Here is a 144,179-nt window from a genome sequence, read left to right as displayed (position 1 = left end):
AGAAATTGTATTCTGCTCTTTTATTTTATTTGAAAAAATTCCTTTCTCATGTTGCTGGAAAATTATCATAGTAGAGAGAAAGCTACTAATTCCTCTTCTCTCCATTAAAATGTAGTGAGCATTCTCCTAAACCATCAATATTATTGCAATGCTTCTCTCTTCACAGATCATCAATAATAAAATTTCGTGTTTAAAACCTTATTTCTACATTTATAATGAATTGCTGATAGAAAAAATATTCACTATCCTTACAGTTGTCTTGAGATTTCATAAGTCATTTTAAAAAGGAATAAAAATGAAAAACATCTGCTTTAGAGACCAACCCCTAAGAATGTGATTCTACAACAACGCTGGTTGCCCTCACATGCCCTTAATGACCACTTATTGGCAGCAACATAACTTAAGATTTTAATTGATGTTTTAGCCAGGCTTTTGACTTCAGAGTACTATTTGTAAAGATTCTAATTATCATGATATAGTAGAAATTAGAAGGCAATTTGTAAATGTTTACATCAACGTGATTAATACAGTAAAACTAGACCAGCCTGAACATGTATAGCTTTACTTCGGGGAGCAGTCTGTGCTTAAAAAAATACTGACAAATAACTGCAGACTCAGGTCTTGAGAGATAAAACACCATCAGTCTGACCAGATTTTCATTTCCACAGAAATCTGGTGTGTAGTACGACTTGTATTCCACCAATCCCCACAAATATAATTTGTATCCCTTAATTTATATAAACAAAATTTATCTCTTCTCCTGTTTGATTTCAACCACAAATGCATATTGGGATATCTGAATATATTTGGTCTTCTAAAATACAAAAGCAAGTAAATCTTAGTGTAAGTCTTCATGAGTTTTTGAGAAGCATGTAGACATCTGAGGTATTTTGACTGAATCTTAAGGAATGTTTCTTGCCATGAAACAGCCCTGGAAATCTGTATTTTCATTATGTGCCATAGCAAATTCCAGATTCCCTTTCTGTGAAGATTTTCTCACTTTTGGTTAAAAATGAGTGTATCAGTGACAGTCTTACCAAAACTGGACAGTATTTTGTCCCTCTGAAGCACATTTGAAAACACTGGATACAAAAGGAATGTAAACAGACTGAAAACAAATTAATTAAAGAGCAGAACTGTTTTGTAGTAACATTCTAAGGCATTCTCAGCCTCCTGCCTTAACACTAACCATTTAAGAAAAGACCAATTTAGAGGTTGCATTTGCTGTTCCAAACAAGCGAGAAAAGCTTTAACCATGCATTGCTTACAGTTGTACAATTCCTTTAAAAAGATAGTAATTTAACATTTCTGATCATAGCGTTTTTTCTCATCTCCTAAACTGTGCCCTTTGCATGCAAAAACCAGCAGACAGAGTTTAAATAGGCTTCCCCCTACAATTCTTCTAAAAATTACTTTCCTTTCATAATTTTGGTACAACCTGAGGCACCTTTATTTCATAGAGGCAGAGAGGACAGAAGCAGTTTGTTTCTGGGCAGCACGGAGTACCTGTTTTGAGTTAGCTCTTGCTTGTCTGACTCCCCTGAATGATTCTATTGATTTCAAGGGGTCCACTTGCATGAGAAAAGTGAGCAGCAGAGACTGGATGCTCCTTTTATTGTTTCATCCAACACAGATTCATTTTATAGGATCAGTTATTCTGTGTGATGAATGGGAAGTGCAACTAAAAAATTGAGCCTAGAAATCTAATGTTAGCAGTGAGCGTATGAAAGTCTGATTGTGAAATATGATCCAGAACACATTTGCTAACAGACAAAACTCAAGACTCATTTCTCACACAGGCAGGACTGTTAAAGTCAGTAATACTTTGCTTTTCCATTACAGCCAACAGGATTTCTGCTGCACAAAGGCAAAGCAAAGCAAAGATAGAAGGATCTGGTGCTTGGAGCAGTAATGCTTTCATTTACTAAAACCTCATGTGTGCAGAAGGTAGAATTAATTTAATTGCAAATAAATGTCAAGAAATAAATTAATGAAATAATACTAGATTTTGCTAAGAGAATATGTTATGGGTAAGCTATTCTTTTGTGTCAGTCTTCCTAAAGAGAGGGAAACAAAGGAAAATGGATAGGGGGAAAAAAGGCTGTACTGAAAGCACATACAGAAATCAAACACAGGAAAACTGTTGGGGACTTAATAGTGCTAGAGGTAAATTGGCCACTATTCTTTCTATCAGAAAGAGACCAGAGTATTTGATTAAGTTAAACAGGAGCCATTTCTTTGTTCCTGAGAACAGAGAAAACGGCATTTCAACCAGACAACTGAGACAGAGAACCTAGGAAAAAAAATCTATTAAAGAGATAACAAAGGAGAAAAGCACTTACACTAATTCTGTCAAAACTCATGAAGCATCCTGAGAGGTTGATAAAGGTGATATTCTTCTAAGGCACGTAGAGACAGTTATAGTAGAATATTTGTGGTAGGTCCAAAGGATTGGTGATTTCTTTACAAGTTAAAGGCCCAGTAATGCCTATGAAATAAGCTAAAAAAAGACATTTGTGAGGGTCAACAAAACAGCACAGCTGTGTGGCTTAGAAATCAAATGTCATAAAGACAAAAGCACTCAACCTCTGTAATACTGAAGCTATTTCAAGAGGCTCTGTAGAAAGGCAGGCCAGCAGATTTGATGAGTATTTTAGTTGTTTTACCTAGAACAGACACTTCTTACATCCTAAAAAAGGGGCCAACACTAGTATTGATTTAAATAAGAAGGTAAAAAGCAGTGATTTCTTGAAGCTGGTCATATCAAATCAGTATCCTTCTATCTCCATGATAATTTATTGTATTTACCTGAGTGTAAAATAAAACAAAACCCTCACCTGATTCACTTAAATCAATGTTGATCGTCAAGAAAAAATAATTCTAGCTGTCTACTATTATGTATTTGTCAGATTTTCAGATGTGAAGAAATAGTTATCCTGTAAAAAAAGTCTAATTTTCCTATTTCTGATAAATTCACACTGAATGTATTTTACAACAGTTTGTAAACGAAACACATTTTGTGCAAATACAAAGGTATCTTAGTAAGGCTAATTTAGGGTATATACTGATTTGAGAGCAAAATATGGCCCATCAGCTTCCATATTTAAGTTAATGCAAAGATTTATTAGTCCTCTAGGTAAACATTGACCTTGGCTTCACCTTGGTCAATATTTACTTCTCAAGTTAATAAATCTTTATATTAACTGCAATTGAAGTCACTCTCTGCTTAAAAGATAAAGACCAAACAGGTCCTCATATGAAGACAGCATTCATCAGATAAATGCTGCAGCTAGATTTATCTTTTTGCCCACTTGTCTTAAAAAATGTTAATCCATAGATAGTGAAAAATGTTCCTCTGTGGAGGGAAAGAGGCTTTTTTGGGTGTGGTGGAGGTTTTTGTTTTTTGGGTTTTTTTAACCTGTAGATTTGTACATTTTACTTACATTTTAAGGTAATGGAACCAGCTGTTTGTCTCTTGCACTTAGGAATCTTCAGAATTTCCAGGATGTTATTCCAAAGGATGTTACATCCCTACATAATCTATTTACCTATGGGCAAGCCTGGAGGCTATTTTACTTGGTGGACAGTCCTCTTGGTCACTGACTTGGTTGCTATTTGGTTTCAGCAAGGTGACAGGTTTAACTTTTTGAAATTCATAGCTATTTTGGAAAAAGGTGCTGACTGAGGGTGATGAAAATGACACTGCAGTGAAACACCAATAATAAACAAATCAACTAACATGTGAGTACCTTGGAAAAACAGGGAACTTTGAACTTATCAGAAGAGAAAAGACATCAAAGACTTGACTTAATCCAGCTACCAGGAGTGGGAATCTGAATTGCTGTAAGAGAAATTGTCTCAAAGAGCATTTGGATAAGTTGAGGATGAAGTTACAATTAGAGATTTCCCTGAAATTATAAGTGAAAAGGAAAACCAGACAAGAACAGATTTACACATCTTCTCTTTCCATGATTCCAAACATTATTGCACTGATTAGAACCTCACCATGCTGTTTTCTCCACATTTAACTTGTGCTTTTATAAGCCAAAACAAACAACATATGTTTTATCCAAGGATCTCTATGATTGAATACGGATTGGATTAAATTATACCATATATCACTTTTTACTGGGCTCTGAACAATATCAAGCCTTTCTGCTTGCATAAAAAAATTGAGGACTTGCTGAGAAATACTCAATTACAGAGAAATTAAAAACTGAACTTTCTGAGAAAGAGAATCAAAGCAGTAGTAACTTCAGAAACTAAATGGCAAAGCTGTTTCATTTTTTAAAACATAAATTTAAGATCTCACTTAAATAAACATCAGCCACTTCACTTATGCAGGCATTCCCTTTGAAGTCAATGGGATTAGCCATGGATAAAATTCATCCTAAATTCTGTGTAGAAAGACAGGTACAAAGTCACTGAATCATTTGAATCCCACAGAGTCTTGGGCTTAAAAGCTGCAAAGGTTTCTTGTTAGTTCCTTTGGTCCAGAGTGCTTAAGAATGTGGAAATTTGGGGGGCAGGATTTGTCCTCACTGGAATATGCTTTAAGTCTCTCCAGTTACATTCCTTTTTTCCATCGGCTTGCAGTTTCAGCATCCTCTTGTTTTCTTCATGCAGTGCTGATGAGTTTACAATGATGCTGTGGTGCCTTTCTGCAGGCAGTGCAGGGAAATGTCATGCAAACTCCATTAATAAATCATCCTATTGGCATAAACTGTTTGAATGGCACAGCCAGCTCTACTAGCAAGACAAATATATTGCATGGTTGTGCGTGTGTACAAAAGTATATGTACTCATCTTTCAACCCCAAAAAACCGGATCCATGTTTTTATTTCTTTTTTTTCCTCCTCATTGAAAACAGCAGCTTGGTCAGTAAGTGACGAGGTATACAAAGGGATACAAGCTGTATAAAGTCAATGGTGACTGGTATAATACACCTCTGACTTTCATTGTAAATGATGTAACTCTTCAGAGCTGTACTTCTCTCTACACTTTCTTAATTCTAGTTCATGAAAATAAAACACAGATAGAATTTCAACATAGTTATAAAATCTGCCAGGATTTAAAAATAATTTTTAAAAGAATAAACATGAATAAAGATGGTTTAATTTACTGGCACGAGAACTGAGGGCTGGGAATGTAGCTGTTTGAAGGCTGTACTGTGAGCAAGTGGCAGTCCTCAGAGACGGAAAACCAAACAAATTATGGCTGCTGACTCCCAATATTCCACTTTAATTGGTGGGGGTTGTCCTGGAGAAAGATACATGAGCCTTTCCCGGCGGCAACAGGAATTTGACATCTATAAATACAGGGGCCCCTTTGCGTTGGAGCCTTTCACGCACCCGCATGAGACATTCGCGCAGGGAGGCGGCCCGTGTGCTCCCGGCGGCAGCGGACACGGGCCCCCAGGACTCGGAGCGCCGGCTCGGGAAAGGGACCGGGACCGAGACCGGGACCGCCGGAGCCAGAAGCGCTGCTCCGCAGCTTCCCCGCAGCCCGGCCCGCTCCGCCGGGGCGGTTCCGAGCCCTCCCGTGCCCGTCGCAGGCTGCGGTGCGGGGGCTGCGCGGAGCCCTCGGCCGCCCGGTTGCCATGGGACCGGCGCCGCCGCCCCGGGGCCACCGCTCCGCGCCCGGCACCGCTCCGCGCCCGGCACCCGCCGCCCTCCCGGAGCCGCCGGCTTGCGGGCAGGGGGAGGGGGCTCCAGGGCGCTCCAGCTAATTTTAACAGCCTTCTCCTTTTTCTTTCTCCGAAATTGCCGGAGAAGCGCCCCCGCCCCCGCGCCGGGGCTCTCGCCTTTGTTGTGCGGAGCCCGGCACCGGCGAAGGCGCCGCTAAATGAATGGTAAAGTGTCTTTAAAAGGCGCTGGCGGGCGATGCCCGGTCCCCGGCACCCGGCGGCGGGGGGGGGCGGCCAGTGCCTGGCGCTGGGACACATGAGGAGCGTTGGGGAGGTTTCAGACACCTTTCTTTCCCCGTTTAATCCCCTATCACCCTGGCGTGACCGGTTCCCCGACACATGGAGTGCCGAGTGAGCCGGACACACAGGGTATGCAAGGGCGCATGTGTGTAATTAATAAAGTAAATTAAAGGGTTTAAAAAATTAATTCTGCTCATTTAGTCACCAATCTGTTAATGAGGCATGGAAAGCCCCCGGGATCGATAGTCGGGAGTAAAACTGAAGTAGGTGAAGGAGGTGCCTGCTGAAAGATAAAAGCTTTGTAGAGGAAGTATCTGTATCTCAGGCGATACAAATATATAAAAGGATTTGTATAAATTTTTGCCTGCTCTGGCGGGGTCTGGGTTCCATCGGCGCGATGGAGGCAGCCGCCGTCTCCCCAGTTCATGGGGCTCCGAACTTTCCCTTCGCCGGTACCGCGGGGCTTCAACCTTTGCTCCGCCGCATCCTCTCAGCCACAGGAGCCTCTGGCTCCTACCATAAATATTAATACTCTGCGCTAGCGCGAGGCATAATTATCTCTCCTTAATTGCAAATTCAACCAAAAATTGAGCCTGCTGTCATTCAGGCACCTCTAAATTATTGTAATTAGGGCTTTTTTTATGTCAAGTGAATCCCTGGGCTGAATGTTAGTCCTTGTATGCAGTAGTGCAACATGTAAACCATATGCTGTGCCGCTGCTCGGGAAGCCCCACCGCCCGGAGAAGTCGCCCCGTCCCCGCTCCCGGGGAGCGGCTGGGCTCCAGGCAGGGGTCCGGGGGAGCGGAGCAGCCCTCGGGGAGCCCCGCGGGGTCTGCCGGCTGCGGCAGCGCCGTCCAGCCCCGAGGGCGATGCTCCACACCGGCACCCACGGCTTCCTCCCTATTTCGGCACCGACGTCGCGTCCCCCGCGGCCGCCGCGAAATCCCCCTTAGCAGAACAGACGCGCTCCCCCTGCTCGCCCCAGCCCTTTGTTCGGGGGCCGGAGGGGCCCGGGGTGGGGTCTCCGAGCCAGGCAGGACGGGCCAGTTCCTCAGCTGGATGTTGAACCAGCTTCCAGTGCCCATGTGGGGGCTGCCGTCTGCAGGTGCTGCCCAGACTCGTGTCTGTTCTCATCGTCTTGTGGGAGTGAGAGAACGAGTCGGTCCCCAGCACAGATCTCTAGAGTGCCCTGGCACTGTGTAGCTGAGCCAGAGGTGAGGCTATGGGAGGGCGCCGGGCAGCCCAGGGTGTGTGGACACAGTGTTCCAGCCATGCCTCCCACTCACCCAGCCCTCCAAGCAGTGGGCAAGCGCTACTCCTGTGGCCTGCAGCCCTTCCCAGGGTCTCAGGCTCTTGAGATAAGCTTTCTCTTTCTCCCCAGTGAGGTGGTAGCTGAGGACACTATTCCTGACCCAAGGATTGGCATCATTCTGTGTGAAGCTGGGGTGCTGTGCCAAAAGAAATACCAGGTTTGCTGGGCCACCAAGACAGACAACAAGAAGGGAGTTCCAAGTCCATGCTGAGGATCTTCTGCCAGGATGCAGGGAGCTTGGGTCTTTGTCCCTTGTGAGATTTATGCACTTCATGCAGCAATTCTTATACAAAACACATAAGCAGCCTTTATGTCAGATGCTGGAGTTGTCCACTTGCATGTGGTCTGTTAGTGCTACTGTTTGTGAATCTCAAATCTTACCTTCACCCAAACTGAAAGGGTGAGTACTAATCATTTGTATGGAGAACATGATATTGAGCTTCCAGAAAACTGCTTAAAACCAGAAGTTTTAAAATTGGTGCTCAGGAAATGATCTACCACAGCACTAAATACAAGAGCTGTGTGAGCACAGTGTGTTGCCATCCAGATGGAAGATGCTGCTGGCTCTGGTTGTGAACTCATGTTTGGTGGCAAGGCTGTGTAAGGAGCCTTTCCCCTCTTATCTCCAGTTTATTCTTTCCTGTCCTTGTGCTGCCTGCTCTGCTGGACTTACAGAACTGTTTGTGTGGCCGTGAGTGATGAAGACTGAAGAATTGTTATGGTTATTTTTTATTCCCCCCAATTCTAATAACTTAGAATTCTACTGAAAGTTGTGCACCTCCTTTTTCTAGGAACATCCCTACACTGGGTCTTCATTATCACAGGTCACACAGGATTCACCTGCAGCTTCTGATTTCCCAAGCCATGTGATGCAGTGCAGGATAGATGGAATTATATTCAGTGAAAAGTTTACTTTTTGTGATGTGTAGTGTTCTCAGTGGAAGGTTTTTCCTGAGTAAGAAATTCAAAGAATAGAACAATATCAAAAGAAAAAGTACATAGGATGTACCACTAAAAAGTAGGAAATGATAGGATGAAGCTTTCCCCTGCAAGTTAATGTGGCCTTACTATAAAGGGCTTTTGCTACATTTAGATTTTGAGATTTTGCCTTATCTTTGCTGCAAGACTCTCTCATTTGAGGCAGAAGATGCCTCCTGCCCAGCAAGTGAGTCTAGATTGTGTTTTTGTCCTTCCCTGGCATGGGCTGCAGTGTTGGGTGGGCATCAGGCAATACTTCCTGAGGGGAAACCCCACAGGCAGCAGCTTTGTATCAGATGTGACAGCTCATCTGTCACCTGGGCTGGCCCCTGCCACAAAATTTTCTGATAAGGCTGTTCTGTGCTGTGTTTAGTTCTGGTCCTCAAAGAGCAATTGAGACTTGAGCTGAAGGGGACTTGATTTGGGAAAAGCTGCTGTATAAGTTGTTGAGAGCTATGCTGTGAATCCATGAAGTACTACAAAGCATGACTATAGCACAAGACTCAGCTCTGAGGGTTTCCAGTTTGGAGATCCAAAACTGAAGGCACTGACACATCTCACCATGCCTGCCCAGCCTCACCTGGGCCTCCCTGACCCTGCCCATGGCCCAGCCCCTGTGCCAGCCCAGCCTGTGGCTCTCAGTCCCTGTCCCTGCCCTGCTGGTCCCAAGGGAGCAGCCAGCCCTTATTGCTCCCTAAAGAAAACCATTCAAGAGATCGGTCGTTTCAGCTTTAATTTTTCGTTTCATGTCTTGCATATACAACTAAGAGAATAATGCCACCTTGCCTCACAGTGATGTAGTGCAAATACATCAGTATTTCTAACAAAATGAGCTGGCAAGGTGGGAAGGCCAGAGAAAGTCCCACGGAGAAATTGGTGGCAAAGTGAGAGGCTGGAGAGTCCCCACTGGAACACAGCCACAGCAGCTCCCGTCTTAAGGCAACCACATGGGAGTGAAGAATTGGATGCTTCTCATTTCACTCTTTGCTGTTGTCTTGACCAGCTAAACTGCTTAAAAGCTTAAAAGGTCCTTTGAAAGTCACCAGACATGTTAGCTGCTCTGTGAATCTGAAAATAATGTTACACTATGATATCTTTCAGTCTGTGGCCTGTTACTTGCCTCCTCCCAAAATTTTACTTGCTGAAGTGGTTTACAGTGGCAGAAGTGATCCTGTTCTGGCCCTGTTGAAGTCAATGGGAATTTCCCAGTGACTCATGAATGTTACTATTTCCCATGGGGCTAAAAAAATTTGCATTCATTTACCTCCTTAAATTTAGCCTAGGTCAGTACAGATTTGATGAGTCCTAAGTGTTACAGAAAGCTCTTTCCTTGAGCCTGTAGATACTGCCCTTGTTTGAGGTAAACTGAGTTGTGTTTTAAGTTCCAATTTTAGAAACAAACACAGATGTGATAATTACCACCTATGAGCAGGAAACGAAGATGGTGTAAATGGGTCAACATGCTGCCTGGGCTTGAGCCAGAGAAGTGTTTTATTTATGTAATAGAAGCCACAGTCTGTTTAGAAGGGAAGTTTTAGATTAAATCATGGCCTTTAGAAACAGGAATAGTCAGTGAAGCTTGTGTTATTGTTATTGTTAGATCTCAGTAATTCTGCAGAGTTAGCATCTGCTGTATATTTTATTTGTTTTGTATATTATTTGCAACAGTGTTAATAACATTGTTTGCAATATTAATAATACAGTATTTCTGTGAACTTGTGCTGAGCTGTGCAGGAGAATGATTTGGGATGGTACTCATGGGGCCAGTAACATACCACCTGTGAATTTGCAGTTATTAATTAGCGGCTTTGGTTGGAAAGCCCACCGTGCAGGAATAAGTGTCCTTGCCCTCAGTCTGAGCTTTGCCCCGGGGCAGCATCCCAGCCCGGTGCTGGCTCTGCGGTGCCTGGGCTCGGTCTCACAGCACGGAAACGGCACTCACATGTCTCTGGCCTGCTTGGTGATGGAGGAGGATGTGAGGGTGAGCTTCCAGAGGAAAGAGGATGCTTTTCCGGAAAATACATTTTTGCGCTGATGAAGAATTTCCGCTGAGTACCTTCGCAGCAAAGAAAAGCGGTTAATGAGATGCAGAGCTCTTCTTCCTCTTTGCCCAAGCTCTCACAGAGCGCTCCTTGCCAGGATCCAGCCCTTGCTAGCTCTGCTGGCATAGTCTCAACCCAGATTTTCTTTGTGCCGAAAAAAAAGCAATTTTGGGAAGCAAGCCTTGTGCCCCGCAGCTCAGGAGAGGAAGGCAGGAGAGGGACCGTATCCCATGGAAACTGCAGGGGGCACAGTGTCATTACTAGAGGGCCGGGATAATTAGATGCTGTTAAGTTGCCTTCCCTAACGACGAGCTGAGATGGGGCTGTGAGCGGCAGAGAATCAAGCCGCGGCTCTGGCCGCCCACCCCTGCGGAGGTGCCGAGGTGTGATGCCAAGCCAGCCCAGGCAGATCCTGGGCACGGCTGCCCAGGGGCAGCGAGGCCTGACAAGGAACCCCATGTCACATCGGGGACACGGCCCCTGCCATCCTCTAACACAGGATTGATTCCTCTAACACTCGCTCCTGCCCGCGGCAAAAGGGACCCGGTTCAGGAGGATGAGCCAAACACCCAACACTGAAGATTTGAGGGAATAGGTTTGCCTCACCTTTTAAAAAATGTTAAAAAGCGCTGAATATCACAAGGAATTGTTGTTAACAGCGTGCTTTCAGCTAATACATAAATTGTTTTATCTTTGAAATATATTAGTTTGTAAGCCCGATACATTCACTGTTACTTTGGGTGTATTTTTCTTACATGCAGTCCTGAGGCACAGACCCCTCTTACCTGTACTGGGTCAGCAGGATGAGGCATTTGCTTTCAATGTGGAGACATAGATAGGGCCATTCAAATGGTATCTTATGACTGTTTTTTTCCCCTGCAGAAATGCTTTGTATAGCTGACATCACCGGTTCAGCGATCTACAGTGCTGAATAATCATAAACATGTTTGCCCTAGTTATTCCCCTGGAGGATTTTTCCACCTAAGATATTTAAAGGAATATATTCTTGCTGTGGCATAGGTCTATTTTAGAAATACTGTCAGATTATAATACTGTAAATGTTCATAGATTTAGTAATTGTTTTCCCACAATTAAAACCTAAAATTTTTGCCTACAGATACACAGCCCTTTACGAGCTGAAAATGTCATAGCTGTTTAAGCAAAAACATTTATTTTATTTCTATAAAAACATCCTCTCAAATACATCTATGTGAAGTGACTGTTTTGTGGTCTTAGAACACATAAAGTAGCTCTGGAAACATTTTTTCTGTGTGTCATCTCTGTCAAATATAGCTGGGTACATAAGGAGTTTGATATTGCTTGAGCTCTTGCTCTTTCTGTACACTTAGGATAGTGTTAGATTTTGTAAACTTTCCCCCTCTAATATTTGTCTCAAGGGATCAGAGCAAAAAATACAGCCTTTTTTTTTTCAAATTATGTCCAGGAAAATGACAGTTAAACAAGAGAAAACTACTAACAAATTAAATATAAGGATATAAGGATTGCTTACTCTTATGTAAACTCAATCTTTGTGAAAACAGAGAAAAGGAGAAAATTATTGGGGAAATGGTTTCCTGAGCTTCCGGGAAGCATTGTTAACAGTTTATTAGAATTTGTTGCAGTAAGTAATAGAATTTCAATGAAAGTATTAATATTATTTAGGAATAATTATAGACTAATTAGTAATTATAGATTTTAGTAGTTTCCTTGTTTTGTTTTTATCTGATACCAGTGTTATTTGCAGATTACCAGCCAAATAGAGCATTAGGACTTATTCAGATACTTTACTACAGTTAAGCTAGGTAATTAAGAAAGTTTATTAAACGTTATCCAAACGACACTATTCATAACAGTACAGTGAGTTGGATCCTATATTTTCCTAGTAAAAAAAAAAGTATCTAGTACTTCTGCCTATAACAGCAGAAGGATTCATTTAGGTTGGTAGAGGTTTCACCTATATATAGGTGACTGCATCTTTAGCTAGTAAAGGAATCAAGCAGAGAAAAACCTGCCAGCTACTTTCACAGATGGAAATAGGAACGGAGTCCAGTGGAGAAGAATCTGCTGAGTACTTTTCATACATGAAGTTACTTATAATCTGTTTTTCAGCTCAGCAGGTTCCTGTGATGAAAGGGAACTGATCAGAGAAGCTTGGGGAGGGGGATTCCTGCAGGTGAAGCGTGGCTCAGCTGCGGGGAAGATGAACCTTCTGTATGGTTTCTCCCCTCTCATGTGGCAGCACCACCTTGCCCTGACCTGGCCTGCTCTGCCCTGGTTGTCCTGCAGCAGTTGTGCCAGGCACATCTCCCAGGGGCAGCTTTCTTCCCCGCCCTTGACTTCTAGTCTGTCAGCACCTTTCAGCATCTGGGGCTAAGCTCTGCTATTTCTGAGGGGAACCAGAACAGAAAATTCTGCCCATCTGGCTTCACCCCTTCCAGCACTTCCTACAGATTTGTGCTTTATGATTGATCCCGAGTTCCTAATGGAACTGTGCTGTGAGTAAATATTCACATGGTGTCTTGGTAAGTGACTGGTACATTGGGGGACTGTACCTCCACTTTTCTTTGTGCAGAGTGCTTAGTCCTTCTTTTCTACCCGAACTTCTGTTCCTCTGAAGACGTATAAGAACTTGGTAGCTCAAACAATCTGTACCTCCTTGTTAAATTTGGTTAAAGCTGGCCAGAGAATCTGTACAAGAACTGGGTCAGACACATACAGAGACACATGGTGCCTCTGCTTCTTGGTTTCCTTAGGAAACGAAGTTAAAAAAGACATCCGTATTTTTCCTAAGATCAGAAGCCAAATTAATACATCTGTGTCCATGGGGAAATCCTTCCTTTGTGACTCCTGTACTTAACAGCAGAAAGCTTAAATGTGATTATTAAAGAAAATAATAGCTGGCTTCATGGGAGGCTACAAAACTTGCAGGTCTGGCCAGTGTCCATAAAAAAGTTGGGTGGAAAACTAGTTCCAGGGTCAGGAAGGACAACAGCTATCCAGCCCAACTTAGGCATGCAGTTGTTCCTTGGCTCACACTTTTATGACTTGTTTTCCAAATTTTTATCACTTTTGTACAGCTGTCTATAAGGAAGCCGAGAGATTTAGAAAAGTCAGCATCAGGATTGCACATAGTGGTGGTCTTGGGAGCGAATTGTACTGTAGCAAAATCAATTCCTTTCACTCGATATTTCCATTTGCACCTTATGCCACAAGCTTGTGTTCTGGATGGCCTTTTCAGCTTCCCTCTGAGAAACTGATTTTCAAAGTAGTCTTCTGTCCTTCCAGCATCCCTTGTATTTCTGATTGCCATTAGGCTTTTCTGAAATGTCCTGTGAGGCTGTGTCCATTTGTGCACATAAGAATAACGTGTTCACTTCTTTCTGCAGACTTTGATTTTAGAGCCATGCACAAACTCTACTGACCAAGCTCGTATGAGATTGAGTAGACCATCGACGAATAGATAAAAAGACAGAATTATGCTCCAGAGGTTCTCCCAGGAGAAGCCCATTCAGGTATTTTCTCATGAAATGACATCTTACATTTTGATATTCTTCATTAAGATAGTTTTTAATCTATTTGTGCTTTATTGTCTTCATATAAAATATCACCTGTTGTGGGTTCCAAGTCAGACACCTGAAAGAGATCCAGTGGTACTGACACAGCTTCCTTCTGCTTTCTACTCAGCTGTCCACTGATGTCAGGCAAAATATTCCATAACTTCTGAACATTTTTCCATGTTTAAAAATAAGGAAGCACAATTTGGCATTTTCTGTACTTTAAAGGGAACCAGGGCTGTCCAGGCAGAGTTTGAGCTGAGAAGCTTGGTGTAGGTACAAGGGCTGCAGGTGGGCCTGAAACGCAGAGCAGAGAATGGGGCAGAAAGGGGTCAATCCTAAGGACAAAGACTGGAGTCTGTGTTGATTATTAAAGCAGGGATGGGATCTATGGTTTCTAAATCTTGCCTTTCTTTTGCAATCATGAAATAGCTGAGAAGTTTTCTGGCGAGATGTGCCTTGTGTTCCTTTCCAGTGCTGGTCCATGCAGATGTTACAACCTGCTCCTGCTGCCAGCTGCTTTCTTACCTCAAGTGGCTGATGTGTTTGTGGTGAATCCAAGGGTGTCAGCCCAAGTGCTGAGCTGTGTGGTCAATCATCCACTCATCCATCCATCCATCCATCCATCCATCCATCCATCCATCCATCCATCCATCCAATGTGATTGCTGCTTCTTGGGGGGTTTTGCCTTCAGTAAAATTTCTTCATTTGCCATAGAGATGGTATAATGGTATAACAATTGTTTAATGATTAAGGCAGCCAAATGATGGTCTGGAGAACTGCAGCCTATCCTTGCCACTGCTGGAGGGCTCTACATTTTCCTCATCAGATTATTACTTAAGCCAAATCTTTTCCAGTCAATCACTGTTTTCTTGTTTGTGAAATAAGACCTATGGGAATGCAAGACACTCAGAGGTGGAGTTGGCATGATGAGAGCTGTGCTTTGAATCTATGAAGTCCTATATAATGTCCAATGCTTCAAAAATAGGTTGCAGGCATCACAAAATTAATTTTCCCCCCTCCCCTAATCTGTCTCCAGTTTCTGGTCCATAAAATGGGAGTAATGATGGTTTCTCAGGTCTAATGTAGGAGAAAAATAGTACAAAATTAGAGAAATAAGACATTTGATGCAGTGATTAATGTCCATATGGAAATGAGTAATTCTTTTAGGATAGCAGAGTTTCAATAGCATGTACAAATAAAGTCTTGGATTATACCTTGAATAAGAGGGAGAAAACAGAATGTCGGGCTTTTGTTTGTTAAATTAACATTGTTTTCTCTGCATGGAATAACATAAAGACCTTGTGGCTGAACAGTGTGCAGTCATGTAACCAAAGATCATATATTAAAATCTGATAAACAGATAAGCATCTGGAGGCAAATTAAAGTTGCACAGATCTTTAGTTCTATTATTTTCCCAATTCCAGCATCAGAAATCCACTATAGTGTTAAATATTTTGTTTCAATAAACTGCCTGAAAGATTATTTATCAGAAAAACAATATAAAGAACATCACGAGCAGTTTTGTGTGTCCGTCTCCCCATTCTCCCTCCCTGCCTGTTGCCTTATACATGTCGTAAATCCTCTACATTGTTGCTCTCTAAGGAACTGTGCAACTGGTTCATTGTTCGTTTGTCAGTTTGCATATGCAAATGGCACAGCGCCATACATTTCAGCAGCAGAAAAAGCTGTTTCTATAATCAGGAAAACTAGCAATTAATGAGGTGGGAGTAGGAGCAGATATTGCTATAGGCAGGAACAGCAGGCTTTTGTGCCGTTCTTCCATGACTTTCTGTGTCTCTGCCTGGGTTTTAAAACTGGTCAGGACAGCCCCTGCTTGTTGTCTTTCTAGTCAATTCTGCCTTCCAAGGGCTCAGCACTGTATAAACATGCAGTTGAAAACTCATTTGCTCTGAGAATGAATTTGAAGCTGAGGAGACTTGATTTGAAGAAAGCAGCCCAACTGGACAGCTTTTAGAAATGTTTCCTCAGCACGTGTGCTGCTCTCTGGGCTGCCTTACCACTGAAGGTGGGAAAATGAGAAACTGCAACAATTGGGGCAGACGGTGACTAAGGATGTGCATGTGCATGAGAGCTGGGATACCCTGCCCGGAGAGATCATGGACAGGAGATGCTTCATTCTGGACATTTGCTCTGCTGTATTTTCTGTGTATACTTCCACATAACCCCTGTATTTATCTAGTAGCACTCTGGTATAAACTGACATATTTTACAAATGGTTTGGATTGTAGCATGGTATTTAAAAGGAAACACAGATGTTAGAGAGCAATTCAGAAAGGAAATGAAAAGAGGAAGAGCATCTGGAGACTTGAGTCTGGGCTGGAGCCCTGGTTGTTGGTTGATTTAGTACTCTGGGGTCTTTGCAATCAGATCTGGCCTTTCTGCTTTTAAGTAGGTGCTCTGAAGTATTCCCCAGCATACCTGATTTTGTTCTGGGTATGGGACTATGCACAGTGCCAGTTTGAGGCTCTGGAGGAAGGACAGACAGAGGAATTACTTTGATGCCAACTCCAGTTGCAATATTCACAGCCACAAGTTTTAGATCCCTTTCAGATCTCATCAACCTTCTACTAACACTGGTGTCCACAAACAGTCGGCTGTTTTGTGATAATGTTGGCAAAGGACAATCACCCAAAGGGGACTCTACCTAAGGGTTTTGTGTTTCAGTCACTGCTCTGAGTCCAGGTAAAGCTGAAAAACCTGCTCCTTTCATAGGCTTAATGGATAGGCTTGTGAGCATCTGCACAACAAACTGTTACACCACCTGTGGCGATGATAAATATTTTATACTGTGCAGAATTTGTGTCTTGGTTACAATTACTTGCATGTTTCTGTTGTGCTCGTGTCTGTTTGCTGAGTTTGTGCAGATGGTATCTGTGCATCTGAACAGGCTTGACAGAAAATTCTTGTGTTATTCATCTTCTCTCAGGCTGAGGACTAGAGAGTTCAGGAGCAGTTTTATGTTGGAAATGTAGTGGTGCAATGTTATTTTAATTCCCTGGTATTTGTTGGGAGAGGTGTTTCTGTAACTTCCTCACAGCCCAGTACTTGCTCTCTCTCAACCTCTCTTTGTCCTCAGTGAAATGTGAGATTTAATGAATTCTAAGGCTTGTACATAGCCAGTCTCTTTTCTCAGCTAATTTTATTATTTAAACAAACATTTTTATATTTTGTACCCTTCCACTGACTTTGTTAAGTCCTGGAAATACTGAGCGATTTATCTTTTGCTATCAGGGATGTAGTTCATGTCTCCTAATAAGTAATAAAGCCATTATCTGTGTTTAATGTAGAAATTTCTTTCTTTCCTTGAGGTTTGGTGCTGTATATTATGTACTATCTAAATCTTGTCAAACTTAAAAGCATCATAGAAGACATTTGATGGAAACCAACCTTAGAGTCGATTCTTTGTTGTCTTTGGAGTTTCTTGGGAACACTGTGAAGGAAAAAGTAGAATCTGTGAGATGAGGAGATGCAGGTTTGTTTTGCAGACTTTTTTCCAATTTATATTTAAACTTATCAAAAAGTGAATTCTAAAGATAGAAATTTTTTTTGAGGTAGCTCTTCCTTCCTTTTTTTTTTTTCGTTGGAGGAATATTTTACTCCACTCTAGGGTATTGATCACTTTAATCCTCTAAACACAACATTCAAGAAGCTTCCTGGATGTTTTTGCCAGTGCAGCTAATTCAGACTCCTAGGGCTGCAGTGAGAGAAAAGTATGAGAATACATGCAACACTTGTGGAGGCCAAAGGCATTAAAGGGTTCAGGGAGGGGTGGGTCCACTGAGGGCTATTAAACATAATGGCCCAGATGCAACTGTGGTGTTAGTGGAGATGTGGGCTCTAAATGCAAGCTCTTTGCTCAGATCAGAAGATTTTGTAGAATTATATATGTGGGTTTGAAGATATTTTTATTTAGTGTGTGTCTGTTTTCTAGATAACTAAATCATGTGTGAGTGTTGCAAGTGTATCAGGGTTTTTATTTCTCAAAGATAGAAAAGAAAATGTACCCTTTATGTAGCTTCCTTTAAATAATATAACATGTAGGAGAGTATAATAGATTCAGCTCTAGGCAGGCTACACAATGCTTGTTTTTGAGGGACTTGTTCTGTTCTTTTTGGAAATCCAGTAGAATATTATCAACATGAATAGGATTGAATGGTAAATGCTTAAAATTATCAAAGATAAATACATGCAATTTAGCTAGCCACAAATTGCATACAGTAACGAAAATATCACTAGCAGAACTTGTAAAAGAGTGTACATATGGGTTATGGTGAGCTTCAGCATTTAGAGGAAAAATGATGAAAAGAAAGAAGAAAAGCAAGCTGCTTATGGAAATAATTTTCTGCCTATCCTGGACCGTAAATAATCTGTGCCAAAATGCACAAAAAGCACTAAAAATGTTTCTTCAATGCAAGTTTGACTGTTCTAGTATTGGACAAAGCAGCTAAGTTTGCACAACTGCATAACTGCTGTGTGTATAGGCTGCCGTTTTTCAAAAATTGCTGCTATCCTTCCTGGTATAATGAAGTCTCTATAGCTGGGACACAGAAAAGTTTGCAGCCTTTAACATTTTAGAGAGTTCAAAATGAACTGCATACCTTAAAATAAAAAAATCTTTATTTCTTTATAAAACCAAATGACACCGCTTCTGACTCTATGTGAACAGGAACATGTAGGTTGTTTTTACCCCACATTCATTGTCTTCTAAAGATAATGCAAGTTTTGATGATGCCTTTATGTGCCATGATTCTCTTCATATTGTGAAAAATGCTTTCATGTTTCTGATAGGGAAATGATAATTTGCAATCTTGAAGAGATTGTCACATAAAGGAGACTGCATGTACTGAGCTGCATATGCTGCACAGATGAGGTAATGTCTGTGGTGCACACTTGAGATTAACCTGTTTGAAGCACAGAATACCATTTTAATGATGAATTAAAAACCAAAAGGGTGGGTGTGCGTGTGAACATATTACTTCGAGCAAAAAGGTGAAATCCTTCTCTAAAAAGGTTAAACGTGAAAGAAAAACGCTGTGCTGCAGAAATGAGCTGGAGAATTAATGCATTTTCAGAGGGAGCTTGGAGGAAAAAAGAGTATCTCCCCAAGATGACATATGACTTAATGAGGGGGTGAAGAAATGTAGTGGAGGTGTAGAGGGGAAATAGATAAAAATAATTCCTGTTTCCTCTTACCATCAGACTTCCAGGTGTTATGTGTTTTCTTTGCCTCTTGAGTCTAATAAAAGACTTGTGGGAGTCAATGAAAACATTTTTGCCTCTGAATTCCATTTTTCCCCAATAATCGACATTCTGAGAAAAAAAATGAAACACCATGGCAATCTGAAAGGCATTTGTTTAGATGATGTAGATTCCAAATTATTTTCTTACAGGACAAGTAGTGCAATCTTGGGTCATAGTTCAGCTTTTACACCAGTTTTGATCAATTTTCACAAAACCAAGGCTTTAAGAAAAGTAATTGCCAGTCAGCTTCAAGATCTACTTACTATTGAAAGTGATACATTGAAACATACCTTTATGAAAATAATTGAGATATCATCATTCCATATACTACCTGAAATAAACTGTTTTATATACAAAGAAAGAGCATGTTTCAGAAACTACTACACTGACAGTTTAAAAATGCAGCACAGTATTGAGTATCTAGATAGACTTAGTAATTGCTGAGACTTTGTAGCTTAATGATTGAGTCTTTTCATTTTCCAGATGTTAGGAATTTCAGTCTCTGTTGTGCAAAGAAACTTCTTGCTTTATTAGTATTTCTTTTAAACTGAAATTGTAAGCTGCTTCAATAACATGCTCCATTTATTGTGACACTCTTAAAGGTACACCTTAAAAATGGATTTTGTGTAACTGCAAAGTGGAAAGCTGAGAGGTAGTTTTAGTAATTGACGAAGGTTAATCTTGTATGGTGGACTTCTTGCGTGGATAATAACAAATGTCAGCAAAATTTTAATTGTTTGCTGATGTCCCATTGCCACCAGTTACAATAATATACCTTATATTAACAGGACAATTTAATGTAGAATCCCTTAGATAATTGGTTTTATAATGATAGTTTCTAATTCTTGATAAACAAGTGGAAGAAACATCTATAATTAAACAACTGTACATAATGTTGATGGTTTTATGCCAGCCAGCAAGAATCTTTCCTCTGAAAAGGCAGCCAGAATACCAAGAGAAGCATGATGCAGGTCAGTGGACTCACGGATTAATGACGTGAAGGTGTGACAGGGGAAGTTTAGGCTGGGTATTAGGAAAAGGTTCTTCACCCAGAGAGTGACTGGGCACTAGAACAGGATCCCCAGGGAAGTGGTCACAGCACCAAGCCTGACAGATTTCAAGAAGCATTTGGACAATGCTCTCAGGCACATGGTGTGACTCTTGGGATGGTGCTGTGCAGAGCCAGAAGTTGGACTCGATGATCCTGATGGGTCCCTTTCAACTCAGCAGATTCTGTGATTCTCTGCTGCTTGAAGTCAAACTGCAGCTGCAAATGGTAAGTGATTTCAGTCTATGCACCTTCCTGTACAGCATCTAGAGGAGTGGAGGGACGAGTTCTTCCTGGACTTGCTTCATATTACACTGTGGAAGAGGGGGGTTAATTTCATTAGTGTCCTTGTGTCTCTCATGCCAGCCCCATCAGCAGCGGCTGTGCCATGGTCATTCAAACCACAGAGCAAAGGCTGCTGTGCCACCCAATCCCCCGTGTGCTGGGCTGTTCAGACAGAAGCTGCAGCACTTCCACTGTGCTCAGCCTGTGCAATGAGCCTGAAGCTTCTGGAAAGTGTTGGATCCACTGTAAATGTGCAATAAATTTAGCATTCGGAAGTATTTTGAGCTGACTGTGAATGTGTGAATCAGTTGTGCAGGCTGTTAACAGCAGATCTGAAGCTTCCAGGCAGTGTCAGACCTATGAGTGTGAATGTGCAGTCAGAATCAGAGGTGGGTAGGCTCAGGTAGACCTTCAAAGACCGGCCAGCCCAACCCTGCTGTCATGGGCAGGGTCACCTTTCACTAGACCAGGCTGCTCAAAGTCCCCTCTGGCCCAGCTTTGAACATTTCCAGGGATGGGGCACCCTCAACTTCTAGAGATGGCATGCACACCTCCCTCACTGTAAAAAAATCTATTTTTTATTCCTAATCTAAATGTCCCATCTTTAGATTAAAGCCATCACAGCCAGCCCTATCACAGTAGATCGGGACAAATCTTCAGGAAATGCGTTTCATTTCCAAATGACAAGTATCTGGAAAAGGGGCCTTGTTTGGGAAAGGCTGGGCTAAGGCAGTCCAGCACAGATTGCTGCAGAGCTGGTCAGTGCCTTCTGACAATCGGGAGACTTCAGCCTTGCCTTAGGTTTGTTGCTCCTTTAAGACTGCTGTGTAAGGCCAGAATAGAAGAAAAAAGTGGGTTTTTTTTCACTATAGCTTTGCACTGTCTTCCCATAAGCTGTGTATGAGGCAGTGATGGAATAGAGAATGTGGAGCTCCTGGAGACAAAGTGTTTTGGGGAAACAAGTATAGGTATGCACCCAAGATAGCAAAGTATGCTTTGCCTCTTTCAGCAATGAATCAGCTGAAGAATGGATTTTTTTTTTTAAATCTCGTTGGGAATAATTTTGCTGCCTAGTTTTGAACCTGGAGGCTATCTTTAATTTTAAGAGGATTTCTCTCTAGATGAGGTGATAACAATGGCACAGGAGGATCTAATGCAGCATGTTTTCATTCAGGGACTCTGTTTTACAGTCATGCCTAGCAATACAAGAAGGAAGCTTGAAAAGAAATTGCTAACTTTATTGATCCAAAGTTGTTCACTTTTTTGCACGTGTATTTATGATTTTGAACATTACACCACAACTTATATGCCAAAGAAATACTTGGATCCCATGTGGTCCTCCAACTGCATATGTATATCCAGAATGTTGCTGTATAGGTAGAAATACACATATTTGCACAAAAAATGTCTTGGAGAAGAAGCTAGGGAAAGCTGCCCAGCACAGGACAGAATAGGATTTGAGGATGGACTCCTGACAAAAAAATGAAGAAAATAATCTAATCATAGAATTGTTTAGGTTGGAAAAGACCTTTCATAGCACTGAGTCCAACCATTAACCCAGCACTAAGTCACCACTAAACCTCTAAGTTTAAAGTTTAAGTAAACTTTAAGTTTAAAGTTTAAGTTTAAGTAAACCTCTCTCTAAGTGCCATCTTTACAGTCATTTAAATACCTCCAGGGATGGGAAGTTGTGAAAGACCGAACTGTTAAGCGACAATGGCTCAAAACATTCCATCTGTGGGGTGTGTAAGGGCGCTTTGCTCAGACACAGGGGAGCTTTTGGGCCAAACCTCTGATCTGGTAAGACAGAGTGAAAGAATGAGGGGCTATGAGTGAGACAGGAGACGATCCTATGAAGATGGATGGTACCTCTCATCGTGCTAAATTGCCTCCCTCGCACCAACCACTGGGTTGTGGGGCTGCCCCTTCCTCCCCAGGCAAGGACGGACACTGGCTGTGACCTGAAGGTGCTGATGTCTGCTGATGTGGTGGCCAGCTGCGCTGCCTTACAAGTCAAGGGCTCGCAAGTGTCCCATGACCAACACTATGGCATCAATCTCTCCGCCCCAGGGGAGGTCCCTGGGCGTTCCTGAGTGGATATAAACCCCATAGATGGTGCGTTCCAGAGACCACTTGCTCAGGACATCCTCCTCCACCCGATGGATCCTGTCTGTGACCACGACTACAAGCAGCCAAATCTTGTTGCAGGGCCTGTGGTTGGTGAGATCTCCACTCTGGTCCCTTCTCTCTCTTTCTCTTTATTTTTTGCTTCATGCTCTTGTCCTTTCTCTCTTTTTTTTCCCTTGTGCCTGTCCTTAGATGATGTTGTACTTTCATATTGCAATGCTTTTATGTTGTTCTATTACTGCAGACAGTAATAACCAAAATAGCTACATACCTGCTTTCCTTTGCAATCAAATTGTTCTACAATAAACCCTATGTCTGTGTGTTCACTGACACCAAGCCTTTCATGTTGTTTCACTCTAACCTGCCCCAACGGGTCTAATAAAAAGAACCTGGGCTAAGCTCACCTTCTGCAGGGTAACAGGACTCCACCACTGGGCAGGCCATTCCAGTGCTTGATAACTCTTTTGGTGAAGATTTTCTTCCTGTTAGCCAATACTTTAATCTCTCCTGCTGCAACTTCAGGACATTTCCTCCTGTCCTATCACTTGTTACTTGGGAATAGAGACCAACTCCCACATTTTAAGCAGAAGTACCCCAGGACAACTGTGATTAGCAATTGCAGGACTTCTCCTAGCTGCTTATAGAATTTTTCATCTGCCTCTTCATCCTGTTTGGGAGGTCTGTGACAGACTCCCGTCATGGTATCTGCCAGGTTCTTAACCATAAAGATTCAATCCCACTGGTACCGTCATTAAGCTCCAAACAATCAAAACTGCCCCTACTGTACAGGGATTCCCCACCTTCTCTCCTTCCTTGCACACCCATTCTGAAGGGTTTATACCCATCCATTGCATCTCTTCAGTTGTGTGATCCATCTCACCACACTTCTGTCACAGCAAATATGTCACAGTTTTCTGCTGCACAACAGCTTCCAGCTGCTTCTGCGTGTTGCATTGGTGCAGATAGATTTGCACTGGTCACAAGGTTAAAGCCCAAACAAAAGCCAGAGGGCAGAAGGAATGTCACCACGTTGGGAAATATGCACTCACAGCTAATACTGTTGCTGCAGATGGATTTTTCGGGCACAATAGCTGGTAGCTGTCCCAGAACCAGCACAATCGGTGCTTCTGCCCTACAAACAGCTGATTGTGGGTGGTGAAATTGCTGCCTTAAAATCAAGTCAGGCCATGAACATCCTTTTTCTTTGCCCTTATTGTTTCTCTCTGGAGTGACTTCTAGGGCATCTTTAATAACCTTTCTTTGGCACATACACCAAAGGTATCTACTTTTTTTCCCCCTTTTTTTACCAGAACAGCTGCATATTTCTTCCTGCTTGCAGGCCCCACCCTTGCCCTGAGGACATGGTAGTAGGCAATGAACTTCTGGAGTCAAGGATCAGTCCCTTAACTGCCATAAAAATTAAAAAAAAAACCAAAAAAACCCTCAATGAATCTTGGCATATTTTTCTAATTGATGTGAATGAGATGAAAGGCATAGCTGACTTCCATGACCTCTGCAGGATAATTGTGTATCATGTGTTGCATGAATAAAGGGGTGTGCCATAGCTGTAAAAATGGGAGTTGACACCATTCTGCTCTTTAACAACATCCACTGGTGTGTGACATCCAAGTACATTAACAGCTGTCACCCTTCATTTCTCTTCTGCTCACCTCCCACTTTCTTTGTTCATTTACATGAAACAAATGAAACTTGGTGAGTGAAACATTTGATGCTTACAGTTGTTGAGACTCTCGTTCCAACATATTTTCATAAATGTAATTGTTAGTCTGCTGGTAGTCTTTCCATCTTTACCAGAGTAAGACAGCAGGAAAGTCGGCAGAACATCTGGGCAGAGTTCTTCCATATCTTGTAGTATTAGAACTAGGAGGAGGAGTGCTTTGACAAAGGTCTACAATACAGATAAGATACTTACCAAAGTAATAGGTTCTTCAGTGGTGCAAACTGACATGTGCATTGTTAGGACTTAAATTGCTCTCCAATATCTTTTTTCCAATAAAACTATTTTGAGTTGATGTTGTGGTATTTCTTTCTCAGTCAAGAATGAGTAGTATTGAAAAGGTTTTGAGAAAAATCAGTTCATATTATATATTTGTGAAAGAAATGTTGCTTCCATGATTTTATTTCATTAAAGCTTTTGTGTCTGGCTGTAAACCAAGCTTCTGTCATGTCTTACTCCTCATAGAAGGTTTTGCAGCAACTAAAGCTGAAGAACATCATCTTACTATACCATTTCAGTCAACTTAAGAGTTGAAATGGTCATGCTTTTGTTTTAAGTTATGTATTTAAGTATCTTTTGTAATTGAGAAGGTCTAACACAGACAGTGTGAGCCTGCTTTCCCTTCCCTTGGCTAGGGCAGAGAGTTCTCCTGTTGCATAAAGAAGCTGCATGGTGCTAATTACACTGTAGGAAAACTTGCACATACTCTGTGTGTATGCTGGAGCTGGATTTGTTCTGCTCTCATCTGGTCTGTGGGAATTTATTTGACAGTTGAAAGGATGTTTGAGCTGGCTGTTAAGTACTACAGGAGCATTAGGCAAACGGGACTGAAGATTCTGTTCAGGAGAAGGTCTGCTCAAACATCTGTCTTGCTAACTCATTATACTTCATATAGTTATACTCACTAAACCTTTTGGTGAGAAGTTTGACTATCCTTTTAAAGCTGCAGTTATGCTGTAAAGCTTTCAGTACAAGAACAGTCATAGGTCTTATGCTGGTACAGAGCAGAATAACTTCAATAAGCATCATAAGGAAGTACTGGGATGTGGGCTAACAACATAAGTACTTTTACCAAGATATATCTAGATCCATGGAAAGAAAGACTGGAAATTCGAGTTTATGCTGGCACTGTTAAAACAGCAACACCTTTTAGTTTCACAGGGACTAATTTGTACGAGTCATGGATGATGAAAAGGTTATGCTTGAAGAACCTGGTTCAATAACTATTGAATTTAGATGGAGACTTTCCTGGGCTTTGGATCAAGTTATAATTTCCAACTCTAGTTATTTGTAAGTTAGAAAATATTTCAAATGCCTCTGGATTTCTTTTGATGTGTTGAATGTGTTCCAAAATGAATAATGGTTTGAAGTAATAACATGTGCTTGACAGAATGAACTTCAGAAATAGTACGACTTGCTTCTTACCACGTAAATCTTTGCTATAGGAAACTCACAGCTAAAGCCAGACCTGATTGTGACTGCACAGGGGGCAGTGCAAAGGAAGTTGATGAGACCATTTTCTATTATTCTGATTAAAAACCAGAGCAGTACACTCCAGGCTGTGAATTAGTCTGGAAGGTAACGTTTTGATTTGTGGAATAAACAAGAAGGGGATAAAGCAGTTTTTGTAGGCAGCTTGCTTACAAGCCACATTAAGCTACACAGGAGGTCTGTTTAAAATTACTTTGTTTAGCAGAAAGCAACAATTAGAAAGAGCTTGGCAGTTAACATCTAAAACTAATTTTTTTAGCTGAGACTTCATGGCAATATCCGTATTATATGAAAGATCTAAACCCAAACATTAGTAAAAAATGCTGAAAAGGTCCGGAAATATGTTCAAATATGATCCTTGCCTGATTTGTTTGAACTATCTGAATTTTTCCACCTTTTATCTTCAGGAGAAACTGTAAATATAGCCCTCTGGTTATGCTTGGCCATGGAATTATGTTTCTAGGAGCTGGCAAGTCCTGTAACTCTCTTATGCAAACTCTCTCCCTTAGTTGCCCTATGTATGATAGAATGTATGCTTGGAAACATTGCAAGTCTGAGTACATGGGCTTTTTCCAACCACTCCGTTCTCCCAGACACAGCCTCTGTATTTTTGTGGGCTGTGGCTGCCTTGCAAAAGCTATGTCTGCCCTGGTGCCCATGAGGTCCAGCAAGCACAATTCTCTCTGAGCAGGGTCACAGCAGGGTTTCTGCTCTACTCACAGCCTGTGCAACTCATTTACTCCCTGACTTTGGTTACTCTGATCCTATTGTGTCCCAGCTGCATTTTTCACACTGTCTGCCTATAAAGCATGGATTAATTTAAGCTGATAATTTTGATCTATAAAGCATTTAACAGCATAAAGCTTGGCTGTTTGAAGATCATCTTCAATCTTCACCTTCTGGGTATCTGAGGTCGGCCACGGTTCACTGTGTAATGTTTCCTACCCTCTTGTTCTAAATTAGAGATGTATACTTGTCCATCCTGGAATGCAACCTGCTTTGTTTCTCACCTGTTTGAAAAAGCTTATTTTTTAGTTTTAGTATGTAATGGAATTTGACTAGTAACAGCAGCTCTGTAAATTCTTTCTCTTCTGTGAAGCCATGTTTGCCAAGAATTCGACAAATGCTGTTTCAGTAATAATCTTGGTAGTAAATGTGCAGTTGCTCAGTGGTCATGTAGGGCACCATGCTTTTGGAGAGGGTCTGGATAATGAGTCCTGATCACCAGCACAAGAACATGTATGACAGCAGCTCTTCTCTTGATGTTTATAAGTACAGAACCCCATTTTGGGAAAGCATTTTTTATTTAAAACATTTGTACTCTAATTCTTCAGAATAACCATACATTTAAAGCATGAGCCTTCAATTGCTATGTATATATCAGACTAGGTGACTTCTAGGATATGAGCTGTGATCTGCTATTCCACTGCAGCATCATCCAATGAATTGATGAGCCACATGATGCACTTTCTCCAAGAAGGCAAACTGGAGCCCTGTTTGCTAACTTAAAGGCTGAACTGAGGGCTCTAAGTGAACTCCCAGTAGGTGAGAAGGAAGAGCTGCTTCACAGTGGACCTTAAGAGAATGACAGTCTTTTCACACCCATCTTCTCATTTGAAGACACTGCTCCTCTATCAGCTCTCCCTTGCCCAAATGTGCCCATGAACATAATTGTGTTAGGCCAGACAACTTGGTACTCTGAAAGAAGACACAAGGTGTTTGTGGGGACTGTATCTGATGAAGAGGCTGAGTTAAAACAGTAGGAGATCCAGGCTACATAGAGCACGAGGAAATGTTTCTGTTCAGAGAATATCCCATCCAAATAAAGCATTTCCACAGACTGGTTTGGGTCACAGAAAGAGCTTATTTTGATGATGGAAATGTTCCATGTAGCCATCTTCCTTCTCAGTGTTTCTGTATCAACATACTATCATATGACCCAAGTCCAGCAGTTTAATTACATTTTGCAGGAATATCTCCTTGAACCTTTTACTACATTGCTTTTAAATATGCTGTGGGTTTAGGGTATTTTTTAGGGTTGCTATCATCTGCTCTCTAAGCTGATCAGTTCTCTCTGATTCACTCTACTACTCCCAATCTTACACCATAGCACTGTTCCCATTATTTCAGGTGAAAAAGGTAATTATTGTAAAATGCTTGTATGTAGTAATTTATGCCTTTCCTTTTGCATCATAGTGCTTATGGTCTGAGATTTTTCTCTTCCCCCATGTGGGACTGTCCTCCCTGACCCCAGAGCAGATGCAGATAATGCCAAACCGAGGGAGTATATTCTCTGTTGCTTCTTTTTATTTTGTTTCTTCTTCTCAGCTTTATTTCTTTACTGGCCTCAGTACTGTCTCTTCCGTGCCACTTCAGAAAAGGTTTTTTGGTTTGTGCTCTCCTCTTACCCTAAACCCTTGTTACTGCAACCTGTGGAACCCTACTAGTGACAGCTCCCCGGCCTGAGGTCACTCCATTCACTGTCACCCTTTGTGCCTGACCCACGAGCAGCTGCTCACCCATCACATGAAGTGTTTATCCAGCTGTGAGATGGACATCTTGTGCAGAAGGACACTGTGAGAGACAGCATCAAAAAATCTCATTACATCAACTGGGTCCCCCTGATCAACCCGTTGAGTTACTCTGTCATGAAAGGAAATCAGGTTTGATGAGCAGGACTTTCCTCTCCTGAAGCCTGAAGTGCTGGCTGTGCCCAGTCACTGTGTTGTACAGAAAGCACATTCTTCTCCCTGCAGACCAGGACCTCCATCCTTGTACTGCTGGGTCCAGGTTCAAGGCCACAAAGGCACTCAAGTTTTCCCTCTTTCAGCTGACTCAGTGCCATCCCACTCTGCTGCATCCTGGTGTGAAAGAGCAGCCCAGCACAGAGATGCTGCAGCCTGTGGCATGTGAAACACAACTTGCAAAATTCTGCTCCAGAGCACTTCACAGTGTAATCAGATCAAACACTGTAATTCCTTCCACACAGATCTCTGCTGATTGAAGCAGCAGAGCAGTACTAAGCAGGCCAGCATGCACATCACTGCTTAACTAAAAGCAGATTATTTCCATTCTACCCTATGAAGAGATGATCATGATTGCACAGTACATTTTGGTATTTTAACGTCTTAAATACAAAGTCTTTGGTGCAGCTGATGTACAAATAAATTTCTATCTAAGACTTACTTCTGAGCTAAGGGAAAAGAGTGAAGACTTTCAAAGCAGAAAATGTTTTGTTTTGTTATGCAATTCCACAGTGTGAAAGATAGGGCCCTGACCCAGAGTGTAAAGTTCAATTTAGCATTACGTGCCTGGTTAAAGTAGGCACTAATTAATCAGACCTACTTGGCAGAAAGGATTCTTTTGCATCACTCGAATCTAAGGTGCTGGGATAAACAGGCACATCTTGGGAACACAAGACTTTCTCTTAACCAGAATCAAACATGACCCTGTTATCCTCAGGTGATGAAGACAAAACAGAATTGCTGTCAGCTCAGCCACTGGAGCTAGCCCTTCTCTCTGCCTTGGTATGACAGATGCTCTCTAGACATTAGAGTGACTGAGATATTCTTGTAACAAAATAGCTTTATGCATCCACTTAAAAATATAAAGTGGAAAAGAAAGTAGAGTGCTTTGACTTTGGGCAAGGTGAAATACCAGAAATGTAATGAGTTAAATTACCTTCCAGGCTTGTGTGGAAGTGCTAAACCTCTTCAAGACACAAGGTTCATACACAAATACCATTTATTCCAATAGGACACATATTACTAAACCAAATGAGTCACTATGAATGAATCAGATCGAGTTGAAAAAAAGCAGAAGCTTTTTATAAGCTCAAAGCATATTGGGCAATGACTAAAATGCCTACAAATAGTCAGAGTACTGGATAAGAATGACTTTATGCTACCTTGCAAGAATTATTTCTTGTATCTAAATATCTGGCCTAATAATTATTTTATTTGATTATCACTAATGGAGATGAGACAAGAAGCTGTGAAAAGGGAATATGATGAGAAAGGCTAAGATTGTGATACTGTTTAGTTTGGGAAAAGAGAAAAGCAGTAATTTATTGCAGTTATAGCAACAACTACAGCCAAGGATGAGCTGTGCTGATTTTGAAACTGCACTTTATGAAAAACATCAATTATGACAATTTTTTGAGTAGATGGTAAATGAAGGCTACAAAATTCTCAAAACAGAAATTCAAGAAGTATAATTTTAACTTTTTTTCCTTTTTAATTAGGCAATAGAGAAAATGGAATAGGCCATTCTGCCTTGCTCAAGCCATTCTGATAATTTTGTTAAATAAGAGAGGGAATATTCAATTTAATATGTGCAAAAGCTAATATTTACATTGTTCAGTACATAGAGGCAGGATCACATTAAGAGAAACTGGAAGAGGAAGAGAATAAACTGTTCTTAGGGTCCACTGTAGATAGAACAAATATTAATGAGCTTAAAGCATAGTAATATAGTCAGGTAAGATTTTAAGAAAAAAAAAAATCTTTGTAATGATAGAGCTGGTGAGGCATGGGAAGAGATAGTACAGGGAAGTCATAGAACTACCCTCCCTGGAAAAGATTAACCCAATTTTCACCAATGTTTATTTACAGCTGAACTGCTTCGGGATGGACTGTAATTACCTCTTCAAGTCCTCTCCAGACCTGTTTTTTAACAGTTTTAATAAAGCAGTTATTAATGATTTCTTCTCACACACAAGGCCTTTGTCACTTTGGCATTTTAAGGGACATGCTGATTGCCAGAAATAATTCCTACCATAGAGAAATCAGGACAGACAGAGATGAAACAGATTTCTCTTTTAAGTTACCTGCTCTCTATTTTTGTATTTCCCTCCCCCCATTAAATATATGAATTTGAGAGAAATCAAATGGACAACACATATAGAGAGCAGACACTGGATAAAGGCAGGCTTTGAGACCATCAGAATGCAATGGTTCCACTTGATGCAGGGACTTGCTAACTAGTATTATTTTGGAAAAGAAGTATGCACAAGGGAGGGAGCTGGAAATTCAGATTATACATTTAGGTTATACAGCTGACATAGAAAATTATTGTTTCAAGAATTTAAAATATAATTATTTATTTTAATTTTTAAATTGCAGTCCTCTCATTAACAAGACAGCTGGATCCTACATGGAATATCAGCACTGCCTTCAGGAAAGAGAACCTTTTCTTACACATTGCCATATGCACACTTCTGCTGAACACAGGGTCCTGCAGCTGCCTGCTGCCCACCATGGCTAATGGTCCACGTAATTTGAGCAGCATTCCTTGAGCACCATGTTCACACTAAACTCTCAGCAGCTGGAGCAGCTGTGTGAAGTGCAACCTTAGATTACTAGAGACATCATTAAGTGAGTAATTAAGAAGCTGAATCTCTCCACTCTCTATCATCTCACCTACTTTTAATAGAATAGCTCCTCAGCTGCCTTGTCTTTGGGGTATATCTACTTTATCATTAATTCAGTCACATACTTTACAGGTAATACTGCTGAAAATATTGTTTTGCTACATCTGTGCAATAAACTGAAAAAAACAGAAGGTGACAAATGTATTAAAAGAATTAAAAGTTAAGTCAGAATAAAGACAAAAAGACACTTTTCTGCCATTTGCCTTCAATGTGCAGCACAGGCTGTATCATGCACTGAAAGCCCCAACAATCCAAGTCTTGAAATTCTAGAACAGAAATCCCTCCCTCCTTCCCATGAAAGTTCGGACTTACTCCCAAATACTTTTAAAATAATTGGTTTAGCATAAGATCACAGCTAGCAAAGTTCTGACAATCCTTCTATCAATTAACTGTTGTGGATGATCTTCCTGTTTTTTTATTAATACTAGGATTTAGTCCATAGATTTGCCAATTACAAACCTCAGTATTCATTCTCAGAGCCAAAACCCCAGAGATTAAATGTCTCAAGCCCCTTAAAGGAAACATGGAAGAAGCATATTAAAATCTAGTGAAAAACTTAAAAGTTTAAATTTTGTCTTATTTTTTTTCCTTTGTGATACAGGCATTTAACATCCAAAATTCATCCATGAGCAATCAAAACCACAGGTGACACACGAGAACAAAGGATTTACCTAGTGAGTCATCAAAGTGCTTTATTTTATAAAGCCTTGCTCATGTTTGGAGTGTAATCTAAGCACTAACATACACAATAATGAGTCTTCCTTGCCCTGTCCAAATAAACAGTTTATCAACAAGAGTGAGTGACAAAAATGCTACACAGACAAAAAGAATGCTTTGCTGTAAATGTCTAAAATGGTCTAAAAATGTACACTCATTGGCCGCAATTAAATATGTACTCCAAGTACCTTATTTTGACTCCAGGGTCTCCCTGTGGCCTCATACCTTCAGAAGCTTCAGAAAACGAAACTTGGGTGAGAATGTAGACAACCAGGGTGTTTAGGGAGAGGACAAAAAAGAAAAAAATCAAGCCACAGTACCAACTTATTTAAATACATACAATACAAAAGTATACACATACATTACAGTGCTGCAGACATCACTAAGTCAAATGTAACAAAAAACCCTGTGGGAGAGTTCGGGGAAAGGAAGAAGAATTAGTACACAGCAACAGGGACAGTATTGCCTTTGGCCACTGAAGAGAGTGAAATTAAGGGGTTGCTGTTGTAGGGGCTCCTCTGAAGTGAACCACAACACAGGTTATGCACAGTTGCAGGCTGAGCAGCACTGACATTAGTTATGGAGAAGGCATGCTGGCACTCCTGATCCCAGTTAGAAATGATGAGAGGGAGGTTTGACTTCTCTTACATTGCCTACAAAATCTAACAATTTCAATAAAGAAATTTTAAAGGCACAGCATTAGCACAGTGTATAAGTAGATAAACTTTGAAGCATATGTAAATTTGTCTCTTTCAAGCATGGAGTCTTTCAGGGAAAAATACAAGAGGAGAAGGAATACAATGTTGTTTAAAAATTTTAAACAAGTTAAACATGATCAGCACAGTTTCAGGCAATGTACTATACAATCAAAATTGAGTAAATGGTAGGACAGGTCATTTTGATGCTGAAAGACAACCATGGGAAAAATCCCTCCGAAATATCCTTTCGTATTTTATTGTAAAAGAGTCTATCATGGAGGTGAGACATTCACTTTACACTACTGCATATTACCTCTTGGAAGATGACAAACATTACTTCATTTGTACTGCAAAATAACTTTACATGTAAACTTAAAAGTCTTATATTGTACACGGCTCTGAAATTCAGAAATATCCCTGCTTTCCTAATAATGTAAACAGTAAAATTCAGGGTTCATTCTTCAAGGGATAATCTATAATAAAATACCGCTATTTCAACAGTACAACATAAGCATTTAAACTTCAAATTCCCAGTAAATTACAAGGGAATGGAATTTCTATCAGTGTGCACATCTTTCAGGATGGGTAGAAGATGGAGCTACTATTGCCCAAAACTATGCGCTTTTTCAGATAAGCTTTCTTTACACTTGTAACATTATTAGTTCCTATATTGCAAGAATATAAAAGAAATGAAAACTTCAGGTAGCAAAGAGAAATAAGCAAAGTTTTCCCTTAATGTAAGTTTACTATAGCAAAAATGTACACATAGCATGAATTATGTTAGCTCTTTGTAAGGTAAGAGATGCCAGCTCTCAGATGTCTGAGAGGCTGAACTTCCTGACGCAATGTGCTGAAAAAGAAGACAAAAAACGGGAGAGGGAGGAAAGAAAAGGAAAAAAACCCAACTGCTAGGAACCAAATGGGAAAAGCCTCTGGCACCAAGGGCTGTTGCAGCTGTGTTTTTAAGGAGTGCCAGTGTGCAGGGTGTAACATTCGCAGTAAGGTCTTCATTATTATCGCCACCATCATCATCGTGAAGAATACTGTCATGTATCTTTTTTCAAAAAATAAACTGATCCACAGTTTACAATTTGTTATCGATATTGTAGATTTAACATGCATTTACTCTTCCCCACCCCCACCCCACACCTCTTTGCTCATTAATTCAATTTCAGCTGGTAGCATCAGAGTATTACTGTCACAGTGCACTCTGAGTAAGCTGTTCTATTTATTTAAATTATTTTAAATTTTTTTTTTGCACACACAAAAGAGTCAGAAATAGCTAGAACTATGCTGGGAATATCAGGCAGCTGTTAAAGCGAGTACTCCACCCCACTTCAGTCATCTTTGCCAGCAGATGTAAACAAAGGGGTTGCTTTCTGTAAGATGAGTGCTTCTCCGAGTTCCTTGTTTTCCCTACACTTGTAGCCACTGCTGCTGTCCCCAGGTCTTGTGTCTGTCCTATGTAACACGATAGGTTACGTCAAGATGTTGGCAATAAAGTCCAAGAAGCGCTTTGAATACTGTTCTGGATTAACAGTTGAAATTTCTGCACCAGCCTGTACAGAAAATTGGGAGAAGAGAGAAGGAAGAACCAGTGTTTTATTTTATGCTTTTGTCATTGAGGATGTTAATAAATTTCATGTGCAGTATCAGAACCAGAGACTAGAAACACAGATTGTAATGGCCCTCAAGTAGAATCTTACTGCTCTTACTGGTCTTTTTCGTCTTCACAGGAGGACACTGATAGTCAGGACTCACCCCTGTAACAGCTATCTATCATTTCTGAAACATTTTCTTTTTACTTTCCATGCTTCTCTTTACTTCTATACGAATTTTTACAGCACATTAGCTGTGTTACCCACTGATTCACCAGCAGATTCTGGTCTCTTGAGCAGCAGTGCCTTCATACAGAGAACACTGAATTGCCATACTTACATCTGGCATGTCAATAGTTGTGTAACATGTATTGTTATCTGAATGTTACATAGCCTGGTTTGAAATACATGGCAAGAGTAACACTTTTTCAACATTTATGTATTTAAATCTGGACTCACTGAATAAGCCATACGATTGTTATTTCAATGAAGTCGTGATTTCATTCATATTTTTACTTGAGCTTTTCACAGCCTTACCCACATTTTTATTTATATTTTTCCTGTTTTACAAAAGAGGAAATTTGCATGCATGCAATTAATCAATGAACTTCAGTGTCATGTGGCTCAGGATGGAGACAAAGAAATAAATAAAATGCGTGTATGAAAGTAAAGTTCTGTAAAAAGTTCTAATCACAATCAGCTTCAATAATCATATCTGTTACTCACAATGTATTTCTATCTGTTATTTAAGCCAAAAGTGTGTTTTTAAAGTCTGCTACTTTCAAAGTTCAGTATTAATTGTCAGATAATGGCTGCATATGGTCTGCATCAACTTTCAGCTGCCCAGAAAGCATAAAGTAATGACAGCATTGCTTTAGAGACAAAAAAATACCTCCTACAGGCCTTTGCAGGTCACATCATTCTCTACTGTAACTAAAAAGCCCAGAGTCCTTTGCCTAAAATTTCCCACAATGCCCTGACCCTTTTGATAGTTAGACACAAGAGGGATTTCAGCCTCAAGAATGAATTTGCTTTTTTTAAGAAGTTTATGAAATTTGAATGTTAAATCACCACAGGAGTGATAATGACAGATATAAATCATAAATCTGGAAGACTGGGCTGTTCCACCATGGTTCTTTGGTGTCTGCTGCTAAGCAGCAATCTCAGTCAAAATTAAATAATGTCATCCAAACAGAAGCCTTCACTGAACAGTCCCTGAGTATTTAATATATAAATTATATTTTTATGCCTGATTTTGTAAATTGTAGGGTTTTTTTTTCCCTGAAGACGTATTCTAGAGTGAGCCATGTTATATGCTGAAGAACTAACTTTCAGCAGGCTGTACCAAATAATGAAACCATCATTAGGGCCCTGCATCTGAAATTAGATTCATGACAGGTTTCATAGAGTGGTGAACAGTATTGCTTGCAGGAATAAGGTGCATCTCACAAATTTAGGACAAAGTCTTAAAAAGCATCCCACTAGACCTCTTTGTGGATGAGAAAGCTGCACACACAGCTGAAAAAGGAGTTCCACTCTCAGTTTGTAGGTATGTGGCAGTTATTCTGTACATTTTTATTGCACATTAAACTTGAAAAAAGTTGAAAAAAATTCTGATCTATTTCCCCTTTCCCTAGATTTACTGAACTGTCCTGTATCAGGGCACTAAACAAAAAAGTATGAATATAAATGGAGTAAGAGGAAAAAAACAACCCAGATACTTACCCCATGCTTTACCGTTTTTGCAGCATGGGCAGCTTTCTTTTTTGCATCATAATGAGTAAGAATGTCAATAATGGCCATGAAGTACACTTCCTTCCTGGGTGCATCTGCAAACAGCAAACACAAGGCAGTAAGGACTGCTGAAATATCTTAAGAATGATCTTAACAACTCCTTCTAACAAAGGAGCAGCTGAGACAGGTAAATGTCAGTCATAATCAAGATGCAAAAACCCACAAGTTCAAGCTGTCCTTAACTGAGAATTTAACTGTATTCATATATAATGCAGAACCCCTAAATGAGTGTAAAATAAAAAAAACTAGCATACAGAAATAGGCATTATTGCTCAGTTAAAGTAACGTGGATTTCATCTTTGTGGAAAAACTATGAAGTTTTACATGAAATGTAACGCTCCTGTGTCAACAAACAGAATCCCAGAATGAACTAGGTTGGAAAAGACCTTTGAGATCATCAAATTCAACCTATGACCTAATACCTCCTCATCAACTAAAACATGGCACAAAGTGCCACATCCAGTCTTTTTTTAAACATATCCAGGGATGCTGACTCCACCATGTCCTTGGGCAGACGATTCCAGTGCCCAATCATTCTTCGAGTGAAGAATTTTTCCTGACATCTAACCTAAACTTCCCCTGGTAGAGCTTAAGATCGTATTTTCTTTATTAATAAAACTATGTATTTATCCATGTCAATGCTTATAAACAAAAAGAAAAGCTAACTTTCCTGTCCTGAACAGCCACAGGTAGCTAGTTATACTTAATTTTACACACTAACATGAAACTCAGTTTCAGGCTTCTTACACACTCCTTATAATGACTTTCTCAGCTGCAATACACAAATTTGGTATGAGTGCACAAATTTTCAAAAAGCAACCAAAAACCCGAAATATAACTTGGAATGCTTCTTTTCTCATTCTTTTTAGACTGTGTTTAATGGTGTTATCAGCCAGAAAAGACCAATTATAGATACTAGGCTTCCTGGAAGGGGTGAAAACCCCATGAATTAACTGCTGAAGAACTGGTAAACAGGAATAGCTAAGCATTATAGAAATCTCCTTTCTGCTGCACCAAACAGCAAATTTCCTTTTCCACAGAATGAACTTCTGTTGTTCAGTTTACATTTGCCTTCACATGGTTGTGAGGACTTTAGGACTCTGATACAAGAACCAAACCATCTTAACATAAAAGTATTTCTTAGTGCTTACTTTCATGGGATTTTATTCCATAAACATCAATAGCTGGATCAAATTCCCCTGGAGCCAAAGGCAGTGAGCTGTTCAGTGTATTTCCTGGACTGTCTGGAGGGGTTCCAATGGGGTGGGTCCCATCACTTTCACCTTCCTCTTCTCCATCATTCTCTTCACACTCTATTTCTTCCTGTTCAGCTCTTTCAACATCATGAATTCCAACCAGCAAGCTGTAGTCCATGAGTTTTAACTGAGCAAGGAACTAGAAAGTGATAATGAGCAGTCTATCAATATTACTGAAAAACATAAGCTCGACTTACAAAGAGAAGTTACAGAAAGGTGTCACCAGTTGAGAAAAACTTCTAAGGCACTTCTGAGAGAAAGCAAAAGGGAAGATTAAGTGATAAAGCTGGCAAAGAGATACTTGATTTTACTGAAATGTATTAGCAGCATACAATATATTTGAAACTTATACTGCAGCCCACTCTTCCAAAAGCCTCAGGGAAAAAATCTGTGAGTAGTGAAGACCAGTGTGCTTGCAAGCTGACAACTGTTACTCCTGTCTCGTGTTCCATTAAAATTACAGATTCATAGAATATCCTGGGTTGGAAGTGACCCCAAGTGAAGGATCATTAAGTCCAACTCTTGGCCCTGCTGTACAGAAACATCCCAAAGAGTCACACCATGTGCCTGAGAATATTGACCAAATGCTTCTTGAACACTGTCAGGTTTAATGCTGTGGCACCATCCTCTCTGCCCTCCTTTGGACAGCTTTATATCTTCCTTATGTTGTGGTGCCCAAGACCACACACAGCACTTGAGGTGGGGACTGCTCTGTCACTGCTCAGTGTCCAGAGCAGCCTCTGTGATATCAGGTGTAGAGCGTGTTATGATCTGGTGCAGAACCACCCTCTCAATCCCTTTTAAGTCAAATTAAAGAATCATGAAAAAGTGTTCTAATATTCTTGCAGTGCAAAGCTGTGAAGTTTCACACCCTGCAGACACGAAATGATGTTGTATTCTCTGCACAGCGATAGGCTCATGATTTACATCATGAAAGCAAAACATGTATGTGAATGAAAGAGTGGTTCTGAATAAAGAATAAGGATGGGAGATTTTAGGAAACTGAAACATGAATACACTCCATGTACAAACAAAGAGTTAATTTAATTGAGGAGAACAGGATAAAGCAGAAAGAGGAGGATGGAAATAACAAAGGTATAAAAGCATGAAAATGGGATAAACAGTTCAAGGGGGTGAGGGATAGGCAGGACAGAGCTGTGCTGTAGCTTAAAAGCAGTACAGTGATTTCAAACTTGTGAAGTCCATGCTTGTGGTATACAGAGTAAGTGGCTGAAAATAAAAATTGCTTCAGTTTTTATAAACTCTAAATGGTTATAAAAAGGAAGTTAGAGCAGACCAGGGAAGAAGGCATTTGAGTTAGACTCTGGCACAGAGACAGTGATGGTGATGAAAAAGATAAAATACTAGGTAATGAGAAACTTCAGTTTGTCAAAATCTAATTCTGTGAAAAGAGACGAGCTGCAGATAACTCTAAATTCAAGTGCTAGAAGAAATATTGTGAGACTGAGAGGAGGTTTTAAGAAGAAGAAACTGTTTTTTAATGATTTCAGTATCATTTATTTCAATATAATAAAACAATAGACTTCACAAGACTGGAAGGGATCTAAGTCTGAAAAGATGATGCACAACAATATACAAGACAAACAGATGAGACTGGCCAAAGGCGATGGGGTGGAAGAACTCCAGGCCTATTATTCACTACTTGGTAAATACAGGGGGGAAAAAAAATCTACCAAGAATAATACAAAATAGCATAAAAGAGAATGGACTCTTGGAAAAAAAGAGTGAGCTACAAATTGGATGAGAATGGCTCTTAGAAAAAAGTGTGCTGCTGCTAACAACAAAAAGACTTAGGGAGATCAGCACAAGGTAAAAAAAAATATCTGATTTTAAATAGAAAAAATATATAGTTTTTCTCAGGACACCTGCAATGGAATAAGGAGATGAGAAAACAGACAAGGGGACATCAAAACAGCAGTAATTATTATATTTGAACACGGGAAAGAGACATATAACTTGATTAGGAGAGAAATGCAGAAACAAAGCTTAACGAAAAATAAGAACAGATATAAAGTGAAATAACTCAGAATAGTACCCAATGATATGTTAACTACAATACTGTTTGATAAGATAGTAATATACTAAGTGTTGTGCATTTCTTTTCATTATAGTGAAATATGAGCTTTTGCACATTGGTTGCAAAGTGTGTCTATCAGTTATCTAATAAGGGCAAAAGAACCAACAAAAGAAAACCAGGGTTAAAGAATAACTTGACATTGTCAAAATCAGGAGCCAGATCACTTCACACTAGTGGTTTACATGGATATTAAACAACTTTCTGTATAAACTTCAAACCCATAAAAACAGCCTCTCAAGACATAATCTAGAATCTGCCATTATATTCCCAGTCTGGTAAATGATACAGATCATACACAATCTACTTTTCAGGGTAAGAAAGTATCTTCCACATTCCTTCCACACACTTGAGATATTATCTGCAACCTACTTACTGTAAAAGCAGTAGTCAGCAACAGCAGTACATGTTAAAAGAGCACAGAATTTTAACCCAAATAAACTTATCTCTAGAGCTGTGATATTAGTAGAGCACAATATTTTAAATATAAAATAAACATACACTGGTATTTCAGAAAGTATTTATGTTTTCATCATCCTCACCACCATAAATTTCCCATTGTTACTATGATGGGAAATTAAATTTCCTCAGAAGCAAATTATTGGGTAAATTCTAAAGTAACAGTATTTTGTTTTGTACAACTAATGAGATACAGATCTGAAGAATTTGGAAAGTCAATTCACAGAGCTCTTTTGATATAAATAGCTGAAAGTCTTATTAAGTCACAGACATATTTTGCTACTAAGTCTCTTCCAAATCTGCCTTTTTACTTGAAAACAGATTTTAGTCTTTGAGTAAAAAGCTGAAAATACTGTGTTTAGGAAAAATATTTTACATTATGCAAACTAAAGGCAAGTTGTGTGAACAAGTTAGTCTGATATTTATTTTATTAGCTGAACAAAATCAGTAAAAATATTTCATTAAATTCATACATTAACACTTTCAAGTATTTACTATATTCAGCCAAATAAATTTCAAGTATTTACTATATTCAGCCAAATAAATTACAAATTTATATGAAAGACTACGTTAAGATAATGAGAATCCAATTGCTGTATTTAGATTACTGAAGCACTCTACTGTTGTGATACTAAGAATGATTTAAAACTGGATTACTAATAAGAAACAAAAAGGGCATGCACAGCAGTGAGCAGGGGAGATGCCCCTCCTCTACTATGGACTACAGTCCCTATTTGGCCTTAGCTCTGGTGGACCTCCACCTGTAAAGTACAACTAACAATACTCACCTCTCTCTCAGGGCCATTTGGAAGCACTAGGCTTGTAAAGCATTAAAGCATTAAGCAGTACCATCATTTTAACATCACATCATCAAGGCAGGAACAATGTATGGCAACCAGCTAGGGCAGCAAGCCATTTATCACATCAGCAAAGCAGTGACCAACTCCTGAAAGTTTAAATTGTGTTTCATTTAAAAGAGTCAGTGTTTACAGTTTTATAAACTCGAGCTTTTATTAATGAATTACAGGTATGATTTCCTGGGATATTCATAATTTGCTACACATTTTAATCACATGTAACTGAACAGGCACATTCTTACCTCAACATCCTTTTTGAGCTTCTCAAGGAACATCTTCTTGTTATTCTCATCAATATGAATCTTTTGGCCATCATTAATAAAATCATTGTCTTTGAACGTCGGCAGCTCTTTGGCCTAAAACAAACCAAAATTCCTGTAAGAGCAGGATTGCAAAGAGGAGTGTGGTGAAGCTGCTGGCCTGGGGCAGCCCCTGTGCCCAAGGAGGCACCCCTGAGCTGCCTCTCCTCCATGGCACCTATGGAGCTCTTTCCTTAGCCTATCCCTCCTGGAAATGGCCTAGGTTTGTGTTAACTGGGCAGCAAATGTAGCAAGTACAAAACCTCCACTCAGTACCAGATTTGCATTGAGCTTCTTCCAAGATGTCATTTGTCAAAGTGACTGGCAATAAATGAAGTCAAAACACAATCTATACCTCATAACAAAGGGCCTGCATCAGGTCTTACAGAGGATGTCAGACTGGATTGCATTTTGTGTAACTATTGTGAATGTTTACAAGCGCCTAATACAAAATAATTATTGGAAAGCATCAAATGAATGTGAATGATGGAATTCTGCCTAAAAGTAGCAAATGCCAGAGAAGACCACTGCCTTTTCAATATGTAATTAAATATTCTTGATGTTGGAGCAACTTGATTACCTTCAACTCCCTCATGAAGTGATTTGCAACACCTCAAATGGCCTCTTCTTTTTAATGGGCAGTGACTGGAAGATTACTAAAAAAACCCCAGCAAATCAACAAGTTCCTTCAGGACATTCAAGCAAAATAGAAATAATAGTAACTCCTGTAATCAGAGGTTTAAAAAAATTGGCCCACTAAGAGCAATGAACAGCCTTTCTCCCTGTCCCATCTTTAATCAATAGTATGGAAGAACAAGCTTCCTTTATAAAGAAAATGTTACAGAACAACCAGTGCTGCAATTCCTGTGAATTGTCGATGGCCAAGAGCTAGTGAGTACCCTGAATAAAATAATTTCACCTTAATCTGAAAGTCCTTCTGCTAGGAATAAAAGGCAGCTAACATCAGCCTACAGGAATGTCCTCCCTAAGTTTAACTAGTCAGACATTGCTTATAATCTTACAGGAGATAGTGTTTTTCATAAAGTTTATTTTCTTCCTATGGCACAGTAAGGAAAAGAATTTGAGAGCTTCCTTCCTCTGCTCCAATGTATCTATCTTGGAAAGCATAGCATTAAATGCGAGCACCACAGCAGGCTCTGAAAGGCCCTCATGGTTCTTCACAATAGCCAAAAGTTCTTTTTGCTGTTGGGCTGTGTGCACTGAGGCGGCCAAAATACTGTTTCCCAACTGTCCAAATTCGTTTTTTGGACCTGGAATTTGTGAATTGCTTGAGATCCACAATGCTACTTTTGTTTAGAAAAGTGATCTTTTTCATCTAATAACTGCTCAAAAGCACTTAAGAACTTAGTAACATTGTAATAGTTACAAACCCATTATTAAATCCATGGCATCCTGATACCTATGAAGTTTGAAAAAAAAAAAGTCTGGCTGCTCTGAATTATTACTGTCTTGCATCTAGAACATTCTGATACATTAAAACACCCTCTAATAGCAATCCTCTATTTATATTAAAAAAAAGGAAAACAAACACCCAAGCAGCTGAGGGAGCTATAATCATTCATCTGTCCCAGACTCCACTTCCAAGGAGGAGTCATTCAGCAGTGCTCTCCTGCTTTACTCAAAAGCAATGCTGGATGCTTTTTGAAGCTCACAATGAATTATCACAATATGACTGCACAGTATGCATTGATTTTCCTTCTGGCCTACTTAGTAGAGGTTTAGGACAAAAACGAACAGGGGAAACATCAGATAAGCATTCCAGGCTAACAGCTGTAGAAATTAGCATACTCAGTTGAGCATAGTGTCCCATGGACAGGGCTAATTCTGCAGAGGCGGGACTGTGGATCCAGGGATGTTGCCAGCACTGGAGGATGGAATCCAGTGCGTGGGATGCTTAAGAATGGAGAGGAGATTTGGATGAAATAATTTAAGATGAAGCAATAATGAAAAGAATGCAGGAATCCAAGCTTCCTTCATTTTTAGCCCAAAATCACTTAGAAAAAAAATCCCCAGATTATTTTTCTACCTAGTATATCCAAGCTACTGATTAAATTAGACAGAGGTTAAAGTGAAACAAACCCATTAACACAGAACCGCCCCCCCCCCACTAGTGCTGGAGGGTGAGCACAGAGGGAGGATGTGCCTGTGGTTAAGATGCTGAGATGCTTGTTTGCCTCTAGGCTCTGCCGCAGGCTTCCTGTAGAGCACAGCCCCAGTCACACTGGCGGGGTGTGAGGGGAAGCTGCCTCGCCACTGAGGACAGTCCTAGGGTAGTAAAAATAAACTTAAATTACAAGCAGTGTCTTTTTTGGGAGATGCTAGGGCTGGTAAGCCAGTTGTGCAGGTGCCATACTTCACTTTAACCTTGTCTCTGATCTATTTTTAATAAAAGTGAGCTAGCAAAGCTGACACTGCTGCAGCTCTTGCCTGTCATCACAAGACCCAAGGGGTACTCCCAAGGACGTTCTGGGCAGTGAGTCAGCACTCCCAAAAAGCCAGACTCGTCACTGCCTTGTATACAAGTTCCCTGAGTCCACAATCATCCCTCTGACAATGTTTATCTCAGGTAATTTTTATTCACCCAAATACCCACAGTTGTAAAGACTTGGCAAGTGTAGAACTACGTAAGTTAAAAAACAATTCTGAAGCAAGTGAAGAAAAAGCAAAAAAAAAAGGGTCCCATTGAATTAACTGAAGCTAAAAAGCTCTGTGCTAGTGGTTGCCCTCACTACATTATTTGCATGATGCCTGCCAGCCTATTCTCCTCCTTCTTTCTAGGTGTTACTAGACAAAGTTTGTTTGTTGGGTTTTTTTGTGTAGTAGGCAATATTATTCTCCCTATTTATTTAAAGCTGAATAGTCCCTAGGATACTGTTGCAGTCCCACATAATTACTAATGACAGCTAACAGTAGAAGTGATTCTAGTAGTACTTTAACTGACATTTGTCTTAAAATTGATTTGTGAATTTAAGAATCAAAATCCATGAAATATTCAAGCAGGAGGGGCTCTTGTAGTTATGCTGAATTAATAATACATTCATTCATGTTGAAAAATCCCACTATGTTCATTTCTTATATGCTGAAATAAACACAAATATAATCCCATCATGGCACTTTAGAACACTATCTGAATGAAAAAAATTGAGACTTTGCTTTAATGAAATAATTGATATGGTTAATTTTTTATGATGTCTCAAATATTTCCAATGAAGCGAAATCCTTGTTGGAAAATGATTCTCCTCGAATGTAATTCATTATAATGAACATATTACTGTCATTAAAGAACTAAATATTTTAAGACCTGCACAGGAGATGAGCATCTAACTACTTCCACTAAATTAATAATAGATTTTCTTTCTGAACCACCTCCATTTTTTAACCTCCTACTTAAAGATGCAAGAAAGGCACAATAGATTTTACAAATATAAAACATTTATTTATTAAGAAAACATGTTATCAGCACATTTCAGGTTTGCATTCCAAAGTTTGCCATGGTCACAGAGAATGTTAATGGCAGGAAGATTTCACTGCCTTTGAAAGGCTGAAAATCAATAAAGATTTCTTAGTAACTAAGATGATAGAATGTGTAAAGCCTCATTCAAAATAAAAGTATAATGTAAGAGCTGATATGCTTTGAGTTAAAAAAAATAAATCTTGGAATGTAACAACCAGGTCAAGTTTTTATTTCAAGATGAATATGGAAATAGTTTTTGTATATTTCTTAGGACATCTCAATCTATTCTATTCTAATGAATTGAAATTAATATTAGCAATTTTGTTTCCCCTAAAGGGATTTTGTACACATCATGACATCAAAAATAATGGTCATAGCCAACATTAAAGCTTGCATTTTGGAAGCAGCTTGCTAAAATAGCTGCAGGCCAGGTAAGTTTCCAAATAAGTGATTGAGAAAGGAAAAAGACTAATTGTCCTCATGACCTGGCAGCAATTTCTCATCTAGCAAAGACAAGATTCAGGTTTTAGGAGAAATGTTGCATAGCAGCCTTATTTCTTCTCTGGAACTAGCCACAAGTTACATTATTCATGCAGCTAATCATGGAAAAACTTGGCTTACAATTTATAAATTTTGAAAATTATGTAAAACATCTGCCAAGAGTGAAGGTCCACACCCTGGACTTTTCTAACAGCAAATAGCCATATACACCTTATTTTTTTTAAAGTATTGGGCTCATGGAAGCATACATGGAAGGCACTGCTTGGAAAAAAAGAAAGGCCATAATACTAAATATAGTTTGGAGTCATTAGATCTACAAGAAGGAAGGTTAACTTCCTTTGGAATTATGCAGCTTCTTGTCTCCAATAACTCTATAAGCTAGGTCCAAACTTTTGTTGTACAAATTGCCTTCCCTAGACAGGCATTTCTCTACAAAGGATGTGCAGCTCCACTTGACATCACAGGTCTGTAAAAGGTAATGGAAATAGAGCTGTAACCCCAAAGCAGGGTTTGAGGGAAAACACTGAAATGACTTTAGCCAGTATAACAACATTTTCTGTAGGAAAAAAAATTGTGGTAGAAGAGTTTAGTACTCAAGCATGTACCAAAATAGAAACTGTCTTCTTAATGCTCAAGGAAATCCATCCAGAATTATCCTTAGCATTAATGTTTTCCCGTTGCAAAAGGAATATCCAACATAAAATGCAACACAAAATTCCCCTGTTGTTTTTAAAATTATTTTAACATATGGAAAACAGACTTCGAAACAAAAACGAAACAAAACACCCCTACTCCCCAAAACCAAACAAAGGCAAACGAGTGATTTGTTTTGAAAAACTGGAGTGTGATGCTTTGAAAGTTATAAACTCTGTAGATTGCAACATTTAGATTTATTTCACAGATAAATCTAAGACACTTCACAAGTCTCTTGTGTGAGATCGGCACACAAGAAATGGACTGAAATCACTAATAAGAGATAAGTACAAAAATGTTCTGAAATTAGCAATTCTAAAACAGCAAGAAAAAATAGCTCAGATTTTGGAATTATCTACCTTGAATTAAGTTTTTCATAGTGTCACCATAAGTAAAAAACCAAACTGAGTCAAGACTGAGTGATTGTGTTGCTATGCTCCTCCACTAAAGCCCTTCTTCCTTAGGTTATACTTTCCTCTCAGAAATCAGTTAATTACTATATGCTGTAATATATAAAGTAAACCACAAAGCTAATATCTAGTGACAACTTCCAATCTAATTATCACAGCTATGTATTTTGCATACCATTTAATTAAGATGCAACATAGCTGTCTTTTTCCCAAAAGAAACTTGAATAGAAATTTTTTTTTTATTCAATTGTATTTACTACAATTTTTCTGCATTTATGAATGGTGATTTATGAAAAAACATACTACAGAGCTAGCAATGGAACCAGTTTTACATTGATTTAAAAACATGCAATAATCTCTGGAATTGCTTGTGAAAACTGAAATGTGGTAGGCATCAGTTCAGTTAGGATTTATTTTTCTTCAAATTTATTTCTGAACAGCTCACTCACAAGCAACAGCTTAGATTCTTTTATCAGCACAAGTAGACTCAGCTGTTACTGCTAATTTGATGTTGTACTGCAAGTATTGCATAATTGTGAGCAGCTAGACCACCAGGGGAGTTCTGCATTATCCTCATTTCACTTAAGAGGGCAAAATTGTCCAAAGAGTGAATAGAAAATGCCCACTATTAAAATAATAAAAATTTTAAAAAGAGTAGTAAAGCCCCAAAACCACAGAGGAGCAGCTGTCAGATTTTGACAACTGTTGAAACATACTGTTCTTTTAAAATCCAAGGCATCTGTAAGTGCATGTTATGATACATGTTTCCAAGAAAGTGATGCCTTTATTATTAAAAGTATCATTTGTAACATAAATGAAAGGAATTGTGTGTTAAGGTGAAATTTAAGGGAATGGTGCTTGTTTCTGCACTGATTATCACAAAATATTGAAGTGACAGTTTTGGAGCTCATCCATATGTTAGGATATTAAACAGCTGAAGACAGTCAAACAGGAGGTAAACTGCAAACAGGATGGAAAAGCACCATTCTCAATCAGACAACTTTTCATCCTAAAAACTGATTAAAAAGTTTGAATACTAATACCTATGCACACTACCAAACTAAAGTAGAATTTTACTATTTTCTCCAATAACTTATCCATTACATCTTTTTGCATATTTGTCTCTTCTTTATTAACTGAGTAAGTAACTTTTAGTTTGATAAGAAGACTCAAGAACATATTTCACCAAATTTGCCTTCACAAAGTAATTTATTTAAAGTTTGCATTAGAATGTGACTGAAAGACTTGCTCTTCTGTTTTCTAACTTCTGTAGCTTTAAGAGAAGTAAACATATTCTTGATATTTTGAAAACCATTTGATTACTTGAATGTTGTAATTTGAAATTCAATATGAATTACTTAAAAGCCCATTCAAAAACTAGCCATTGTCAGACAATATAGCCACACATTTTAGTACCAAAAGCTTCCTTTATTACTCTCACATGTAAATAGTCATACAGTTGTAATAAGTAATTATACTGTAATTAATTGAAATTTATTAATATTAATGTCATTTTCAAGATAATATAAACAAATTGATGACTTTGCTTTCAACTGGCTCAAAATAAGATAATGATTTTCTACACCAGTTCAGGTTTTCAGATCGTCTAGTTTTGTTTAATTGCTCAGGGCAATTTCTTCTATGATAGGAGATGCCAAAATCTCTTCAGAGAATTTGCTAAAACATCTTCCTCTCCCCTTCCAAGTAAAATTTTTCCAGCTGTTTTCAAATCTTAAGACTGATTTGTGATTTTCACAGATGACAACAAAAAGTTTGAAATAGTGGCATCTACTTAAGAGAAAATGTAAGTAAAAAACCATGCTATTATAATGGAATAATGGACCATTTACAAATATTTCAGGTCCTGAAATCAGTGGCACATGTGCAGAGATATCTCTCATGACAGCAGCTCTTTAGCACTGCTCAGAGTTTCAGAACCAAACTTTCCTTGTCTATTCATATAAATATACAACACCCTTTTTGTTTAAACCTCAAAGCTGTGTGTTAGAAACATTTAAGTGAGTAAATCTGTTGTCATGCCTACTGCAGGAGATTCAGACCATAGTGATGACAAATCTGAACATCTGCAATCCACAGGCAAAATGTATTCTGGCCCTTTCAAATCAAACAGCAGACTCCAAAACTTAAACAAAACCCATGTAATAAGCAAAATAGTAATTTTCCCTTGCTTGAATCCCTAAGAGTCTCAAAGTGTAAAATGCTGTTCCTTCTGTGAATGTAGAAGCCTACCAATAATTCCCTTTCTTAGAAATCTTTTCTCTGAATGCAAGCTTGTCACTTCCCTACTCCACTGCACTGGGGTTTGAGGGGAATGATGAGTGACAGAAAAGCCTCAGACTGTCTGCTTACAACATCAATAAGCTTTGTGCAGCTCCATTCCCAAGAAATCAAACTATTAAAATAGCAGAATAAGAATTAGGGGGATGAGTCTTTTTTCAGAGTAATACTCAAAATAAAAGGGAAGGTTCTACATGTGAAATTGGTAAGAATTTTTGTTACCTGCCTTATGGAAGTTATGATTTCACATTAAATTTACAGAATAATTGTTGTATGCAGTTATATAAATCCTCACAATTTTGTTTCAATTTATCTATAAGCAAGTTCAATAGCAATTCTGCCATGAACTTAAACATTAGCAACATTAAGGCACTGTTTCTTTGAGGTTCTCACTCAACATATTAAATACATATATGTATACGTATATATGTGTACTATTATTAATCTATTATTACGAGGCATATTCCCAAAATTGCTCAAAACTACTTTGCTAAACATCTGTATATTATTAGCTCCTGTATAGCTGACTATACATAATATTTTAAAATTTTATGTTACTAGTCCTCCAAGCATTAATATTGCAACCTGAAGCAGTCCCATCCAAATAATTTGTCCTCATCCTTTCTATCAGATTATTTCAATAGTACAGCAGAGGTTTTCAATGACATTAGATATTGTTTGTAAGATAGTGAAGGTTACTCCCTACACTGCAGTTGCCACTAAACAAGAACAAAAACAGATGACAAAGGAAAGAACAGAGACCATTCAAGACATGATCTTGAGGGGCTGGTACAGCAAAAGAGAGCTAATGCTGGCACTTGTAACTGCAGTTCACATGTGGGGCTGTCCTAATGCTGGAAGAAGAATTTTAAGTGTTCCATCATGCCTTAGGAAAGATGGAAACACCTGGCACAGTTTTTCATGCAGCAAGAACTGACAGCTCCTGCATGTCCCTTACTCCTTTAGTGCAGTTGTGTGATCTGTAGAAGACTCAGAGACAGGTATGGCACAACTACTGCTTAGGAGAAAACCAAATGATCTGAATGGAATTTGGGGACAACATAAAATGAAGTGTCATAAGTGAACTGCTGAATCATCTCATGCTAATTCAGGAGGAACTTGCTTAGATAAATTAAGAAAACAAGGGCCATGGGTTGTTAGACCTTAACCAAATTTGAGATCTAAGAAGTCTTATATGATGGGCACTATGTTCCACTTCCAATTATCTGTAGAATCTCCAGAGAAACCTCTCCTAAAATGCCATCTGGCTATTTTGCTAAAACCAAAAAGAAAAACTGAGAATATTAAATTTTCCAAAAGAACTGAAGTTGGAGGGGAAGAAAAACAAAGCAATCTATTTCTGTTTAGAGCAAAGTTTCAGCCCAGAATTTCAGGGAGACTGTCTCACTATAGCTACATGTACATCTAAGTCTGCCAGTCATTTGTATGAGCTTTATGTACCCAAGGGTTCTCATAATTCAAGGTTTGGTTCATCCTTGCACTCAGTTTAGAAGTGGTGTGCCATCACGTAATTCCATTAACTGACATGGAGTATTCATAAATCTCAATATTAAAAGAGGAAGAGAAAAAAAGATGAAGCAGGAGAGAAGGGAACAAAGTACTGATTTTTTCCTAGCACAGGGCAGGCCCTGAAGAAACTAAGAGAAGAGAAAATGAAAAGGAGGAGGTAGAGGATTGGCTCACTTACCTCTGAAATTTCAACACCTTTGCAAACCAATATTCAAAGGTCTGCAGGAAATAGAGGACAGATAAAGGAGGGATAAGGTAGAACTCAAGAGGGAAGAATATGGCAGAAAAAAATAGGAAAGGGTCAGAACCAGCACTGGTTATGTTTGTTCTGAGTCTAGCTAGAAGGTAAATTAATTGAAAAAGAAACAGAAATGCACCATACCTTTTCTTTGTCACTGGCTTCTCGAGCCACAGTAGAGCCCTGAAACAGAAAAAATGGATCTAAAAATGTGCATATGTCAGAAGCTAATTTGAAAATGTTATGATAACAGGTCAAAAAGTGGATGAACTGTATCCTTTTGAACTTGAGAAATGTTTTAAAGAAAGGTGATATGGGAGGTAAAATGCCCAGGACTGCTGAACTGCTGCAATCATGTGAAGAAGATGCACTATGAGAGAAGAAAGATGGATTAAATCCTCAAATGCTCTGCTTCTATTGTCCTCCTAAGTCCTGGAGCTTTTCCTCATCTCTCATCCTCATTTTGAGTGTATCATGCTGGAAGTTTAGTTTGCTTGGCAGACTTCTCATCTTTTTGTGCCAATTTAACTGTATGGATATGAAATAACCTATTCTATATAACTGTTTGGACATTTGTAATACACATTTGAAAAGGAAACACAAAAAGGATTTAGAAGATCAAAGTAAAAACAAGAACAATGCATCTCACAGCAACCTGGAGTAAAAAGAAGAGAAGAGACCAACTGTGGATTCACAAGACTTACAGTGCTTGACAAAGACACTTTGGATTTTCTTTTTAAAATTCTTTTTAGATTAAAACTAGTGGGCAATATGGTGCTTTCTGGATAATTTGGAGCTGACCAAAAAAAAAAAAAAAAAGACTTCATATATTTCCTTAAAAATTTCTTGGAGCAGGACCACACCTTTAAATACCCAGCATTTGTTTATCACATAACAGCACTGCAAGAAATAGTAACTACAAATATGGTAACTTGACATTGAAAGATGGGTAGATTAGCTCTGCTGTTTGTTAAAGGGTGTGCATTGTGTAAAGAAGTGCTGGAGTGGAGTCCTACTAGTTTAAAGAATGTGAGGATTCCCAGTCACACCCTTTAATGGCATGTTTTATTCTGTTTACAGAAAAAAACGTAGAAAACTCAGAAGTGATGGAGAGAAAAGATATATGGGACAGTATTTCTTAGTTATCACGTATGGCCCAGCAAGTAGGGATTACATTGAATTATTCTTAACTGATAATAAAGTCTGGTAAAAGCCTAACATTTTTCTTAGCTCAGGAGACACCTTCTATATTGTATTCTGTGCTCCAACAGACTATTAGGCCAGGAAAAAGATCAACTGAAAACCAAACTGAAGGAAAAGAAAACAAGATTCACAATAGTAAAAATTAGGAAGGATGTCAAATTTGATATTTGATAAAAATATGACATTGAAATAATTTTAACAAAATGCATCCATGGCCAAAAAAATACTCTTGAAATCCTATGCTGATCTATGGTCTTCTTTTCTTGTATCTACAGACGTAGAGACTTGTGCTACAAAGTGAGTTCTAAGCTGGTGTCACAAATATTCATGTACAAAAGAGGACTCTGAATCTACAACTGCAGATGCCATAGCTAAGAATATCAAGAAAAAGTAATTTATAATATATGCAGTGTCACTATACATCTGTTCAGTGAAGGAGTTTGTTTTGAGGAATACGATATTGATGTTAAATTTGAATTGCATAAGAAGTTAAAGCAATGCTGTCCAGCTGGACAAACTGAATAGACTACACAAGCATCCACAGAGGTAAATAACAAAGAGCTGTTGACACCAATGTTAAGCACATAATTACTGTTTCTTTCTGTTATGATTTCATGCCCTTTTTAATGCATCTGGACATTATGATGCTCTAAATCACAGATCTCTCAAAAAAAACCCCCAACTTTCTCTGTTAACAACTGCTGCCAATAATAGTGACTATCAGAAAGTAAATTGCTGACAATCTGGAAATCAGTTCTTATAAATCAAGTTCAGTCAACTATTTAAGCAATTGCTACGGAGACTTGACAGTAGGAAAGGATGGTGCACTACATAGCATTGCAAATCTCTTAATACAGAATGATAAATGAACATCTTAAAACAAGCTTGCAGATGCACTTAGTGGTTCAGCACATAGAAATTAAATGTATTAGAAAGAAGTAGGTTTCTAAGGGGATACTTTACAGAGGAAATTAAAATACCATCCCTTGGGTAGAAAGACAGACTATGTTTTGGGTATTTGTTGTAAGCACTGTATATTAACTACTGTCAAAATTACAATGAGCAGATAAAGCTTCTGAAACAAAACTAAAACAGATTTATTGATAAAAACAGATGTTTTGGTTTTTAAAGACTCTTCTCCTTTTCACTTGAATTGTTTTTAAAATATTGGATAAATTATTAAGCTTTTCCAATAGTGATGTACTTTGCTAGCAGCATTTATTAAATGATGCTATTTAGTTGTTTTATAAAAGTCCTCTGCAGAATCAACTATGGCTTTTATAATGTTGATAAAAAACCTATAAGAAGCACAATTATTATTGTACTACTATGAAGGGTTTTACCTTGAACCACTAGCAACATTCAGCAAAGATACCTGGCTAAATTGCTGCACTTAAAAATGCACAAAACAGATACATTTGTATATTGTCTATAAAACCATCCTGTAGTTTTGCTAAGCCTAGTTGTAGAATTAAATAAATTATCCTAGCTCTTGCATAACACAATTTAAAATTAATTAAAATTTTGAGCAATATTCAAGCATCAGCATGATCTAACATTTATAGTACAGATTTTCAGCTACTTTGTCAGTTCTTTAATCAGCAGTTATTTCTCACCTTTAAATCATATTTTCTATAAACAGATAAGCGATGGCTGAACACATTTCTTGTAACAACCATATATACTTCAACTCCATCAACAGTAAGCCGGTACATGCCCAAAAACTGGGGAAGAAGTGTATTCCCATGACACTCCACAATAAACTGCAGAATTAAAAGAAAAAACAGAAATGAGGATTAACATATATTATATAAATATATATTTCGATTTTAGATATAAAATACCAAGAAACAACACATTTATTTGTTGAATATTTGTGTGATGACAAACCTTCAAAAAATCATGCAAAAACAAACCCCCTCATCAGGAAGTTATTCTACTCTTAGGTTAGTGTTTAAAAATTAAAATCTTGAACTGCTTAACTTATAACTCTTGACATCCACAGACAATTTCATAGAAAGAGGAGACTCCATTTGACAAACCTTTTAACTTTTATGTTAACACAACAAGCAAACCTAACCAGATAGCATGTATTTGGTAGTTATGTCAAAACCCAAGTATTTTTTTGAACATCACACTGCTGCAATCTGTACTGTGTTGTCCCAGACCATATTTAAATTGCATGTTTCTCCATTCTCAGTATTTGTTATGATGAACATTTATGGTGTTGTCACCAGCAAGGACTATTATTTATTATCACCAACTTTCTGCTAGTTCCTATGTGGTGGTTGCATTTCAGAGTCAATAGAACTCAGAAATGAAATGCAAATTCCCTGTATTTTTTTATTTAGAAATCCTTTTATTTCCTTAAGGTCACTATATTTCATTTAAAATGGGCTATTAACCTTAAAAAAATTTGCCACCTGCAACATGTCTGTTTTTTCCTAATCACTCGCCTTACAAATAATTGTTCTATTAGAAAGACCACTGGAAGAAGCAGAAAACGAAGACACGCATTGAAGATGAGAACCATTGAAGGATGAATTCTTATTCCCAGAATAAAAATGCCCATACTATATTAATCCTACTCAAAAACATTTACTTATATAATTTGTGGAACCAAGGAAAAGTTAAGCCACAATGATGCAAACCAGAAAGGACTCGCCAGCTTTTCTCTTTCTGTTAGTACCAAGTCTCAAACAGAAGAACTTGGAGAAAATGTAAAATCTCAAGGCCCAAATAGGAAACATGAAATCCAACCAACAGTCAGCTTTTAAATATTAATTGCATACTGAATCTGCTGTTGCTTTGTTCAAAAGTGACTCAGTTATTAGAAACACAGATTTTAGAAAAATTTAGAACAAGTTAACTGAATAAGCCATTTCAATTGTTTAACAAAGGCAGGTAGTATTTGGTAACAAATAATGCAACAAAGCTCTTGAACCCTGGAGATTTTGCAATTTTGGGCTCCTCTGATAATTTTAAGGAATTCTTCTCACTGACTTAATAATGGAATCTGCATGTATCACAGACACACCTTTTAACTGGCAAAATAAAAATAGACTTAAGACTCCTGAAAACAATCCTGTCCACCAAGAAACAAAGAAAATAAACAAATATAGGAATTAATGACTGTCATTTTAACCCAGTTTTGATTTACACATGATCCCTGTTGAATCTTGCTGGCACATTTTGGGCTGCAACTCTGCTTTCTGGCTGCCCTGGAGCTGTACTGGAGGTTCAAGCCCTGAAGCACAGAAGGAAGTCACAATGTAGTTGTGCCACTTCACAGCAAAGCACTTTTAGGCTCAAACTACCTATGAATAGGCAAAATATCTTAAGGTGCTGCAGAGACTCAGTGAATACAAATCCGAACCTTAGGAAAGGAGTATGATGGTATGCCCCAAAACACAAACAGAAGTTTGGTAGTAAAAGGCCACAAAAGCAAGGTCAGTTGTGAGCAGTGCATGAAGATTGATCAGTTTGCACCTGAGTGGATTTCTGTACTTAAAAGATAAAGAAGTTTTAAGTTCTCAGTTTGGAGGATTTTCAGTCATAGGGCTGTTAACAACACCACAAAGCAGTTATAACATATGACAAGATACACAACCTACTTTGACCATCGTTTCTGTTAAAGATCCAACCACAAAAGTACTAATCCATACTAGCAAAAATACATTGATTATTTTTTAATAAACATCAAGTACCTGGCATATATCCTAAAAGTAAGTATACTTTTAAAAAGCACTGTAAAAAGTAAGAAGAGTTGCTCCTATAAAAACATTTACTACGTGACTTCTACTTTAAGATGATTATGTTCCACAAGATGAAAATGAATCTAGCTTCCAACAAGAGTTTAGTGTCACAGAATTTCTAGCCACTCAACTCTTTCCTGGACCCAGCCATTCCTATCTTATGGCTCTTAACTATAGAATTTGAATTAAAATAAATACTATGGTTCCAATTTTCCATATGAGTACCTGAGATGCAGAACCTTTATCTAAAAAATCATACGGAGAGTTTGTGCCATGTGAAGGAATGCCAGCTAGGCATCTTGAGTACCAGACTAGCAACCCCCTGCCCTTCCTCTCAGCTCTGACTGCCACAGCACTGACACTTAAACTCTCTCTTCAACTCTAGCTACTGCTAACACCCAGATTTTAACCTTTCTGGTCCCAAGTGTACCCATCTGTAAAATGTCAATGCCATTACCAGAGCATGAGCACCATACCCACTGTAATATCATAGAATAAATAATTTGGTTAGCAGCATACAACCTTCTCCCAAACTGTTCTGTATCATGTAACGAGGACAAAAAGGCCGCTAGTGAGAGTTGCTTCAGTCCTGTTTGTAAGTTAGGGTTTGCCATTTGCTAGCACTGTTGTTTCATTATCTTAGCGTGCAAATAAAGACATTTGAAAGGGCAGTGTTACCAGCATGCAACACAAGACATGAGAAGCTCTGCTAGTATTGCTCCTCTTGATAAAAAGGGACCTGGCCATACTCTTTCAAGCTTCTAAGAGACCCTCTCAAAGCAGACCAGGTACCACACAGTTGTTTCCTATGTGCTGCTGACTGTGGACACTCATGCCATTACAATTGAAAGAAAAGCCTCTAAAATTATTTCAGTGTTTCCTATGACAGTATTTCTTATCCTGATGGGGAGACAAAGGAAAGAGGGAAGAATGCCACTTGCTTTCAGCATCTACAAGGTTGGTCTAGAACTTCCTACCTTTGAAACTATCAATCCCCCATATCTGCATCACAGAGGAGGCAAAACGTGTCATCTGTTTGGGTGGGAGTCCAGCAGGACTTGCACTGGTGACTGTGGTTGGCAGATTTTCAATTTGTCCATCTTGATATAAAGGAAGTAGCAATTTAGTCACCTCAAGGTGCTTTTTAGGAATGATATCCTGAAGTTTCCCACTCACAGCTGGAAAAAAAGTGAGCCTAGAAAATAAGCCAGTACATGCTTAACAGGACTGCTAAATTTCAGTGAAAGAAAAAGCCCTTCACTCCTTTAATTTTTTTTCTAAAAAGAACATTAAAACAATTCTACTAAGCAGACTTGCTAAATAAAACTGCAATACTCAGCTAATACATTTACAAGTCTATATGCAGAAACAAAATCCATATTTTTAAAATGAGTGTTGTAATAAACACCCCATCATTTTTTAAATTCAGACAATTTTCATGTTTCTGCACAGCACGAGGACAATATTATAATTAACACAGTAAAGTAACATCAGCATATTGACATGTTTTATCAGCTGTGCAGCACGGATTTCAAATAAGGAAATTTCTGAGCTCTCTTGAACCCCATGCTTCAAATTGAAAATCAGTAAGAAATTCCTATTTTCTCATTAATTTTTGCATGAATACAGTTTCAAGATTCCTTAGTAAGAATAGAACTTTACCTATCTAATTAGCTTCTTGCTTCCCTATGGCAATACTAGTAAGGTATCACATACATAAAAATATAACATAATGCGTACCATTTATTGGCAAAGAAGTTACACTACTTTTGGCTCTTTTTGGAAAAACACACAGTAAAGTTTCTGTTTCTACCATTTCTCCTCCTCCACTTGGAGATCAATCTATCGTCATTCTATGTGAAAAGTCAGCTTTCCTATTTCTCACAGCTCTCTTTTGCAAACATTAATTCAGAAACACACAATATGCTCATTCTCTGTTATCCCTTTAGATATAATTTTCACAAATTTTGGTATCATGATTAAGGCTTTTATTTGATAATTCAAGCACAATTATGTCACAAGTCTATACATTAACCAGGATACTTCCATTAAAGACACTGAATAGCAAGTTATGGAATTTTTTAAAAACATTTTGGACATTATGCAGGACTAGACGTTGATAGTAATTTTTGTGCTCAAGATTTTCTTTTATATCCTCTTGTCTGCAACCTGAAATAACCTTCACCAATATATTTTGTGCACAAGCACTGACATGTGGGGTCACTCCCCTCAAAAAAGAGAAGTTGTTCAGAGTTATAAATATATTAAAATATATAGTTATAAATATTCCACTTATTGCCAATTTATTGTACCCTAATAATTTCAATGCATTGGGAACTTATGTGATACATTGCAAGGATTAGTTAGCCAAACTAGAGCACACACCAGAAAGTTACATATTTTCAAGGCATATAAAGCTGTTTTCTTCAAATAAGCCATGTAAGAAAGCAATTTCATTTAAAGAGGGAATCAATAAATATACATGTTTTTATATACAAGCCTTGTGATTCACAGCACTTCACATTGCTTCAGACAAGGCCAGTTATTTTTACTCCTAAGTGCAGTGCAATTTCAATGTTACCACCACACCTGATTATCTAGGCTGCAGATCTGCTACCAAGAACTTCATATTGCTACAAGTGACTCACTGTGTGGATTGATCTCTTCTGAAAAGTGCTGTGCACAACATCAGTAACTTTATATATATATAAACCAATAAATATAGAAAACACCTGCTGGTGAAACCCGGGCCTCAACAGAGCCAGTGCAGCCAAGACCATTCTGCTATTTTGTGCGGTTATTTACCTATGAAATGTTGCACCTTTCAGGGAAGACTTTCAATGTGTTTTTTTGGTTCCAGTTCCAGTCTGTGGTCCTTTTGCATATCGGCCCTCTGCAATTCCATCTGACAATCCCACTAGTGAGTTTCCCATTTTTAGGGTCACCTCCTCTGTAGGAAGAGTGGGCCTGTTGGATGCAGGTGGAATTGCAGACTGTTTGGATGAGAACACGTCCATTCTCACATCTCCTTTTTCTGCTTCTCCTGTTTTTTCAGATCAAAGCTGCTTTACAAGTCGGTTATCTTAGCACAGGGCAGAAGCTGTGTTCTCTGCTGCCTCTTGATTCTGACACAGAACTGCTGAAAGGCTTTTTTCAACTGCATTTCTTTGCAAACCTCCAAGAAATCTTCACCTCTTACTATTTCAAGACATACAGAGTCAGGCTCACCATATCCCTCTTCATTCACGTTTGTGTTTAAATAACATTACATTATACTGCCTTGCTTTGCCTTTTACCTTTTTCCTTTTTTGTGATACATATGAACACCAACTCATGCAGCAAAAGTAGAGATAGGGATTGGGAGGAAGCCACTGATAACCCGTGCAAGTCCTGACATGGAGGGGGATGATACAAACTTTAATGTAGCTTTGCTTCAGCACCTACCAGCTTGACAAGCCCATCCATGCCAGTGCAAATTCCTAGGCACCTAGTCTCCACTTTCTTTTCTGGGATATTCTCCAACCTATGTTGCCATCAATTCTTTGACAAAATTGTTTTCAGCCTACTATAATATTTCTCTATTTCAATATTTATCTATTTATGATCTTTATTTTTTCCTATATTCCACACAACAATCTGCTTCCGTTCCTTGATTCCTGTGTAGCCCTGAACTGTTATTGGTGCAATTTCTCCTGTTTTCACCTTATTGCCTACATTTTTCCCCCTTTAATTTGCTTTCCTGTTTCGTTCATATTTTTCCCCTCCAGCAGTTAAGGTCGTATTTTTCTACTTTTGTTTTGTCTCTTATTTCTGTCTATTTATGTCTATCATTTCCCCTTTTTTGCTCATTCTATTCTTTCTTCCCATTCACTTCCCCATCACTATTTGCTGCCTCTGGTAAATGGGCAGTCCTTCTCCTTTACCACTATTCACTATTTCTGCTGGTTGCCAGGGAGACAAACAGGCAGTGCAATAGGTGTCAGTTCTGCATACAATTACCTGCCTAGGGAAGAGAACTGTGCCATCAACAGGGACAGCTGCCTACAGAAAACTAAAGAGGACCTGCACTCATGAGGAGCTTTATACTGGAAGGTTTGTACACCAACAATTCTTTCCTGTTCATCTGCTTTGAGATGGCTTCTCTTTTCTTTATTAAAGTTACTTGGGTGTCAGCAATGAGGATTAAGTCATCCCTTTTCAAGTAATTTAAATGAAAAAGACAGTGTTTAAAAGTGTTGGTTTATCTGAGACACTAAAATTGCTTAATTTTTAAAAATTTCTATCCTGCCCATCATCTGTTCTCAAAGAGCAAAGGACTCCTCTTTTATACCAATTTAAGATTTAAAGCAAGTTAATGTCACTGGAAAGGGCAGAATGTCTTGATTTTGACATTTCAGATACTATAAAATCTGCCTTCAAAATTTAATTCAACTGTTACTGATTTCTGCCCTTGAAAATAATATTTGTACTTTAGAAAATATCTACAAATACAGTAATAGCTACAATACATATTTTATATAGATTAATAAACTTTGTGCACAGGATAACATATCCAAAGAAATGTATAAACATAACTTAGAATATATGATGAAATAGAAAGCTTTCCTTTAGGAGGAAGCAGGGTATTACCCATTCCTTAAAGACAGGTTGAAATTCTGACAACACACTTATCACAGATGACTATGCTGAACTCTCCCTTAACAATGCCAAAGGCAGCAGTAGGTTTTAACTCAATTTTTCTGGTCCATGTTCTTGGGCTCAGGAGTCTAGGTTTAAAACAAGATTGCACTAGATTTGGAGGTATTTCCAATACATATTTGATTTTGCTCTCAAATACTATTTTATATAAAGATGCTTGATTAACTTGCACAATTTTAAAAGGTCCAACTACATCTGCGAGCCCATACAGCAGTAGTTTTCTTAATACTTGAAAGTCTGACCCATTTGAGCATATCAATGGTTCTACTGCATCTGATAAGTACATGACATTCAGCTGAATAACACTGAAAAGTAGTGAGAAGAGCTCTACTCATAACTGACAATATACCAATAATACAAGCAGTCCAAACTGATTGGAAATTATCAATAAACGTGACTCAAAGCAGTATTTCAAACTATGTCCCAAAAACTATTACTGTAGTTAGAAAGTGGCTAGAATGGAGAGTCACAGCATAAGAACCTAGCATGTAATATATTTGTATTTACCCTAACACTTCAAAACCTAGCTCTAGGCCATTTTGTCTTTCAAATGCAGATAAAAGGCTGATCCATGCATAATAGTCTTTAATAGTCTAGTCATAAAATAAAGGATGCTTTGCTGCTTTAAACATGGAGAAAGGTATTATTCCTACTGTTTGCTTAATGGTGTGTTTTGCTCAGTGTTTGTTTTTTTTTTTAATTTAACTTTGGAAAAGACAATCATTATCTCTTAGTGTTTCTACTCAATACTAAAAGTGTCAGACTCATCTGATGAGCTGACAGAAAGCGTCAGTGTTTAGACTGAAGTGTTCACCATCTGTCTGAGGTTGTGGGCCTGACTGCCACTAAAAAAAGGCATCATAGACGAGGTAAATGATTTTGAAAACTCATGATTTTTGAAAACTCATCATTTTGGATAGCAAGTATCATTTACAATTGTCAAGACTATTATTTACAATTCAACAATTTTAAGTTGGAATCACTACATATACACATATATGCTGTTTCTATAACTTCTCCTGACACTCCTTCAAGCCCAGTTCACTTCCAGTTATTTACACATTTCTAGCATGTAGCCCTGGGCTTGGAATTTATCTTTGATCAGATCATCTTTGGTGATTTAAAAACACTAATCTAGATTTGGGATTTTTAAACATACAAGTGTCTACAGGCTATGAACTATGCCCACTCCTTTTGTAAACTCCTATATATACAGACTGTAATTACAACCTCAGATCCTCTGAGCTCCAAAGAACAGACAGATTATTACACCTTCAGACAGATGGAGAGAGGAAGGACTAAGGGAACTGCATGGGCTTGTGAACTATACATTTCCATGATGACCAGTTATGGATAAAATAACTTTAATTTCTACTTGCCAATGGGAATATACATGTCTCAATCTAACCTTTTGGCGACTTCCCAAAAAAATAACTAATATTTGGAATTTTGGAGGTTCATGGGAAAAGCTGCTGTGCTACATTTCCCTGCCAACCCCACAAACTTCCAGATGCCTCATTGGTAGCTCTGTAGTTCAAAAAGGTACAAGGAAAACAACAGCTTTTTAGCAAATGCCAGGATGAAAACTGTTTTGGTGAATGAAGGACACATCAAGTCTCACATTTCTGTCTTGTGATGCTTCCCTTTCCAGCATTCTTCATTTCAAGTAGATGTCTCTTCTGGTGTTTATTGTTAAGCAGTTTAAGCAGTCTTGGAAAATATTTGATAAGGCTTGTTTGATCCCTAAGCAAGGCCAGAGGTGCCTTCAAGGTTTAGAATGATTGCCTTAATTAGGAAACAGGTGAGTAAATATTATGGTTTAAATGAAACTCATTCAGTTTCAAACTGGGAAAGGAACCTGGAATGACTTTGCAGAGGGGAAAAAACAAAATCTGAAAGAGAACATCTGTCATAAATGACATGAATTTCACTCATTTTTATGAGTGTCATATTTATGTCAGAAGTAATGGAAGATAATTACTGCCTTCTTGGACACTTGAAAGAAGAAGCAAGATAATGGTTTACAAGACACTGTTCTTAATGGAGAGATGAACTCCTTTGGGGGAACAAGGCAAAAAAACTCTAAAATTCACATGAATCACCTTCCTAGACTTCAAGCACCTGAAAAAGGCGGCCCTTTCCAGGGTGATCCCTGCACTGCCTGGGTTTGCACACTCCCTTTCTCAGAAGGTTGAACCTTTCAAATACAGCTCTGCTCTCAGAGCAGACTGGCACAGGGTATGCTGCAGGGGCATGCCACCAGAAGTTCCAAACCATTCCCAATCACACTGGGGCTATAAAACACAGTTCAGCCAGGAATTTTCATCTATGTGGTGAGTGCTGCTGACAATCAGAGAACTGAAACTGGAGAAAAGCTAACCAGCATACTTCTTCCTAAAAATTCTGTATTTGGCACTCTAGTGTACAATTATTAACAACCGAGAAAGATACTGGACAGTAAGGTAAGAAAATGAATAGAGGGAACAATTCCACTATTGGCAGAAGACACTGTGCCAAAATAAAACTGAACTCATGAGAACTTGTTTTGTTGCCAAAGATTTTTACAGGAGTACCAGGGCAGCATCTGAAAAGCCTTGTACTACTGCAACTGTGCCATCCTACAGAACCATAAAGTTACATCCACACCAGTGAAATACGCAGGTCTTGAACTGTCCTCAGGCATCAGCTCCACCTGGAATAGAATAACTCACATCTAAGTTTTTAAGTTCCCCTCTAAAAAAATTATGCTTATATTCAAACTCCTAAGTAGGAACATTAACTCATCTTAATTAACACCTTTATTCTTGCCCAGAATTATTTGGGAGACAGTAAGCTGGCCCAAATCAAAACCACAGTAGGGACCATTAATGAGCTCAAGTGCCAGTGGATCATATTTGGCATTGCACCATTTGCTAGCAGAAGGCCAATCTGTGTGGGACAGCTTGGTCAAGGGAATTATTAATACCTTTCTACCAAGACAATGGGTTTGCTAGACTTTGAAAAGCAAGTGAAGATAAGCTTTGCATGCCTGCAAAACATCTAGAGAAATGGGAGGACAAGCTACTGTACCTAGTGATCCCAAGCATTCAATTTCCAGCAGCAGCACAGAGGACACTGTCAGCAGTCATTAGAGCTAGTGGATTTAATTTAGCTCTTGTTCAGTATATTGTTGAAGATTCTGAAATGAATTTATTTAAATAAAAAAGTCCAATTATTAAACTGTCTTTATACTTGAGTGCTTCTGCATTTCGAGTTTCGTACAGTGCTTTCAAGTTCTGAGACAAAAAGAAATACAAGTATCTTTATGAATCTCTTGGAGGCACCAGTGAGAGCTATTTTATAAGAAAGATTTTCCCATATAAAGTGAAATTAGGTGCCTGGTAGGGATAAATTTCAGATCATTATTCCTTGTAACCTAGCCTTGTATGAACCTTGATGCTGGAAAGCATTAATGAAAAAGATTCCAAATTATTAAATTCATTCATGTTAGCGCTGTCTTCATTGACACTCTTGAAAGATTATGGTTTTGAAAAGCAAAATTACTTTTTGGCTAGATTAAGTCTCAAAATCTGTATCATTAATACTAGCTTCTAATGCCAAATATGAAACAGACTAGAACTTTAATTTTGCTGTACAGCTTCACAGATCAAACCCTTTCAGATCAAAACTAAAATTTTAAGTTTGAAAACTCACATAAAAATAAGCACTAAAATACAACTAAGATTTAAAATTTTCTTTGGTAAAACTGTCATTAGGAGGTGTCTTAAGAATATTTCTGATAGTAATATTTATTCACAGTAAAGCAAACACACGATGGTCCTACATGTTATGTAAACAGAGGAACACTGCAGGAAGAGAGAAAAGAGTTCAGATGTAACATCCTGAAGGCTTCCCAAGTTACTGTGGACTTGGAAAGCCTTCAGAGATCTCTCTTTGAGATTTACAAAGATGGCTGGCAATACCTTCAGAAGTTAAAACTGGTTTTACAAAAGTAATGTATTTTAAAAAACCTACTACAAACAAGAACATTGCACAACAAAAAATAAGCTACCTAAACAACAATAAAAAAACCCAATCCCAAATGTCCTTAAGTCTTTACCTGAAATTCCAACCTACAGAAAGGAGAAGGAAGATGGAAAGAAGGACAAAAGCCCCTTCCTATTGTGTAGCATATTTTAGGTGATTTTTTAGAGGCTTTTCTGACTTCTGCAGCTTTAGAATTTATTCAAACAGATGTAGGGCTAAGAAAACTAGCACTGATTTTATTAAGGCTTTTTGTAATTCCCAGGTTCTGCTCCCCTCTGTGCCAGCCACACAAACTATGCACCAGCAGCTATCGAGGCTGATTTGAAGGATCTCCACTGTTCACTTTTAGCTTTAGTGTTGTGTATGAAAATTCATATTATCAAACCAAATTTTTTTAATAGTAGGATTTTCACATTAATCATATGCAATTTTAAATTTCTTATATAATACAACTTCAAATCTTTGAAATCTGTTGTGAAAGACAGAACTAGATCAGAAAGGTCACCTGCATCATTCATACGCATGTACACAGACATTTCCAAGCAAGCCCAGAATAAAATACCTTCAAGGCTGGGAGCCCACTAGCCTTTTTAGTAAGGCAAAGGACCTTACAGCCTCCAAGTTACCTCGATCATGTAGACATATCTTTTTATCAAATGCTAGTGCAGATATTTAGAAGAGTCCATCCTTGTTAATTACAGACGTACAATAAATTGCTGATGCAAACGGGAGACAGTCTGAAGTGACTATTATTAATTTAAAACTTTTAAGACTCTAAAAAAGACTGGCATTATAATATTTAAGAAGACATCCCACACCTTGGTAGAGTTCATTTATTACCTGATGGTACTTCTTCAGTATGTTGTGCATTTCTGCTACATCTTCACTTGTTATCGTTTTGATGATATATCTTTTGTCGTAAGATGTATGAAAGCGGGCACCACTGCGTGCTTGGGAATCATTGGCAAGGGGGGCACTTCTTGTCAATGAATTCTGTCAATTGATTTAAAACAAAAAAGGCATAAAGTCAGACAAAAGTATGTAACATTTATTTAGATCAAATGTATTCACACATTTCGTATACAACATTATCTTGAGAAAACTCTTCAAAATTATTCTGAGAAGAAAAGTCATGTTTGAGGAGGAAGGTATTGCTCATCAGTGGTTCAAAACTCATCCTCAACATTTAATGAGAATTTATTGGACATTGATACATACATACTATCAGCTTTGGGGAAGAAAGCATACAGTAATTAAAAATCCAGAAGGAACATGCGTTACACCACAATCATTATAAACAGAGGATTCATCCATAGTTACAGTTTAACACTAGCAGGATTTGATCTTGAGACAGTGTGATCTGGTACATAACCAAGACCACAGTTACATTTCTGATTTCTAGTACCAGAATTATTCCAATGATTTCATATCTACAGTTAAGCAAATAATATTGTACAGTACCTCCTTTTGTAAAATAAGCATACCTCCATACTGTCTCAAGAGGAGAAAATTAGTTAATGACTGTATAGCATTTAGAAGAGAGATTAAGGACTATTTTTAGAGTGAAGTTTAAAATTACTGGTGCTTCAACAGAAGCAGGAGAAGCCCTCTTGTTTTTTTCAGAGAACAAGTACTATTTAGGTTAGATTTCTTTATATTTATAAAAACAAAAAAAAATTAAACTAAGTATAACAACTTCTTTTTGCTGGAAACATCTTTCTTTACCAATAAGAACTTATGCCAATTGTTATATACTTGAATTGCACCAAAAAAAAAAAAAAAGTAGTAACAGCAGCAACACAGTCATGAGAAAACAACAGTGTTTTGGACCTCTTGTGTATTTCCATAAATACGGACATACTCTGAAAAGGTTAAACAAGTTAATTATAGACTACTGGAACACTTCTATGTTTATGAAACAAACTTGCAGTAACCATCTGGTATATTCCTACTTGTAGGAGAAAACCCCAGCTCCTGCTATCCTTCCTCATTGTACCACGATGCACAAACATCTCACATTACATTGAAATATACCTCCCCTCTTTCCACATTCACATAGCATAATGTTCTTCCTGCTAGGTGAAAAGCCATTTTACTTTCAAAGATAATTTAAATAAAATTTTATATATAAATTCAAATGTTGCAGATTCATAATCAGCAAAAGTTCAGCTCCAACACTTACAGAATGAATGTTTGTGTGGTGTGGTAAGGCACCATGAATTAAGTCACAAAATAGATTTGCTCTAGAAGAATGATGGTGCTTTGAGAGATTCATTACCAATACACTTCATCTACCACACTCAAGTACTAAACCCACACAATTTTATTTTTGTAGGACCCCTGTTTTATTTGAAGGTTTTAACCATTGTTCAATCTGTTCACATGCTCTATGGACTTCAGCAGGAGCTGGACATGCAGATTCAACCCCTGTGACAGAAGGTCAGTAATTACTACAAAGTAATAACCTCAACCAAGAAATTAGGGTAACTATAGACCCGAATTTAAGAAGACACTTGAACATATAAAATTATATCTCTGTATTTTGGAGATCCATTGATTTCAATAGGCCTTCAAGCATTGTTTAATTTATCCCAACTGCGGGGTGCTCTCTAAAATCAATTTAACATGAAATAAAACCATTTTCCCACAAGGTTACTTAGTTCAACAGAAATACTCAGGAGTAGCAGGAATAATAGTAAATCACCTAAAAGCACACAGCTCTACAAGGGCTTGTTAGAATGAAAACCTTAATTATGACATGTAGGAGAAATAAATCTTTTGCACTTCTTTCATTTTTGTACAATGAACTAGAATAATTACTGATGTCTATGATAAAAAGTGACATCTTTCTCTATTATCCTCTCTACTCAATAATGAAAGAAAGGATGTGGGTGCTTCTCCAAGATTTATAAATCAACAATTTTTCTAGACTAATCAGAAGAGACACACCACTGCAGACACTGCAGTTCCTTCTCTGCACTGACTTTTGGACAGTTTATTTTAACTAATATAAGTCCTGATACACCATCACCTAACATGGTATTGAAAATAGTAGAGAATTCAAGTATTACAGCAGTTTTCTTTGCCTGTTTTCAGATTTTTTCTGTTAAAATTAATTTCCCACTGCTCCACCACTGAAAAGTTTTGATGTATTTGACTGAAGTCTATTCAAGGAAACACGTATTATAAACTGATTAAGTTTTCTTAATGCTACACTTGATACTAGTATGTAATTAATTTGTCAGACTGAATTGAGGAGGTAGTGGTAGAACCCTTTTGTGCTCTACAGTCAGAACTTGGTTTTGTTTCCAGACCTATATTTAATAGTTCAATATGAAGAACTGATAATAGAAGTTAAAATAAAAACAAAAAAAAGTACAAATTCCGTTGCCTTCATCACAAATTGAAAATATGATGTAATGTAACAATTATTTTTAATTAAAAAAAAAGTGAACGCATGGGTAACCATTAAGTGTATGTAGTGAATTAAACTACTGCTAAGTTATTAGGCTATAATTCAGTTAGTAATAATAACGGCTACTGAGTAATTACTTGTTATTGTTCCCAGCAGAAAAGGATACATTATTCTGAGGTTAACTATTGCAATAAAGCAGTAACCACAGTATACTGAATGTATTTTTCCCACAGAACTCTAGTCTTCAGACTGTACTCCATATAACATAAACCTTGAAAGCAATTAACCTGGCAGGAGACTTAAGTTGTTTAGCTATAAAAATCTGCAAAAGAGAGTATTGGCTAGTTGGCCATTGAACATCTGAAGGAGAAGAAGGAAAATGTGAAGGACATGAACTCAAAGTTTCAAGTACTCTTAAGGTGTATTTTAATAGCCTTCATGAAAAGATTTTCATATTTGAGTGGAATACAGGCCTCAGTTGTACTGGGTATGAAAGGGATGCTAACTGACTGGACATCAGAAAATGTGATGCCCATCTACAAGAAGATCCAGAAGGAAGCTGACCTTGGTGCCAGGGAAGGTCATGGAGCAGACCCTCTTGAGAGCCATCACATGTGCAGGACAGCCAGGGCATCAGGCCCAGCCAGCACAGGTTTGTGAAAGGCAGGTCCTGCTTGACTGACCTCATCTCCTTTTCTATGATAAGATGACACACTTAGTGGATGAGTGAAAGGCTCTGGATGTGCCCACCTGGACTTTAAGAAAGCCTTGGACACCATTTCCCACAGCATCTCCTGCTCATGGCTTGGCCATGGCTGCTCTGTTGGATGCACAGAGAACTGTTGGCATGGCCGGGCCCAGAGGGTGCTGCTGAATGGAATTACATCCAGTGCTGCTCCCCAGGGCTCAGTGCTGGGACCAGTTCTGTTTAATATCTTTATCCATGATCCATGTGAGGGGATGGGGGACACCCTCAGGGAGTTTGCAGACACACTGAGCAGGGTGGGAGTGTTCATCTGCTGGAGGGCAGGAAGGCTCTGCAGGGCCATCTGGACAGGCTGCATTGATGGCGACAGGCCAGAGGTCTGAGCTTCAACAAGGCCAAGTGCTTGTGCCTGCTCTGCCCTTGGGTCACAACAACCCCTGCAGTGCTACAGGCTGGGGCAGAGTGCCTGGGAAGATCCAAGTTGGAAAAGGTCCTGGGGATGCTGGTCAACAGCAGCTGAACATGAGCCCGTGAGTGCCCAGGTGGCCAAGAGGCCAATGGCATCCTGGCCTGGATCAGCAACAGCGTGGCCAGCAGGAGCAGGGCAGTGACCATCCCCCTGTACTCAGCCCTGCTGAGGCCACACCTCAAATCCTGGGTTCAGTTCTGGGCCCCTCAATTCAGGAAGGGCATTGGGGTGCTGGAGAGAGTTCAGGGAAGGGCAACAGAGCTGGGGACGGGTCTGGAGCACAAGCCTGATGAGGAGCAGCTGAGGGAGCTGGGGGTGTTTAGCCTGGAGAAAAGGAGGCTCAGAGGAAACCTTACTGCTCTCTACAACTACCTGAAAGAAAGTTGCTGCAGGTGAGAGTCAGTCTCTTCTCCCAGGTAACAAGCAAAAGGACAAGAGGAAATGGCCTTAAGTTGCCTTCATCTAAACAGATCCCTGTTTTTCTAGCAGTAGCTTTTTCTCCCCCCAAAGAAAATTTATTCTGCTTGATTGCTAACTATAATAAATATCAATTTACAAATAAAACTATCATACCAAAAATGTTGCTAACAAGAGAATATATTAATCTCTGGATAATTATTTCGCTGCACTTTACTTTTTCTTAATGTTTTAATGGGCTACAAATATGCATTTATTTTTAGTAGATGGCTATTTTATTAGTAGTTATGTATATCAAGATTAATTTAGAATACACATAGCTATCATTTTACCACATGCATATTAATTTGTCAGAATAAACCAACCAACTTTATGCTAAGCAGCATCTTTCCATATATACACAGATAACCCAAGTGCCCTCTCTACAATACTTTGTCTCTAGTAATAAATTAAGATCAGATGTTTAATCATTAAACACGTTTAAATAAAAAATAACCTCTAATTAAACAACCTCTTTGACACTTTATTTTTACTAACTCCCCACTCTTGTGATAGCTCTCAATACAATGCACTTTTCAGATACAGAATGTAGTTACTTTGAACTTTGAAAGCATGTGGTATATGGAAGACATTTAATATTAGTGCTTTCTGTATACTTACCCATATACCCATTATACTTGCCCTATATTTTTCTATATACTTGCCCAAGTTTGTTAAGTAAGTGTGGTTTAAAAAGCAGAAAAAATAAATGTAATTATATCATATTGTGCAGATTACTGGTAATTGCCACCTTCTTGTGTTGATAAATACACAGTTGAGTTTTGTATGCAGATGATTTTGTTTGTAATAGTTAATTCTCACATCTGTGAACAGAGAAAAGCTCATATTCCTTCTAAAGTAAAGCTCCAGGTATCTTGCAAAATACCCTGTCTCTCAACTATACTAGTTATACTTGTTTATAGATAGAAATCAGTCTTCAGTAAAATACATCTACTGTTGCCTGGTGATGACAACAACGAATCTTTAAGGAGAGAGATGACAAGAACTGGCTTGCACTGCCAAATCATCATTAACAAGATCAAAAAACAGCTTCACTGAAAGGATCAAACTAGGAAATTTTAGGGGCTTCAAGGAGGAAACTACGTGGCTTTTAAAATCCATTGTCATTCTCCCCTTTTGATGTAGGTGAAGCTAACTTACCTGTTGGACTCAGACTGTTCAGGCATCTCATGAAGCCAAATACTAACAAGCTAATAGTATATGTTTTAGAATTGAAGAGACTTTTCATCAGAAAATGTTTCTTTTGTAAGTTAAGACAGAATGGCCAAGAAGGTCCTGCACTTCAGTCACGTTGAAGCACAGACATTAGAAAACCTGTAACTAGTAAGAAATATCAGAAACACCACATATGGTGTCAAATTTCACTTTTAAGTTACACTTTAGATATATCCAGATAAGTTAACAAGTTTAACTTACTCTGGGGTCATCTTGTGCAAGTTTTTAATTCAATGAACTTTATCTTAAGGCAGACAATAATAAGAAAGTTATGCAGTCAAGCTCATTAGACAGACTAAAAACACATATTTATTTGAATTGTACTGCTCTGCTGTTCAGAGAGCTATTGGTCACTTTGCATAGAGTCTTCTCTTACTGTTGAATGCAGTTTTGAGATATAAATGGTAGCTTCTGGGATCCAGACAGCTTTTTGCCAGAACACATAGATAAATTTCAGTGATGATTTGTACAAAAAGAAAGATAAGTTGCACTGTAGACATCTGTGCACAAATTCCTTGGAAGCAAAGCTGATTGAACCTGTCTGAAGGGAGCAGTGTAGTGCTTTTCCTCTGCTTGAATCCAGCAGTAAATTCAGTTAAGAGAGACCCACTGGGGTCCCTGGCAGCAGTAGCTCCTTAAGTGGGGCATCTCTAGTGGACTAGGGAGGAAATAAATAATGAAACTAAAGCATCTCCCTTTTCCAAAAGGAAAATATAAACAGTGTTGAGGGATGGGGAAAGGAGAGACGCAGAGAAGAGAGATCATGGCAAATACCAGATTGAATTCCCTCTGGCTCTGCTTCTTAATTAGGGGGAGACTAAGTGGAATACGAACAGATGGGAAATGAGCCACTCCTCACTTAGCACAGACAGATCTATGAGCCACAAAGCCAGAGCAGGGAGGATATCCTTCAGATGGAGACAAAAAAATGCCCAACTCTTACCCTCCAAGAGACACAGGTTTGATGCTCTTGTACCATCGCTTACTGCTAGGACACAGCTCTCCCCTAAGGTGCCAGGAGCCAGCAGAGCACGTCTCTAGCTGTACAACATTGGAGGTATTAGCCCCATTAAGTTAATAAAAATCAGCTGCTTATACAATAGCATTAGTGAGCTCAAAATTCAAAGAAGTAAGGGTCAGACTGCCCTGTCCTCTTCAGATTTTCCCAGCCTTCTCCAACTCTTCCACGGTGTGCCTTGGATCTCTGGCACAATTAAAACATCTGTCAGCCAGGCATACCCTGTTCCACTTAACAGCTTCACTTAGCAACTCACTGCAAGTCTCCTGCTCTGAGTGTGCGTGTTCTGCCAATTCCCCATTCACTTCTCATTTGTGAAGTTTTAATCTTGTGCCTGCTGGTTTTTTGGTCTCAGGAGAAAGAAAAGGTTTCGTACTTTTAAAGTGTGAATACTTTCATGAGGTCACTTAAAGACTACACTAAATTACTTGTGTAATTACTTATACCACTGAAGACACATTTAACATGCCAAGCTCACAGATACCTCTACTAGATAAATTTCTCCATACATTCCCCTATTTTCCAAATAGATTCCCTCTGACAAGTCACTGTGTCTGGAAGCTTAAGTACCCTTACATAAATGAATATTAAAAAAAAAAATCACCAATACTTCACTGATTAGCAGGCAACTAGAAATATTAATTTGATTTTCAGTGCTGAGAAGCTACAAATCACAAAGAATTTGCCCCATACACAAAATTAATTTCTGATAAAATAATAAAAGTTAAAAAAAAGAAGCTTTAAATATAAATTACTAAAAGCTGCACCATTTACTAGTACTTAACTTCCCAGAGAGCTCTTGAGAAAAAAAAGTTAATCAGCACACCTAAATTACATATCATCATTTCATCCAAGAACAGCATATTCTTTAGCAAATTACCTGAAAGGTTGTTTAATTTCATGACAGACCCACTCTCTCTCCTCTTTCCCAAACTCTCAGCAATCTGCACAGAGTTTTATTTCCTACAATAAATACATATCAGGTAAGGAAAAAGGTTTCTTTCCATAGGTGCTCTTAGGACCTGATCCACAATTCTTTGACATTCACAGGAGCTTCTTCTGGAGATTTCAACAAAATTTCATAAACTAGAATCCAACAGAACTGCTTCCCATAGAAGCTATTTCATTTCACCCAGCACTTCCTAGACCGAATTCCAATCTCTACTTCTGGATTAGGTAAATTCCAGAAAGGCAGTCGTCATTTTTTTCTCTCTTCAAAAGAACAAGGTTCACCACTGCAGTTTTTCTACTATTTAGCCATTTGAGTTGCTGGAAAGGTGAGTCTAATTTTGAATTTTAATTATTTCCTTCTCTGGTCATTCATATTTATTTTACTCCTGAAACATCTAGTATTCTTCTGCAAAGATACTCACAAACAACTTACTTCTGAACTCCAATTTTTGCCAGTGCAGCAGGTCAGACTCTGTCACTCCCAACCAAATGGCATTCTCTATGTCCTTAAATTCCTTTGACACTTTTCCAGTATTTTTCCTACTTCCAAATTTTAATTTCCTTTTTTTAAAGACTACTATCATCAAAACTATATATAGCATTAGCTTCAGGTATAATAAGCAGATGTCAAAAAGAACTCTTTCTGATCTTATTTTATGCCTTCTAATTTATCCACCCTAAGGTCCAGTTACTCTTTCTAGTCTGAAGGTCCCCCTGGTGCTAAATTCTTGTCCTCTTGTTCCTTCTCAGAGCTACTATCTCCCTGAACACAGCCCTCATCTCTGTAGTTCTGCACTCCTTTTTTAATCATATAAGTATTCATCTCACTATATTAAAAGGATCTCATTTGGACAGGAAAAGAATGCCAGGTGATCAAAGTGGGTTTTGTACAAAACCTTTGACTTTATTCTGCTTCATTTGAATAGATTTTGCATCCTCTGCAAGATTTCACTACAAGAAGTGTCAATTGCTCATTGACAATTAAATTTTGACTGCTGCCATTTAATTATCCATTTTTATATAATTTTTGAGTTTTTTATTACAAAGCTCTTCAATAATTAGCATTTAAAAAACCCAAGACACAAAATATCAACGCAAATATTTTGTAAGAAGCATTCTCAAGAGTCCTTAGAAGCCAGCTAAAACACTACCTAATGCTTTATCCTTTGGAAATCTATTTTTACTTTGCACATTGGTCAATAGAAATATCAAGCTATTGTAACTAAATAACAATAATGATATGATTCATAATGTTAGCTATATCAATAGCAGATATTAAAAAAAACTAAGCTAATTTCCAAAGAGGCTTTGATTATTTCTAAGGGTAACAAGTTAAGCTTGTTTGGAGCTATTTTATGTTGAAACTATTTTTGTGAAAAAAACACATGGAGCAAAGCCACTGAAGTACAGGAAGAACTTGTCCCCCATCTCACACCATAACTGCAAGCTATATTTATAACTGGCAAAGTATTGCCCCCCTCTTCAAAGACAAACTGCTGGTGAGGCTCTTCTTCCTCTGCCCACTTTGCTTAAAATGTTCACAGCATGAATTTTTATCTCCACAGTGGGAGGCCAAGGATTAGCCCCAGTCTCCAAGAGGGTGGAGAGATTTAAAGGTCAATTTAATTAGCTCATTCTAATCTCTTGCACGCCTAATGTAAATGTCATTGTTTTCTAACTGCTACTTTAGCAGACAAGATTGTATTTTAGAAACTTTGAACACATGAACTGTGTGTTGGATGTAATACAAATACTTTGTGTAACTAATTTAAAAAGGAAGCCTAATAAAAATTGCCATTGAGTCAGAGCTTTTCTTAAGAAATAGAGAAAGGGCAACAGGAAAATTCTGGTGGTAAAGTACAGAGAGCTTTAGAAGAACAGTAATCTTTCAAACTGACTGGCTTAATAGCTTCTCATTGATTTAAATCTTCCCCATTTCATGACGTCTGGACAAAGGCAAACAACGGTTTCTGGTGCTGTGATCTCATCCAAAAGCTGTGGAAAACTAAAATGAGCTTCACAACCTCAACGTACCCTAAAGACAAATCAGATCACATCCCAGACTATTTAAGAGTGCCTCTGGGCAAGCTTTGCATGAACAAATAGGCAGAAACAAGTGTACAGATGATGCTCTGTGATGACTGAAATCATAGGTCAGTGGAAAAGCCTGGCAGTGGCTCATGGCTGTTGGAGGATGATGTAGACACAGTCTGGCTGTTCTTCTGCAACAGAAGTCACAGTGCTGCTCTCTGGCCCAGGCACAGCTTCCCAATAAGACAAACCTGGAGCTTCCCCCAACCTCTTTGTTGTTTTTTTATAGGATCCCAGGAATCACGGGTATGGAAATTAGACCAAGATTACTGATTAAGAAGGCCACTGGAGAGACAGTGTCATACAACTGACAGAGATGCTCCAATGTTAGTTGCTGTAATTCGAAACAAGTAGCCCACTTCTGAGATGATTTTCAGTGTTTCAGTGAACTGTGTTTTGTCAGTGACTTGTAGAAGGAAGAAAGGCAAAGCACTAGTGTTTTTTTAACAACAGAAGCACCAAACCCAGAGATAACTGGGTTGTCATACAGGGACAGGTAGGGACAACTTCTGGGGTCTATTTTGTATGGTGACACTGTGCATTCTTGCCACTAAGCAGGTGGTTATCTGGAAACCCTGTTGTGGAAGCATGACCAGGCAGCACTGATCTCTGACACTGGAAGGTGTGTAAGGAGTCTGACACGGAAAAAAGCATACCTGACTTAGCAGTAAGATATGTTACAAGCACATTCAGGAGTGTAACCTCCCCTGCCTTTGCCAGATATATGGACAACTCTGCATGATGATTTCTGGTCAGCTCATAAGCATAGCTCTCAAAAGGCCTATGGTGAACGTCATGGGACCTGCTAGAGACAAAAACAGGACACCATTGGTCCTGTGCTGCACCCATCAGAAATATGGAGCTTCTTCTATGATCTCATTAAGATGTGGATGTACACAACTATGAATGTTTATAAAAAAATTGCATTCAGGCAGTGATTACTATGATGAAAGCTGTGAAAAACTTTGACAGAGAAAGGAGAAACATGAACTTTTTCTTTTTTGCATTGAGCTATGCTTCCAGGAGAAAGGTTATGGGTTCCTTGACTTCCTTGAATAAAAGTTAATGAATAAAACATGAAGGTCTTTCCTAAATCAAGTTATCCTATTGAGACCGTAGATCTGGATTTGGAGCTGTCAGCTTAAGGCATGTACTTGCTTTGGAAAGAGTTAGGGCTCTTTTGCTGGGAGCCTTTTCCCTTTAGCCCTGCAAAGCTTGGCTTGAAGCCTTCCTTTCAATAGCTGTGTCTGTAAGAACTTAGGGAGTACCTATCAATTTGTTTTTTGATGTTGCCAGCACATGCTAAATTACCATTTTCCAGTTTGAATGCCTGGTTGTGAATGATACTCAGTTTAGGCAAGGAACAGCCAAAAGCAAGGCAAATGAAATGTTTTCTAGGGAAAACTGAGAGAAACCACAAGTTAGAATTTCTGTTGCCATATGTACTAAGGTTAAGTCCCACCATCACTAAATTACTATTTGAGCTGACACTTAAGGCAATAAATCTTAGAACATTAGATTTTGATTGCAAACTACATTTTTTACAATCTGGAAAGATTACAAACAGCAGAGTTTTTGTTACTACATCTAGTTCAACACTTTACTACCACCACTGCTTATACTCATGTCAAACAAGGTGTCAGCAGTTCTGAATGTCTTGGTGTCAATATCCATTTGGGATCCACAAACGGTATACTCTGCTGTAGGAATCTCATCTGACACATAATGCCAGGACTTTTCATGCACTGACAGACCTACCATGCTGAAATAAAATGATTAGCACTGATATTTTCTTTACAAGCAGTTCTTGCTTAGATGATTTTTAATGCACTTTATGGAATTAATTGAAGAGATTGTCTTAGCAATAAGCTCCAACTCCTAACATAATTGTTGCTGATCTTACTGTCTGTAGTTTGATGCTAGAGGTGGCTTGTCCTTTCCCAAAACAAGGGCCAAGAAATAAAAGCATGAATTTTAGTGCAGAAGCACCAGCTGAGAGCTCTGATTAGTATTTGTTTGTCTGAAGAAACATATAATCTTGGATTGCAAAGTACTTAAGTTCTTAAGATGATGTCTTAGGACTGGATAAGTCATGTAAAATTAACAAAAATATTTAGAGATTGATAGAAATTTTGATGCTCTGAAGAACCTCAAAAGAAAATTATATTGAAGGCTGACATCTAAACAAGCCTAGCATTTGCATTGTTTTCCTTATGCTTTGTTATGAATCTGGACTACAAATCCTTCTGCATGGAAAGCTCTGGGAGATACTTCCTTATCAGAAGAAGTTAAAGATACTGAGCTTATATTGTTTGTTATTAGCAAAATTGCTTAAAAGCAGGAATTCTCATTAATTATTTTAGACTTCAATCTTTGTATGGAAAAAATGTGTAGAGAAATATCAAACATAGGTAAATTAAAAAGAACTTACAGAACCATCTGCTAAAAGTTCTTTATGAATTCTTTGTTCTGTACAGACAGACAATCTCTACAAACTGCTCCTGCAGACAGGAAAAGTCAGATCCGAGCCTGTCTCCTATTACACCAAGTACTAAAACTTCAAGGGAAGTCAATTGTGCTCTCCCTCATCCCCAGTAGAAGGCTCATTAGGTACACTGGGACACTGGTGCCCTCTGGTATGAGCAATTGTACTTTACTGGGCAAGAACCCAGTCTTCCTCTTTTGCCTAGCAGAATCCAGATGTAGGATTCAGCAATAACTTTAAGCAAGAACAGATGTGTTGGAGCACAGTAAAAAAAGTCTCCTTTCCCAGAGCAACAGCAGCAGAAGCATTTGTAACAGTAGTAGATCCTGTTTTTCTACAGATTGTTGGGGGGGGGGTTAGGTGAGTTGTCTGCCTGTTAAATCTCTCATAATTTTGCAGTTTGCAGAAGTTAACCCCGTAATTCTTCTACTCTTGGATTTTCTAAGACAACAAAGTATGTCAACTGACTTGAGAAGAAACCCTGAAGAAAAACAGCTATCCCATTATTTGGGTGGGGAGGGGGTGGGTGGGTAGAAATCCTTCTGTAGAATAACCTTTACAGTGTCTAAAGCTGAGGGGGAATGTAGGAATAGTGAGGGACTCGACAATATCTGTTTTCTAATCAATTTTTTTCTTTTCTACTATAAACAGTTAAAGCTCTCAAGTATTCTCCTGTGACTATTAGAAGGATTCTTTTTCAATTAAACAAGAAAACGCTAACAAAAATACATTATTTACCCTATCAAGGCAAAAATCTGTCATTACTTAATGCTCTAGCTTTTGGAATTATTTTGACACTTAAAAAAATAATCTTCAGAGATCCATATGTACTTTCTTGTGACATCCAACAGCACAAAGCAAAACCATAGTCTCCCTCCCCTTGATAATTTATAGCCTTTGTAAGTGGTTAAAATGGTTTTAAAGTTTTTCCATCATTCAAATGCAATTTTGATTCATACTGACTGATCATCACTTGTGTTCCTCCTTTTAAGAAAAAATAGCCAGAGACCAGTTTTTAATTTAATGTAGTAACTGTTTTACAATTTTTTAAATATAAGAACAAAGTTTCTTAACCTAGATTAAAGACTTCTTTTATTATAAGTTTGTATAGGCAATCTCTGAAGGAAACTCAAGGCTTCACTAACTTCATACTATATTTTCTATGCTGCTGTCTATTATAAAGCATGACAAAGTCCACACTCAATATTAGCAACTGCACATGTATCTCCATGAAACTTCAATCCCAGTTCAGCATTAAATGCCTCTTGGAGATGCCCAACTAGCCATGAAATATAGACAGATGCAGGACAGATTACCAAAAACATCTCAAAAAAGGGAGTTGCTTTGTGTCATGTGAAGGGAGTTCATTCCAGGAACTGTAATTACATTTCTAGAAAAGGCTTCCTGTAAGGCATGAATCATATACAATTTAAGGAATTCCTCTGACTCCTAAGTCAAGACGACTTGTAGGAAAAAACCATCTACTTTGTGAGATTTGAATCTCTCTTCAGAGACAAAAAGAGATCTCTGCAAGACAAGTTCCATATATTGATTATTCCACATGTGAACTAAATCTGTGTGTTAAGCAATCCACAAAATTACTACAAAATAAGAAATACAATATAAAGAATTAAAATGAGTATAGCCCACTATTTAGAGCATACACTACCAATTCTTTTCATGAGGCTGTTTTTTTAGTGCTTACTCATAAGGAAGGACTATTTGCCCTCTGGAACAACTCATCAAGGATATCAGCAGAACATTCTGAAAACAAAGGCATTTAAAATGAATGTTCTTCGAGACTGTGACTGATGTGTCTGACTAATGAACAAGGTAATTGGGTTTATTTATCTAAACCAATCCTTTCTGGCTCAATAATGGGACTGACATTGTTCACAGCTGAGTAGGACTCCCTCCCTGAAAATCACAATGTAAGAAAAGCTATCAGAGAAAGGAACTTGATATTTCTTACATAAGGTTTCCCTTACATCTACACTGCAAATTATTTTTCAGTTTCAGGTTTGATTCTAAGACAATAATTTTAACCAATAATAATTGGAATAAATTGGAAAAAAAAGGAACTTCCTTGAAGATAAAGGTTATCTGAAAAGAAGAATATATAGTGAAACTCTCTTTGTCAAATTAGATTCTCTTTTTAAAATCACGGAGACTGTAATATTAAAATGAAAGCAACTTCTACTTTTAATAGGGATTCTCTATCTTACATGTCGGAAGACAGATTTTCTTTATGTTTAGTTCTGTAAAAATAATTTTGAAAGCAAATTCAAAATACATTAATACTTTGAGCATTTAATTTATTTTCTTTTTAATCAGATTAGTCCAGTAGAAAAAATCCCGAGTGATAAATTGCTTGGGCTGAGGAAAAAAGCAATAGCGAAGGCAGACATTGTCTCCCCTTAGGTTAAAATTAATATTAACTATCTTCTCTGTTTCACTAAATATGCTTTAAAACTAAAAACCATGAGATTGTTTTTCTAATACATAATTTTGTTGCATCAAAAACCAGGATGTAGTTACATGTTCTTATTTTGGATTGTTGATTGGTTACATTACCAAAACACATAGCTATAAAGAAGTATATTTGATTTTAATCTGAAAATACAGACAGTTTATCCAGTGACAGTTCCTTAATGCTGTTTTATCATTGTTATCATTAATAAATCCAAACAGCGGGAAAACATAGTTACAACAGGAATTTCTGTTGCAGAACAGCAGTGCAGATGGAAACATTTCACAGTGCTGTGGAATGGAGCATTTTTGATTATGCCAAGTTTGCCAGTTTTAATTCACTATAGCACCTTGAGTCTTCTAACATTCACTGAACTCTATCTTCCATTGTCTAGTACTATCAAAAGCCCATGTTCTAAAAATAACAAGCATGAGTTGACATTGCAATTTTAAGAGCAATCATATCTTCCTTCTTTGACACTCATCCTTTTCCTTTGTCAACAAAAATGAGATCTTCACATAAAGGGATCAAGTAACTTCTTAAGCAACAGGATCCTCCTTGGTCCATCAGCAGAACTGAACCAGGAATGCAATTTGATGTATCTGTTTAAACTGCTGGCTTCAGTCTTGGTTTTAAACAGTTCTTCATAAATAGAATCATGAAAAATCATGGAACACAATCATGACAGCTCTGCCAAAATAAACCAACAATCCTCTTCTCCACTGACTGGCAAAGTGTCTTAGCAAGATTACAGTGGCTGTATACTGAGATTCATAACCTAATCTCCATCGAAACCCCTGCACATTTTAACCCACCTGTGCATTTCTAACACATTGCTGGATACTGAAAAGGGACAAACTGGTATAAAGGATTGTTGAAGGACTCAGATATACAACATTCAGTTTGCTCCACTGGCAAGAATGGGAGTGTTATTGTACAAATGCATTTTGTCATTTCTTAAAAATTCTCTTAATATATTGGAGTGACGTTACAAATGTAACTGCAGCTCACATCAAAATAGTTTAAAAAAGCAAAAGAGTATGAGAGGAAGCAGTCCACAGCAAGCATTCTTTAGGACAGGACATCTTGCAGTGTGACTGCAGAAGGAATTATCCCTGTGACTGACACGTTCTGCAGTAGGAACTGTTAATGGAAAAGGGAACTGTCTGTGAGAACTGGCAAATCCAGCTAAAGCAGAGTTCAAGGACTTTCTTTTGCAAAGGCAGAAAGAAACCGACTGCATGGAACAACCCTGCCAAACCTAGAGCAATTTCTTGGTTTGCTGTATCTGCTTTACACAAACAATTTGTTTCCAGATCTTCTTAACAACGGGAAAATGAGAGAGAATGAAGTAGGATGAAGCTGGCAGGCCACAGGTCACTCTTCTAACCAAAAAGAGCAGGAGGGGAAAAAAAAAAAAAAAAGCTGTGGTCATTTCAGAAACCACATCTCATACAGACAGAACACTGAAGCAACTGTTATTTAAGTGACTCAGCTGAATATAGAATCTCTTGCCAGAAGTGTCCAGACATTATTTGTCCTCCTTATTGCAAGAGGTATTACCCTGCAGCTTCAATAAGTGTGGCTTATAAGGAGGCACATTAATGGGAAACACAGAGGACTAAAGATGGCAGAAGGGCAGGAACCAGAAGACAACTGGGGCAGGCCAAAAGGTAAAACAGAAATGTGCATCCCACCTGCCTAAGCTTTTTCAAAGTGAACTTACCTGAAAGTCTTGATCATCAATTCCAAATCTCTCTCTTAGATTACGGAAAACCATTGGACAATATTCTTTAAATTTGAAATGACTTGGCATGTTTTCTCTGAAAGAAGATAAAACCAATTCAACTTCATTACTGTGCATATATAACAAGTAACTCTAGAGAATTTTGTCTCAAAGCTCTTCATAGAAAGCTGAGGGTAACAATCATCTTAAAATTTGTCTTCTAATGCCTTTTTTCAGTGAGATTGGGTTATTTTGCTTTTCTTCACAATTTTTAATGAATGTTTATTAGCTTGCTATAACATCATTATATCATAGCTAAGGAACTACAACAACGATAAAATGAACACAAACTGTATTTTGACAATTCTGAAACACGGACTCAAAAGAAAATAATGCTTCCCCACTGCCCTAAACTTACTTCAAAGGTGAAATCTAAGATTGGATTATAAAAGAATTACTATATCATCTGTGACATCAAAAAGTACTAATAGTGCCAAAACTTCAAGAAAATTTGACTTGTCCAACATAGAACTAGTTTTAATATCATAGTGTTATTTTTAGACTTATACAAGAGAAAAGTTATTTTGATCTTTGTCACAAAGCAGAGGACCCAAAGTAGCAGAATTTCTTTTCTCCATATATTCTTGAATTTTCTTTACATATTTTCTTGAATTCTGGTTACATACAAACCAATATTAATAGTTTTGTATCTCTGTACATACTGCTCACGGGGCATTTTATTTTTAAGAGATAACAGATATTACATGAAATTACTGTAGTACTTTTGAAGCCTCTATAAGATGGGTATGATTTTGTATTATGGAAAATAAAAAGCTGAACATTATTCACATTTGATATAGGCTTTAGATTCTCATTCTTATTCAAATACTACACTTCATAAAGAGCACATGCACATGAAGTTATGTTTTTCGAAATACACAAATAAATGCTTATATCAGCCATAAATAATCACACCAAGAAAGTAGCACCTTCAATATCTAAGATACTCATAAGGCAATAATAAACCATATGGAGGAAAAATTCTACCCAGCAACCTTTGCTGTTGCTTTTTAGAACAGCACAGATGGTTGTGTTTATCTCAGGATTAACTTAATCATCAAAACTTCAGTCCCATGCACTGAAAAATAACAGAGTTCATAGTACTTTATAAAAATATCACTGCCACTATCCACTTCTACACAAAATTGTTAGTTGTACTTACTTGTTGAAAAGGTGATTGTCCACCTTTATCTTTGAGTATGCTTTGAAATCATCTGGCATCAACATAACAGGGATTTGAACATGGCTCAGTTCATTGATCTAGAGAAAACAGAATACATTTACTTGCTGCTGGCTTTGCAAAGATGCTACATATATATTTTAATTCTGAAAGCTACTATTTCCTGTGCATATATCCCAGGAGTGAATGCAGGTAATGGAAGAATGCAAAAGCAGTGTTATTCTTTGCAGATCAAATGCAATCTCAAGAGTGGCACTTTGGAAGAGAAGAAACTGCATTCCATATTTAGACTTGTTTCAAAAATTTAAAAAGTGCTTTAAAGAACACCTGGAGCATACTTTTTATGGAAGGTCAATGACAATGCCAGCAAAATGATCTCCTATCCCAATACATTGCTCTTGCTTTGTCAGTCAAGCTATGATTTCCACAAATAATTCAGCTTCCAATGACTATTTACCCCTGAAGCTTATGAAGTAATCTTACATGCATGTGTCTTGAACTGTTTATAGTAAACAAAGTGAATTTTTCCATCCATGTAAATGTACATACTTGCAGTCCAATAAGCAGAAGTTTGTTTCTTCCACCAGTGCAAAACTCAGACAAGTTTTTTTAAGTCCCAGTATTCAGGCATTTCTTTGATTGTTCATATTGGACAAACCACTTAAATATAAATTTTTGCTTAGAGATGCATGTAAGTCCCAAGGTTTTCTTTATTTTCTTACATTTATGTGGATCACCTACTCTTTCTAGCTTTGAAATGAACATTACCAGTGTTTTCCAGATTAGGATTTTTCCACTCATATTTATAATTTACTTCTGACCACATCTCTATTATAAAATGTAGACAAGTTTACCATGACCTAGTTTGTAGGTATGTTTTTAGTATTGCATGTATTAGTCTACCCTTACTTTACTTAAGTTTAACTAAAATATGATAAATACAAGACAGAATTGTTAAGCTTGCAATGGTCCCTCCAATCCAGGAAAGAGATACCCATTACAACAACAGTCACCAAATATCCATGACATACGTTTTATCCATGTTTTTACGGTACTCTACACCCTGGTCACGCATCTCAATTTACCCAGTCAAAACTTTTTGCTCATACAGAGCACAATTTTTCTCAGCAGTTGTCTACAGGGCTTAGAGGGAAGCCCCACTCTAAGAATGGAAATGCACACTGGGAATGGATCTAGAAACACAGGTGTGTTCCTCTGCTCCCTAGCACTGCTTATCCACCAGTGTTTTCCAACTAGGAAGATGTTAAGCCTGTAAATGCTACCCTGCTTAAGAGAGGCTTTTGGAGAAACCTTCAGTGAAGCAGCTATTAGAAATACTGGAAATTAGGAATAAACCAAATGCACTCCCTGCAAGCATGACCTTCAGGAGAACTGAAGTTAAATAAAATATGAAAAGAGTGAAGAGTCTTCTAGCTCTTAAGCAGAAGAAAGAAACCAACACGGGCAGGCAGGTCAGGCGGTCTCCTTACCTTTCAACACTTTAAAGCCCCAGTAATGTGCCCTGCTATGTCTCATTTTTATCATTCACATCCTTGCAGCTCACATGAAAACTGCTAAGATCTGCTGAATTTTACAAAGTGCTTCTTTGGAAAGACCTGAAGAGTTCTAGATACAAGCATGGCAGCTATAAGTAGAGCAGAGAAAGGAAAGAGAAAGATGTCTGGGATGAGCTCAAAGTGCTCCACTCCTCAGAGTTGCTCTTTCCCCACTCCAAAGGGAGAGAAAGAAGAAACTCCAATAAATTTTTGAAAACACAGCTGTACAAGCCTAATAAATCATGATGACACCTCATTAAATACAACATAAAATAACAAAATGCTGATTGAAAAATCACTACATCCAACATACATGCTCTTTACTGAAGCTGATACCGCTGTACATCAATCTCACCCTGAAGCCACAAAGCAGTTCACGGGTCTGCAGAACAAATAAAACTAGGGACATATAGATATATTACCGAGAGATAGAAAATTCTGAGTTTGTTTTTTGTTTTACAGAATTACCATCTCTTTCAGATTGCCAGATCACAAAAATTTCACACTTGAACAAAGAGTAGCAGAAATGTACATGCATATACATTCCAGACAAAAATGATCCCAAGAACACCTTCTGCTGAATACTGTCAGAAATGCTGAATTCAAACATCTTCAACTATCTACAACAACAAAATTTGCTTGCAAATTTGCATTTTAGATTATCAAAACTGCATTGATCAAATTTTTATGTGTACTTGCTTTCTTAATTTGCTGATATAAAGTTTCTCTGCATACATCATCTGTAGATTAGCTTTCATGCTGCGGATATTTAAATTTGTGCTATGTAATGGCACAGTTTTACTTGTGCCTGTAGGCCTTACAAGCATCACCTACACAGTGGAATGAAAAAGCCTTTTTATGTTCATACTTTGGGGATTCTTTGATTTTAAGAAAAAAAATTCCAAAATACTTCTCCTAAGAAGTTCCTTACAAGCTGTGAATGTATACTCTCCCCATTCCCCAACCAAGCAGAAAAATGCCCACTAACAGAAGGTTTGATGGTTTTGTTTTGTTTTTTTCAGGAGGTATGAGTTTTTCAGGGTGCTTTTTTTGTTGGCATTTTTGGTTGGTTGCTTTGGGTTTTGGTTGTTTTTGGGTGGAGGGTTTTTTTTTAAGATTCATCCAAATCTGAGGTAAGTAAAAGTAATTTCTCTAATATTTTTGGGAATTCCTTTCTAGCAGAATAGGAAAATAAAAAAATTAGGTGATGAATACACAATAGAAGTGACCTTTGGCATAGCACACCAGCTCAGTAATGGTATATCCCAGCAGCATAGACCATTAATTAATTTAAACCTTTCAAGTATAAAGTCTGGTTCTCTGTCTAATAGCACATTTTTGGGCAGATTTGATGAGGCCAGGCTGGAAAATGCACACAAGACAGAATGGAATACCCGTGTCATTAGATCTTGGTGGAAACTGGAACCATACTGGGGGGGGCAGGGAGGAGAAACAATATCCAAAACAACCCCCCCAAACAGCTCTTGAAAAGCTAAAAGAAAAAGAGAAAGGTCAGACGGATCAATTCTCTGCTTTGCCATCACTGTGTGAAGAAACAGTCACATCTGAAAGACACTAAATATGAAATGTAAAGAAGACAACTTGAGTCTTCCAGATTATCTCAAATATTTTGCTTCTTTTTCTGTGTTTGAAAGTTAAGCACAATGGAAAATGCATTAAGATGAATGTGATACCTTTGACAAGTATTATGCCCATCTCTTCATGTTACCCATTAAATAAAGTTAGCTCCCTTAGCAATAGCAAATGAAATGCGTGTGAGGATGAAAGTTCAGTATTCCAAATTACAACAGAAACTGTGTTACAATAGCTATAATAATTACATAAGAAATACCCATTTTCCTCTAAGGATTGCTTTTGAATGTAATAAAATCATAAGCAAGAAAATTTCCCACAAGAGATAATTGCAAAGCATAAATGAAGCAAAAAGAGCTCACTGGACAGAAGACTCAGGATCAAACGTTCATTTAACTGCAATTATTTCTGAGAATCCTCATGTACAGTATTTCTATAATAAATGCATGCACATCATACTGAAAAGGAAAATTCTTTTAGTCCTGCAACCTACATCCTTTAATTGCCTTAAATTATTGTTGCCAATGCGAAACTTTGCTGCAGTTTGTCTTTTTTGAAATGGACAATGCTTGTTGTGTCTTTGAGGAATTCAAATCCTGTAAAATAGCCTTAGAGAATGTATTGTTTTAAATATGAATGACTACAGTTTTAGTTGCACAGTAACCATGCATATTATGTATAAATACCTCAGGTGAATTAATAACATTTGTAAACCTATGCACACACAGTATTAACAAGTGACCCAGAAACCTCCCTTTAAGTAATTAATTCAGCATCTTCTGTGATATTACTATAAACACAGGTGGTTATGTGACTTGGAAACATCTCCCAACAACTTACAAGCTTTAAGACAGAATTATGTTAAAAGCCTTAGACTGTCATTGCCCCTTTAAACACACATACAAAAAATTGTGGCTCAGAGTGGTGGCTCGACCATGGGAGGTGGAAGAGGGCCAAAGCAAAAAGAAGCTTTCAGGCAAAAAACGAGTGATTGCAACTCATTTTGCTCCTGCAGGTTTAGGATTGAATTCACACTGTCAGGAAAACAGAGGTTGTAATTAAACTGCAAATAAGGGAATAATAAAAGCCTACTGGACATTGAATAAATAGTAAGACTCAGCTGGTAATGATTTTGAAATTAGCACACAGAGAGGTGTTCCCACAAAGCCATCTTATATTGGTGACATTTCAAATAAGCTTCTCTAATTTATATGATTTGAAATCAAGCAATGAATATATCATAAATTGTTAGGCATTATTAATGGCCCTTATTTAATTCAGATACATTCACCCTAAACACCACATTACTAGGGCAATGCATAATTAAACATTAGTTTTCATTCTGTCAGAACATAAGCAGCAATAAATTGCTTGTATGCAAAGCAGACAATGAGATATTTAAACTGCATATAATAAAGGCAATTTACAGCATATATTACATGTTTAGCTAGAAGAGTCAGAACAACAATCCTGTTTTCCAACAGATACAAGCTGATGCCTATTGCTACGATGTTACAGCAAGAAACCTGTGTAACACATTACAGCTGGTATTACACATTTAAAAACCCAAACCAAGCAACCAACCAACCAACCAAAAAAAAAACCAAAAACCCAAAACATAAAGAAACCCAAAAAAGCCATACACAATGCCCAAAATTTAATCCCAAGCAGACCACAAATCACACTCAGACTACTTAGCACTGCCTAGTTTCTTTTGAAACTCTCTTCCTATTAAAGCCTTCATATTCTCTTGGGTTTTTTTTCATTTAATGCTGCAGCCTTAGTATACAGCATAGATAGTGTTTCCTTTAACGTATCAGCCCACCAGACTTGCTGAAACTATGGAGGGATGAGCTGTTTTCACACTGAACAGCCTGATAAAACATTTAAATTGCAGTTACAGCTCTTGGCAGCTTCACACAGGAAAATTCCTGCTGCTCCTGATGCTGGATGTGGAAGAAGTTGTGGAAGTGCTACTTTCTTTTCAGTTGTTTATCTCCCAGCTCTCTTTCTGCACTGAAAGCTAATTCACTGCAGTCTGATCTGTTGAGACAAACAAGCTACAACTGGTTTGTTACTCTAGGAGAAAGTCAAGTGCATTTTTCACAAATTTGTGTATTTTTAAACACTGATTTTGGAAGAAGTGGGAGTGGTAGAGACTTCGGAAGAAAGAAATTATTGGGGTATAAAAATAGAACTGAACTTTTAACATCAACAGCAGTTCTGAGATTTTTATGTTCAGGGCTTTACTTTCTGCATCACAGCTTCTACTTTGGGAAAGAAACTTGCAGAGATCTGAAGAGAGAAAATATCAAACCATATTTTTGGTTCAGACACAAAGTCACCATTTTGAACAGGCCACAGACTTCCTCACTGGCACACTTAATTTATTTACTGGTAGTTTAATGCTTATGAAAGGCAGCCTATGGGTTTCTAGTGGATTGGTCTTACAAAACGGGCCACAGAACAAGAACACAACACAGGAAACTATTTGGAGTATAAAATTTCACATTTAGGGGACTATTATTCCTCATTCATGCAGCACCTTCTTAATACTGAACACCTGCAGGTCTTACCAAACAGAGAATTTTCCTGATCACTAAGCATAGTCACCTAGAAGATAAAGTTTCTTAATCTTATTCATTCTACTGTCCTGTAAAAAGCCCTTTCCAAAGCTGCTCCTATTTTGTAAGGAGCAGAGGTTTAGGTTAAAGCACAACAGGCAGAGTGGTGACAGGCAGAGCTATAGGCAGGCATTTACATCCTCTCCTTCCCAGATGTGGAACACACTGTGGTATTGCTACCAGGACAGTAAACGCCTTGTGCTAAAGTATAAACTGAAAGTGAAGTGATTATTTTACAACTCTTTGAAATCTACCTTGAAGGGTCTGAAAAGGGTGGATGAGGTCAGCAGCTAATCAATTTTGTGGAAGACATTTGCCTGTTACAGGGCAAAGCCATCATTTGATAAATGTCATTTGACAGTTTAAATTACACTCAAACCCATTCTTGCAAGAGAAATAAAAGGTTAAGCTAAGTTCTGCTGTAGAGAAATAAATCAGTTCAGCAAAATACTCCTTAATTTGTTTTAAATGAGGTTTTCATCATTTCAATCACACAAAAATTCATCTCTTTCCCCTGCCTCCCCCTACTACCCTGCAAGGTAAAAACTACCCAGGCTTTAAAAAAAATTTTGCAATGTGTTAGACTTTAGAAGGCATAGAAGACTTTTATATAAGGAATTTCCAGTTACCTATTCAGAATCAAGTCCCAAAATTAATGCAATTATATGACTAAGAAAAACAGAGGCTAAAACATTTAGCTTTTTCTGAGTCTCTAGAATAATTGCAATTTAAGGTATTTGAACAGAAAACAAAATTTAAAACAAAACAAAAACCAAACCAAACAAACTTAAACCACCTTGCTGCCAGGTAACAGGCAGCTACATAAAAGAATCTAAATTTTACATGTCTCAAAACATCTACCAGTAATTACCAGAGCAGCTTTGTGCTTTTAAAGTTCAGGTGATACCTGTCATTATATTTCTGGCTTTCAATAAAATTCAGTAACTTAATACTAGAAAAGTAGGCCCAACTGAACCAAAAGCATTCCAAACTGCCTTAATGCATACTTTTCCTTAAGTACTAACCACAAAATATCTGAAATACCCCACAAAAGTATTAAATATATATCATATTTAGCAATACTGAGAAATGAACACCTCAATTACAGCTTTCATATTTTATCAAAAAGAGTGGCAAGACCTCTTTGAAGTCTTATGATCTGCCTTTGAATTAAAAAAAACAAAATCAAAAATTTCACAGCAGACCCCAGATATTTTCATGAGACTCCCTAGCTGCTGCTTTCCACAGGAAAAGGATCTGTTTGGGCAGGGAAGGTCTGTAGTACATGCATCCACGTGGAAAACAGGATATTGTGACATACTCAAGAAAGCTCTGGACAGGATATTGTGACATACCAAGCACAGTCCTAAAACAGAGCAAAGAAATGGTTTTCAAAGAGCATTCATGTTCATTATTAAATTTGGAGTATGAGGGTCCAAAAATCTATACAAAGGGTTTTATAGCTTGGTTATCACTCCTGTTTAAAGAATTTGGAATGTGAAGGTTTAAAGAACCTAGAACAAAAGCACTTAAATCGCATTTCCTTTCCAAATATTTTGATGCACGCTTTTAAGTCTTTCAAGTCCCTTGGACATTTGCACAGTCTAGAATATCCAGAACAGCTGCTGTATACTGTCAGACAAACATTAAGTCACATTTCTACAGATTTGGTTAAAGTTCTCATGAATCTCCTTACACATTTCAATGAGTGCAAAAATTAACACTTCATAATGTGCCAAACAATCAAAGGCCAAAAATAAATTAAGCAGCTCAGATATAACGTCTGCCATGATAATCCCTCATTCTCCTAAAAGCTAGGTCAAATGCCATAATATGTACAAGTACATTAATGCCCATTAATGAAATGGGAAATAGAATAATAGAAATATGACTTATTTGTACTGGCGATTTTTGACAAGCTAAACACTTCTAGCAGCAAACGGCACACAAAAATAAAATCCTATCTCAGTCCAACAGGAAACTGTAAAGGACTGTAAGCTCTTCATATCTGGATGAGTTGTGAGGCACACTTTACACATGAGCTCATCCTTGTTTGCAAATGCAACTGTTAAGAGGACAACAAGACAAGGGACACAGCTCAGAGAACAATTTGCAAGCTATTAGCTTGCCACAAACCTGATAAAATAATATTTTATTTTTTGAGCAAAAATATCAAATAGTCTTGAAACTTAAATTTGTGCTGGGAGGTTGAGGCACTTTGACAATCTTTTATATCAATGGGCATTCTCAATTATTGTTTGGAGTACTGATTTAAAATATACACACTTGTCACAAGGTCTGATAGCCATCTGGTCTGTATTTTTCTAATTAAAAAACAAAATGCTTATCTGGCAACAGATAAACTTTTAGCTCATTTGGCTTTGTCCTAAAAGCTTCACAAAAGAATGACTAAAAAGAGGAAGATGATAGGAGGTACAAGGTATTTATTATGACATAGGGAAAGGTTTAAAGAACTTAAGTTCAATTCTATACAAAAAGTAAAATATACAACTCACAGACAGATGCTCTGCTAAGTTTCTAAATCATCTATTCATTGTGGATTCTAGAAGAAGAATTCAACAAGGAAAAACAAAATGAAATAAGATTAAACTTATATTCCATGAATCATGTTACCTAGATTTGGGGAAAAATCAAACTTGCCAACCAACCAGAAAGCAAACTAAAGGAGTCTATTAAATAATGCTCATCTCATAACAGCTTTCAAGATTTTGTTTTTCAAGTATAATATTTCTGAATAGGAAAAATGAGTTCAGGAAATTAAGCATAAGATTCTAGTAAGCAGTTGAACAGACAGAGATGCTGTAGCCTTATCTGAATGCTACAACTGAAAAATGAAAATCAATAGAAAAAACTTCTCTCCAACACAGAAGGGCAAAGTATAATGGGAAAAGAAACCTAAGGAACCATTTTGCAAGTAATACTCTGCCGCTTAATAAAGAGAAAGGCTTTAAAAGAGCATCCTGCCTACAAAAAACAACCTGGGAAATAGAACAAATGCCATAGAGCAACAATTTAAGGCATCAGATGGGCCTCATTATTTTTCTCAAGTTCCAACAAATGCAGAAAAGCCAGTTTTTTGCCTATTTTTACACCGGTATAGTGAAGGTAATGCATTTCACATTATTAGTAGCAGCAGCAACAGTCTTAAAGAAAACCAATTGCAAAGGGGGTTTAATGTGCTGTCATATTCCAACGTCACAAGTATGTTATTATTTAGAAAACTGCTGACTTGTGAGAAGATGACATTAAAGCATGATTCCTTCTGGCCATCTCTGACTATGCATTAGGTGAAGGCTGGAGCTGTGAGGCAAAACTTCTGCAAACAGTAGCAATACTATTTGCATTATACAAATCTAATTTAAAAAGTTAATTAACTGACCAAGAGTGACACTGGAAATACATGAAGGTCACACTACCCGTATTTCCATGCTCTGTAAAGTAACATGGACCAACAGAGTAATCGGAGAGCACAAGGGACAGAGCTTGCTCTGCCAGCACATCTTAGCCTGCAACTAAATGAACCTTTTTTAGCCTCAACCTAAATCTCCTATCCTTCAGGAGAAGTAATAACTTTACATGTAGGCATCATGCAAAATATTGTCCTAGAGGTCCAAATGGGTAAGAACTGCATTTCCTTGGTTTAGAGAAATCCCTCCATTTACCTCTCTAGTGCATCTTGGTTGTTGCACTGCATTCCTCTTTATACTTCAAAGTAGTGTAATGCTTGAGGTTGGGCTAATAGGTCTGTAGTCACCTGTGAGGTTTATCAGCTTTCCAGGTTTTAATCAGGATTTGTGCTGGTGCATTCTCCTCCATCCTCTTTCCAGGCTGCACTGTGATCTGAGAAATACTCGTTAGACCTCAGCCTTGAAAACAGCACCTGGGCTCAGCTCCTCTGGAGCTTATCAGAAACACTATCTGCTCCCAGGAATGGCTAATGAGCTCCTGTTTTCCTTATGAACAGCCTTGGAAATTTTTTCTTGCCTGAATGGCATAATGTTCCTGTTCTTACACTTTCAAAGAAAGTGCTGTCCCAAACTGTGGTCAGGATGAAACACTTATGACTAAAGCCCACTCTTGTTATCCTATCAACAGTGGTCTGAAATGAGTCCTTGGAGCTCTGCAGGGGTGCAGTGGCTGTGACCAGTGACCTCTCTCTGAGTGTGGCCTCTTAGAGAACTCTCATGTTTGCCAAACTTGGAGGATCACCAAACAATACCTCCACTCCTCGAGGCTCAACCCTTCACCCCTCAGGAGATGCAGGGCATTGAGTATTTCACTGACCTCCGAGGGGAATTTTTCACAGTGCCTTGCCTGCACTGAATATTTATGTCTGTGAGCACACACATGCACATATGCTACAGCAAATCTGAGAGGAATGCTGCTTTCTCAGATGTTTAAATACCTTGGATATTGAAGAGAGATTCAGTAAGTAAGTAAGCTTGTGACATACAACTTAACCTTACTTAAATACCGGTAAGTGTTGTTCTTTTACTGAGTTGGTAACTATAACTTCAAAGTTACAAGTTAGGTTAAATGCTACTAAGTGTTATTCCTCTGTTAAATTGTCATGGTTAAGTCATAAATTAAGTTTAAGGTGTAAGTTAAGTTAGGTATAAATTAAGTGTTGTTCCTTTGTTAAATCACTTGGTTTAAGGTAAAAAGTGTAAGTTAAGTTAAAGTACTGTTAAATGTTGTTTTAGGCCATATTCCTTTTAATCCTCACCCTCACTGCCCTTTTATCACACGCACCTAAACACACATCCCTAGACAGTTCACAGCTCATTTCTGTTTTGATTGCCTGGATTTTGTTTGGTTTTGTTGTTGCTTGTTTTTCCTTGCTGTGCCTTAACCGTTCTGTGAGTAGTAGAGTGAATCTTGCCAATGAACTTTGTCATGCTGTCACTTAATATTAAATCTGGCTTTTGCTGATACCCTTGCCAATGATTTTTTAAGTGATCTCAAACACTCCTTCACAACAGGATGCCATCCAGACAGTTTTTTGCTGCATGAAGCCACTGTATGGGTTTCATTTATAAAAATGCTCTCAGAGCAAAAGCAGAAGCTCTTGCTGGTCAAGACAGTATGACAGCTGGAAGGAGACATGAAAGTCCTGAAGTCCCAAGGAAACCAAAGAGAGCCCAAGCTGAGTAGCAAGCTCAGAGCAGATATCTGGGATTGTTTATAGGTTGTTCTAGCACTTTCCTGTCCACCTCATGGTCACTGACTTCTCCTATGTATAGTTTCTAAATATGCATTCACCTCCCCTTCTCACAGACATTAAAATACACATTTGTTTGTATATATCATCTGTAGCTTCTGGCAACTGAAGTTTACTGAGTTTACATGGCATTCTTCTAGTGTTTGGGAATGCTGGTTAAAATGAACTGGGTTTTGCTACTGCTCTGGATATTCTTTTCCCTCAGAGAATCTCAATTCATTTTGGCAGTAATATTACATACAAGACTTCATTAATTTGTTATCATTACTTATGAGATATTAACTGCCCAAATATAACAACTGCAATGTTCATTTTGCTGAAGGCCAAGTATTTAAATTACTGCACATTATTTCAAAACCCCAGAAAACCTTCCCAACCCTGCAGAAGAGGGGTGTAAGAGAAGGTTCTTTATCCCTTGATATGAAATAAAATATAATTTGTTAAAAGCAACATAATATAATTGCAGAACCTTTTTCCTCTGTTTACAGGTCAGAATTTTGCTATCAGAGGATTGTACAAGCTTAGGGGGACAATAGGACACATTCAATAGGCAAGATGACACAAATCCGCTTTCTATTTATACTTTTTATAGCCCATAAATAAAAAGCAAGCCCAGTGGTTTTGGTGCTGTTAATCTGAACATGCACCAGTGCCACAGTGCCTCTGAAAGGAGATCAAACAGAAATTGCCAAACTTTGTCATTCAGTAAGCACAGCAACAAAATATTGCTTCAACTGTAAAGACAAAACCAAACTGCAATGACACAAAGTTTTCTGCAGCAGTTTCTATTATACTAGCCATGGTAACACTGCTCCAAATCCAGTCAAAAAGCATTTCACAGGATGAGGTGGTTGGTGACAATATTTGATCAGCTGCCACTTATTTCCTCTCTTGAACTCAGGAATCACATTTCCACAACTCAGAGAGCAGAACCACCCCAGAGAAACTCTCTCTCATCACTGACATTTGACTCAGGTTATATATTGCTAATGAACAGTATGAGAAAGAAAATCCAGCTTTTTGATTATTTCCGTATGTGAAAATCCAAATTAAAAACATTTAATGATTTAATTTATCCCTTAAGCAAGAATTTAATATACATATGTACATATTTTACATATACACATAAATAATTTAATAAAAAAAGCCCCAAGCTACCAACATGCATTTTCAACCATTAATGCTAATCTGAATACAGCAAATTCTGCAATGCAAATTAAAAAATAAAATAATACAAAATTAAGAGTTCTGAATAATGCAGCCACAGTGAGCACAACATTGCATTTTTGAAGAGCTGAAGCCACGTGGTACCAAAGCAAGCAATATTTTTGGGACCAGAGGCAAGCTGCCTGCACAGCACAAGGGCCAGTTAACTCAACTCACAGCTGCTTTGCATCACCACACCAGCACAGGCGATCTGGAATGTGCACCCTCATGCCCTCCACGTTCCTCTGTGCACACATAGTCATTTTCCCATTTTCAGTCTAAGAAATATTTTTTGAAAAACAGTGTTAAAAAGGAAATACAGCCCTTAATTTTCATTTAAATATAAAGATCCGAAAAAGTTTAATTTTTTTTTTTGAAAGAGAAACTCACAGTAAAAGCCACTGCCCTTTTTCTCAAGAAAACTGAGACCACAAGCTGCCATACTTTGTAAAATACATCACAAAATGAGAAGTAGCAGCAATCTGCACTAATGACAACACAGCCACTGATTTCCACTATTAATTTAAGCAGCAGAAAAGTGAAAGGGCTGCAGGATCAGGTGTGATGTGTTGGCCCTCTGAGACATGAAGAGTCAGGGAAGTTCACATGCAGCAACTTAAGGATGGTGCTCGTTGCTTTTAATCCATCACGTAACATACAAAACCCAGGATGGATTAAAAGTATCTGCTTAAAGCTTGTAAACTCAGGCTTTTATTTCTGGTATTTGATGCCCCACTGTTATTTATGAAAGCATTTATGATTTTGTACAAATTTGACTGAAAAGGCACGGTTAATACTGGGGCACTTTACAGGAAATCTAGAAGAAACACCTCTGTCTAGTTACAAGAAAGCTTTTGAGAAGAAAATAGGTTCAGTGAGCCACAGGTGTTCTCAGAAAAACATACAAAGGCCTATGCTTCAAACAAGTCAGTTTTGCCACCATCACTGCAAAAGCAACACTTCAGATCTGCCCCATTTTTTTCTGCTCTTGCACCAAAACTTTTCCCCTTCTGACATAAGTGCGTGGTCAGTTGTGTGACAAACCAGAGCCAGAACACAAACTAAATGTGTCAAAAAAGAATTTTTGTTCATTTGGATGACTTGCCAAACCTGCTCACTGTGAGGTTGCAAGGAAATGAAGGCAGCAGAGAAATGTTTCCTTCTGCAATTCCTTAGCTTAAAGTGTTTGGACTATGAGCCCATCTTGTTGGGAGTGCTGCTTGCAGTCTGAGATGTGATTATTACAAAGTGAAGAAAAATTCATCCAAAAATGTCCTTTGAAATTGAAATGAAATTTTAACTTCAATACCTTGTAAAACATATGACAAAATGAAAAATAACAGTAACCAGAACTAATGACCGAACCTCCTGCACATAAATCTATTTTGACATTTGATTTTGCTGCCAGCATTAAAGTACTTAAAAAAACCTGAGTTTGCTGAACTGCAAAACTAGCTTTGGGTAACTAACTTGTTTTTCAGGTGCAGACAGAATATTTTCTTAATTTCTGCTAATAAAGTTGAACAGATAGGTCATTCAGAGTTGAGAAACCGATTGGGACTCAAAAAAAGCAAAAAAAAAGACTTGTTTTCCTTTTCTGGTCCCATAATTAAAAAATGTTATGGAAGATGAGAACTAGTTTTGAAATCTTAAAGTATGTTTGTGAGTTAACTGATTATAGTCTTCAGATAATACTTCCTTTGTTTAAAAAAATATTATGATGTCAAGTACAAAACTTGGTTTGATTAACTTATTTTCCAGTTTGTGTATCCAGGATATTTAAGGCTGCTTTATTTAACTTAGGGAAAAAGAATGCTGGTTTAGTGCATTGCTTTGCAATTTATCAGCTGGAGCTTGACAAAGGGGATTTAAAAAAGGATCTCTCTTAAAAAACAAACTCTTGCCTGCCAGCTCACTGTCAAGAATCTTCAGAGGAGACTGGCATGCAGTGGACCTTCCTATTTAGTACTGACTTCATTACATACAAAATAGAATTAAAATCAATTACATACCAATACCAATGAGTTGCTTATCAATTTAAGCTTCATTTAAACTTCTGCTTTAGAATTCACTACAGTCTGCTGCCTCAGAGTCACTTAAGCAGAGCCTTGTTTGACATGTTTTTTGTCTCATGCTACCTTTTGGAACCTGAATGGATGAGATTTCTCTAATGCCCAAGTAAACAGAGTTTCATCTACTCACAGCAAGAAGATGTACAATTGCTAAGCAGTCATCAAGAAAATAGAATAATCCTCAATTCTTGGCTAAGAACTGCCAGGCCTAAGCATCAACAAGACTGAAAAAGTATACATAATTTAGAAGAAAAGCATTAGGCTTCTTGTCTTAAAATATCCTTCTTTAATTCAAGTCTGTATGGCAAGTTTTCAGTATTTACACATCTTTCCCAGGTAAATTTACTGTCTCAATATAAAAGACTTGTAAAAAACTGCATATTTGTCAAATGCATGTGAAATATATCCTTTTTTGGACAGCCAGATGTTAGAAAAAAAAACAACATTTACTCCATAGATTCTGAAGTTCTACAAACCTAGTGCTGAACTTTTCTTTTTAAAGTTTGAAGCAACAAATAGTGGCACACGCTATCTTTACCTAGGCTTACAGAAGCAGTTATGTCCAACTCTTTATCAGCCAACTTTGTATAACAAACTCTAAAACTTGAATTCAAACAGCAGTGAAACCAAAAGCCCTGCTGAACTTTTGGCTAGGAAGATTATCTTTCCAATTCTAGTCTCTGTTTCCCCTAGACTGAAGACATCTTCGCAGGCTTCAAACACAGAAAGGCTGCCAGCACTGTAAGGACATCTTCCTGTCTTCAGGCTCCCTGTACTGTCTCCCTCCCACCTCTACTGTCTAGTAGTAGATAAGCCCGGAAGGCAAGACAGATCAAGTAAAGCCAATTTTCAGAGCTGCACTTGGCACAACATGAGGAATATGTCATTTTTATAGGGTCATAATCCAGGGGAAAAAGAACCACACCAGAAAAAAGAAATAATAATTTTAAAAGAAGGTAAAAAAAATGTTTAGGATCACAACGTGTAAATTCAATGGGATAAAAATGACTCATACAGCCCTAGCTAGTTCAAGTGACCTCAAGTACTAACACAGATACCATTAAAGAAAACACTAAATAAATACACATTCTAAAATAACACACCATCTATCTGCCAGTGCTAAGAATAGCCTTGGACTAATCTCTTAAAATACTGAATGATGGATAAACAGATGCTGTCGTACTGTGATCTCTCTAACCACAGCAGTGGTTGTGCTTACCAGACCCAGGACTGAAAGATCTAAAAGCAAGCACAAGTATTTTGTGCATGTCTGTCCACTGCCTAAGAAGAAAGATCCTCCATTTCCTCCAACACAAGGGCTCCTGAGCATCACCTGCTGTGCAAATGGACTCTGGAGGAACCAGTGTTTGTGGATTGTTTTGTACTCACAAACAATCAAGGTAATTTGTCTCTCCGAAGAAGCAGAGGTTTTGTTTCTCAGTTTCTTCCTAATGAAATAAAACATGTCAAAGAGAATACAATTGGCTCAGATGAATCCCACAAGGAAAGCAGCCCAATTTCCTCAACAGTAAGGTAGAATTAAGGACTAGTACCAACCAGGAAGGTATTTGAGTTACTTCTTTTGAAGTGTTAGTACACATGAAAATTATATACAGAATACTGTGTTCTCATATTTCATTCTGGCTTACCATCTGGAAATGAGTTTTATTCAGGTTTAATGCAGTTACATTTAGCTCTGCACTTGACAGTATCACTAGTAAACCACAAAGTAGGCCTCATTTATGCCAGCAAAAAATTGCACCTCTGCCAGCATAGCTTACTTCATCTCACGTGAGCTGGAGACATCAGTACAAGCTGTTTTGGAAGGAGGGCAGTTTCACAAACAAAGCTAAAACACAAAACAGCCCTTGTCTATCAACTATGCTCGTCAGAAATCAATTCCCTTTGAAAGGATGGCTGCTGCACCTGGGTCTTTTACACCCAACCTTACACGGATTTTTGGGTGCTCACATGAAAGTACTTCTCATCTGGTTTTAGGAGAGTCCAATAGAAACAGCTCCCACTGACTCATGTTAAATTTTGGAAAGCCTGTGCTTCCAAGAACTAGCTGGACAACGATTCTAATTGAGGTTTGAACATGAAAAATGAATCTCTGCAGATAAGGTTTAAGTCAGAGCTTTCAAACTGAGGTAGTATTAATTGCTGAGATGTCTCTAAATTACAGTCAAAATAAGGTAGCATTAAACGATGAGTTTACTACTGGCTATCGGTATTGTACAAGCCACGCTTTTTCTGTAAAATACACAGCTCTTACAGCCTAAAAGTAATAAAAGGTCAGTGATACAAAATAGGAACAACTTTAACTTTAGAAAGTATGGATTTTGCTATTTAAAGAATCTCCTGATAGAGCAAATGCTGGAGAGAGTGTGATATGAAAACAACTATTGTCCAATTTGCAGTTTTCAGAAGTGCCAACCCACAAACTGTCACCAGCTATACATTTCCTTTGTTTTTGAAAAAAACAGGAACAATTTTTAAAACCAATATCACTGCAATAACCCCTCTTTCAGTTCCTGACACCATCTCACACACCAGACATTTCAGCTCTATTTTAACGAGTGCTCTGGAGGAAGCAAAACATCCAGAGGACTTAAGGCTCCACTCAAGAGATAAGAAATGCATTTGCAGTAAAATTATTGAAATGCTTATGTGGCTTTTTAATAGCATCTATCCCATCTTTATACAATTAGTCATTTTAATATTTTTATAGTAGATTCTTTGAGAAGATGATGCTTAAAGGAAAGATGTTCCTGAGGTTACAAATTACTGCAAATTTGTAGTTTTATAGAACCTAAGGGAAAATATAATTTATCCTTAAAGCATCCACTTCATTGTTAACACTTTAAAAGTATATGGAAAACATTTGGTGCAATAAAGAGGAAAATAATATTCAAAACATTAAGTAAATTCTTTCAACAAAGAAATTTATGCAACTTGGTTTTTACCTTAATATAAATTAGATTGCCTTCTTTCCTTGTGCTATTAATGTATTTCAGTAACAGGCTGAATTTGGCCACAAAGTGCTTTTTAACTGTATGCTTAAGTGCTCTGCTTACATTAATGCCTTTGGGCAAGCAGTAAAACCAAAAGTAAATCTGGCCTTCACTAGTTGAAGTGTAGGCACTTCCAAAGCAGTTTACTTGTGTGCTTTTACTAAAAAAAACCCAAACAAACATCCCACTTCCAAAACAACCCCGAGACACTTCACTAGCATCTACTTACCTGTCAGCTAGGTTACTGTTTCAGTTGCTCTGACACACCTCCCATTCACGAGTGTAAATCATATCCAAGATCAGCCTGCCAGAGCCTGTTACCAGCTCACAGCTCTACAGTGACCAAGAGCACCTCGAGTGTTTGTACCAAGTTGTTAACAGCCTCTTAACCTCTTCTCTTCTTCATCCCATCCAACAAAAATCATCCTTTAACAACTCCTGATGTACAGGAAAGACAGCAAACACCTACATTATTTCTCACTTGCTTCACTTTCCTTCCTCTACCCTCCTTCAACAAACTTTGGTCTTCCCCAGATAGAAATTACATTGATTGCAGGATTTAACTGTAGGCTGCTTAAAGATTCAATGCGCTCATTTAAGTCATAAGTAGTTAATTCTTCAACTATTAATTAAGCCGAATGCAACTGACAATGGAAATAACAAGAGATGAAGCACAAGGCCCAGCTGCACTTACCAACTTATCATGATGGCAACTCAGTCAGCAATAAACTGGGTCCAGAATGACCTTGCCGTGGTCAAGTGTTTAAAATTGGCTACAAGATATAATGTGCTCAGTGCAGAGAAAGAGGTGCTTTAATTCCCAGTGGAGTCAAGGGTGACTAGTTCAGCTCTAGACATCTGCTACTGTAGAGGCATGGGGGATTGATTTCATTCATCATTCCTTTGCTGCTCTGCTATTCAAATATTTGCAAAGCACCTACTTACCGGGAACTATTATGCAGTATGAACAATTTTGGAGACCAAAGGTAAAGACTGTTGACTCTCATGCAAAATACATTTTACCTCGCAGAGAATATAAATACACACAAGCAAACAGCCAAGGGGACATACAAAAGTGCTAGGCAAAAAACCCCAAACCAGACACACAACGAGCAGAAGGCCTGTGAGCAGCTGCTCTTTTTGCAAGAACTAGACCTCTGCAAGTGCTCTGAACTAACAGTAATGCTCACCGCAGGCTGAAGAGGGGGAAGAGAAGGAAGGAAGAAAAAAAAAATGCAAAGCCTTAGTTTTGGTTTCTTAAACTTAATTTGATGAGACTTTTATAAATAAGCATATGTCTTGTTAACACATTTCAACATGAAATATGCAGTGCTATTGACAGAAAATATTTTCCTGGCTCCAAGTCTGAATTATCAGTCATTTACACTGTAACTAGTTGGAGATCTGTTCTCTTTTTAAATGAGTATATTATGTTTCTTGAACATTTTTTCTGATGTTTTAAAGTTGCATTTTGTAATTAGCCACAGATTAACTTTTTAAATAAAAGTACAGGTAGGAAAGAAAAAAAAAAATGTCATTAGCTAAAATAATCCTAGACTAGAAAGAGCAACTAGCAAACACATTTATACCACCAAAAATTATTTACTCTTTTCTCAAGTATTAACCACGCCAGACTTTCCACCTCATGTGGAGTGAATCTAATTTTTTGATTAGTATATAACCATTAGTATATGTAATTTCCATGTGGAATCTTTCTATTTCATGCACTAATTTGCCCATACTTTCAACTGTAGAAAGAAACATTTTAAATATAAAATCTTGGGTGAACTATTTAACCTATAATCATGTCAATTTTCATTTTGAGAATTTTAGTTAGGAAATCTAAGTTACTAAAAAGCAAGAATGCTGCAATTCAAGGACAAATTATACTCTTCTTGTCAGTCATTGCCCAAATGAAAATATTTCGTTATAGCTAAAGCATTGAGAAATGGTTAATGAACTGGGGTTGCTTAAGTATAGTTTAAGCTGACAGGCCTTAGATCAACTCTTACAAAAAGCAACACACCTTTATCCCAAGAGCACAGAGGCAAAAAACTGCTGCCACATTGGTAAGGAGCCATTTAGCAAAGTAGTGACGTACAGCACTTTGGAAAGCAGGTTTGTGCTAAAAATATCCACTTTTTGTTTTTCTGGAAAAATCAAAACACTCCAGAAACGATAATCTGCCTTATCAGAAAAGGAAGATTGCAACAACAATAAAAGTCATAAACACAGTTTCTACATGCAATGCAAATAATTAACTGATTACAGGACAGATTTGCTTTTTGGGAGGACCAGAACAACCCCAGGAGGATGCTCTGCTCACAACAGTCATTCACCTCCCAGTGTTACAGCACCAGTGAAGATGCCTTTGGGCAAAGCAGCATTTAAATCCAAGCATCTTTATTTAATTCTCCCCTCCCTCAAACTGTGCTCTACCAGGTGTGACAAATCTGTGGCTGCAGACATAATCAAATCAAGTGACCAGTTATTATGAAAAGTACATGAAAGTTTACAGTCACAAGAAAGATTCCTTGCAAACACTTTCAGCAGTCAGGAACTCATCTCATCTCAACAGCGTCTTTTATAAATGCATGTCAGGGTCTCTTCCAAAATACTATCTTGGTTTTCTGCTGAATCATCAGTAATAAAATAAAAAAAAAAAAAAGTAACAGATTAAACTAGTTTCACAGCAGGTTTTCTGTGGGTAGCCTTCCTCTCTCTCTGAAATGCCACATCAAAACATGGAATTTGTGTTAAAACAAGCCAGAGCATTTAAAACAGAAAGAACAAAACAATTATTTTATCTAGAAGAGGAAAAAAAAGGCCACCATTGTTTTCACAACAAAATGAATGCTGATGGCAATATTCAGTTTCAAGACAAACTAATACTGTATGGAACCTCGAAGGTAGGACAGATAACTTAAAGACAAGATGTCTGAAGCACCTTTGACTAGAATCTTAAGTATTCAGACAGGTTAGCAGTGCTGAAGAGACCTTTAGTTTCCTGACTTTGACACAACCTCAGCCATGTCTCAGCCAATACGTAGCTGACTGGTGTCTCCTGACACCAAACATTATGCACAGACATCATGTTAGAAGCTGCTGCTTGACTTTCTATCCCAAAAGCTGTGGATCAAAAATATCTACAATGATATCTGTGGAACTGCCTCATAAAACCACTGAAATAAAAAGGTGAATCATACACTCAGTGTTCATCTTCCCTATATCCAAGAAAATGAGGGCTAGGCTGCAGAATTGGAATTACAATAACTTAATGGAAATACCCACTGATACTGACAGGTTAAGAGGAAGTAAAGCCAAGAGCTGTGTAGAAAGAAACTAAATGAAGGAGAGAGAAACTCAGTGGTAGGAAGGAAGAAACAAAAAAAAGAACCCAGACAACTCCCAAGGTATCAGCATGACGCTCAACCTAAGACAGCTATTTTTGGAATTACAAGTTGTTCTGGGCACATCATCTGGCCAACTATCTTTGTAGTTGTGCATGTTTCTAAAATAAACAAATCAACAGAAGGTTACCTGGCCTTTCATACACAGTGATTTGGAAGGGAAACAAAAGACTGAACAGTAATATGGGTAAAATGGCAATTCTGCATTGTAAGTAAAGCACTGCGAGTTCATCAGTGTTATTCTTGTTCCAGTCTTTCTGGCCCAGATCTTGTTATTGCAAGGAAGAGCTAAGTCAGCAGCTTTCTGAATTAAATTTAACTGCTTTTCTGTTACAAAATTTGAACAATGAAAATTGTAAAGCCTCAGTAAGAAGAAATGGCAAAAAGCCCTCAAAACAGTATTTCCTTTTTTCCTGAAAACCACTTTTTATACGAATCCTAATGTCAAAGCAGATTTTTTGTAGCAGGGGAGCTACAAAGAGCCTGGCAATCTAGTGCATCCTATCCTTGTGCCTCTCCCCTTGCTGAGCCCCAGGAATAGCTACTGTGATTCCTCCTTCTCCCTTCAGTGGTTAACTGGCTGAGATGGCTCCTCACTGCACCACATCAGTGCCACAGCCAGCAAGAGAGAGAGATGGGATGACACACAGCATGATGGCAAGCAGTGAATTAAGCAAAATATTATACAGTTGTACAGTATTTCATCCTGAGCAGTGCACAGCATGACCCCATGACAGTCCTTCTGTCCATATCAAGGCTTTCCACTCATTTGTGTCAAGTTATCAGCTGGATCTAAGCAACTGGTGTCTTGCCTCAGACTGAAGGGGACTTTGCCAGGAGATAAATGGGACATGACCGTGACAGTCTAAATTGTTGGACCACAGATATAAATAAGCAAATGACATAGCATTTATTCTGAAGCTCCAGAAATCCGCTGAGCTTTTCAAGACTTTCAAAGACTGAATTAATAAAACTAATTCTTCTCATATTATCCTGTAATGGTAAGCTAGCAGTAGGTTATAGCACCTGATTCTTCTAAGATATCTTCAGTTAACCAAGAAATGCAGAGATGCTTTTCCTCAATGCTAAAAAAACCCCACAAAAAACCACCCAAGCCCTCAATAAAAACCAGTGTTTGTAGTAAATCCACTCTATAGCCTGTTTAAACAGGGGTATTTAGTGCTCTGCATGGAGTCTGCAGTTTATTAGATTTTTACCTCTTCAGATAATTTCTGCTTACTTGAATGACAAAGTCCTTATGAACCACCACATTTATTGGCTGATATTAACTCATATAGTAACTCCCACTGTACTACCTACACACAGCCATAATAAATTATTAGTATTAGGAAAATCACATTTTGTTAAACAGTTATGTCTCACTGCCTGTTTGGAGACAGCTTTAACACCAAACAGTGTAAAACTGCACTCCCCAGTAGTAAGCTACCACTGTTTCCCTGTTTTCCTGTTACAATGGAAATCAGGGATTCTCATGAGAAATTATGTATTTGAATATAGCACTCATCTTCCTGGAAGTTTAAAAGTTAGTTTAAAAATATTGTGCTCCAACTTGAAAGCTCCACAGGTAGCTCAGATCCAATAGATCAATCCAAAGCAGGTCTTCAAGATTTGGAAACACAAGACAAGCTTTTAAAGTTTCCTCCAGCAGCACTTAAGGAAGCATGTGGCAAAGCTGAGAACATACATGCAAGTAATTTCAACCTTATCACACGTGAAATTTTACCTAGGTCTACACAGAGGCAATAGGAACTCACACAGTTATATATTTAAATAGGCCCCACCTGCACAACAGTGAAACCCTGCCCACTTAGAGCCTCACCCAGGCCACAAAACTCATCCCAGAAGCCATAAAACTTGCACTTCTGGGAAGCACAGAACTGAGTGTTGCTCCTGCAGTAGGAACAGATTAATACCACTGTGAGTATCTGTAACAGCATTAGAAATCTCTAACCAAGCAGCAAGGAGAGGTCTTGGAGTTGGATGCTATTTATACTGATGGTTAAATCTCAAAGCAAAAAGAACTAGGACAGAAATAGAAGGGTTGAGTCTGCCTTCAACTATTGTTATTTCATTATTTTAGCACATTAAAAAACCAGTAGCAGTCCCTCCAACTCAAGAACTTGATACCACACAACAATTTTGTTCTCATGATAAATATTAATCACTACAAACAGACATAAGAACCTTAGAGTGGCCTATTCTAACAAGTCCTTCTAGTCTCAATTCAGTCTTGTTTTGACTTTTCAGTAGGAGTTTCTCATGTATACAAATCACATTACGTTTTCTGATGATCAATGAAAAAGCTAGCATGAATTCAAGACCAGCATAATTTTCCCCAGAACTGCTGGAGAATATAACAAGCTCACTTGTGCAAGTCTCCTGGAGCACACTGGCACACACTCTACCAAATCCTGACCTTTACGTATCCCTACTACTGTGCTTTTTGAGAACTACAGGGTGCTGCAGCAAAACATGTACTCTGACTGAACTAAAGGTTTAAGGACTTTTCCTTAAAAATGAACAAATGCCAAGCCTCGCTAATTATCCCAAAGATCTCAAAGTAACAAAGATATATCTAAAACAGGAATGGTAAAGTCACACCACAAAATACTTTTCTTCTGTCCTTGCAGAGGTTAGGATTAGAGAAGTAGCAGCACAGGTCTGTAATCTGGCTATATTTTACTCAGTGCACACTTTCTAACCAGTACCCGATTAACAGGAAACCAAAGATCTAGAAAGCCTGTATCTTATAGATTTGAATACATTCATTTTGAAGTGCAGTTCATGAAATTTTGAGCAGGCAATATAACAAAATACTGCAGACCTGATTTTTGTTCCGTCTTACCAAATAACTGTTAAATACAATAAAGAGAGCTTCTCACACACTTTCTGTTTGGCAAGGAAACTAGACACACTAAATGTAAGAAGCTGACTGTTCATTACATGAATCATTTCTTCCACAGGGAGGAAATTCCCTTTTTCCTTCCTGAAGCCCCATCACCACTGTGGTTTGGTATCACAGGCTTTGCAGAGCTCCCCCCAGTCCCACCTCTTTGGTGGAGCTCCCAGCGAGCACAACACCTCAGGGCAGCAGTTGCCATTCCAGTTATGGACTACTGCTCTGATCTGTTTTCATTTTAGAGGAGAAAGCACCATTTTCCAAACCCCTAAGCTGACTACAGATAAGATTCCCCTTCCTCCTACAGCAGCAATGACAAAGAAAACGGGGTGGCTTGTGCAGCTCCTATGAGGCTGTGGATGAGGGCAGTTTTGGGAGATTAACTCCCACACCACCAAGCACTGCAAGCTGCTGGAATTGTTTTGGAACAGTCAGGAGCACTGCCACCTGCCTTGCCATTCTCTTACAGCTTGTCTCGGTACAAAAAGAAAGTGAATCGTGACAAGGACAGTGAAAATATCCAGAAATTACCTTAGAAAGATGCAGTCACTTTTTTTTAAAGCGTCAGAGATGAGCGTGGGCTAACAGAAGCAGACTATGCTGCTCTGATCAGCTACTGTACAATGCCAGAATGAAAAGGAGCATTTTTCTTCCCTTCTGCACAATCCTGAGCTGTACAGATCACACAGTACCACAAAAATCTCTGTTATGTTTCAAGCCAACTATCATCAGCTGACAGCACGGTAGAAATCAAAGGATCCATTTAATTGCTAACCACTTGTTGTCAGATCAGCTGTAGATGCTCCTTTGACAAGGGTGCATGTAATATAAAAGAGAAAGATACTACAACAAGAATTACTTGATGTTTCTTAGGAAGATGATGGCGCTTGCATAGGATTTTTTCATTGATACTAGTGAATTTGTTATTTTTGATACATCCTTCAGCCCATAAAAGCAGAGGTCTATTTCGTTTGCTCTGGTGCTTGATCAAACCATCATGTTCCAAACAAACACTTCCATGGAAAAATGCAGAATATTACAGGAGCCTTGCCTATTTTTCTTTGGAAGTTTACAGCAGCATTCACATGCTCTGATATTCCACCTTTTGTCCTTAGAATCCCCATTTACGTTCTGCAGCCAGATAACTAAAGCGATCTCTTACTGGTTATTTTTATTATATAAAGAAACCAACTTTTACAGACTGTGATACAAGGGTATGGAAGAGTAGCAGTAGCAACAAGAAACCAAGAGGCTTAAACTCCTGGTCTAGCTGCAGTGAATTATAAACACCATGTTATCTCAGCTGTATCTTAAAATGTGAGGAAGGGGTAAGTAATCAACTCTCAAGCAATGAGCACCTCTTGCTGAAACGCAGACTACCACTACTGAGTGAGGTTCTTCTCCAGAAAGCAAATTCACTCCTAACACATCTACTGCTGGTAATGGGAACAAAACCCTTTGTCATTTATACCCTCTTTTACAACATGCAATATTTTCCGAATAATGAAATAAAACTTTTGAAAAACAGATTAACATACTGACTTTTTTCTCTGACTTCACACAAAAAGAATTAAATGCTTCACTGATAAAACTTCATAAGTAAGGAGAAAGCAGCACAAATAACATCATTACTGAGACACACCACTTGGTTAACTAATGTTTTTAAACCCTAAGGAAACAGTAAAAGCGGAAATTGAGTGCTGTCTCTAGCACCAAGAGAGATAGGCAGCAAGTTGTTCTTAGGTGCTCCCTAACTAATCTCTGTCTCCAAGATGCTTAAAAAACAACTAAAAATACTTTATCATTTGTCTAATTCAGAAGTAGCCACATCCAGTATCAGAATAATTAGAATTCCTTTTATTTCTTTTAAAAATTATAACAGATGTTTAGGATAGAGAGCATAAATGCAACCCATTACTGAGACAGCAAACTGACCTGCTTACTAGTATGAGTAAAGACTACTTGATTAAGCAAAGTCTCAGCAGCAAGTTTCTCGTCCGGTAACAGCTCATTCTTTTCTTTCTGGAGGTGTTTGAAGGAGTAAGGAGGGAGTGAGATCCGCTGTAGAAGAAATCTGGAATCTTCCACTGAAATCCCCTGCACATTGTCACAGCTGCATCAACTCCCGCTGCAGGAGCCCTTGCTATTTACTTCACAAACATATTATCCTGAAATCAGTATCCAATTCTCTGAGCAAGCAGGAACTGATATTCCATTCCATTAGACTTCAAGTCTCTACAAGCTATTTAACTCAATTTCATATTCCCTATGTTTTTAAGTTTCCACAGAAACTTGTGAACAAAGCACTATATTCTAAAAACCAAATAACTTATTGAGTAAAGGTTATGCTACAGCTGGCTCACTATTGTTTCCTCTGGGGCCTCAATATTTAGGGTTTGAAATGAGATTTCAATAGAAATTATTGTCAGTTTGATTTCTTTCACGAAATCATCAATTGCCTCCTTATACAAGGATGTTTTTTCATTGTAGGACGATCTGTACTAGCCATTCCCATCTCGGGAGGAACACGGTGTCATTAAGTGTCACACGGTGCTCTGAGGCTGCATAAACACTGCCAGGCTTGGCCACTTTCTGCTCTCTTCTCAGTCAATATAGAGGCAACTGTAAGATCTAGACTAATTTATGCATAAAAATATTTAAGTGCTGATCTGTAAGCTGTATTTCTTCTAATTTTCCCGTTACAAAAGAATGTTTTTCTAAACATTCATCATTTGCAAAAAGCATTTATAAAGAGAGGCATGATAAAGTCATTAAAGCTGCTATTTATGATGCATTTAAAAGTCCAGCAATAGTATTTTAATTGAAATAGTAAGAAAAATGTGAAGATCAAATTCCTTTTAATAGCTCAAAGGCATGCATTATGAACAGTCAGTAACAAAATTAGATTGAAATGTTTTAAGGGCAACTATACAGAACTGTAATCCTCTGGTCCAAAATGGTAAATTCCAGTGTAAAGTGATTATAATCCTAAGTAGAACCAGGGTACAGTCTGACTTTTTCTTTTGACAGAGAACACCCCCACCCCCGCAATCCCATCTTGTCCGTTTGGAGTCAGATGCCATCATAACAATTTCTTACATGGGCAAGAAATCTCCGGTAAAACTTGGCTAAGAAAGTAAGAGACTATGCTGCTGGTGTCAAGATGTAAAATTTCTATTCAGAAACACCTTTCCAGGTTCTAATGCACGTGGATTAAGATGTACAGCTGATGGCAAGTGAAGATGCTAGAGCCACCCCAGACTAAGGAGTTCATACCAGATCCTTCCCTGAGATTAAGTGGCTAAACTCTGGCTTGAGCAGCAGCACAAGGGCCTGAGCTGCACTGGTCCTGCAGCACAAGCACAAACCCTGCTGTACCTGCAGACCAAACACCTGTAACTGAGCAACCATTGCAAGACTGGGAATTCTCCTTCAGCTGAGGGAGCAGTTTGAGCCTGATGCAGGTTGATAAGTCAGCCTTGTGGTCTTTCAGACTCTTTAATCAAAATGCATTATTAACATGAGGAAACAAAAAATAAAACTTTCACTGGGTTGTCGAGAGCAATGGCTGACAGTCGTGTTAGAGAATTTTGGATTACCTCATTCTTCTCATTGCTCAATCAAGGTGGTGATAAGCAAGAATAATTATCTATGCTCATCAATTACAGATGATTAGCCGTGCTCGTAAACCATCTTGACATACTTACATAGTAATATGAATATCTTTGGTTCCACAGAAGTATTAAATACTATTAAGTCTTTTTGCTTTCAGCAAGAAAAAAAACCGGTTACTTTCTAGAATGAAGTGCAGCTTTCCTTTCTCCCTGTGCTTACATTTGGCCACAGAGTGTCTTGCAAATGCAGATCCATAGGCAGTGTTTGCTTACTTATCTATCAAGAATGACGTCTTCTACCCCACAAGTCAGAGCATATTTTTTTCTTTGGAGCTGGAGGTTTTGCAGGTTCTGTATCCAGTTTAATTAGTTCACAGTTTCATGTGGTAGCTTCGCATGCCAGTACATCTGGCATATCTCTATTATGGCCCTTGGCATTCCTCACTGCTTTCAGCAGCCTCGTGTAATGCTGTAACTATGAGGGCAGAAGGACACCTCTTCAAGAACTCATAGAGCCCTCCAATTTTTACTGCAAATTGTTCTCCAGAAGTCTTTTAGAACCAACACACTCAGGCAACAACTCAGGTGCTCTTAACCTCAGTCTTATCTTCAGTTTTTCATCAGAAGTGCTGTCAAGACAAATGTTGAAGATTCACCAGGAGTACCAGGATAGTCCATTCCTAGACAAGGATGGCAGAGAAGGTGCTACTTCCCTATGGTAAGTGCCATCAGCATGACAAGTAATCCCAAATGTAAGATAACTTCCTTTTTTTGCATAATAAAGACTACAGAGTTCTTAGCTATCCTCCTGCATATCTACCTTCATCCCTGCCTGCAGAAAGCTGGATTTTAAGTAAAGATACCTAATACTGTATTGCTTTTCCAATCTTTTGGGATTTGAGGATTTTTAACAAACTTAAAGTTCCCTAACAACTTCAGCAGTCCAAAATCAGTAAAATAAAATAGCAGCAAGTTAAATATTTATCTTCCAGAAAGCTGTTGTAGGGGAATTTGCACCATGTAGCCCAGTACAAAACTATAGGAAGGATAAAATAAAAGGAAAAAAAAAAGCAAGTTGATTTTACAACTTCACACTTTCAGATTTCACTTGCTCTCACTCCCACATAATCCAAAGTACCAAGATGTTTCCACCACTAATTTTGACAGAGGGAAAACAAATGGTCTTGTCCTCCTGAAATTCTTGGGGTCCCCAACTGGTGATTAAAAAAATGAATTTAAGCCTTTTTTCTTGTGTTCTTTAGGAGTCACTCATTAATAGTGTGTGGTCCTTTGTCTCAAAATCACTAACTTCAGTTTCAGTGAGAATTAGGTCAGGTTATCTGTACATTATCAGGTTTTCCTCCCCAGTTAAGAGGAATGGAGAGCACACGGGGCATGCTGCTCCTCATGACTGCTCTCCTGGTGCTAGGATGCAGCATCCTCAGGGCCTTCTTTTTAGCCTTTTGGTCTCTTGACATAAACAGCACATCCCTCACATTTTACAGCTAGGAATGGTGACCTTGGTTATCAACACAGGTTATATTTTTAACCTTTTTTCTGCAGTTTTCTCAGACTCTTACTATGCACACTTCTGTTCATATTGCATTTGGATCAATATTAATGCTTCTTTTACAAACCTTCAGTTCCACAATTTTTTTTCAAATGACCACAGAGTTCATGCCTACATATGCTTAAAGGATAAAGTCTCTAAGATATCTTCAGGCTTTTCTGTGGTCTTGTTTTGCTACAGAAAAGACACAGAAAACAAAACACATCTTGTTCTTTCTCCTTTTGACTCTGCACGTAAATGCCCAATGGTATATTAGCACTATTTCAAGCTGAAAAACATGTTTGGGATGCTACAACTAAACATTTGTAGCTTTGAAGCTCGTTGTTCAGTAATAAAACAGTAAGAGGTCAAAGAAAGAGCCTGTTTAAGAACAGAAGAATACTGTTGCATAAAACAGAATGGGTATAACATGAAGGGATGCATCACTCATGTCAAAAACCCCTTGATTTATATAATACATATTAATCTTAATGCTTGAGCTTTAACTTTAATTTACCAGTGACTACATATACTTTCCATTATATTAATTCTATTTTTTATGTTTTGCTGAGTAAAAAGGTACATGCAAGCATGCATGTGAACTTCCAGAACGCAGATAAATTAAAGTCTTCCTTGGCTTTTTTGAATATTAGAAAATAGTAGCTGACAACTGTTTATGATAAAGTAGCTTTTAAATTCAGAATTTGTATTGCTTACTGAAAAATAACTTTAAAAATGGAAAACAGCTAATAATTTGTAAAAAGCAGCTTTGCAAAAGCCATTAGTCATGACTGTTTAGGCAGTTATCTGTGCTTTTCTACCCAACCTGGTTACTTTTAATCACTTTCAAGACTTTGGAGGCAGCATATTTCCCTCTCTCATACCTCAGTTTTATTCACATGTGGAGCAAGAAAGAAAAACTCTTGAAATGTTCAATTACTAAGCTAAATAAGTTTAATTAAAAGCCCTCTCAACACCTACAAATAGACCTCTGCCAGACAAAACCAATTTTAGCAATCTGAAGTTTGAATCAAGATATTTGCTGTACAGTAGCTTTTATTCCAGTTTAGCATTCTAATCTTTAAAATCTGAAAAAAACACATACTTCAAAATTTCAACTACTGTAGCACAACTGGCACTACCACTTTCAGCTTTAGAAAAAGACTTACATTGTTGCCTATTGAACCAATTAAACACAAAAAAGCCCCTATTTAAAATGGAGTTTGAATCATACTGTGTAAGAAATGAGTGCTGGCCTGAGTAACTTATTGGTGCCAAGGCATTACATGATGCCTTCACTGGCATCTCCTTGTAAAGTTATTTTAAAAACCCTAGACAAAAACTCTTTTTATTATTTTTGTTCTTCAACCATACCTTTCACCTCCTCAAGTACTAGGACAAATTCCTGTGCCTAGGGGAGATCTGGTAAGCACTAGGCCTGAGGAGGAGAGCTCACCTTCCCAAGGCAGATGGGAGCCACAGGGGATGTACAGCAGGGATATACCTTCACATCTCTGCTTTAATTAAAACCAACACATATCCAAACCATACTTTGCTTTTCAGTCTGGGTCCAGACAAAGCTGCTGATAGTCCATTTGGCAGCAGAATCATATCTGAGATGAGAAAGGAGTGCCAGAAATAATTTTCACATTGAGTTGGGAGGAAAATCAAGTCCCTTGTGTCCCCAAAGCCATCAGCAAATGGACAGAGTGAGAATCAGAACTCCATTAGGATCAGTTAGTCTTATTGATTTAACTGGAAACTAGATAAAGCCTTAGATATCTGATTTTATAACAATGCTTTTCTGCTGTGCTTCAGTCAAACCATGGCTTGTTCCACCAATGGTAGCCATGTATACCTTCTCATAGGAATCACTATTTTTCTGCCATTTCAGTTCTTACTGTATTTATTTCCAGTAATGGTCAAGGCATATCAAATGAGACTATAAATTCATTAGAGAAAATAAGCCATATTTATGCTCTCACTGCATTCTTCATTCTCCTACTCAAAAAATGAATTTATGAGATTATTTACATGTCTAAGAACACTTACTTAATATTAAAAGCTCAGACTCTAACGATATACTTTAAAGCTGATGGTGACCATTGCTAGGAAGAAGACCCAGGAGAGCTGGCAATCAAGTGAATATACACCTCCTGCCAAAACACACCTAGCAGATCCTGGACAAACCTAAAACCATTACTTGCTGCAGTTTATTCCACTGTTGTTTTGCCATAAGCACTTACCCCTACCATTTGTTTTGTGAATTCATCTTTTGATAGGTATCTAAAATGGTATAGTTACAAGAGGTTAAAAGGGTTACTGTCTTCAAAAAGTAAGATAGTCTTTTTTTTCTTCCCAAGGAAAAAACCAACTTGCATCTACTATTCCAAAGATCTAAAGAAAAAAAAACACAACTTCATAAACTAGAAATAAAATCATGAGTTACTCCAGTTGCATACAAAAAACCCATCACTATTGAATGTTACAGTGTAACAACATTGGTTTTAAGTTAGTAACTCCGGCTAATTTATAAAAAGTATTATCAGAAACCAGTTTCTAGGATCATTGCTGGCTGTTTTTATACAAGAGCAAAGTTAAAACGTCTAGTCCACAGGCTTGCAGAAAGAAGCCATTGTACATAACCCACAGAAGTTTGAAAACAATCACTGAATTAATTTTAATCTTTTCCCCAGGTCTTATTATACATATCTGAGACCTGACAGCAATTGCTCTATTGGTATTTAGTCTTCCATGTTTTCCAGACAGAACTAAACAGTTGACATTGTTTTGTAGGTAGTGGGGACATGAACTGAATTTACACCCTGGGACAATTTCCTTCCAGGTTTTAAAGGAGCACTTATTTAAAAACCAGTCTGTTAATTTTCAAACAGCTTCCTTTATCTTTTTCAACTCAGTCTCTCCATCAGGAAAAAGCCTGAGCTTTGCCTGGTGCATTCAATAATCAGTTAGATATAGCAGGATTAATCATGACCCTCAAAACAACACTACTGTATTATAGTTTTAGAGGAAAGGATGTCAGGAAGAAAAAAAAAAAGTCACATCTCATCCCCTCTCCAGCTTCATCAGGTATCAGTCTGATTTCTCCAAATCACCCATTAGAAATGCAGTATTGGGGGCAGTAGGTTTTTTTGTAAAAAGGGGGAGGATGAAATGAAAGGCAGGAGAAAGGCAGCAGTGGTGGTTTGTTGCCTGTTTCCTTTTGAAACAGCTGTCCATCCATTCTGCTGGAAAGCTGCTGATGCAGCCAGAATTAGGATGGAATAGATGAGAACTTTAAATGTATTTTCTCATGGTGTATGTTTAAAATCCCTACAATCATGAACACTGGAGCCTAGATGTTTATAAATCTATTTAATGCAGCACTCTCTAAAAACTGAAAGAAACCATCCGAGTGCTTCATCCATCTGGAAAATGGGATGGGAACACTCTTGACAGGTCTGTGGCACGGAAGACAGAGCCCACTCTTGGAGAGAAGAAGTCCTCCTTTATATCAGCACCTCAACTCACCTGGTTCTGACTCTCTGCACTTTAAGAAAGTTTCAAGACATTACAAAGCTCTTAAATTTCCTTTAATTTTTAATGTTTCTATTGTTTGCTTTTCCCCTCAAGACAAGGCAGAATTATTTTTAATTTTGGGGGGCATGGACAGCTGTTACTGCTGAATTCAAGCGCAAAATGTTACAGAGAAATTTTAATGCAACAAAATCTCAAGTGAAAGTAATTGCAGACAACACCAGGCTTCAACTTCGCAATTGCACGTCTTTGTACATGTGTCAGAGACACAAAAGACAGCAACATAACTTGCTTTAGTATCAGGAAATTAGTTTTGAAGTTTTTTTCCAGAAGTTTATTGGTATGATTAAATTTAGGACTAATGTGATCTCTCTCATTCACTGTAACAGATGTTTTCAGCACACAACCGTTTGAAACAGGTGTGTTTCTCCACATCCTCTCTGGCCCCTGCACACAGTTATCAGTAACTAATAGCTGGAGACATACATGGAGTCCTGAAGAATGCAAGAACAGCTTTCTTCTTCCTTAAACTAAAGCACATTTACACTTTTAAGCTCAACCTTTTCCCTTAGTATAAAAATACTTGCTCTGTATTGAGGTCAGTTCTGCTGGGGAATCAGTCTTGCAATATCTTCTCCCATGTGCTTTAGCCACCACCTGGTGAGTGTATTCTACTCAATCAAGCACTGTTAAATAAAATTAAGCTCATGTTCATTCCTCCTTCTAGAGAAGATGTAACCGTACACAAATTACTCCCTCTTCTTGATTATAAAAACTAGACCTGCACTAGAATGTTCTTCTTCCAAAGCAGCAGAATTAAGCCAAATACAGGAGTTCAATATGCCTTTCAGGGATGACAGTTAATGACTCGATCAACTATGCCAAGATAGGATTCCCTAACCAGAAAAACAGAGCTGGTATCACTTCTACCAGATAGTGGTAGCCTTGTGGATTTTTAAGTGTTTACCTCCTTCTTAAAGGTACTGCTAGAATTTGAGACCAGACATCTGTCTCTAAAGAGAACTCTATTTTATTGTTCTTTCTTTTTGCATAGATGCAAGAGATAAAGGCAAACAGAAAATAAAACAACCTTGCATGTGTGGAAATGATTACAAAGACTTAATGTTATTGGACCTAACAAGATGCATCAGCAAACAAGTAAACTCCAGGAGTTAGAACTGTAGCCCAAGTTCTTTCATATACTTTGAAGCCTTACAGCAATTTACATCAAAGAGTAGAAACATTATCAGCTTACTAACAGCATAACACATCAGACCTGTGTGAGGCAAAGGTGTTGTACAACCAGAACTGCCATAAAGCATACATTAAGGGGCAAGACAAAGGGATGATACTCTCATGACCTTAAAACACACTAAGTGTCCTCAAATGACTCTAAAACACACCCTAAATAACCTTTAAATCAAGCTACAGATTACAAGTCTAACAATGCAGACAGCATTTTTTCAGGACCACTAAATGGAACAGTTTTGCACGTTTCATTAACACATTATGATGCCGCTTCATCAAGGAACAGAACCAATCGTGTCCACATCCATGAAGCCTGATGCTGAGGAACTTGCAGGTTCATCTGTTTAAATTCCAAATAAAATAAGTGAGAAACACAGAAAAAAAAAGGAGAAGTCACCACATAAAGAAAAAAACTTAGGTATATTTTTATTCTCTCTCAGGCATTGCAAATAGACTGACAGGCTACTGAGAATACATGGAAGCTTATTTATAACCAAGACTGCATACCATCAGATCAACGAGATTTAAGAGGTTTTATATCAAATTATGTCTAACTTTCAGCTATATTAATTACTAGTTTTTCAAATCATCTTTTCCTGTAAGTTCACTCTAAGCAATTTAAATTATAATCTTACAGAGCACACGAGATCTGCTTTATAAGTGGACAAGTGAATTTGATCTAACAAACTATCCAGAAGCTACAGGTCCACCAGAACATAATGAATGCAAGGAATTTAAATTTCATGTTGTCATACAAAAGCTTTTTTATTAAAATATTAATCTGAATAATAAAAAAAACCCCTTTCACATTAACAAGAGGACACTGAACAGTGTCTACACATCATGTAGAGAAGTCATTAATTGATTTCCTTTAATGCTTTGATGTTTTGTCATAAAGTCATGTTACAAACTGCTCAGATCCAGTTAAAGCCAAAGTAAAAGCATCAAAGCAACTTTACTGTTTTTGTTAGACACTGTAAAGATATTGTGTAGTTTTCACCGCTGACAATTCATTGTAGTTCCTTTATTTCACTTCATCATTACATTGTTTCATTAAGACTCAAACAGAACAAGCAGCAACCTCAGACTTTGGTAAAAGGTCACTCAATTTTGTATTTTATTCATCTCCTAAAAGTTGTACAAAAATTAGAATTACAGCTTATTCTTATATCTCAACACAAAGGAAATGATGATATCACTCCATGCAAGAACAGGTTTTAGTTATGTTTTCAAAAAATGGTAGAAGGCGAAACTAACACAGCACATATACAAATATGCAAAAGGAAGCCAGTGGTCATGAAAGCAGGCACTGCCACTCTTGGATGATGCAGCAGTGAGGTGAAGTTTTGAAACTCATCAACTGTAAAATCCTGTGTTGAAAAAAGCCAATTAACCAAGCTGCCAGCTACATGATTTAAATAAAGCAAGCAATCTTTAATGAAGCAATCTTTAATTTTAGCTGACATGGTGTGCCAAGGACAAGGGCAAGATTTACTTCTTATAATAAATTCTTCAGTAGAGCATTCCCTCCATCTGTCCCTTTAGAAGGGTCATCTCTTCAATTATTCAGATGTGCAACTGAAAGCACCAAGATGAGATGGTGAAGCAAAGACTAAACACAGGTCTTGATTATCAGCTCCTCTCCTCACAGTGATGAGCTTTTTGTACAGTATCTAACATAAAACTCACTGAACTCTTACAGCTTAAACTAAGGAAGAGAACATTAAACTTGATCAGAAGAGCATTCTCATGTAAACTTGTGCAAGTAACTACTAATCACAACACTTAGACAGTAGTATTTCTCTTTGGATTTTAATAACCAATATGAAACACATAACTAAACTTCAACTAATTAGCTAGGAAAGGCTTTACAATAAGCAAAAGAAACATTAAAAACAAAGGCAACATTATTTTAAATTGGTTTCAAATTCACTACAGTAAAATCATTAAAATTCAGTTAAGTTTCTACTGTGCTGTGATAGGTTTAAGAATGAGCATAGAATATATGCATTATTTTTGAACTGGAGCAGCAGCAATAGCATGTCATTGACAAAGCAGATGTCTATGATCTTGATAGTTTAAAATTCAGTCCTTCACTTCCAATGTAGACAGCAAGTCTATAGTAGATCACAATAATTTGTACTCAAAGATTAAATAAAAATTGTTAGCTTTGGTCTTCTAAAGTCTCAAATTTGCTGCATGAAGAACCACTTGATGGTTTTGAACTCAACTTCTACATCTTTCATGGACAAAGGCAGAAATCACTTCCTGCCCAGTCCTCGCTTTAACTCATGACTCTTGAGACTTCAGATCTCCTTCAACCATCTATTTTTCATCCTGACAACTCTTGATGCTTAGTCAAGTATCTACACCAAAGCTGCTCTGTATTTTTCATCATCCTTCATGCCCTCAACTGAGCTTTAAGCTCTACTATACATTCTAGCAAGAGGAGACCATACAAAGTATTCAAACTGCTGATACAAACTGGGTTACACAGTAACACAGCAACCTCTTCAAGTTTACTCTGTATTCCTCTTCTGGTAACCGTCCATTGCTTGTTTGACACCTACTAAAAAATATCAGTAACCTCTTAAACAATAACAGTACTGAGACCTTGCTCCTGCACAGCTATGGCCAGTTTATCATCCATCACTGTAGGTAAAGCTAGGGCTGCTCTCTTCAATGCAGCTACCTGTTCTCTTGACAAATGGCAGCACTAGAAATTCAGTCATAGGATTTTTTTTCTGTGGTTCTTTTCATCTGTACCTCACCCTTACTATCCCAATTAGAGATCAGCAGCAAGCTGAAAGGTAAAATTTCAGGAAATCTTTACAAACCACCAGACTTCCCCACTGGTCACCAGGGCTTTTAGGTAATTTAGCAGTCTTAGATTCCAACAGCAATTTGTCTTGCCTAAAAGTGACTTTCTTTACTGATACAGCCAAGCATTTACTTCCACCTTATTTTCTTTACAAATTAAGGAATTATTTATCAGCAGAAAGACCATCCCTTCTTATGCTATGGCTTATTAACTCCCTTTAAAGCTAGTGAGGGACACTCTCGAAATTCACTTAAAAACTAGAGACACCTAAATTACTTTTGTCCACATAGTTATTGACCCTCCATCAACCTCCATAAAGTTACAAGACAGGTTTCCTTACAGTCAATGTGCCTTTTGTAAGAGAGAAGGCAGAGACTACAAGGACAGTAAGTAGTGGGAAGCTGTGTAAGTAACACTACTAACTGGACTGAGTCAGACATTTGCATCAGAGCCTTACAAATGCTAGGTCTCCCTTACCTAAGTTTTGGCATCCCACCTGCCATTCTCTATAGATTTATAGAAGAATACACACATCATCAGCATGATGCTATTTCATCTTTGAGTATTTAGAACCTGAGTGAATATCACCCTGCCCTTGTACTTTGCTGCTGGTAATGTCATCAGCTACATCCACAAACTCTTTTCCTGCCTCTACCATGTTAGGCCCACTAGCTGAGCAATCCCTCACAAAGAAAAGTTCAGAAATTGAAACCTCTGGTTTCTTCCCCATTGAACAAAGACACAAGTAATTTAATTTCCCTGCAAAAGTCGTATCTACTATATATGCTTCATTACCATCCTCATCCACAATTCCTACAGGCAGTAGACTCCGGATCTGTAGGAAGAAATCATCATTATCAGTTTTGATGCCTTTTGTTAACTACAAAATTCTCAGTGTGTTTATAGATTGCTAGATTAATGATTTTAACACATTTGAACATTCCTTCCATTTTTTTATTTGTTTTGAAGGCAGTTGTCTCCATGCTATCCAAGTTTCTTCTGCTCTCTTGTAATTCTGCTAGATGGCACACACTGGCACTCTGTTTCACAATCAATCTCCATGTCATACATCCACCTGCTCCACTGTGGTCTAGGTCACCTTGAGAGATCCAGATTTTAAGAGCTGTCTGGTTACTTGCTTTTTAAGAAGGCTTTTTAATATATTTTTATACCATCTCTTTGAATGAAATTGACTTTGATACATGTATTTGATGACGTATAAAAGATTAGAATGACTTAAATCTTCCTTTAAAAATACAAACTAGTCTGTTCTCAGCTACCATTTCTTTGAGCCATGCTGTGTGGTGATAAGTGTGTATTAAAGCACACATCACATGGTGTGCACATGTTACACAAGCAGACACTTCCACTGACTCAAGTTCGGCTCCAACACCCTTAAAACATCAAAACCAAACCAAGGCAGAAAGGACAATACAAAAAAAAAAAAATACCCCAAAACCACTTTATTTGTTCACCAGCTTACTCTCTTATTGCAAGATATTAGCACTGGAATAAATCCAGTTTCCACATAAGTAATTCATATGCACCTATAACATTACATTCCAATTATAAAACAAAACTTGTGCTGAACAACAACAGTTAAAAGACTGTAAGATCTACAAAGACAGACCAGTATCATTCAGACTTAATTTTGTTAATTTTCCCACCCACAGACTACAGACTGTGCATCACTTCTTATAGAAAAGAGATATAAGTAGCTGTAATTTACATCATAACATTAAATCTGCATTAGCTATAGAATCAGTTCTCATCAGCTTCCAGAATAATGGTGTTTAGAATGAGGCTAATGCATTTCGTAACAGTTTACCTTACAGCTCAAGATTGCTAAGGTAGGACCTTGATCTACTCACAAGACAAGGTGGAGGTTCAGAAATATTACTTCTTCCATCTTGCTCCAAAATCTCAGTGTTTAAAACAACATTTTAGTACTTGGCATGTTTAACATCCAACTGACAGTCACATTTCACTTCCCAATATTCAGTATTCCTTCAGCATAGAACACTTGCTTTAAAACACACTGAAATAGGTCTATCTAATGCTCACCACATCATAGCAACTAACAAGTCACTTAGCTACATTTCTCCAGTGAGGCACAGAGCACAGCTCCCTAGTTCCACCTCCCTTAGATTTAGCCTTAGTCTCAAAATAAATTAATTTTCCCAGCTCCTCTATACAAAAAAAATTCCCATTTTTGCAAGAATCAAGGTACTACCCTGCACATAACAGCCTCCTCTCACTATGGAATCTTGGTTCATCTTTTCAGCATGAAAAAAGCATATAGTGAAGACAAAGGAGTGAGTCTTGCATAAAGAGGTAACAGTTAAGTATTTCTGGAGTCTCAAACTCTGGGAAGTTTAGCAGGAGCTTTGAAGCCTTGCTACACAGACATATCTCTTCACTTCCAACAATTTGTAAGCTAACCAGTATAAATAACAAAAATAAGACTGGAAAAAGAAATGCAGCAATAAATCAGATTTTTTTAATAACCAGAAAGTAATTATTTAAATTTCATAGACCTCTATAATATATCACATGTAATGGCACCCTAAAACATTGCAAATATTACAGACTTAACAAAACTGAAGGCATGAAAATGCATTTCAAAGATCTTAATACCTATCTATATGCCATCACTGCAATTACATCATAGTAGAATGATATATTAATAATTGGGAAGAAAAATCACCAGTCAAGAACCTAAAAAGTTTGAGGTAATTCAGAGGGGTGACTTCTCTTACAGGTACAATCTTACTTGAAGGTTTGTCATCAACAATTCTCTAAATTTTATTGAGGCATAGCCATTCATTTTTGTAGACTCTTAGGCAGTTATGTTCTTGCATTCATTGTTTGAGATATTCTCCATGAAAAGTATTACCTCACCTTTTACTGCTGACTTCAAATACAGTGACTCCTTGACCTGAAAAATTCATAAGGTAAAAAAATTTAAAATTCTAGCATACTTTTACGTAGAGAGCTGAACTAATCTAATATCTAGCCACCTACTTTGTAGGATCATACACAGCACTCTCACAAATGCTACAGTAATCTACTTTCCCCTTGTCTCAAACTATTTGTGGTATGGATGTAAAAAGCATTTGTAACCTTTTAACAGGAGTGCTCTTGCACAACTGAACTTGCCTTTGGCATGAGCCCAGCAATTCCTATGAATTTATTCTTTGGGGTCTGAAGTTTAAGAAACTTCCCATTTCTTCCAAATTAAAAGAATAACCTCATCCTAAAAGCCATCTGACTTTAACATATTCTTCCTTCCGCTGACATGTGTGCAAGTATAAGGGATTGCCCTACCAGTCCATTTCTTTGCAAGATTTTCAGCTAGAGTAAAATGGAAAAGCAGTCAATCCAGCAGGCTCATGTCCAAACTAGCACCCTGAAGTCTTGTCAATGGCCCCACTGACCATGCCACAATTCTACTATATTAGATTTTATTTTTTGTAATCAGTTAATTATGTCAACTATAGAACAGATTTCACATAACTAATGCAATAGTGTTTCTCAGGAGGCTGCAAGGCTGCCAGCACAAGTATTGTAAGGCTTTTACAACAGCTAGTTTTTATGGTAGGGCCTCTCTCGTGCTGCTGATGTTTCAATCTTTATTGTGCTTAACATAAAGGAGAGATCTATGTCATGAGGATAGATCTGTAAAGCTGCTTTTGGGTATTAAAACAGATTTTAAAATTAAATATTAATTGTTAGAAAAGCGTACATTAACACATACAGAGACAAGCAGACCAAGACTCAGTGGCCACAGTAAATTTAATCAGAACCCACACTCCATTAACAGCTGGAAGAGTTCCAGAAGCCGCCTGTGCCCTTGGCCATCTGCCAAGACCACTGATTGTGTTTTAAGTCCCCTGAAATTACAAGGATTTACTCCAATATGCCATTCTCCACTCTCGGTGCAGTATTTACAATTTTCTTTTGTGGCACATATAAAAAGTAGCTGTCTACCTCACCACCAGTACACTTGCATGCTACAGATGTACACAGTCAGAAATAATGCCAACTAAATGGCAACTCTGGTACATTTTGCAAATGAACTGTAGAAAAGGCACTAGTCACACCTAACATCAAACTATAAGCAGCATCTAAGATTTGAATTCAAGTATGAAATTCAATCTATTGAGACAAAAAAGAAAGCTTTTGAGCATTTACCAGAGCTGTCTACAAGTATGTTAGAGACAAGCATCAAAATTCTTGTCCCAAAAGCTTCATTCAAGTCTACTGCTCATTAATCATAGCATGCATTAATACACAGCTCTTACAACAGAGTTGTGTAGAGAATCCTGAAAGGAGGAGAAAGTGTTAAAACTAATCACAATACCTGAAAGTCTTTAGTTGATCAAAATGACAAGTCAGTTTGGCCACATACCAAGAAATTTTGTGAGTATATCTCCCAAGAACATCTGCCATTCAGTCACAGCTCTCTTTGGAGACCTTCATACGATATGGTATTTTACTTAGGTAAGATATCAGAACATCCAGGTTACGAGAAGAAATAAAAATCAAGGCAGGTAGTGATGACTAAACTCCTGCAGAAACAGTGGTAGAAATGGAAGCAGAAAACACCCCACGAAGGACAATACTTGTTCAGTTGCAGGTCCAGAATACTCCAGACGTATTTGATGCACATGTGGTATGTGGAGTCAACTCAATTCTGAATTCCTGAAGCCCACACCAAGATCTGCCATCATTAAAGGAAGAGGTAGAATATTTGTACAAAGTACGTGCATTGCAACTCACACAGACTAGAAGCTGCTCCCAAAAGCATATCAGTGCAAGTACCTAAATACTGCCAGGTATCAGGTTTGATGTATGGAAGCCTAGCAGCATAAGAAAGGGAAAAATACTCATTGTCAGAATAACTTTTCCAAGCTCAGAAGACTACTGTACAACACAATGCAGCACTAGCTTTGCTCATCGCCTTCTCCAACGTAGCCCCATGGCAGAGTAACCCAGCTTGTCAGCCAGATCCAGCCTCCCAGCCCCTGGCATTCAACATGCCTTTTGTTGAGCTCAGCTGGTGCCTACCCAGACAGTAGCCATCATCAAGACCAGCTCAGGCTGTGGTTTCCCCAGCCTTCTGCTTCCCAGCTAAGCTGAATTACATGATTTGCCACTTGGCAAGTGTCCTGCCTCCTTTTCTCCTTTCAACCAACAACCCCTTCGATCAGAAAGCAAGTTGATTCAGCCTATGAACTCAGCAAAAATGAGAACAAAATAAAAGCCCAAAACACAGACTTTTTGCCAGATTAGTCTCTGGTCTATAAGCAAGCTGAATTGATTTACTGGATCATCAGACAAATACTAGAGCCAGCATAAACTAATCAGTAGGAACTCAGCCTCCTTTTATTAAGGCCACAGACACAGCTGAGGAGGGCTTGATGAGAGGTATTCACCCCTGTACCTTAAGACACAGGTAGCACTGCTGCTCTGCTGCAACTCATACTGCTGGGACACAGCCTAACAGAAAGACTGCATGAGAAAATACAAGTAGGTCACTCAGGAGAGAAATCACTTTAATCTGAAGCATGTCTCTTATTGAAGCAGCAGAGAGAAGAGATGTCAGTCTCTGAACAAAGGCAAATTAAAACAGTATGTTGGACCAACAGTAGATGCTGAAATCTTTTCTAGTAAGCTAGTTAGATGTGTCATGTAAAACACATGGCAGTGTATACTGGCTGCACAAATACATGCAATTTAAATTAGAGTTCTCTTACTTTTTCACCCATGTAGAGCTCATATCTGCTTGCCCAAGTCACCTAGAGAGTAGCACTGCTGTGAGAGTCTACAAGTGTCCCCAATGAGTGAAGTTAAAGCTGGGATGTAAGACACCAAAGCCAATAGTTTGCTCCTAACACAAGGGGACAGACTCACTGCTCCTACATCCCACCAGGCAGCTCTGCCTGTCCCTTTTGCACTGACTGCAGTACTTGTCAGATCCCACCAGAAACTAAGTACTCAATTTCCTAAAAATATTTTCTCATCTCTAGAAAACAGTTTGGCCACATGTACAATACTGAGAACAGTGAAAAAAAAATTAGGACAAAACTAACAGCAATTGTTGCTGAAAGGACGTAGGAGTAAAGCAACACCTGAAAATGAACCACAAGTTATCCCTTCAAGACTCCTACTAGGAGCATATAGTCAGAGTCCCTAAAGACATACAGAAACAAGCAAGCTAATACAGCATTACCTAGCTGACAAATCATTATTCAGATTAAGCATAAATTGTCCCTTGGGGAAAGATTTACTAGAGACACAACCCTAAACTGGAAGGGAACACAGTAATGGAGGTGTGATGTACATTCAAAAACAGAAGGAAAGCTATTTTAGGCATAGAAAAAAGGATATAATTTCTGTGAAGACTTTGAATAATCTCATATAATGCCAAGAAGGATTCTCATCAGACAACTAACTGAAAGAAGTAGAAAAACTTTCCCATTTCTTGACAAAGAGGCAGGGGAACAATTTGCTCAGGTTTCCTAATCACTTACTGCAAAACCCACAACATTAGAGACAGAATACTATGATGGACTACGTCCAACACACTCATTTTTAGTTCAGCTATAGACTAAAACCAGTGTCAGTGTCTCCCACTGGGACAAGCAGAAGCAATTCCAAGATACCAAAAGCCACCATGGATATAGACTATCTGTATTCCAAAGGGATTTTTACAAAATCCCATACCAGAGACCATACTTTCACTTCCTTTACATTTTAGTTGCCTATCATTTGCTGCATGCACTTCTAAAAACATTTCCCCTAAAAGACTGATATTTAAACTTGCAATATCAGAGTTGTCAGGTTTTACTGCTTCTTTTCTTGACACAGAAAGCACAAAATTAATTATTAAGAGACTTAGTATCTGTTATTAGAGGACAACAAGCTCAAGAATAAAGAGGGTTATTAAGATAAACCTACAGAAGCACAAACTTCAAGCAGCAGCTAAGAGAAATTTTACTTTTTCATACATTGCTCCTCCTCTGGAGGATCACCATTACAACCTTCCAAGTTTCAAAATCACTACTCTCCATGCAGGGAGAGAAACCAACAGAATCCCAAAAAGGATCTGGTTCACAGCTGGCATAGACCAAGGCTTAGCCCTACCTCTGCAGCAAGGCATCACACAGCTCAGCTCTCAGTGTGCTCTCCTGCCCACTGCTCCCAGCAGTGCTTGCATCCCATTCCTGTCCTTTCTGCTCCCCCCTGCCTGCCTTCACACAGCGTTAGTTTTCAGCAGGCAAGCAGCTGACCAGAGACACACACACACACACACTGCTGGCAGCTGAGCTCATCCGTGGAAAGGACAGGTTTTAGGGAGGCCCACATTCACAATGAAGCCATGCTTTTACATAACAACTTGGCCAGAAATCAGAGAGAGACAAGTGAAAGCCATGTAAACCCCCAAACAAAATTCCCCTCTAGTCTGCAAAACACCCTTCCTCTTACACATGTGGAAAGTGAAGGTACAATGCCAGCTTTAGATCTTTGGAAATCTTTAGGAGTGAAGGTATTATACTGCAGTATTACTAGTGTCAGGTTAAGTTATTTCATACTTCCTGACCTTAAGTACACCTTGGGGGGGGAAGGGGGAACCAATAAATAATTTAAATAGTTCATTAGTAAATCACCATGGAAAATTAACAAGATTAAATGTCTTTGGTTTCATATTGCTGGAGCTAAGTGACAAGGAAAGCATCACTTAGGTAGAAGATGTTTATACAAACACAGGATATACTTTATATTTACAATAGAGTCATGCAGCAATTTTGCAGTCATGGCCTGGATAATTGAAGAGGATGAACAATGTTGTGGGGTTTTCATTGATGGTTAGCTTAACTTGGCTTTAAAGTAATCTTGCACAATTTTTTATTTCATTCTAATTTTTGGTGGCAATTACCATTCCAAAACTTTAGACATACACAGCATGGGCACCTCTCTCTGATCAGTCATCCTGGATGCTTTAAGAGCAGATTTCAGCATCCTCAACCTGTGCCAGCTTGACTGGCTCAAAAGCAGAGCTGCAGGCTGGATTTGTTTGATTGCACTTCTATCACTGTTCCATTTACCATGCCCCTCCAAGGTGGCTGCAAAGCTGTCCACTCACTGGGGGATTCTTTAGGCATTAATTAGGCAGGAAATCAGCTTATCTGTCCCGGAAGATATAGTAAAATTCAACAATAACAATTCTTCAGAGAGTCCGTTAAAAAAAGTTAAACTTGCAAGCTCCCCTCAGTTATGTAGTGGAAGTGCTGTGACTCACTGCACACTGTTTATTTTATGTTCAAGGAGTCCAAAAGCTGAGCATTTTCACTCTTGGTTTATCCAGCCCCTTTTGTCCACCCTACCTCAAGCTCTGAGACATTAGATATATCTGAAAACTTTAAAAAAACCGCATGTTTTTCAAAGAGCGGTTAAGTAGTCACTACAACTTGTGCTAGACATTGCCGTATGGCATAACTGCATCAAAAACTATGCTGTAACAAAGCATTCCTGGACTATACAAACTTCAACAACAGAGAGATCATTTCAATAAACTAAGTACCCTATATGGTTATGGCCCATAGAATTATATTTCAAGTATTTGACATACCAAGCACTTGAGGAGAGAAAAAAACACTACTACCTAGACAACTACTATTAGTCCATATTGCATGGTATGGAAAAGCAGGATGCATCAAAAGCGTGAAACAAGGCTCCAGATACACTCCATAGTAACCAGAAAAATGGGTCTTTGCATCTCTCAGCAGAGCTGCCTAGCACAGGGTTACACAGCAGCTTCTGTGAAAAACTGATATTCAAGTAAGGGGAAAAACATAGCAAGCACAGATCTGACAAACCAATTCTGAGCTCAGACTTGTAAGCTAGGAAAGCAAAGGTAGTGGTAGTAGAGAAAATGTAGCTCAAGGCTCATGCGTTACTATCTTGGCTCTCAGTTGCTCCTCCCACCCGCTTGAAGGCATAGTATTAAACTTCATCCTCCAAACAATCCATGCCAGCTTGCACCACTATTTGAGTCTGTTTGCAATAGCAGGTGAAGAAAATCAGGAAACCTTCACAGTAAAACCACTTGTCTTTACAAGCAGCTATACAACATCTTGAGAAGTCCACACAAGCAAATCTGTGTTCTTCAATGAAGGGCCAAGGTTTTTTTATTATTTCGATACAGCGCTTCCCATGTCAGAAATCAGTGTGTCCCACATTATCTCTTTTCAAAGCTTTTGACCAGTAAGTCAAATATTCATAGAACATTTCAAACTCCCTCACTTCTGTTTTGTTGAGGAATAGGCTATATATATTTCAAGACTATCAGCAAGACACAGATGATCTAGGTTCCTTTCAGTTTTGCTTATCAATGGACCACTATTGGTCAGAATACAAGTTGACTGAAAAACAAGAAATCCTGAAAAATCTCAGTTATGTGCTTACATGTGACACAGATCTACTGGATGATGTCTTCAATTCAAAAGGGGTCCTATGGCAACACAAATAAAAGCAAGCAGTTACTTCAGGTATTACTTTCCACCACCTGAATACAAGGATGTCTGTGTCCTTGTGTCCAGGTTCCAGCTGACATCTTGGCCAACTCAACTACATAAAGCAACTCACATTAAAATATAATGGTTTAAATCAATTTCACCTTGGATATAAAAAAAACAACACAGGATCTCTTAAGTAGTGAATGCAGTTTTGAAGTGAATTTCAGCCTTGCTGTTGAGATAATCATAAGCACATAGCAACAGCAACTTCAGTGACTGAATTACCATCTGCCAGCTAAACATATTTCTATATGCCTCATCTATTTTTCATTTCTGAACTTTTCAGCATTGTGCTGCCACAAGAGCAGTATACTATCTTGTGATAAAAATCGAACAAGAAGAATATTTTCATGACCCTAGTAAGTCTTAGGGCACATGGATAAAACAAGCATTTTTACATGTCAAATACTATAAGGACGGCTTTGCAACTTCAGCAAGACACCCCTCCCTCCAAACGACCAATCATCACACACATTCTCCTGTAAAACATGGCTTTTCAGAGACCTTTTGAAGGGCAATTATAATGGGGTAAAGAAGACTTCAGGCACATTGCTCCAGAGTAGTTAGCAAGAAGCAGCAGTAAGAGTCATCACCCATGAGAACCCAATAAATCTTTCAGGTGACCACTACATCATGCAGGAGCAATCACTACTTTCAGGCTCTTCCAGTAACTTTTTAGGTGCTTAACCTTTTATTGTAAAGCAAGTCACGTTCAGCCAGGAACCTCAGCAAGTCGTTCATAGGAAAATGAAAAACTTGACTTAAATATGAAAGTCTGGGAGATTTCCTCAACAAGACAGGAATATTTAAAATATCCTATGGAATGACATCTTCCAAGGAGAAGCCTGCAATATACCTCTCAAAGATTCATCAAGTACAAAAATGTCTAAAGAGTTATTCACTTGTAAAATGAACTAAAAGCAGCAATACCAACGCCAGGTAACTGTTGTAACATGGGGAAAAACGTCCACAGGTGGGAGAGATTGTGGAAAAGGAAGGGAAATCCACTGCACTCATACCAAGAAAAAGCATAGTACACTAGCAATAGTCAAAACAGTGTTTTGCTTTGATTTACTGCAACAGAACAAGCAGAGGAGCAACAAGGGATGCAGGAGTCTGTGAGCTCACAGACATCTGAACCCTATTAACATGCCGAGCCAACATAGCCTGAAGGACATTGCTCACTCAAATGAAATAACCAGCCACAACTGCCTGCAGCTGTAGGTAGAAAGAGAAAGCAGCATTGTTGAATCAGCTGAAGCCCAAAATAACAGCTGGAAAAGCTGCTATATCAGGAACAGAATGGGCAAGAGGTTCCAAAAATCAGTGTTGCAGTGCTTTTTGCTTGCAAGCAGGTACATGGGTCTGTTAACAAGCACTAAGGTTTTGTTTCTGTAAATCACCTTTACCACTTGTCTTCCGTAAACCTGAGGAATATCCAGAAAGCTTTTCTTGTTTGGTCCACTGTGTCATCACAGGAGAAGGCTGGTTAACATACCACACACTGCAAAGTGAATCATGAGTCAGACTGAAAGCACATTTCTGCTTAAGACCTAAAAGAATTATTAAATGAAAAAAAATGAAAAAAAGTCTTCAATTCTCCTCTGCTACTGAGGGCAGGGGGGATAAGCATTGAGAGTGGCAGGGACACTCTAATTTGCATCAGCCTCAAGGCACTGCACAGGAAGCTGGTGTCAAGCATCTGACACTGCATTTCAGTTTGAGTGAGTCATTTCTGAGCCCTCTACCTGCAAGTTTGCAGTGACTAAGGAGGTTTGGAATGGGCTTTCCAGTAAGGTCAGCTTGTCTGATACTCTGGTCTTTCCCAGAGAGAAAAACAGCTCTTTTGAATAGCCAGCTGAGCCAGAATGTGTTGATAAGTCCTTCCTCTTCCAGAAGTAAAAATGGATACCCCATTCCTCAAATCAACTGTTTTCTCAATTTTCGGTATTTTGCAACTTGGTCTCCCAAAACTACCTCTATATTCAGCTCAAAACACAAAAAGTCAGAAAGACCAAAGCAGGAAGCTCAGAGATTAGCAACCTTGCTTTTGTTATGTCAATCTTCCAACTTTTGCTCAGCTCCAGGAAACCATAATACATGAGATTTGCACATTGTAAAGGGCCCCAACAACCACAAACTTTAACAACTATTTCTCTCTTCGTTCCCCTAGGAAGTTTTGTTATAATCACTCGGAACCCAACCCACGAGGGTCACACCACACCATAACACCAATAAACACTAACTACAGCAAACTTACATTTCTGAGAGAGAAAAGAAAAGCACATTGAACAAATAAAAAGCACAGCCAGCAACACTGACATCATAGCCTGCTGTACCCAAAATGCTTTTGGTAACCACATGACCTAGCAATGGTCTACAAAACACTGGCAACACGATTGAGGCTTGGCACCACAAACTAATCAGATATTTCTCAATTTCAGTTCAGTATAATAAAACTATTAGCCACTAAATAATAGTATAGTAAAACTAAAGCCACTTTATTTTAACTGGTCTTAGGCTAACCAAGTTGGGTATTTTCCTCTCTCTCCCCCCCAAAAAAGTCAGCGACTGCTACAGCCACATATTTGATAGGCTGCAGGAGACGATTTAAAGGTAGGATTCTCAAGAATTGTTGTTGTTTAGAAGTTCTTCCAGATGTTGGCAGTTACCTCTTAAAGCAACCTCAGAAACTCCAGCCCCTAGTGATGCCCTAGGAAACCATTACAACTTTTCTGAAGACATTTAGTCTCTGGATATGCAAGTTATGAAGTTAGAGGGTTTACCATGTTCTAAAACCAAGACTGTAGAGCTGATCAGTAACCAATGGGTGCCATATAGACAGTTTTATCTTTTTCAAAATACACTATTACTTCAAGAGACTAAGATAATTGAGAAAGGTCTCCTCAGTAAAAGTGCAGAAACTAGTGAGAGTTCTCTACTCAGGTGGGATTTTTCACTGTGGACAACAGTTTAACTTGAGGTTACTACACATGAAAGTGAGCTATAGACAGGAGACCAGTGGTCAGTCAGAACCCACTCTAGAGCTATACAAGTCCCTTCAGCTGTCATTAAGCTATTATATGTACACATACATCAGATTCTTCCCTTTATGCTCCCTGCAATTTCTCTTTTAAGCTGGGACTGACATTTATGAATATGGCCTTTTGAGGAATACAATTCCTACCACACTCATTTTTCTGCATTTGTTTTTCTGTTAGCATATCTCCCCAAATGAACTTGCCATAGGAACAGACCAGTATCAGAGAGAATGGAAACCAGTCCAGCAGCCCCAGCTTTAGTAGGCTTTAGTATGATGGAGGTTGTAGCTTGTCTAACTTTACACTAGCTTAAACTGGTACTTCCTTACAAGGAAGTTCTTTTCCTCCGGCTCCTCTGTTTTTACATCAACATTCTTTGTGCTGGCACAGCTGTTTGCATAGCTGGACTATGAACTTTAATGAATTATGGTCCATCTAAAAAACTCCTCAAAATGTATTCTTTTTGCTGAATTACTACTTTGGAGCTGAGTAATAACTAATAAGGAAAACAGATATGGTTGAACTTGTTAACCAGGAAGACTGTAATGGCAGAGATTGATAAAATGCAAACACAGGTATAGCTGAGTTGTGAGACAGCATATGACTAAGACATCAGGAGGGAGATGAGGAAAAGTGAAAGACTAAACCAGTTAGCTCAAGCAGCTGAAAGGTGGTTCTCTAAGTCTTAGTCTCACCAAGGAGCTCCACAGACTTTCTAATAATAGCACATAAGGGAATGTGATTTTTTTTCTGTTTTGTCTTACAATCTAAAAGGCTCATGCATATATTCACAACTGTGTTAAGAATATTAGGATTGTCTTGGGAACTTACAATGCACAAGTAAGAGTTGGATTAGACTAATTACGTTGCCCCAGTGTACAAGGTAGCTGTTCACCAAGCCTGATGAAAAATCAAGTACTCTAAAAAGTGTATGGCCATTAAGCACTTCTAGTGCAACTATTCAACCCCATCCTTTGGCGATGAAGCTAATGTTTCCTTTTCAGTTTGAGATCCATCACTACACCATTCAGCTACTTCAAACAATTTTCACAACACCTTTATTAAGCAATCTCTCAACATAAAACTACTAGAACAGCCCAGGCTCATCAGGAAGATCATAAGACAGATGATCATGTAGCAAACCACATGCAAGAAGTCACCATCCTGACAATTCAAAGCTAACCCATTTCACCACATATCAGGATGCAGACTATGAAAACTAACAAGGTTTGTCATTACCATCCATACCAAGGCAGCAATTTCTTAGACTCCTTCAACTATTTTGCTAAGTACAAACGCATAGGTTCCAATAGTGAAAATGAGGAAGAGAAATCAGAACTTGTTAGCTATTGTGTAGTAAGTACCAAGTAAAAGTAATGGAAACACATGGAAATATGTCTTGGAAGTAAGCATAAAATAATGAATTCATACTGGAGCACAGAGATGAATATGTACTACTTTCAAACCTTTAAAACCTCATAGTTAACCAAGATGACTAACCTCTTAACAAGTCAAGATATCCATAAGCCAAAATGACTACAACTCCCAAGTGCTTAGTTTTGGCAAGATTACACTGAAGAAATGTAAATAACGGGTAGTTTCACCTTACTCTAAAGTTGTCATGAGGTTGCACAATAGTGTGCCACTAGTGTATGGATCCCTACAGCACAAGATGAGATGTTTTCAAGGAAGAACAGAAAACAGGACTGTAGAGCAGGAACAGAATAATGGGGTGAGTCAGTTATTGTAAACAAAATTTGCCACCCTGAAACTATAGGAGGAAAATAAACATATACCAGGCCCTGGCAATGGGCATAATGCAAGTATCTGCTTTAATGAGCAAGGAATTCAAAAATAATACCCTAGAGACTCTTAAGGCATCTGGTGCAGGATACTCAAACAAGACAACTAAGCTGAGCAAACAAAATAAACTCACGCTGCCTATTAGCTTCATAGAACACTGTCCAGCCCTCTCTGCCAGGATTAATGAAATTCACAGGAAAAAAATGACCCTAGCCTTTGCAGCACCTTATCTTATAATGTGGAAGAAACTACAGAAAGTAGTTTTGGAACTGCTGCCAGAGCCCTTTCATAGCTCCTCCACTCTCATCCCTAACAGAAGCTATTGTATGTGTCCCTTTCAATAGTTTACAGAAGGACATGAAATATCATTCCCATTTGTATTTCATGAAGGCATGTTTACTACCCTTAACCTAACCATAATATTTACAATTTATTTTTACTAGTCCATCCACTCAGTTGCAAAAGCAGTATCAAATTAATTTCTGTAGTACATAGAGCTTGACACCCAAAAAAGAACCAAATTTTCAATAAATAGCTCTTCCTGATCTGCTTCCTTCTATATGCAAACATCTGAGCTGAGTGCCCAACTGACTATTTAAAAATAGTTTTAATTGCTTTATTATCTGCTCTGATGTAATCGATGCTTTTTAATACATTGTTTCTTCAGGCTTCTTAGAAAGAGCCTTCTCCCAGAGTCTAACACCACCTCCATTAAACAATTCAAAAGATAGTTTGTTTTTTTCAAGCTCACTGTTGAAAATCTTGAGTAATACCTTTAGTTTTGTTTTGCCTTAGTTTTGAAAAACCACTTATAACAGCTGCAGCAGTGATGCTCTGCATTAAATACCAATAGTAAGAACACACCTGACAAATAATGAGTGGCCCTCCCCACCCCAAAATAGTTTCCAACCAACCTGTTGTGCTCACAGCCAGTGCCATGAGTCAACATTATGGCTCCATATCCTCCAGGTGCTACCAGTCACATCATCACTAAACACTATATTAAAAATATAGACACAGAACTTATCAACTCCTGTAACTTTTGAAGCCATACCACTAGTACCAGGTGCTGTGAGCTCATTTTTGTCAACTGATCTTACCATTTCTTTAATGAAAACTACTCACAAACATGGAGTTTGTATTCCAGAGGGCATCACCTAATTTTCAATTATTTAGGTTTCATCTTCCTACAGAACAATTCAATAACACCTTTTCAGTGTCCTTTTCCTACATGTACAATGTGTCAGGACAGAAAGTTCTTAGGAGAGATGCTAGGTAAGTCAAGACTAAGAAAAGTGGTTTATGCCACAATCAAGATGTTCTACTTTACCTAACAAGCTCTCCAATGGCACGTAAGAACATAAGGATAGGTATTAATAAATGAGCTAGTTGCATATTTGTCTGGATAAAAGTTTGTAACAGGAAAGACCACTATACTAGCTAAGAAAATCCTTAAACTGAAAACTTACTAGAACAGACATTTTATAGCTTTCTGCAGACACAGAGGCATTCTTAACGTGATCAAATATATCTTAGTGCATGAGAGGGAGAAAGATGGATTTACTTGTCTCCCCCCCCCCCCAGTTTCTAACTCTAACTCGAAGGAACCTAAGCGGTACACTGGTAGATAGGAGTCCCAAAGCTCTTTTCATTATTCTGTCCTGGTGATGTGCACTTGTTAAAAATATCAAGCAAGAATAGAAGGAAGAGTGGAACAGAAGCACCAAGCTCACAGTGCCTCATGCGAGCAGTTGAAGAAGGTCATGGAGTTTGTGTGTTGAATTCTTTAGCCACAGAAAGTACACTCCTTCTGATGTACTCCACAAAGTGCTGTGGGGAAAGTAATTTTATCCATGTATTCTTGTTTCTCCACTTGCTTATTAGGCAGCAAGTGCCATTGAGAAATCACACACTGTTAAATTTTTGGATCAGCTTGTAATCATCCAAGAAACAGATGGTGATTACAGATTCCAGGGACTGGGGGAGGGGGCTTGCTTGTTTTTGGTTGGTTTGGGTTTTTTTAACTTGTACGCTATCTCACTAACTTCATTAGACATTCATGCTCTTCTTCTAAATACATTTAATGGTTGACACAGTAGGCAAGCTTTCCAGCAGTCTGTTCTTCATCTCAAAACTAGCTACAAAAAAAAAACCAAAAAAACCAAAAAAAACCCACACTTGTATTAGCTTTTTGCCATCTTTCAGGGTGATGTTTTGAAGGATGTAAGCTTAAAAATTCCCAGCTTTCCTAATAAGCTCCTAACAGAAGCAGGCAACCAATTCTAGTGAGTGCACACTCACCATCATTGTGCCTGCAGAAAACACAATCTGTAGATTTCATTTATAGGCACAGAAAACAAGTTACATGCCACCTCCCCTCTCCTCCTTCCTACAGTTATTGAAAATCTAGCAACAGTGACAATATAGAGGTAAGAATGTTATTTACCACATCAGTTGTAAATTAAATACAATTATGGTACTAGTTAAAAATATAGCTTTAAGTCATACTAACCAGTGAGTTTAAATATTTCAGTAGCACAGCCAGATTATCTTTGACACAGGGTAAAAGACTGAGATAAAAATCAACTGTTAATGATGCAGATGCCTGCAAGATCCAAGCACTGACAATTAGTCTTTGCTGCTACAAGTCATCAGTATTATAATCAGCTCTACAAAATGGGACACAGTTGCTTTCCCTTTCACTTAGCAGCAAGCTTCATTCCACAGCATATGTCAGAGCACTGAGAAATGAATTTACAGCTCCAAATGCGAACACATTTTTTTCTTGCTTCGTAAGACATTTGGGTAACATTCACATGTTTTCCTCTCACATGTCCTTTGAAGTTATTACTGAACTTGACTGTATTACCAAGTAGGGTATTGCATTAGGTATCTCACTACTTCTACCTAAACAGAAACAGTGAGTTGCTTACAGTTTCTTGAATGGGTGAGTAATTGATAAGAACCCTGAGTAACAGACATGCCTCTGCAAATTTCTCCCCCCATAAAGAATTCACACTTCTGCCGTCAGCCCTCAGCTTCGTGGCACCAATGTTTAGGTTTTCCTGTTAGAGTCATGTTTCCCCCGAGGATAGGAGAGTTAAGACAACAGCTTGTTGGGCTTTTTTCCCCTTAACTTCTTCACATTCAATTACAAACCCTGAAAATTCTCCAAAACTCAACAATCAAGTACAGTCCTAAGTTCATAAACGTGCAGAAAAATTATATTTTTCCTTTTTCATCTTCACCAAGTGTTTCCTTCCAAAACATGCAATGTAGGATATGTAGAAATGTAGGAACTGCCTCTCAGCTTCACTGTTTTAATATATATACTTATTCCCCAAGACAGTTACTAGGACTCAGGGACTTCTATGGTCTCATTAATTGATAGGCACTACAGGCAGTCTTAAATATAATTTTTCAGATGATTACTTTGTTCTAAGTTTAATTACTACCATCATGAACTATGATCTGTGCCCAGTTCTTGTTCTAGCCTTTGCTTATGGATTTCTGTTTATTCTGCTAAGAAACCTAAGGATTCTTAATTCCTGTTCTTAATTAAGCCACACATATTGTTTGCATTTCTCCCATGAGAAACTCTTATTTATGATAACAGAGTTAAACCATGCTGCACACTTATTTTCATTTGCTGGACAGTGCCACATGAAGCATTACAAAATGACAGGAAAAGCATCTAACAGAGGAGCCTGCAATGCTTCAATGCTGCATTCTTGGCCAAGAAGAGATGTCTAATTTGGACGCATCAAATTAACTTTTTTTTCCATTCTCTCTCATTCAGCGGGATTTCACTTCCACAGGGCCTCCAAGCATTACTCATGACTACATTTTGCAGTGGGGTAAGGAAATGGAATGCCATCTGCAGAATATAACAGATATTCACACCTTCAACCATCACCTTCATGTGAACACGAGGCCTCTTTTCCCTGAGCCTGTTGTGTTGCTGGTGTTGCTTTTTAGCCTCTCCAATGAAAGGATTTCAGTTCACAATTTTGAATCTTCTGTGCATGAACCAATACACTTTATGACATTTTCTACTGGTAACAGCCATGCACACTACAGCACATGACTGCAGGATGGTGAGGATCGCATATGGTGCCGCATTTGTCACTATTTACTTGGTTATTACTTGTAGAGAAGAGGTCTTTCCTCTAAACGTAGTGGTATTTCCAGTGTGAACTCACATAGCAATGAGCTGTTGCAACAGGAAGATCTCTGCTTTCATCAGTGATCCTCTCCCTCGCTCCTCCGGGAGACAGTGAACAGCTAGCACAAGCTGCTATTTAGTACAAGTCTCTCACCCTACAATTACCAGCTTGCTTTCTTTCATTCAAGAGGCCTGCTTGGGAATCTTCTATAACACTAGCCACTAAAAAAGGAGCAAAGGAAATGTGTGCATTTTTTCCCAGTTCAGGCAAATAGAATATCATCCACTCCCACAACTAAAGATATTTCTGCTTTGTAGATAAATAACTACTGTCTCATCGGTTCATGACATAGGATGTCATTGCTCACAACTGACTTAGAGAAAACTTGAAATCCTTTGTCACCATTTCCTACCGACTCACAGTGCTACCTTAAGCAGACTATTCAGCTTCACTGAAGCTTCTCCGTCTGCTACATACAGCCAAAGCATTTCTTCATGATCCTCACTTCAGGCACTGTGCTGTTTAACACAGCTCTAACAGGGATCAGTCTTGATGCACAGACTCCAGGCTTTGGGCAAAAACTACTGAAACATCCACAGAGGAAAAAAAACTAATGGGATATGGATGTGTAGGAAACAAAAGGAATAGCGAGTAGATACTACAAGGCTGCTCTGCCGCTTTCATGTGGCTGTTTCAAAATTTGTAGTCTAATCTCAAATTGCACACTGACATTCTTACAGGCTCGTTACTCAGCAGCAGACGTAACCCATGCAAACCCGACACAGGCATATAGGCTTCGTTCCGCCAGCAAAAGGGAATATGTTTTTTGCTCGACTGTCCTGATACCCGATTTTTGGCGATCTTTGGGCTCTACACTTGCAACCTGCCATGGTGGCTATTTGAAGATTCAAAGCAACGACCTGAACCTCGTAATGCCCAAACCATGAGACATCTTTACCAGCTCCTAATTTTAACGCAGACCACCACCCGGCCGGGGGCTCTCCCGAGCCGCCCGTCCCCGCAGGGTGATGGAGCACTTCGCAAGTGGTGCAGTTCTGCCTTCTTACCACACCAAGCCCTTCCTCTTCCCCTCCCCCGCGCACACCGGCAGCGGACACTTGCCGAAGCGAACTGCACGGACACGGGACGAACTTGGCCAGTTCCCACGGATAACCGGGATTTTTCCCAACTGCAGCACATCCATGCGACGCCGCGCGCGGCCGGCGGCAGGAGCGGGGCTGCTCGGGCTCCGCTCGCAGCACCGTCCCCTCCCGGGCACCTCCCGCCTGCTGCCAGCGAGCGGAACCACGGGGCGAAAGGGCGGACACGGGCTACCACGGGCTACCGCAGGCACCCCGCGCGGCCCCCGCGCATCACCCGCGCCCGGGCAGGGCACCGCAGCCGCTCCGCGCCGCGCTCCCACGCTCGGTAACGCGCTCCCGGCTCCGCCGGGCAAGGGGCGGCAGCCGGCGGGTGCCCGTCCCGGTCCCGCCCGTACCCCCGCAGCCCCCGGGTGCGATGCCCCGGCGAGGAGAGCGGGCTGGCGTGGGTCGAACAGCGGCGCTTACCGAGTGGTTGACCCCCCACATGAGGACGCTGAGCAAAGGGTCGCTAGCCCGGAACAACTTCACTTTTTGCGCCACGAAGTGCTTTTTCTTGGTCTTGGTTTTACTCGCCATGACGGGCACGATGCTGCTGGGGGCCGCCATGGCGCCGCCGGCGGCAGAGGTGAAAGGGGGTGGTGTGGGGTAGAGCGGCGGGCGGGCAGGAGCGAAGGGCAGGGACGGTCAGCGCCGCAGCCCCGCGGGCGAGCGGGCGGCGAGCGGGCAGCCGCGGGACGCCGGGCGCATCCCGGCCTGGCGGCTGAAATGGCCCCGCTCGGCGCGGCGGCCCCGCCTCCCCCCCCCCCCTTCGCGGGGAGCGGCCGCCGCCCGCCCGCCACGCACCGCGCGCCCGCCCCGCCCCCGCGGGAACCGCGGAGCGCCGGCTCTGCCGCCCCACTGCGCATGCTCCCTGCGCGCGGCGCCTGCGCGGCCGCGGGCCGCGAGGCCGGGGGCGGCTCGCGCCTCCCTCCCCTCAGGACAGGGGCCTGCCGGCTGGGTGCTGCCTCGGCGCCGCCGGAGGGGAGAGCTGGTGCCCGTCCTTGTCCTCCGGCCCTCACACCCTTCTCCAGTCCTCTGGGAAACCAAACCTGCTGTCTCTTTAGATAGCTAGTCGCTCACACCGTAACTTTGTAAAGTTTGTGATAGTTACTCTGGTTCCAGTTGCCTTTCCCTAAAGGGATCTGTAGGAATGAGAGCGATCTCTGCGGCAGGGCTTTGCCAGCTGCTGCCGCCCCAGCTGGGCTCCCTGAGCAGAGCGGTTCCTTACAGCTGGCGTGCAGCAAATACGGGAAGCTCGGTTCTTTGCAAGAGTCTTGCACCCCTGTGACCTCACTGTGCTGTTACAGCCCCAGCAGAATGCTTCTTGATTGCCTCCACGGCCACAGAGGATGTAGTCAGTGACAGGCGACATCCTGCAAAGGCACATCTGACCAGCTCAGAAATACCAAACACCACATATGCTTTGCTCTGCTGTATGATGAGGAACTCAATGACATCTGCCGTCACTGTTCGGGGTCAGTACCCGTGGGTAACACAGAGCATGTATCTCCTGTGCCTTTACAATAAATCATATTTCTGAATAATACAGCTTCTGAATAATACAAACTGACCTGCCTGCTGTGTTCATTGCTGTGTACCTTGCTTTGTTCATCAGCTGATGCTTCAGCAAGGTGACCAGATCCTTAGGGAGAAGCAAGAGCAGGGCAGCTCCATAAGGTGGACAAACTACAGGTGAGGGTCAGCCCGCTGCAACCATGCCCTCAGTGACAAGGCACGGGCCCACAGTCAGGGAGCAGGGTGCTGGAAAGAGCACACATCACATCAGCAGTCCCAGAGGAGCTGAGGTGATGAACCAGGTCCATCCAGGAAGGCACAGTGTAGGCACAGGGTCCATCCAGAGCCAGAAACAGATGTGCAGGCAAGCTACCTACAGGAGACGCCCAAGGTATAGCCCTATCTGAGTTTAAGTGGAGGTCCTGTGCAGAATATGTTCCCAGGTGTAGCTGTTCAGGGCAACTAAGGTCAATATATGAGTCTGGGACCCCAACACAGGCTTACATAAGTTTAAAAATGCGTTGCACGTCTCCATTTCTCTTTTGCGGTTGTGATCTCAACAGCAAAGTTATCTATCATGCTGGAATCCAAAGCAGTAATGTTTAATCGGCCTCCTGCATAGAAACAATTACTGGGATATATTATATGGTCCCTTTCCTTCATCTTATGAAGAGTAGGACAAAACAGAGATGTATTTAATTTTCTGTCTTTTTTTTTTTTTCCCCAGCAGAGTTACTTAGGAGTTACAGAGATACTAAACTGTAATTTTTGTTCTTGAAAATAGATTCAGCAACAAAAAAAATCCCTTACATTCTGCTGCAGTCAATGGAAGCAGCTGAGTAGTCAGCACCTCTGAATAAAAGCAGGTCACTTAGATGCCTAAATATAGATTTGAAGTCAGACTTTCGGAAGAGTTCAGTACCCATTTTATCCCTTACATTACACTTAGAACATGACATCCGAGCACTGTGCAATGCTGCACACAGCAACATGACTAACATCTACCACATACATGTCTTTCATCATCTTTCCAGAGTAAATCCATACAGTGGAGCATTTTGGTTTATAAATAATAAATAGCACACATTTTAGTAGTTTTTTTTATGGGGAAGGCTGAAGGAGGAAGTTGCTCTTTTTTCCAGAAGACCTCCTTGTCATCTTGGCCTAGATTCTAAAGAGCTCTTCGCTGCAAATATGAGTTCTCATTAAAGAAGGTTGTTTTATCAGAAGAACAAAACATGTTGACCATAACAATTACAGCAGAATTTAAAAAATTCAAGGGCCTGGGCTATCTACATGACAAAGTCTGAGACAAAGATTTGATCTCTTCAGTTTTAAGTACCTCAAACAAAGATGGTTGCCTGTACTTGCCTTTCCTGTGCACTTGCCACTGTGGGCAGAGGTTTTCCACTGAATCCATGATACAGATACAGCTGGACTCAAGGGTTACTTGAAGAGACAAAACTTGATTACACTTGCAGCCTACACTCCTCTTGGGATGTCTCTTTCCCTCAGTTGTAATCCTATCCCTTAAAATAGAACAGAGACTGAGGTCTTCCAGTCAGTGCCCACAGTAAAAATTTTCCCAGTCCACTTCTTGCAGCCTGTACTTCCCTTTCAAACCTCATTTAACTCACCTTCAGCTGGAGCTCCAGGGCTCTCTCTCCCAGTTCTAGCACTAACCCTGAGGGCAAACGTAATTTTATGCTGAGTCACAATGCAGGGTCCCCAGCCATTGCCCACACCAAAACATTGTCACAGCCACGTTCTCTCTCTACCTTTTTCTTTGACATGTTCCCTTTTATGTTCCCTCCATCTGCAGCTCTAGGCTCTCTCTGTCCAAATGCCCACCTTAATACTAACACAGATCTTTAGACCAGGACCCACAGCCAGTGCCCTCATTAAAATATTCTCCCTGCCACATTTGGCCTACCTCACACCTTTTTTTTTAAGCCCTCCTTTCTAGCTCCATTCCAGCTGCAGCTCCAGGTCCTCTGTGTCTCTCACCTCTAACCTTAAGCCTCAAACAAACCGTATGCTGGGCTTTGGATGTGGTGCCAGTGCCCACACCAGGAAGTTCTTGCTGCCAAGTTCTTCTGGCAGCCTACACTTCCCTGGGACAGTCACTTTCTAGCTCTGAGCCAGCTGCAGCTGTTGTCTCTTTCCTTCTGTCAAACAACCTCAAACCTACATCTGAAAGTTATGTTGAGTCTCGGACCAGGCCCCTCAGCCATTGCTTCCACCAACAAGTTTCTGCAGGCAAGCTATCCCTGTGGCCCAACCTTTTCTCTATCAGCTGCTCTCAAGCTTCCCTTCATCTGCTTATAAAACCTATGTGCTCTATTTGGTGCTTGCCACAGAGTTTTGTTTAGCATTATTGTTTAAACATAAAACTAACTTGTTACTTTATGTCAGTATGAAAAAGTGTATTAATCACTTGCTTTTTTTCTCACTGGTCATCCAGAGCATTTCTGCTGGTGAGTTAGGGTCTCCAATTTGAAGGACAGGGAAATCACATAGTTTGTGAAGCTTTGCCTAGCTACTGGAAGGTAGTATTTCCCTTTACAATTATTTTCTGCAGCTGCAAAGAGCAGAAGGCTCACAGAGTGTCCCTGGGCCAACTGCCATAGAAACTAATTTCAGCTAAGGCAGACTCATAAATTGTTCCATTACTCCATAAATTGGTCTGGGCACATGTCACTTCAAGCCAAGCTGGGTTACTTTAAATCTACCCTGTAGTTCTAAAATGCTGCCACTTTTTTAAAAGAACATGTCTTGAAGACATGATGAAAATAAATAATGTCTGAAATCAGTTAATATTCTAGAAGAGCACAAAACCTACAAGGATGTCAAATTATTAACCATTGCTTTTTTTTTTTTTTTTTTTTGGAACTACAAAAAGACAAGACCAAATATTTTAATATTTTTAAGACAACTACTTTCCTTCATTTGTAAAACAGAAAAGGAGAAATAGAAAACCAGTAGCTGTCAACTATTTTAAATGAAGGCTCCTTAATTGCTCCGTATTCAGAAGAACAAGTCAATCTGCATGGGGGAATGATTACTGGAGACATATGTTTACAGGCAGAGAGCATTGCCTGCACTTTTCAGATGTGCTATTAAGAGCTATAGGATCCACAGAATTTCACAATATTACAGAAAATTCCAAGTGGTCTATGGAACAAAATTTAAAATATAAATTCAAAATTGTTAAAATTAATTTGCTAAGATAAATGTAATGATCTCTTAAGCCAAAAGGATTCTGACTTTTCACTTTAAGCACTACCAGTTTATTTTTGTTTCTCAACAGGAAGCACAGTACAAAACCAAAGCCCTGCAAAGAGATTATCAGCTCCAATTTGAGAACAGGCATCTAACATAAGTGATGCTTTCTTTTTTTTGTTTGGTTGTTTTTTTTAAGGGTGAAAAAATAGCATCCCCCTTCAGTCTAGGCTTGGGAAATTACTACAGCCAGGTGCAGCTCCTGTAGTCACAATTCAAAAAACAGTGGAAGCCAGGACAGCTGATTTTCACCTTGTTTGGCTCTCCATAAACAAGCCAGCTAAGTGTCCCTACGATCAGCATCAAGCAGTAGCAGTGTCCATTTTTGTTCAAACAAAGTCAATTCTCCAAGGCAGAGAAATGCAAAACCCAACTGTCCTGCTCCCTCTGGGGCCCTCTGCTTCCCTTTTATGACTTCCCCACTTTGGCAGCACAGCTGCCAGTTCCACCTCTCAGCAGTTTAACAAGCCACAACTGCTAGGTTTTGCAGCTTATATGGTCTTTAAGGGCTAACCTCTTCCTTTTTCTGTAGAAAAGGCTTTTAACCCTTTTTAGGTTCACGAGGCCTACAGATCAACCATGTGAGTTGTTTGTGTGCAACTTTCTAAAGTAACTGAGATTTTCCAGTGTCTCTGTTGATTCAACTCCTGTTTTATCAGGCGTTATCAGCTAGGAAATTGCTGAACTGTTCCTGTACATTGTTACTCCAGCTGGGGGGTTAGAGGGCAGTATATACAATATATAAATCTCTTTTTCCCCCCCAGCAAATTCCTCAAACTTACTAGATTTCACTATTAAAATAATGATATTTTACAAAAGTCATCAAATATACCTTTAATAAGAACATTCTGTATATACATTTTCTTGTTTACTCTTCAACTTGAAAGGTGTTTTGCTCAACATCAGGTAATAAATGTCATTTTGAACAATCTATTAATTGCTCTTGTGCTGTTATAAAAGCTTTTTCTCTTCCCCAAAATATGCTCTTTTGAAAAGATTTTAAGCTTGCTCTATCTGCTTTTAATAACCCATAAAACATAAAAGGACACACAATTGAATAATAGATTGAGAAATAAGATATAGTATTTAATTGCACATCCTTTAATAAAAAATGCTTTGTGCAGCGTTTATCTAATTTTGTAGAAAACCCCAGACACTGGAGGTTCCATTTTCCTCTAGCTGT

At 38.6% G+C, this 144,179-nt stretch overlaps 1 protein-coding gene across 4 annotated transcripts; it reads right to left on the bottom strand.

The window, feature by feature from the left end:
* Positions 1-31,863: 31,863 nt before the first annotated feature.
* PIP4K2A (phosphatidylinositol-5-phosphate 4-kinase type 2 alpha) lies at positions 31,864-138,965 on the bottom strand. 4 transcript variants are annotated; one of them, XM_014882204.2, is made up of 10 exons: positions 138,626-138,965; positions 82,043-82,140; positions 80,821-80,917; positions 64,638-64,790; positions 52,935-53,081; positions 50,260-50,298; positions 40,914-41,027; positions 37,156-37,399; positions 35,936-36,039; positions 31,864-34,171 (listed from the first exon to the last, which is right to left on the bottom strand). In XM_014882204.2, exons 1-10 carry the CDS (start codon positions 138,764-138,766, stop codon positions 34,091-34,093), a joined length of 1,218 nt encoding a protein of 405 aa, XP_014737690.1. In that variant the 5' UTR covers positions 138,767-138,965; the 3' UTR covers positions 31,864-34,090. The 4 variants fall into 4 exon arrangements, with proteins under 4 accessions (XP_014737690.1, XP_088016699.1, XP_088016705.1 ...); XM_088160573.1 differs by lacking the exon at positions 138,626-138,965 and adding an exon at positions 106,229-106,247; XM_088160579.1 differs by lacking the exon at positions 138,626-138,965 and adding an exon at positions 94,459-94,560.
* Positions 138,966-144,179: the final 5,214 nt, after the last annotated feature.

This window comes from Sturnus vulgaris, chromosome 1, assembly GCF_052056855.1.
Source record: "Sturnus vulgaris isolate bStuVul1 chromosome 1, bStuVul1.hap1, whole genome shotgun sequence".
In the NCBI taxonomy this organism is placed as follows: domain Eukaryota; kingdom Metazoa; phylum Chordata; class Aves; order Passeriformes; family Sturnidae; genus Sturnus; species Sturnus vulgaris.
Note: the sequence above shows the minus strand (reverse complement) of the source record. Positions and strands in the feature narration are given on the sequence as shown.

Coding starts and splice junctions, on each gene's coding strand:
- PIP4K2A (XM_014882204.2), bottom strand. CDS start 138,766: ATGGCGGCCCCCAGCAGCATCGTGCCCGTCATGGCGAGTAAAACCAAG. Junction 41,028..50,259: donor AAGCCAGTGACAAAGAAAAG/GTATGGTGCATT, acceptor GGTTTGTTTTAG/GCCAAAGAGCTGCCGACGTT. Junction 34,172..35,935: donor CAAAAACGGTAAAGCATGGG/GTAAGTATCTGG, acceptor TTTTCTGTACAG/GCTGGTGCAGAAATTTCAAC.